The following is a 144,179-nucleotide window of genomic DNA, read 5'->3' as shown; positions in this document are numbered from 1 at the left end:
AGCTGAGCTAGGTGCACAGGGGACATGTGATCTGCAGTAGAAAAATACAAAAGCCACAGGGGTCAGGCCAGGAAGTCAGTCGTCGTCCCGACTTGTAACAAGTCACCTGTGGTAGCTAGGGCTGACGTAGGTGATGAGTGTGTCCAGAAACACAAGATCAGTATTGGAAGTGGATTAAGCAAGGGGTGCAGAGTCCTTACAGAGGCTAGCAAATCCTGATTGTCGAGGCTAAAGAGAGCAGATAGCGCAGACCCTATTGCAGAAATGGAAATTCGGTCGTGTGAGCGTAGACCCAATTGGAAGGACAGAAATTCGGTTATGTGAGCAGAAGGGAGCATGAGTTGTCTCTCTGGAAATTGGAGGCAAGGACAGAAGGTCTGTGGTAGAAGAAATTGACTGTGGCCCACAGTGTGAGACTTTCATCCTTGCAGGAAAGTGTAGTGTGGGCACCTGTTAGGGTCTGGGGTGGCGACTGCCATTGGAAAATAGAGCGGGTTGACGGAGGCCCATACTGATTCGACCCAGACACTATTGGCTGACAGTCCAGTGTATCTTTAACTATTATAGGTTAGTGTGCATTTATACCAATATTCATACAACGATGTATGTTGCATATACTTTATGTGAATATTGATGTTACAGTGGTAATTGTACTCAGTATATGTTCTTGGTGTGAAGCTCAGTAGGAGTATAACCGAGCCACGCAAGGTTTAGTGAGCTTAACAGACAGTGGTTACCTGTATCAGGGAAAATCAAGGATATATAGTCGACAACTAAGCTATTGGTGTCATACTTCTTAGTGCTGTAGCGCTGGGTTTGATATTTTATAGGGCATCGTTCAGATAACCAGGCCCAGAAACAGGGCCAGACGGTGACCACAAGCACGAGACAGAGAGAGAGCGCAGAGATCGCTCTACACTGTCTGTATTGTCATTGATATATAATTGAATCATTTTGTAAATAGTTAATAAACAACTTGTTTTATTGTACCACTGAGTCCGCGTTCTCTGTGTCACTGCAGCCAAACTTAAAAAGTCTAAAAAATGTAAAACAAATTCTGAGTTGGTCAAATTTTTTTCGACTTAACCCTGCTGTTCTGTTCGGGTCTACTATACACTTATAATGTTCTGGTCATTTTTGACCGGACATATTAAGGTTTTTATTTTTAGCTAATTTAAGTGTTTTATTTGAATAACTGTTGCATTATTATACTGTATGTGAACATGGTTGTCCATAAACAAATGAAAATTACATCAAAAACTTAATTTTTAGTTTTTTTTGTATCAAAAAATGTTACATGGCCTTATTGCAATATTCATGCATATTGCACATTTGCACATAAAAAAATAATCTTTATATAACTGTAAACTATCACTAATCACATCAAACTGTATGTAAATATATTTAAAATGCTATTTAAATGCAATACTTCAGTATTAAAGCAATCCAATCAAGATAAATGAAGCACAGATGCCAATAAAATCAATATTTATTTAACCACTTCGCCCCAGAGCCTGTTTTTGCCTTCGTGACCGGGCCAATTTTTTCAATTCTGACCACTGTCACTTTATGAAGTAATTACTCTGGAACGCTTCAACGGATTCCCCTGATTCTGAGACTCTTTTTTCGTGACATATTATACTTCATGATAGTGGTAAAATTTCTTCGATATCACTTGCGTTTATTTGTGAAAAAATCATGAATTTGGGTGAGCACAGCTCCGGCTCTGGAGGAGGAATCATCAACCTCCAAGAAGAACTGCTTGTTGCAATCCAGACGGTGCAGCACAGAGGCGGAGGAGAAAGCTTGTTTTAGGGAGACGAAGGCCTCCTCTGCTTCGGAAGTCCATTCCTTGGGATTTGCTCCCTTACGGGTGAGCGTGGAGATGGGAGCGGTCTGAAAGGAGAAATGAGGGATGAAGAAGCGGTAATAATTTGCGAAGCCCAGGAATCGCTGAATCACCTTCAACCCCTCCGGTCGGGGCCATTTTAAGACGGCAGAAATCTTCTCGGGGTCCATCCGAAGACCAGTCTCGGAAATAATATATCCCAGGAACGGAAGGGAAGTCTGCTCGAAGAGACATTTCTCAAGTTTTGAGTCGAGACGATTCTGCCGGAGCCTTAGCAGAACCTGATGTACATTCCTCCGGTGTGTGAGCAGATCCGGAGAGAAGACCAAGATATCGTCCAGGTACACTACTACGCAAGAATACAAGAGATCACGGAAGATGTCGTTAACCAGCTCCTGGAAGACGGCTGGGGCATTACAGAGACCAAAGGGCATCACGCGGTATTCATAGTGACCGTCCCGGGTGTTGAATGCCGTCTTCCACTCGTCTCCCTGGCGGATCCAGACCAAATTGTACACCCCACGAAGATTGAGCTTGGTGAAGACCCTTGCGCCTTTAAGGCGGTCAAACAGCTCTGAGATTAGAGGCAGGGGGTACTTATTCTTGATGGTAATCTGGTTAAGACCCCTGTAGTCAATACACGGCCGAAGCGAGCCGTCTTTCTTTTTAACGAAGAAGAATCCTGCTCCAGCCGGGGAAGTAGATTTCTGAGATTCTCCTCGATGTACTCAGACATGGCTAGGGTCTCAGCCAGCGACAAGGGGTAGATACGGGAAGGAGAAGCACCGGGTACCAGGTCGATAGGGCAATCATACGGCCTATGAGGTGGTAGTGTCTCAGCTTCCTTCTTGTCGAAGACGTCCGCATAGGACCAGTAGGGTGCCAGCAGACCAGGTAGATTAGCCGGAGTAGACGGAGGTGGAGCCGGACGAACCGGAACCAGGCAAGTCTCATGGCAATCCTGCCCCCAACGGAGCACCTCACCAGATCGCCAATTCAGGACGGGTTCATGTCTCTGTAGCCAGGGTAGACCTAGCAAAAGGGAGTGAGAAAGTCCAGATAGCACATGAAAGGAGATTGTCTCTGAATGCAGCATTCCCACCTGAAGGGTTACAGGCTCTGTGACGAGCAAGATGGTCTGCAGAAGGAGTCTCCCATCCACAGAAGCGACTGCCAATGGTTCGGCCAGATGTTTAGTGGGAATTTGATACTGCTCCACAAGGGCCTGAGAAATGAGATTCCCAGCGGCTCCGGAATCCAGGTGGGCGGTCTCAAAGAAGCGGATCTCACCACTGGAAATAGAAATGGATAGAGTCAAGGACGCAGAGGATTTACTCTTGCCTAGGATGACCTCTCCGAGCGGTCCTAGACACTGGAGCTTCCCGGCTTCACCAGACAGGAACGGATCAGAAGCTCCTTACTGCCACAGTAGAAGCAACACCCCTTGGCTCGGAACATCTCTTGGCGAGACTTGACCATCTTGGTCTGGTGAATCTGCATGGGTTCGGGCGAGCGTGCCCGGGGAATTGCTGGTTGGGAGGCAGGTTTCTGGAACGCAGGAGCGAGACGAGGAAATCTTCTCTCCCGGGTTGTCTCCTTAACTCGTTCCAAGAAACGGATGTCAATCCGGGTAGCTAGTGACACCAGGTGGTCGTCCAGGGTGGAAGGAATGTCCCGACGGGATAGCTCGTCCTTGATCCGTCCGGAAAGACCCTCCCAGAAGGTGGACAAAAGGGCCTCATTGTTCCAGGCAAGCTCAGATGCGAGAGTGCAGAAATGTATGGCATACTGGCCCACGGTGAGACTCCCTTGGTGGAGACGGAGAAGAGAGGAGGCAGTAGAAGTCTTTCGTCCGGGTTCATTGAAGACCTTCCGGAAGGCAGTGAGGAAAACCGGAAGATCGGACACAAGGGGATCTCCTCTCTCCCATAGTGGGTTTAGCCATGCCAATGCTTCCCCGGTGAGGTGAGACATGATGAACGCCACCTTGCCCCGGTCGGAGGGAAACTGATGTGCCAGGAGTTCAAAGTGCAGCGTGCATTGGTTTAGAAAATGCCGGCATAAGACGGGGTCACCACCAAAACGTGAGGCGCAGAGAGCCGGGGACCAGGGGCGGATGTCATGGCACAAATAGGCTGAGGCGCCGCCGGAGCGGGTGCCGTTCGGCTCGAGACGGACACAGGTGGGATGGACAACGTGTCCAGGTGGGTGTTGACAGGCCGCAGGTAAGTCAGGATAGTTTCCTGCTGGGATCTCTGATGAGAAACCTCCTGGTACAGGTCAGAAAGCGATGGAGTCTGGGGGCCACCGGGTTCCATGGCCCGTGCAAACTGTTACGGATCTGGGTGGTGGAACCTCTGTTCTGCGGTGCAAGGAGGGACCAGAGGGGCGTGACTAAGTATCTACTCGGCCAGACCAAGGTCGCACGGCGGTTCAGTCGACTCCGTGAACCAGGGAGGGACTGAGCACAGGGACCAGGTGCCACTGTGGCACCGACCTTGTATGAGAGCAGGTGACTCCCACGAGACAGAAGGCTGGAATTGACCGGTACAGCGGATGAGCACGGCAGGCGGGCTGACTGGTGGTTCGGGTTGACAGGCAGGCTGATTCGGCTGATAGCCAGACGGGTGCTCCGGGTGGGCAAGCTGGCGGGCACAACAGGTAACAGGCAGGTGCTTCCAGGCAAGCAGGCAAGCAGGCACGGCCGGTAACACGCTGGTGCTTCCAGGTAAGCAGGCTGGCGGGCACAGTAGGTAACAGGCAGGTGCTTCAGGTAAGTAGGCTGGCGGGCACGGCAGGTAACAAACAGGTGCTTCCAGGTAAGCAGGCGGGCAAAGCCCATAGACAGATTAGCAGGCTGGACTGTAGGCAGACTGTCGGGCTGAAAAGTAGTCAGACTGGCGGACTGTACTGAAGAACAGACTGGCGGACAGGACTGACTTGCAGAGGACCTGAGGGCTGAAGCAAAGCAAGTATAACAAAGCAACAACCTTGCACGGGCACCTCCATATTGGAGGAGGTGCCTTTCATAGAGAAAGTCCTCCGGCCATTGGCCGGGGACTTTTTAGGACGGCTCGCGCTGCCCCTTTAAGAGGGAGGGAGCGCGCGCGCACCCTAAGCACAGAACCAGGGAAGCTGCGTGTACCAGCAGCCGCTGCAGGGAGGCCGGAAGACACCGGAGCAGGACCGCGGCGGTAAGGGGGACGGCGTCTTTGCCTGGCAGGGGGCAGAGACGCTGATGCTACAGATACATGGTGGGAGGGGGTTAACAAGAGGCTTTAAAACAGGGCCCAGACACTTTGCATTACTGACAGCAGGTGAAATGGAGCAGTAAGAGGAGATACCGGCATTCTGCTGCTTAGGCTTGAAGGGGAATAAAGCCTGTAATAACACAGCAGGGCAGGAGGTGGGTAGTGTTTATTAGGAGCTTAGACCCGGCTTCTGCATTCAGTGACACTTTCCCTAAACCGTGTGGGGTCATCTAATATTTTTATCATTAATATTATTATTACTATTATAAAGAGGCCCGAGGGAGCATTATTATTTTTAATTTAATAAAAAAGAACAGGTAGTCACTATTATTATCATTATTATAAGGAGGCCCATAAGGGGCACTATTATTATAAGGAGGTCCGAGCCACACTATTAAAGGGAAACTGTCAGTAAGATCAACCCTCATAAGCCGTCTACATAAAGATGCAGGTCATAGAAAGTTGAATAGAGTGATGCCTTGATAGCCACGATTTGATGAATGTCTTAATCAGAGAAATCCACTTTTTTCTTAATATGTAAATGAGCTGTTAAGATCTATAGACCGGACATAGATCTCCCTGAGAATCTGCCTCCAGAGATTATTTTTAATGAAAGGAGTCATTTCCAGTGTGAGACATGTAATGACTGACCGTCTACACTCCTGATCTACATGTACCACACTGGTAACTACCTGTTCCATTGAAAGTAAGCTCTGGATGCAGATTCTCAGGGAGATCTATGTCCGGCCCATAGATCTTAACAGCTAATTTACATATAAAGCAAAATGTGGATTTCTATGGAATAAGACATCAGATGGCAGATATCAAGGTATCGGTTTCTTCAACTTTCTATGACCTAAATGCCCATATAGATGGCTTAGGAGGGTTGATGCTACTGTCAGATTCCCTTTAATATTATAAGGAGAACCAGAGGGGCACTATTATTATTATATGGTGGTTATTATTAATATTATAAAGAGACCTGATTGGCCACCCTTAAAAATTGGTATTATTGAGAGTAGTAAAGTTTGATTTTCTCCATTGGTAGACAGGGTCATATTTGTAATAAAGACCCCCATTTTTGGAAGCGGTTGCAACATGGGCCAGCGTGCTTCATATGCCAGGGTTGGATGCAGCCCCAGCCCCACATGCCCTGTTCCCACAGAAAGATATTTCTGTTAGCACTGGAATCTGAATTTCTTATTGATACAAAACGCTATAATTTTTATTGTGTATAACAGATATAACTAATTTATCTTACATAAAAAGACTCTAACTGTTTAGAAGAGTAAAGCACCCATAGCGCTTTCCTCCTTGTCTGCATCTGGTACTGATGCTGAGCCTATATTGTTGCCTACTTAAGAGTTGCAAGGCAACTTCCTTATAAGGTAAGATGCCCCTTTAAGATTAGAACACAAGATTCCATTATGACATCACAATTAACCATCACTACTTCTACAAGTGTTTACACTCCTGTTGTCACTTTGACATTCCGGTGTCATTGCTGTTGGTGTGATAAGCCATATAGCTAGTCATATACTGACCGCGCTTGGATTACTTGAAATGTCTGGAATTCCTCCAGACAGACTTCAGGTGTTAGCACTACTCCAGGGGATTCTTACCACCTATGACCTTCACTTTGTGCTACCACTACCCGATGGCGTCCTCAGCTTCACTTACCGGCTGGTTATGGAGCTTGTGAGAGATTGCCTGACCAAATACCACCAAGGTTGTATAAGCTCAGAATATCTTGAGCATTTACAGAAGAACATCTGGACATTAGTACAGCAGGTAAGTAGCAGACAATCTGCACAAATTATATATAATAATAATAATGGAAAATAATAATGGAATACAAGTTTAAGTTTAACCTGTGCCAAATACCCAGATAAGAATAGCCTGGAGTCAAAACAGGGCAATCAGGCTACATGACAAAGGGTGGGATCTAAAAGGTTAGTTGAATTAGGGGTGGGAAGGTCCTGGATGCGGAGGGAGGAGGGAATAGGATTGGTTAACCCTTTATGGACCACAAAATTTTTCATTTTTCCGCTCTCATTTTTTCCTCACTTTCTTTCAAGAGCCATAACTTTGTTATTTCTCCATTGGCATAGACATATGAGGGCTTGTTTTTTTGGGATGAGTTGCAGCTTTCAATGGCTCCATCCTATTTACCATACATTGTATTGAAACAAGGGGAAAAAAATTCCAATTGAGATGAAATGGTTCTTTGTGTCACTATATTCAGAGACCCATAACATTGTAATTTTTCTGTTGATAGGACTAAGTAAAGCCTTTTTTTGCGAAGTGAACTCAGTTTTTTATTGATACCAAACACCTATCTTAACAGATCAGACTTTAACAAACGTGGCAATACCATATATGTTCATGAATTTTATTGATTATTTGCATTTCTTGTTAATTTTCATCTTTATAGGCTGAAGAAAAATCCCAAAGTGGAGAATTGGCCTTTTTTAAACAACTGGCCCAAAATGTCCTGTATGTACTGGAGTATCCGGCCTACTCACTGGAGCGCCTGGTAAGGATCCATCATCTTCTACATCTCATGTCCTTGTTGTCTCATCTTCTCCAGATTACCAGTCATATAGCAGAAGGTCAGATTTATGACGGTAGAGGCCTTCCTCTCTCCGCTCCAGGCAAACACAGGATATTAATGTAAATTTGCTTGATAGAGCGGCCGTGAATTGTTCGTCCAATACTGAACTTGTCAAGTAAATCCAGGTTTAATCCTTCCCGCTTTATATATGTGGTAATCTAGTGTTTGAGAAATGTTATATTAATTGTATATCTTATATCCATCAGAAAACATCAAAAGGCGACTCCACAGAGGGGCAAAACCTAAATGTTGCTGACCCTGATAACAGTCAGCCAGGGCCAAAATCCGATCTGATAGAAGGTAAAACGATCATCTAATATTTTACATTCAAATATTACGTTATTGAGAACGGCAAAGAATATGTGGATTTATTCTTCATCCTCTGTATAAATAAATAAGCAAATAAATAGGAGAAACCTGCATGGTCTGGGAGGGTGGGGAGTGAGCCCCTGATGCGCGTTTCATCTAGGCTTCTTCCACACCCCCTGGAAGAAGCCTACGCAAAACTTCTCCAATACACCTTGGAAGAAGCCTATGCGAAACACATGTCGGGGTCTTGCTCCCCACCCTCCCAGACTGTGAAGGTTTCTCTTTTCTATTAGTCTTATTTATTTTGAGGACTACAGATTGTTCCTATATCTTCTACATTCTAAACAGACACAAACTTGTATGAATACGATTATGAATAGGTTTTGAAGTGATTTTGATCAGTTGTTCTTGGTTTGAAAGAGAGAGCGTTCTCTGTGTCTGATATTCTCTTATTATTTTTTTTATCATGAATTGTTCTGATTAATCAATAAAATTTGTTATGTTTTTTGATATTTGACTTTTTTGCTTCCTTTTCTTCTGGTTATTAAGTGCTGATATAGACATTTAATAAATGACGTTTCTTCATTATTTTAGGAATAACTGTGCCGGCAAATACTGATGGTGGAATATGTGAGACACCAGAGATCATCCAGGAATCTGCCAGTGTAAGTATCAGAGGGACGTCTGTATATCATCAGATGACGGGTGTGAATTATACATCCCATATTATATCCCATATGACAATGGAATATCACTGTTCGTCATGTAGATCAGACATATTATGTGTGATAATGGCGTTATTCTTCCTGCCCCCTCTGTGTGATGTCCCTTATCCTTCCCTGCAGTATTGATTTATGTGTATGGGGGATTTCCCTTTATAATATAATGGGGTCTGTGGAGGGTCCGGCTTGTATCACGTTCTCTACAGTGTAATCAGCGGGGACATAATATAGAAGAGAGACGTTCCTGCATCTTGAGCTTTTATTCTCCTGCATTTTCTGTCTTAATGTCATTTCTTATTCCTTTTTAGGCCTTGATCAGATCATTGAACCCAGTGAGAAATCCTTGTAAGAGCGACTATAAACCGATCAAACTGATCAGCAGTGGAGCCTTTGGGTGAGCTTTACTTTGGTATAATATTTATTTCCCAGGGCTCCTTATGATGATGCCTCGGTGTCCTGCCCATGTAATATTCCCATAGAGAAATTAGGAGTCCACATCACTGTCCACATCTATCTGTCAGGTCAGTTAGGATGTGACGTGGATGTGGACCCTCCATTGATAATCATTTATGGAGTATTATTTTATGCATTTCTAGACATGGATTTCTAGTGATGGCCTCACATCTAGTATTAACCATTAGTACAGGAGATCATTTGATGAGGTCTATAGATGGACTGTTAATAAGAATTTGTAATAAATCATGGATTTTCTTCCTCTCCAGGGCCGTCCACTTAGTGCGCCATAAAGACACAAACCAGATTTGTGCTATGAAGACAATGGACAAGGAGAACCTGAAAATGCCAAAGAGACTTGAATTGGCCTTTCTGGAGAGGGACATCTCAGCATTCGCCGATTGTCCCTTTGTGGCCTCCATGTTCTGCTCTTTTCCTACAAAGCTTCATCTGTGTATGGTCATGGAGTATGTACCAGGTAGGACACATCCATTGTATCTATATCCAGCCCACGTCTGTTTAATCCTAGCACCTATATATGACCATAATGTGCCCACATGGATGGCTACATGTAGTATACAGTATACGCTCTACATTACACAGTATATCTCTATATAGGCCATCTTGTCCCAATATTTCCACTTATTTCATATTCACCCTCATCATGTGTAATTTACATTGAAACAAACCCTCACCTCTCCTATTTGCTTTCTCCTATAGGAGGAGACTGTGCCAGTCTTATAAAGCGCTGGGGTCCTTTACCAGTCCCCCTGGCCCGTATGTACATTGCGGAAACGGTTCTTGCCGTGGAATACCTGCACAGTTATGGTGTGGTGCACAGAGACCTGAAGCCTGGCAAGTAAGTGACCCCAGTAGTATAATAAAGGGGAAAAAAATTATAATTTTTATACAGTCTATGGGTAATTACTTGGGTCTGACACCATTTCTTTCTTTCACAGCCTCCTGATATCATCAGCAGGACATATTAAGGTCACCGATTTTGGGGTTTCAAAACTCGGCCTCATGAGACCAAGCTCAGATATCTACAAGGCTTCAACTGAGGACATCACCAGCGAGTTCCTTGATGAAAAGGTAGGCTTTACTTACAAGATCTTGCACTTTACAGATTTCATCTCTTTCTCCTTCTCTGACAATTTCTCTATAAAACGTTTGCACTGATGTTATTTGACGCAATTATATTTATTGATCATCATCTCATTCTTCTGTTGGTTTCCAGACTTTTGGCACCGCTAGTTACATGGCCCCAGAAATTATCCAAAGGAAAGGCTATGGAAGGCCCGTTGATTGGTGGTCAGTAGGGATCACCCTACATAAATTTCTTTTCGGACGTACACCATTTAAAGGGACTTTAAAAAGAGATATTTTACGCAGTGTCCTTGAGGGTAAGTAAAATAATCTGAATGCTTGTGATACCACTGTTATTTGGTTTCATTGTTTTTTTGGTTTAATTTCTAGCCTTATTAAGGACATTTTTTATGAAAATAAATGAAAACGTTTCATTTCCTGTAATATTTGCTTTTTATATAACAGATAAATTAATTTGGACATATCATAAATACTCTAGTCCACCCGATGCTCAGGACATCATCACTCAGCTGCTCAGAAAAGATCTAGCAGATAGACTTGGGACAGGTAATATTATAATAGTATTATGACTTATTACACCTCTGTGACCAGACAAATGGTTGTGTCCATGAGGTTCAGTAATCTACCTACTTATTCATTCCCCATTTTTATGCTGTGACTTTCAGTACATTTCCTTCATGTCTGCTGTTACATCTTCAGTTCAGGTTAACATAAACTGTACCAATATGGAGCAGTTTCTCTAAAAATGACTGCATCACTTTCTTTCTTGTCTTCCTTTTCCAGGAGGAGCAAATGAGATCAAAATGCATCCATTTCTGCATCAGTTAGACTTTGACAACCTTCTAAGTCAGAAGCCCCTGTTCATTCCTGAGCTAAAGTCAGATGAGGACACCCGCTACTTTATCAGTAAGTAAAATGAGACGTCATCTGCAGAAAACTGCTTTGAGTCTTGTCTTTCATTTTATGTGAAAATAAGTTCTCATCATTATTAGTGATAACAGGGTGACTGTCTGACCGGGTCTTATACTAATTATCTCTGATAACACTTGTACTTTGTAGCTCGTTGTAGCAGACACAGGAATTCAGATGAGGCGGACACAAGAGAGGACAATGACTGGCCAGAAATAAAAAACTTTGTATCATCTTATCAAAGGTTTTCTAAAGTAAGTATGTGGCTACTAATATGTCTAAAACCTCTAATTACAAAAATTCTTAAAAATAAATCAATTTATTTTTCTCCGTGTGTTTTAGCTAAATATCACCAATACTGGGATGATGACCATTGTAGAGCCTATGTCACCTCCACAGTGTTCCCAAGAGAACAGTGAAAAACACTCAGACATGTGAGTAGATTATTATTATTATTATGAGATTTAGTTCTGATATATGTTGAGAACCAAATACAAGACACGAGTAACACAAATCTAAATCCAGCATCCACCACCCCTCTGTGCATCTGGCTTGTGATAACAATGCAATAACAGTTGATCATTATGACCAGCCATTCATTTCCAGCTCATTTCAGGCCAATATTACTAGTTGAGGGCCTGGGCAGGGTATCGCCTCTATGTTGTCCTAATTGGCCTCACAAACAGGTGTTCTTAATTTTTTCTATTGTTTTTACTTTTAATTTACTGGTCTTTCTTCTACCAAACAGGCAGAAAGAGTCTTCCTCTTCCAAAACTAATGGAGACAATCAGTGTTTTACTGCTAAAAACAACGAGTCATCCTCGTCCTCATTGTCAGGTATGTACGGGTTTATAGGCCATCCAATTATAGCCTATAATCCAAAATTATAATGTGAATCAGCACATGAAGGATCCAAAAATTACTTACTTTATTCCCTTTGCTCCCCTGAGTATTCAGTTTTTTGAGTTACGGGTCTTATTTAGTGCTAATTTTTATCGTCTTTTCCAAGAGGGCGGTGCTCACAGGATCCTCTGGGGTGTGTCTTTAGGTTGCTCTGCAATATAAAATTGTGAGCCATGCCCCCTTGGAAAAGACCATAAAAATTAGCACTAAATATAAATCCCCATATCTCTACAACCATAGGGTGGATTTTAGCAAAACAAATATCAGAATACTCGGGGAAGCAGCAGACATAAGATAATAGTGAATCTCAGACACTTTTGATCTAGTGACAGGTCCTCTTTAAAGTTGCATTGAATTATTATCTAACTGATTATATAATAACACAGTGGCTTGCTGCAAGTAATGTCATGATAATAAGGTGGCATAGTTCCTTGGAGACACCACATGGCGGCACACAGAAATGCTACAGGTGCATATTAATCAGTTGCATAACTCTATATAGATATAAAGAAAATATTTTAGAAGTTTATAATTAATATTTTTTTCTGACTTTTTGATTAGAATCTCCAGTTCAGAAGAAAAGAAAATATTTTCTAAAACTGAGAAGACAAGAAAAAACAGAGGAAGTAGAAGAGGGGGAAAGTAGGCGAGGTAAGTGTGACAATAATCTCCATGTTGTATGATGTCAGTGAGAAGAAGTCATATGGAGCAGATGTTATCTGTCAGTGGTGGGATTGTCACATGTATGATGACTGGCAAAGATCCCTGCCCTCTGTGTGATGAGATTCCTCTAACGTTCTCCCACAGTGACACCACAGTAGTACCCTCTAATATGGAGTCCCGTTACTTACATTAGTTTTACATCTTTTCTCATAGGTTCCATCTTCCGCCGGATGATATCATCCTGCCGGCGTGGATTATCCAGGGCTGCTCGCGCTGTCAGAGGAAGCTGCATTTTTGCTTGCTGTCACCAGGGCACCTTAGACATCTCGAGGACAGAAAACCCCCACATCTAGCGCCCTGAAGAAACTACAGCATGTCCACCATCAATGCTGTACCTGTATGGAAGGATTTGAACCATCTACCCGTGGCCTCCTGATCAGCAAGAAACACCTGCTAAAGTTGAAGGCTTCTCCAAGAACACGTCTTCATCCTTCCATGCAAGATTTAATTAAACTAAATAAATACAAATTTTAAATTGATTAATGTCTTTTAGAATTTAATTGATTATTACTGATATTTTTGGTATATCAATACTATACATCATATACCATATATCTGAAGGGTTGGATTCCAAAGTGGAGAACATCGGTTCTATGTCTCCGATTAATCCTCTAAACCTCAGCCAAAAGTGGAGGAGAGGATCAAAGATTCTGTTATTCCTAAGAGTACATACACACATAGCCTTGTAGATGCCAGTAAACCATTGTGAATTGCTGGCAGCTGAGCTTTAGGAAAGCTACCTGTCCGGAGATGTGCACCGCCGACAGTGGTGAAAAAAAACATTATAATGAGGACATTATGGCCAAAGGACCCCGGAGCCTTTGGCCCTGGGCGGTAGCCCAGATTGCCTCATTGTAATCTGCTAATGATTTCACAAGGAATGAAGCCCAGAGTGAAGAAGGAAGCCCATGAGAGTGATACCCACTTCAGAACAGAGAGAACTTTCCAATGGCTACAGCGGTTTCTGTATTGGCCACAAGTAAATCGAGTGGTGAAAGAAGATTACCGGAAATCCCATCAAGGTGAGATGACTAAACCCCCTAAACACAGAACATCTATATAGGTGAAGAGGATTTCTTTCCCATTGGAAGTGCTGATGGTGGACTATCTTATGATCAGCCGCTCCCATAATGGTTGTTTGTACTGTCTGGTGATGATGGATCATTTAAAAAGTTTGCAGTCATGACTCCCACCGGGAATCAAACAGCCGAGTCAGCGGCCTGTGCCATCTGTCATCAATTCATGTGGGTATATGGATGTCCAAAAAGAGTTCACTCTGAGCTAGGAGCCTGTTTTCATGGAAAAGTCATGGATGAATTGCATCAACTGTACAACATTGAGAATTCCAGAACTACACCCTAGCACCCACAGGGAAATGGGGACTGTGAACATTTCAACATAACTTTATCTACATTCTGAGAATTGTGGAGGACAACAGGAAGATGACAGGATGTCACACGCTGTCTAGCGCTATGTATCTGCGGTCTATTCTAGATGCCGCTGTAACGTAAACTGTGAAATTCCCTTTTGTACTGCATGGGTTAATGCCAATTCTATTGCCATGTCCTGGTGGATGTGAGTTTCTGTGTGAGTCTACTCCCCTTAGCCTTTAAGTAGCCTCTCCTTCCACTACGTGGTGCAGCTGATAGAGTTTCACTCTATACGTGGAAGCCGTGCTGTGCAGTCCTGTTTGTGCCGCTGAAGTCCTTTCCTTTGAGATTGCTGTACCTTTGTTCTGAGGAGGGAGATTAGGGGAATTAGTGCAGGGCTTGTGAAGGAGTTAGGGCTTAGGGTGGAGACCCGAACCTTCTCACCATCAGAGATACCTTCGGGGTCAGGGCTATTCAGGGTTCCCAGTCTAGGGACAGGTTAGTTTTCCCTGCTCACCCAGCCCGTATCTGCTATTTCCTCACCAGCATTCCCCTACACCGTGACACAGGAAGATGAAATGGCCTGAATTTGTACCAGAACTGGTCTAGTTGTACAATAACCAGGTTCATGCCATGACAGGGTACACGCCTTACACGTTGCTGTTTGGACGTAACAGCCGTAAGGTTACTGAGCTAGAGCTTGATCCAGAGGAAGATAGTACGAAGATAAACACCACAACTTTGGTTTGGAAACACCAACATCGGTTAGAGACACTGAGACTTAAGATTGTACAGAAGCCCCAGGGGAAAAGGCATCCTGTAGTAACTCCTGTGTAGGAGTCACCATTACAGCTGGGGAATCGAGTTTTGGTTCAAGTGAAGCACCCTTGGGGAAAATTGGACTACACGTGGGAGGCTGTTCCTCATCGAGTGACAAGGAGAGTGCACCCCGAAAGGAGAAGACGTCACACCAGAGAGAGTGCGGCACCCTTACATGCTACAGCCACGTGTGTGTCTGATGAAGAGAGAATGACCGGGGCTAGCTTAGAGGGTAGGCTAGAGGTCAAAATCACAGGAAGAGTGTTTCAGGGCCTGAATGTCCCAGAAGAGACATGTCAGGAGGGACTTCACAGATCTGAATGTACCAACGCTGGTGTTTCACCCAGGAGGTATGCGGAAGATGATTTCATATGGCAGTATGTAATACAGCAGACACAGGAGTGTGTTTGGATATTGGCGACTCTAGGACCACTGCCAAAGAGCGTCTAGAGCATAAGTAACCTTTCTCATCCAAGTAATGGTGAGTTTAAAGAGTGGAGGAATGTAAGGAGAGTGAGTGACTCATATAATAGAAATGAGCTGTAAGGTATTTGTGGGCAGATGCTGCCATGTAGTGATCAGAGACTATAGGTGTAGGAACCTGAAAGGGTATTGGAACCAAGGGACAAAAGGCAGGCTGATTGAGAGGAAAGCTGAGCTAGGTGCACAGGGGACATGTGATCTGCAGCAGAAAAATACAAAAGCCACAGGGGTCAGGCCAGGAAGTCAGTCGTCGTCCCGACTTGTAACAAGTCACCTGTGGTAGCTAGGGCTGACGTAGGTGATGAGTGTGTCCAGAAACACAAGATCAGTATTGGAAGTGGATTAAGCAAGGGGTGCAGAGTCCTTACAGAGGCTAGCAAATCCTGATTGTCGAGGCTAAAGAGAGCAGATAGCGCAGACCCTATTGCAGAAATGGAAATTCGGTCGTGTGAGCGTAGACCCAATTGGAAGGACAGAAATTCGGTTATGTGAGCAGAAGGGAGCATGAGTTGTCTCTCTGGAAATTGGAGGCAAGGACAGAAGGTCTGTGGTAGAAGAAATTGACTGTGGCCCACAGTGTGAGACTTTCATCCTTGCAGGAAAGTGTAGTGTGGGCACCTGTTAGGGTCTGGGGTGGCGACTGCCATTGGAAAATAGAGCGGGTTGACGGAGGCCCATACTGATTCGACCCAGACACTATTGGCTGACAGTCCAGTGTATCTTTAACTATTATAGGTTAGTGTGCATTTATACCAATATTCATACAACGATGTATGTTGCATATACTTTATGTGAATATTGATGTTACAGTGGTAATTGTACTCAGTATATGTTCTTGGTGTGAAGCTCAGTAGGAGTATAACCGAGCCACGCAAGGTTTAGTGAGCTTAACAGACAGTGGTTACCTGTATCAGGGAAAATCAAGGATATATAGTCGACAACTAAGCTATTGGTGTCATACTTCTTAGTGCTGTAGCGCTGGGTTTGATATTTTATAGGGCATCGTTCAGATAACCAGGCCCAGAAACAGGGCCAGACGGTGACCACAAGCACGAGACAGAGAGAGAGCGCAGAGATCGCTCTACACTGTCTGTATTGTCATTGATATATAATTGAATAATTTTGTAAATAGTTAATAAACAACTTGTTTTATTGTACCACTGAGTCCGCGTTCTCTGTGCCACTGCAGCCAAACTTAAAAAGTCTAAAAAATGTAAAACAAATTCTGAGTTGGTCAAATTTTTTTCGACTTAACTGTTCTGTTCGGGTCTACTATACACTTATAATGTTCCGGTCATTTTTGACCGGACATATTAAGGTTTTTATTTTTAGCTAATTTAAGTGTTTTATTTGAATACCTGTTGCATTATTATACTGTATGTGAGCATGGTTGTCCATAAACAAATGAAAATTACATCAAAAACTTAATTTTTAGTTTTTTTTGTATCAAAAAATGTTACATGGCCTTATTGCAATATTCATGCATATTGCACATTTGCACATAAAAAAATAATCTTTATATAACTGTAAACTATCACTAATCACATCAAACTGTATGTAAATATATTTAAAATGCTATTTAAATGCAATACTTCAGTATTAAAGCAATCCAATCAAGATAAATGAAGCACAGATGCCAATAAAATCAATATTTATTTAACCACTTCGCCCCAGAGCCTGTTTTTGCCTTCGTGACCGGGCCAATTTTTTCAATTCTGACCACTGTCACTTTATGAAGTAATTACTCTGCAACGCTTCAACGGATTCCCCTGATTCTGAGACTCTTTTTTCGTGACATATTGTACTTCATGATAGTGGTAAAATTTCTTCGATATCACTTGCGTTTATTTGTGAAAAAATCATGAATTTGGTGAAAATTTTGAAAATTTTGCAATTTTCAAATTTTGAATTTTCGTGCCCTTAAATGAGAGAGATATGTCACACAAAATAGTTAAAAAATAACATTTCCCACATGTCTACTTTACATCAGCACAATTTTGGAATCAAAATTTTTTTTTGTTAGGAAGCTATAAGGGTTAAAATTTGACAAGCGATTTCTCATTTTTCCAACAAAATTTACAAAACCATTTTTTTAGGGACCACATCTTATTTGAAGTCACTTTGAGGGGCCTTTATAACAGAAAATACCCAAAAGTGACACCATTCTAAAAACTGCACCCCTCAAGGTGCTCAAAACCACATTCAAGAAGTTTATTAACCCTTCAGGTGTTTCACGGGAATTTTTGGAATGTGGAAGAAAACAATGAACATTTAACTTTTTTTCACAAAAATGTTACTTTAGACCCAATTTTTTTATTTTCACAAGGGTAACAGGAAAAAATGGAATACACAATTTGTAGTGCAATTTCTCATTAGCGCGCTGATACCCCATATGTGAGGGAAAACCACTGTTTGGGCGCACTGCAGCCTTCGGAAGGGAAGGGGCGCCATTAGACTTTTTGAAAGAAAAATTTGTTTGAATAATTAGCAGACGCCATGTTGCTTTTGGAGAGCTCCTGATGTACCTAAACAGTGGAAACCCCCCACAAGTGACACCATTTTGGAAACTAGACCCCTTAGGAAACTAATCTAGATGTGTGGTGAGCACCTTGCACCTCCAGGTGCTTCACAGAAGTTTATAATGTTGAGCCGTAAAAATAAAATTTTCACATTTTTCCCACAAAAAATGTTTTTCATCCCCTAATTTTGCATTATCATAAGGGTAATAGGAGAAATTGCACCATGAAATTTGTTGTGCAATTTCTCCTGAGTACGCCGATACCGCATATGTGGGGGAAAACCACTGCTTTGGTGTACGGCAGAGTTCGGAAGAGAAACGAGCGCTATGTTGGCTGGGATAGGTTGCAGACACCATGTCACATTTGAAGATTCGCTGACATGCCAAAACAGCAGAATCCCCCACAAGTGACCCCATTTTGTAAACTATACCTCTCAAGGAATTCATCTAGGGAAGTAGTGAGTATTTTTTAATTTTTACATTTATACCATTATCATAGAATCATAGAATGGTAGAGTTGGAAGGGACCTCCTGGGTCATCTGGTCCAACCCCCTGCTCAAAGCAGGATTCACTAAATCATCTCAGACAGATGTCTGTCCAGCCTCTGTTTGAAGACGTCCATTGAAGGGGAACTCACCACCTCTCGTGGCAGCCTGTTCCACTCATTAATCACCCTAACTGTCAAAAAGTTTTTTCTAATATCTAATCTGTGTCTCCTCCCATTTAGTTTCATCCCATTGCTTCTAGTCTTTCCTTGTGCAAATGAGAATAAAGATGATCCTTCTACAATGTGACAGCCCTTGACATATTTGTAGACAGCTATTAAGTCTCCTCTCAGTCTTCTTTTTTGCAAGCTAAACATTCCCAAATCCTGCAACCGTTTCTCATAGGACATGGTTTGCAGACCAGTCACCATTCTGGTCGCTCTTCTCTGAACTTGCTCCAGTTTGTCTATGTCTTTTTTAAAATGTGGTGCCCAAAACTGTACACAGTATTCCAGATGAGGTCTGACCAAAGAGGAGTAAAGACCGAAAATGACTTCACGTGATCTAGACTGTATGCTTCTGTTAATACATCCCAGAATTGTATTTGCCTTTTTTGCTGCTGCATCACACTGTTGACTCATGTTCAGTCTATGATCTATTAGTATACCTAAGTCTTTTTCACATGTACTGTTGCTTAGCTCTATTCCTCCCATTCTGTAAATGCTTTTTTCATTTTTATTGCCCAGATGTAGTACTTTGCATTTTTCCCTGTTAAAAACCATTCTGTTGGTTGCTGCCCACTGCTCCAGTTTATTTAGGTCTTTTTGAATCCTCTCTCTCTCTTCTCTAGTATTAGCTATCCCTCCTAGCTTTGTGTCATCAGCAAATTTAATCAGTTTACCCTCAATTCCTTCATCTAAATCATTGATAAAGATGTTGAACAATACAGGTCCCAGGACGGAGCCCTGTGGTACCCCACTTGAGACAATCATCCAGCTGGATGTGAAGCCATTTACAACCACCCTTTGAGTCCGATCACTAAGCCAGTTATGAATCCACCTAACAGTTGCCTGGTCCATTGCATACTTGGTCATTTTTTCAATAAGGATGGTGTGAGATACTTTGTCAAATGCTTTGCTGAAGTCAAGATATACTATATCTACAGCATTTCCCTGATCCACCCAGTCAGTGGATTAGGCAGTGAAGAAAACATAATTGTATTTTTACCACAAAAAAATGTTTTATCCTCAGATTTTACATTTTCACACAGGGCAATGGGTAAAAATGGTGCCGAAATGTGTCACACAATTTCTACTAAAAGTGGCAATACCCCATATGTGGCTGTATCGTACCGCTCAGCCATACGGTGAGATCTGGGAGGGACGTAGCGCTATTTGACAATTGGAGAACAAATTATTGTAGAATAGGCATTTAGATTTGGGAGCACAAAATTTTCTGAATTTCTTTTGGGGGGCAAGGGCCATTTCGCTTTTCCAGAGCCTTTCTGCTACCAGTAACTTGGAAGACCCTTATATTTTTAACAGATAACGGACCTGAGTTGGGACTAGCTTTTTTGAGGACTGAGTTGAAGCTTTTATTGGGAACATTTTACGTAACATTTATCCGGCGCTCTATGCTGAGCACTTACATCGGGGTTTCCATCTAAATTTCCAAGTGATGTAATTCAGATGAAACCCCTGCGGGATCCATTCACTGTAATGAGGCAGCAGAGTTATTCTGGACTCCGTCTGGCCTCTGCTTAGCGGTGTCCTTTTTTTCAGAAGTGCACAAAACTGTGGCCAACCGCACTTTTATGCACGCCTAAAAAAAATGACACCATGGGATCACAGGCCAGACGGCATCCACAGAGCCTATATCTGCCTCATTACAGGGAATCTTCCGTCATGGGTTCTGTCTGAATCACATATTTCAGAGATTTACATGGAAACTCTGGTGTAAGTGCTCAGCGCAGAGAGCAGGATAAATGTGAGCAGAGCATTACTGCGATCTTTAGGAGACATAATAAACAAATCAGTAGCAGGTGAAGAATTGGTTTTATTAATTTTTTACGCCGTTCCTCGTGCGGTATAAGTGATGAGATTACTTTATTCTTCGGGTCGGTGCGATTACAGAGATACCAGATTTATATCAGGTTTTTATGACTGACAGCTGTCACACACTAAGAGACGCTTTTTTGCAAAATCTAGTTTTTGCATCGCCATATTTTGAGAGCTATAATTTTTCCATATTTCGGCTGACAGAGCCATGTGATGGCTTGTTTTTTGCGGGACGAGTTGACATTTTTATTGGTTCCATTCTTGGGTACGTGACATTTTTTGATCGCTTTCTATTCCGTTTTTTGGGAGGTAAAATTAACAAAAACCAACAATTCAGGAATTGTTTTTTGAGTTTTTTTTTATGCCGTTCTGCGTGTGGTAAAAGTGATAAGGCAGCATTATTCTTCGGGTCAGTACGTTTACAGAGATACTACACTTACTGTATTTTTTTATGTTTTGGTGCTTTTACACAATAAAATAATTTTATAGAAAAAATATTTTTTCTGCATCGCTTTATTCTGAGAGCTATAACTTTTTTATTTTTTGGCTTATGAAGCTGTATGGTGGCTTTTTTTTTGCGGAACAAGATGACGTTTTCAGCGGTACCATTTTTATTTCCATTTTGCTTTTTGATCGCATTTTTTTCCACTTTTTGTTTGGCGATATGATGAAAAAGCATAGTTTTTTGCTCCGTTTTTTATTTATTTTTATTACAGTGTGCACAGAAGGAGTTAATTTGTGTGACAGTTTTATAGATTGGGTTGTTTCGGACGCGGCAATACCAAATATGTGTACTCTTTTTGTTTTTGCAGAAATATACGGATTTATTGGTTTAATATTTTATTTATTTATTTTTATTTATTTTGTGATTTTTTTTAACAGTTTGAAAACATTTTTTAGACTTTTTTTTACATTATTACTTAGTCCTGTATAGGACATTAATTTTTATTTTTCTAATCACTATGTATTACATTACATGAGAAGTTTGCTGACACACTGTCTGAGTCCTGCTAGGCTTCAGCTGCAGACTGAGTCTAGCAGGACACCATATATGGCAGATCTGGAGGCAGTCATGTGACCTCCAGCTGCCATAACAATGGCAGGTCCTGGAAGGCATCAGGGGGCCGTCAGAGAGGTAAGTGGACGACCCCCTCTCCTCTCACTATCTTCTATATGCTGCGATCACTATAGATCGCGGCATATAGAAGATAGGAAAGGGTTAACATCATTGGGACTTGATCCAATCAGGTCCCGATGATGTCCCCTGTCAGAGCTGTCGCGCTGAGCTGCAACCGTAGCACTTGCAGGACCCTAAGGGTCCTGAGGGCTGCGGGACCGCCGACCGTTCATAAACGTCGGCGCTGCACAGAGCCGAGGCAGCGCCGACGTTTATGTACAGTGGGCGGTCGGAAAGCGGTTAAATTCATTAGAACAGTCAGTAAAAAACACAGTACTAAAAAAGGAGAAGTAAATAGAAGGATCCCACAGTCAGTAGGTTGGGAGTATGACCGAGAGTATGAGCGAGGTAATAGGTATCAGCACATACAAGGATAATATAGAGGCATAGAAGGCCTATCCAATCAATCATAAAAAATCTGTAAAGTGTCACATGCAATAGAAAAAATAATAATAATAATACAGCAATTAGTGATAGTGAGGACCCAAGGTATAGAGTCACACCAATAAACTCAGCGGTATGAAAACCTGTCAAGTGAATAAACTATCAGTAGAGGCTATAAAGTATTGCATGCAATATACAGTACAGACCAAAAGTTTGGACACACCTTCTCATTTTAAGATTTTTCTATATTTTCATGACTATGAAAATTGTACATTCACACTGAAGACATAAAAACTATGATTTAACACATGTGGAATTATATACTTAACAAAAAAGTGTGAAACAACTGAAAATATGTCTTATATTCTAGGTTCTTCAAAGTAGCCACCTTTTGCTTTGATGACTGCTTTGCACACTCTTGGTATTCTCTTGAGTTCTGCATGGGTTCGGGCGAGCGTGCCCGGGGAATTGCTGGTTGGGAGGCAGGTTTCTGGAACACAGGAGCGAGACGAGGAAATCTTCTCTCCCGGGTTGTCTCCTTAACTCGTTCCAAGAAACGGATGTCAATCCGGGTAGCTAGTGACACCAGGTCGTCCAGGGTGGAAGGAATGTCCCGATGGGATAGCTCGTCCTTGATCCGTCCGGAAAGACCCTCCCAGAAGGCAGACAAAAGGGCCTCGTGGTTCCAGGCAAGCTCAGATGCGAGAGTGCAGAAATATATGGCATACTGGCCCACGGTGAGACTCCCTTGGTGGAGACGGAGAAGAGAGGAGGCAGTAGAAGTCTTTCGTCCGGGCTCATCGAAGACCTTCCGGAAGGCAGTGAGGAAAGCTGGAAGGTCGGACACAAGGGGATCTCCTCTCTCCCATAGTGGGTTTAGCCATGCCAATGCTTCCCCGGTGAGGTGAGACATGATGAACGCCACCTTGCCCCGGTCGGAGGGAAACTGATGTGCCAGGAGTTCAAAGTGCAGCGTGCATTGGTTTAGAAAACCCCGACATAAGACGGGGTCACCACCAAAATGTGAGGCGCAGAGAGCCGGGGACCAGGGGCGGAAGTCATGGCACAAATAGGCTGAGGCGCCGCCGGAGCGGGTGCCGTTCGGCTCGAGACGGACACAGGTGGGATGGACAACGTGTCCAGGCGGGAGTTGACAGACCGCAGGTAAGTCAGGATAGTTTCCTGCTGGGATCTCTGATGAGAAACCTCCTGGTACAGGTCAGAAAGCGAAGGAGTCTGGGGGCCACCGGGTTCCATGGCCCATGCAAACTGTTACGGATCCGGGTGGTGGAACCTCTGTTCTGCGGTGCAAGGAGGGACCAGAGGGGCGTGACTAAGTATCTACTCGGCCAGACCAAGGTCGCACGGCGGCTCAGTCGACTCCGTGAACCAGGGAGGGACTGAGCACAGGGACCAGGTGCCACTGTGGGACCGACCTTGTATGAGAGCAGGTGACTCCCACGAGACAGAAGGCTGGAACTGACCGGTACAGTGGATGAGCACGGCAGGCAGGCTGACGGGTGGTTAGGGCCGACAGGCAGGCTGATTCGGCTGATAGCCAGACGGGTGCTCCGGGTGGGCAAGCTGGCGGGCACAACAGGTAACAGGCAGGTGCTTCCAGGTAAGCAGGCAAGCGGGCACAGCCTGTAACAGGCTGGTGCTTCCAGGTAAGCAGGCTGGCGGGCACAGTAGGTAACAGGCAGGTGCTTCAGGTAAGTAGGCTGGCGGGCACGGCAGGTAACAAGCAGGTGCTTCCAGGTAAGCAGGCGGGTAAAGCCCATAGACAGATTAGCGGACTGGACTGTAGGCAGACTGTCAGGCTGAAAAGTAGTCAGACTGGCGGACTGTACTGAAGAACAGACTGGCGGACAGGACTGACTTGCAGAGGACCTGAGGGCTGAAGCAAAGCAAGTATAACAAAGCAACAACCTTGCACAGGCACCTCCATATTGGAGGAGGTGCCTTTTATAGAGAAAGTCCTCCGGCCATTGGCCGGGGACTTTTTAGGACGGCTCGCGCTCCCCCTTTAAGAGGGAGGAAGCGCGCGCACCCTAAGTACAGAGCCAGGGAAGCTGCGTGTACCAGCAGCCGCTGCAGGGAGGCCGGAAGACACCGGAGCAGGACCGCGGCGGTAAGGGGGACGGCGTCTTTGCCTGGCAGGGGGCAGAGACGCTGATGCTACAGATACATGGTGGGAGGGGGTTAACAAGAGGCTTTAAAACAGGGCCCAGACACTTTGCATTACTGACAGCAGGTGAAATGGAGCAGTAAGAGGAGACACCGGCATTCTGATGCTTAGGCTTGAAGGGGAATAAAGCCTGTAATAACACAGCAGGGCAGGAGGTGGGTAGTGTTTATTAGGAGCTTAGACCCGGCTTCTGCATTCAGTGACACTTTCCCTAAACCGTGTGGGGTCATCTAATATTTTTATCATTAATATTATTATTACTATTATAAAGAGGCCCGAGAGAGCATTATTATTTTTAATTTAATAAAAAAGAACAGGTAGTCACTATTATTAGCATTATTATAAGGAGGCCCATAAGGGGCACTATTATTATAAGGAGGTCCGAACCACACTATTAAAGGGAAACTGTCAGTAAGATCAACCCTTATAAGCCGTCTACATAAAGATGCAGGTCATAGAAAGTTGAATAGAGTGATGCCTTGATAGCCACGATTTGATGAATGTCTTAATCAGAGAAATCCACTTTTTTCTTAATATGTAAATGAGCTGTTAAGATCTATAGGCCGGACATAGATCTCCCTGAGAATCTGCCTCCAGAGATTATTTTTAATGAAAGGAGGCATTTCCAGTGTGAGACATGTAATGACTGACCGTCTACACTCCTGATCTACATGTACCACACTGGTAACTACCTGTTCCATTGAAAGTAAGCTCTGGATGCAGATTCTCAGGGAGATCTATGTCCGGCCCATAGATCTTAACAGCTCATTTACATATAAAGCAAAATGTGGATTTCTATGGAATAAGACATCAGATGGCAGATATCAAGGTATCGGTTTCTTCAACTTTCTATGACCTAAATGCCCATATAGATGGCTTAGGAGGGTTGATGCTACTGTCAGATTCCCTTTAATATTATAAGGAGAACCAGAGGGGCACTACTATTATTATATGGTGGTTATTATTAATATTATAAAGAGACCTGATTGGCCACCCTTAAAAATTGGTATTATTGAGAGTAGTAAATTTTGATTTTCTCCATTGGTAGACAGGGTCATATTTGAAATAAAGACCCCCATTTTTGGAAGTGGTTGTGGCAGAGCAACATGGGCCAGCGTGCTTCATATGCCAGGGTTGGATGCAGCCCCAGCCCCACATGCCCTGTTCCCACAGAAAGATATTTCTGTTAGCACTGAAATCTGAATTTCTTATTGATACAAAACACTATAATTTTTATTGTGTATAACAGATATAACTAATTTATCTTACATAAAAAGACTCTAACTGTTTAGAAGAGTAAAGCACCCATAGCGCTTTCCTCCTTGTCTGCATCTGGTTCTGATGCTGAGCCTATATTGTTGCCTACTTAAGAGTTGCAAGGCAACTTCCTTATAATGTAAGATGCCCCTTTAAGATTAGAACACACGATTCCATTATGACATCACAATTAACCATCACTACTTCTACAAGTGTTTACACTCCTGTTGTCACTTTGACATTCCGGTGTCATTGCTGTTGGTGTGATAAGCCATATAGCTAGTCATATACTGACCGCGCTTGGATTACTTGAAATGTCTGGAATTCCTCCAGACAGACTTCAGGTGTTAGCACTACTCCAGGGGATTCTTACCACCTATGACCTTCACTTTGTGCTACCACTACCCGATGGCGTCCTCAGCTTCACTTACCGGCTGGTTATGGAGCTTGTGAGAGATTGCCTGACCAAATACCACCAAGGTTGTATAAGCTCAGAATATCTTGAGCATTTACAGAAGAACATCTGGACATTAGTACAGCAGGTAAGTAGCAGACAATCTGCACAAATTATATATAATAATAATGGAAAATAATAATGGAATACAAGTTTAAGTTTAACCTGTGCCAAATACCCAGATAATAATAGCCTGGAGTCAAAACAGGGCAATCAGGCTACATGACAAAGGGTGGGATCTAAAGGGTTAGTTGAATTAGGGGTGGGAAGGTCCTGGATGCGGGGGGAGGAGGGAATAGGATTGGTTAACCCTTTATGGACCACAAAATTTTTCATTTTTCCGCTCTCATTTTTTCCTCACTTTCTTTCAAGAGCCATAACTTTATTTCTCCATTGGCATAGACATGTGAGGGCTTGTTTTTTTGGGATGAGTTGCAGCTTTCAATGGCTCCATCCTATTTACCATACATTGTATTGAAACAAGGGGAAAAAAATTCCAATTGAGATGAAATGGTTCTTTGTGTCACTATATTCAGAGACCCATAACATTGTAATTTTTCTGTTGATAGGACTAAGTAAAGCCTTTTTTTGCGAAGTGAACTCAGTTTTTTATTGATACCAAACACCTATCAGATCAGACTTTAACCAACGTGGCAATATCATATATGTTCATGAATTTTATTGATTATTTTCATTTCTTATTAATTTTCATCTTTATAGGCTGAAGAAAAATCCCAAAGTGGAGAATTGGCCTTTTTTAAACAACTGGCCCAAAATGTCCTGTATGTACTGGAGTATCCGGCCTACTCACTGGAGCGCCTGGTAAGGATCCATCATCTTCTACATCTCATGTCCTTGTTGTCTGATCTTCTCCAGATTACCAGTCATATAGCAGAAGGTCAGATTTATGATGGTAGAGACCTTCCCCTCTCCGCTCCAGGCAGACACAGGATATTCTATGGCGGCCTGTCTCTGCGGCTCCATCCTCTGTGGTGACAGTCTGTACTCAGCGGTGCGGAGCTTGTATTTCTACTTCTGTCTCACTCCATCATCACAATCTTCCTCCTTGTAAATGCTGCAGTTCTGATAGAAATTCCCTTAAATATTAATGTAAATTTGCTTGATAGAGCGGCCGTGAATTGTCCGTCCAATACTGAACTTGTCAAGTAAATCCAGGTTTAATCCTTCCCGCTTTATATATGTGGTAATCTAGTGTTTGAGAAATGTTATATTAATTGTATATCTTATATCCATCAGGAAACATCAAAAGGCGACTCTGCAGAGGGGCAAAACCTAAATGTTGCTGACCCTGATAACAGTCAGCCAGGGCCAAAATCCGATCTGATAGAAGGTAAAACGATCATCTAATATTTTACATTCAAATATTACGTTATTGAGAACGGTAAAGAATATGTGGATTTATTCTTCATCCTCTGTATAAATAAATAAGCAAATAAATAGGAGAAACCTGCATGGTCTGGGAGGGTGGGGAGTGAGCCCCTGATGCGCGTTTCATCTAGGCTTCTTCCACACCCCCTGGAAGAAGCCTACGCAAAACTTCTTCAATACCCCTTGGAAGAAGCCTATGCGAAACACATGTCGGGGTCTTGCTCCCCACCCTCCCAGACTGTGAAGGTTTCTCTTTTCTATTAGTCTTATTTATTTTGAGGACTACAGATTGTTCCTATATCTTCTACATTCTAAACAGACACAAACTTGTATGAATACGATTATGAATAGGTTTTGAAGTGATTCTCTGTGTCTGACATTCTCTTATTATTTTTTTTATCATGAATTGTTCTGATTAATCAATAACATTTGTTATGTTTTTTGATATTTGACTTTTTTGCTTCCATTTCTTCTGGTTATTAAGTGCTGATATAGACATTTAATAAATGACGTTTCTTCATTATTTTAGGAATAACTGTGCCGGCAAATACTGATGGTGGAATATGTGAGACACCAGAGATCATCCAGGAATCTGCCAGTGTAAGTATCAGGGGGACGTCTGTATATCATCAGATGACGGGTGTGAATTATACATGCCATATTATATCCCATATGATAATGGGATATCACTGTTCGTCATGTAGATCAGACATATTATGTGTGATAATGGCGTTATTCTTCCTGCCCCCTCTGTGTGATGTCCCTTATCCTTCCCTGCAGTATTGATTTATGTGTATGGGGGATTTCCCTTTATAATATAATGGGGTCTGTGGAGGGTCCGGCTTGTATCACGTTCTCTACAGTGTAATCAGCGGGGACATAATATAGAAGAGAGACGTTCCTGTATCTTGAGCTTTTATTCTCCTGCATTTTCTGTCTTAATGTCATTTCTTATTACTTTTTAGGCCTTGATCGGATCATTGAACCCAGTGAGAAATCCTTGTAAGAGCGACTATAAACCGATCAAACTGATCAGCAGTGGAGCCTTTGGGTGAGCTTTACTTTGGTATAATATTTATTTCCCAGGGCTCCTTATGATGATGCCTTGGTGTCCTGCCCATGTAATATTCCCATAGAGAAATTAGGAGTCCACATCACTGTCCACATCTATCTGTCAGGTCAGTTAGGATGTGACGTGGATGTGGACCCTCCATTGATAATCATTTATGGAGTATTATTTTATGCATTTCTAGACATGGATTTATAGTGATGGCCTCACATCTAGTTTTTACCATTAGTACAGGAGATCGTTTGATGAGGTCTATAGATGGACTGTTAATAAGAATTTGTAATAAATCATGGATTTTCTTCCTCTCCAGGGCCGTCCACTTAGTGCGCCATAAAGACACAAACCAGATTTGTGCTATGAAGACAATGGACAAGGAGAACCTGAAAAAGCCAAAGAGACTTGAATTGGCCTTTCTGGAGAGGGACATCTCAGCATTCGCCGATTGTCCCTTCGTGGCCTCCATGTTCTGCTCTTTTCCTACTAAACTTCATCTGTGTATGGTCATGGAGTATGTACCAGGTAGGACACATCCATTGTATCTATATCCAGCCCACGTCTGCTTAATCCTAGCTCCTATATATGACCATAATGTGCCCACATGGATGGCTACATGTAGTATACAGTATACGCTCTACATTACACAGTATATCTCTATATAGGCCATCTTGTCCCAATATTTCCACTTATTTCATATTCACCCTCATCATGTGTAATTTACATTGAAACAAACCCTCACCTCTCATATTTGCTTTCTCCTATAGGAGGAGACTGTGCCAGTCTTATAAAGCGCTGTGGTCCTTTACCTGTCCTCCTGGCCCGTATGTACATTGCGGAAACGGTTCTTGCTGTGGAATACCTGCACAGTTATGGTGTGGTGCACAGAGACCTGAAGCCTGGCAAGTAAGTGACCCCAGTAGTATAATAAAGGGTAAAAAAAATTATAGTTTTTACACAGTCTATGGGTAATTATTTGGGTCTGACACCATTTCTTTCTTTCACAGCCTCCTGATATCATCAACAGGACATATTAAGGTCACCGATTTTGGGGTTTCAAAACTCGGCCTCATGAGACCAAGCTCAGATATCTACAAGGCTTCAACTGAGGACATCACCAGCGAGTTCCTTGATGAAGAGGTAGGCTTTACTTACAAAATCTTGTACTTTACAGATTTCATCTCTTTCTCCTTCTCTGACAATTTCTCTATAAAACGTTTGCACTGATGTTATTTGACGCAATTATATTTATTGATCATCATCTCATTCTTCTGTTGGTTTCCAGACTTTTGGCACCCTTAGTTACATGGCCCCAGAAATTATCCAAAGGAAAGGCTATGGAAGGCCCGTTGATTGGTGGTCAGTAGGGATCACCCTACATAAATTTCTTTTTGGACGTACACCATTTAGAGGGACTTTAAAAAGAGATATTTTACGCAGTGTCCTTGAGGGTAAGTAAAATAATCTGAATGCTTGTGATGTCACTGTTATTTGGTTTCATTGGTTTTCTGGTTTAATTTCTAGCCTTATTAAGGAAATTTTTTATGAAAATAAATGAAAACGTTTCATTTCCTGTAATATTTTCTTTTTATATAACAGATAAATTAATTTGGACATATCATAAATACTCTAGTCCACCCGATGCTCAGGACATCATCACTCAGCTGCTCAGAAAAGATCCAGCAGATAGACTTGGGACAGGTAATATTATAATAGTATTATGACTTATTACACCTCTGTGACCAGACACATGGTTGTGTCCATGAGGTTCAGTAATCTACCTACTTATCCATTCCCCATTTTTCATGCTGTGACTTTCAGTACATTTCTTGCATGTCTGCTGTTACATCTTCAGTTCAGGTTAACATAAACTGTACCGATATGGAGCAGTTTCTCTAAAAGTGACTGTATCACTTTCTTTCTTGTCTTCCTTTTCCAGGAGGAGCAAATGAGATCAAAATGCATCCATTTCTGCATCACTTAGACTTTGACAACCTTCTAAGTCAGAAGCCCCTGTTCGTTCCTGAGCTAAAGTCAGATGAGGACACCCGCTACTTTATCAGTAAGTAAAATGAGACGTCATCTGCAGAAAACTGTTTTGTGTCTTGTCTTTCATTTTATGTGAAAATAAGTTCTCATCATTATTAGTGATAACACGGTGACTGTCTGACGGGGTCTTATACTAATTATCTCTGATAACACTTGTACTTTGCAGCTCGTTGTAGCAGACACATTAATTCAGATGAGGCGGACACAAGAGAGGACAATGACTGGCCTGAAATAAAAAACTTTCTATCATCTTATCAAAGGTTTTCTAAAGTAAGTTGGTGGCTAATAATATATCTAAAACCTATAATTACAAAAATGCTTAAAAATAAATCAATTTATTTTTCTCCGTGTGTTTTAGCTAAATATTACCAATACCGGGATGATGACCAATGTAGAGCCTATGTCACCTCCACAGTGTTCCCAAGAGAACAGTGAAAAACACTCAGACATGTGAGTAAATTATTATTATTATGAGATTTAGTTCTGATATATGTTCAGAACCAAATACAAGACACGAGTAACACAAATCTAAATCAAGCATCCACCACCCCTCTGTGCATCTGGCTTGTGATAACAATGCAATAACAGTTGATCATTATGACCAGCCATTCATTTCCAGCTCATTTCAGGCCAATATTACTAGTTGAGGGCCTGGGCAGGGTATGCCCTCTATGTTGTCCTAATTGGCCTCACAAACAGGTGTTCTTCATTTTTTTCTATTGTTTTTACTTTTAATTTACTGGTCTTTCTTCTACCAAACAGGCAGAAAGAGTCTTCCTCTTCCAAAACTAATGGAGAAAATCTGTGTTTCACTGCTAAAAACGATTCATCCTCGTCCTCATTGTCAGGTATGTACGGGTTTATAGGCCATCCAATTATAGCCTATAATCCAAAATTATAATGTTAATCAGCATATGAAGGCTCCAAAAATTACTTACTTTATTCCCGTTGCTCCCCTGAGTATTCCGTTTTTTGAGTTACGGGTCTTATTTAGTGCTAATTTTTATCGTCTTTTCCAAGAGCGCGGTGCTCACAGGATCCTCTGGGGTGTGTCTTTAGGTTGCTCTGCAATATAAAATTGTGAGCCATGCCCCCTTGGAAAAGACCATAAAAATTAGCACTAAATATAAATGCCCATATCTCTACAACCATAGGGTGGATTTTAGCAAAACAAATATCAGAATACTCGGGGAAGTGGCTTGCTGCAAGTAATGTCATGATAATAAGGGGACATAGTTCCTTGGAGACACCACATGGCGGCACACAGAAATGCTACAGGTGCATATTAATCAGTTGCATAACTCTATATAGATACAAAGAAAATATTTTAGAAGTTTATAATTAATATTTTTTTCTGACTTTTTGATTAGAATCTCCAGTTCAGAAGAAAAGAAAATATTTTCTAAAACTGAGAAGACAAGAAAAAACAGAGAAAGTAGAAGAGGGGGAAAGTAGGCGAGGTAAGTTTGAAATAATCTCCATGTTGTATGATGTCAGTGAGAAGAAGTCATGTGGAGCAGATGTTATCTGTCAGTGGTGGGATTGTCACATGTATGATGACTGGCAAAGATCCCTGCCCTCTGTGTGATGAGATTCCTCTAACGTTCTCCCACAGTGACACCACAGTAGTACCCTCTAATATGGAGTCCCATTACTTACATTAGTTTTACATCTTTTCTCATAGGTTCCATCTTCCGCCGGATGATATCATCCTGCCGGCGTGGATTATCCAGAGCTGCTCGCGCTGTCAGAGGAAGCTGCATTATTGCCTGCTGTCACCAGGGCACCTTAGACATCTCGAGGACAGAAAACCCCCACATCTAGCGCCCTGAAGAAACTACAGCATGTCCACCATCAATGCTGTACCTGTATGGAAGGATTTGAACCATCTACCCGTGGCCTCCTGATCAGCAAGAAACACCTGCTAAAGTTGAAGGCTTCTCCAAGAACACGTCTTCATCCTTCCATGCAAGATTTAATTAAACTAAATAAATACAAATTTTAAATTGATTAATGTCTTTTAGAATTTAATTGATTATTACTGATATTTTTGGTATATCAATACTATACATCCTATACCATATATCTGAAGGGTTGGATTCCAAAGTGGAGAACAGCGGTTCTATGTCTCCGATTAATCCTCTAAACCTCAGCCAAAAGTGGAGGAGAGGACCAAAAATTCTGTTATTCCTAAGAGTACATACACACATAGCCTTGTAGATGCCAGTAAACCATTGTGAATTGCTGGCAGCTGAGCTTTAGGAAAGCTACCTGTCCGGAGATGTGCACTGCCGACAGTGGTGAAAAAAAGCATTATAATGAGGACAATATGGCCAAAGGACCCCGGAGCCTTTGGCCCTGGGCGGTAGCCCAGATTGCCTCATTGTAATCTGCTAATGATTTCACAAGGAATGAAGCCCAGAGTGAAGAAGGAAGCCCATGAGAGTGATACCCACTTCAGAACAGAGAGAACTTTCCAATGGCTACAACGGTTTCTGTATTGGCCACAAGTAAATCGAGTGGTGAAAGAAGATTACCAGAAATCCCATCAGGGTGAGATGACTAAACCCCCTAAACACAGAACATCTATATAGGTGAAGAGGATTTCTTTCCCTTTGGAATTACTGATGGTGGACTATCTTATGATCAGCCGCTCCGATAATGGTTGTTTGTACTGTCTGGTGATGATGGATCATTTTAAAAAGTTTGCAGTCATGACTCCCACCGGGAATCAAACAGCCGAGTCAGCGGCCTGTGCCATCTGTCCTGACTTCATGTGGGTATACGGGTGTCCAAAAAGAATTCACTCTGAGCTAGGAGCCTGTTTTCATGGAAAAGTCATGGATGAATTGCACCAACAGTACAACATTGAGAATTCCAGAACTACACCCTAGCACCCACAGGGAAATGGGGACTGTGAATGTTTCAACATAACTTTATCTACATTCTGAGAATTGTGGAGGACAACAAGAAGATGACAGGATGTCACACGCTGTCTAGCGCTGTGTATCTGCGGTTTATTCTAGATGCCGCTGTAACTTAAACTGTGAAATTCCCTCTTGTACTGCATTGGTTAATGCCAATTCTATTGCCATGTCCTGGTGGATGTGAGTTTCTGTGTGAGTCTACTCCCCTTAGCCTTTAAGTAGCCTCTCCTTCCACTACGTGGTGCAGCTGATAGAGTTTCACTCTATACGTGGAAGCCGTGCTGTGCAGTCCTGTTTGTTTGTGCCGCTGAAGTCTTTCCTTTGAGATTGCTGTACCTTTGTTCTGAGGAGGGAGATTAGGGGAATTAGTGCAGGGCTTGTGAAGGAGCTAGGGCTTAGGGTGGAGACCCGAACCTTCTCACCATCAGAGATACCTTCGGGGTCAGGGCTATTCAGGGTTCCCAGTCTAGGGACAGATTAGTTTTCCCTGCTCACCCAGCCCGTATCTGCTATTTCCTCACCAGCATTCCCCTACACCGTGACACAGGAAGATGAAATGGCCTGAATTTGTACCAGAACTGGTCTAGTTGTACAATAACCAGGTTCATGCCACGACAGGGTACACACCTTACACGTTGCTGTTTGGACGTAACAGCCGTAAGGTTACTGAGCTAGAGCTTGATGCAGAGGAAGATAGTACGAAGATAAACACCACAACTTTGGTTTGGAAACACCAACATCGGTTAGAGACACTGAATCATAGAATCATAGAATCATAGAATGGTAGAGTTGGAAGGGACCTCCTGGGTCATCTGGTCCAACCCCCTGCTCAAAGCAGGATTCACTAGATCATCTCAGACAGATGTCTGTCCAGCCTCTGTTTGAAGACGTCCATTGAAGGGGAACTCACCACCTCTCGTGGCAGCCTGTTCCACTCATTAATCACCCTAACTGTCAAAAAGTTTTTTCTAATATCTAATCTGTGTCTCCTCCCATTTAGTTTCATCCCATTGCTTCTAGTCTTTCCTTGTGCAAATGAGAATAAAGATGATCCTTCTACAATGTGACAGCCCTTGACATATTTGTAGACAGCTATTAAGTCTCCTCTCAGTCTTCTTTTTTGCAAGCTAAACATTCCCAAATCCTGCAACCGTTCCTCATAGGACATGGTTTGCAGACCAGTCACCATTCTGGTCACTCTTCTCTGAACTTGCTCCAGTTTGTCTATGTCTTTTTTAAAATGTGGTGCCCAAAACTGTACACAGTATTCCAGATGAGGTCTGACCAAAGAGGAGTAAAGACCGATAATGACTTCACGTGATCTAGACTGTATGCTTCTGTTAATACATCCCAGAATTGTATTTGCCTTTTTTGCTGCTGCATCACACTGTTGACTCATGTTCAGTCTATGATCTATTAGTATACCTAAGTCTTTTTCACATGTACTGTTGGTTAGCTCTATTCCTCCCATTCTGTATATGCTTTTTTCATTTTTATTGCCCAGATGTAGTACTTTGCATTTTTCCCTGTTAAAAACCATTCTGTTGGTTGCTGCCCACTGCTCCAGTTTATTTAGGTCTTTTTGAATCCTCTTTCTCTCTTCTCTAGTATTAGCTATCCCTCCTAGCTTTGTGTCATCAGCAAATTTAATCAGTTTACCGTCAATTCCTTCATCTAAATCATTGATAAAGATGTTGAACAATACAGGTCCCAGGACGGAGCCCTGTGGTACCCCACTTGAGACATTCATCCAGCTGGATGTGAAGCCATTTACAACCACCCTTTGAGTCCGATCACTAAGCCAGTTATGAATCCACCTAACAGTTGCCTGGTCCATTGCATACTTGGTCATTTTTTCAATAAGGATGGTGTGAGATACTTTGTCAAATGCTTTGCTGAAGTCAAGATATACTATATCTACAGCAATTCCCTGATCCACCCAGTCAGTGATTCTGTCATAGAAGGAAATTAAGTTAGTCTGACATGACTTGTTAGTTACAAACCCATGCTGACTCTGGTTAATCACTTCATTCTTATCCATGTACTTACATACATGTTGTTTAATAATTTGTTCAAAGATTTTTCCTGGTATAGAAGTCAGACTCACCGGCCTATAGTTCCCTGGGTCCACCTTCTTCCCCTTTTTGAAGATAGGAACAACATTTGCTCTTCTCCAGTCTTCTGGGACTTCTCCTGTTCTCCAAGAATTTTCAAAGATTATGGAGAGTGGTTCTAAAATTTCTTCTATGATCTCCTTCAGTACTCTGGGGTGTAATTCATCTGGACCTGGAGACTTGAACTCATTTATGTTAGCTAAATATTCCCTCACAATCTTTCTGTTTACAGATAACTTGGATTCCTCTATTCCTTTAAAAGGACAGTGAAGATCAGTTGATGTTACATTTTCTTTCTGAGAGAAAACAGATGCAAAATAGGAATTAAAAAGTTCGGCCTTCTCAACATCCTCTCTTACCATTTCTCCATTTTCATCCTGTAAAAATCCTATAGCATCTTTGACTTTTCTTTTACTTTTGACATACCCCCAAAATCCTTTTTTATTGCTTTTGACATCTCTTGCAAGCCTTAATTCATTGTCAGCTTTAGCTAACCTGATACGTGCCCTACAGGATCTGCAGACTGCATTATAATCTTCTTTAGATATGCCTCCCTCTTTCCATTTAATAAACATTTCTTTCTTTCTTTTTAGCATGTGTTTAAGTTCTGTGTTCATCCATCCTGGTTTCCTTAAATGCTTCCCATTCTTCCTACTTTTCAGGATTGTTAACGATTGTGCTTTGAGAATCTCATTTTTAAAAATTTCCCATCCTTCCTGGACATTTTTGTCCTTAAGGACATCTAGCCATTGGATCCCTCCTATTCTCTTTCTGAGTCTCTTAAAATCTGCCTTTCTAAAATCTAACCTTGAAGTTTGAGTCTTCACATGTCTTCCTCCTCTAGTTATCCAAAATTCTATAATAGCATGATCGCTGCCTCCTAGGGTCCCAGCCACCTTTACCTCCTCAACCATTTCCTCCCTGTTTATAAGGATTAGATCCAAAGTAGCAGATCCCCTTGTTTTCTCCCCTACCTTTTGGAAGATAAAGTTGTCAGCAAGAGAGGATAAGAATTTGCTTGACCTGTTAGTTTTACTTGAGAGAGATTCCCAACAAATGTCTGGATAGTTGAAATCTCCCATGACCACTACGTCATATTTTTTGGAGAACTTGGTCATTTGATACATAAAGAGTTCATCCATATCTTCAGCTTGCCCAGGTGGCCTGTAGTAAATGCCTACAATGGTGTCCTTTCCGTTGTTCTCTCCTTGTATTCTTACCCAAACAGTTTCCACAGAACTCCCAGTCTCTGAAGCTTCAATCTCTGTGCAGATATACGCTTTTCTAACATACAATGCAACACCTCCTCCTCGTTTATCAAGTCTGTTTCTTGCAAATAAGTTGTATCCTTTTAGCCTTTTATTCCAATCATGTGTATCGTCCCACCAAGTTTCAGTGATTCCGATGACATCATATTCCTTTTCCTGCATTAGTAGATCCAATTCTCCTTGTTTGTTGCCCATGCTTTGTGCATTTGTATAAAAACATTTTAGTTTGTGATTGGTTTCTCTTCCTCCCATATTTTTATTATTTAGATTTTTTTGTCTTTGTTCTTCCTTTCCACTTCCAGTAGCAGAGATCTCAATAGTATTTGTCAGCTGTATGGCTTTTTCTGGCCTTTTGCTTCCCTTCCCACATTGTTCTAGTTTAAAGCTCTTCTGATGAGTGTAGCAAGGCGACTTCCAAATACATGTTTTCCAGTCTTCGTAAGGTGCACCCCATCTCTAGCAAGTAGTCCATCGCATAGGTAATTCATTCCGTGATCCAGAAATCCAAATCCTTGTTGACGGCACCATCGACGTAGCCAGTTGTTCACCTGTAGAATCTTATTCCACCTCATTGTTCCATGGCCATCCACTGGGAGGATGGATGAGAAGACCACCTGCGCTCCCAATTCTTTCACTTTCTTGCCTAAGTCTTCAAAGTCACTGCAGATGGTTTCCAGGTCCTTTCCTGCGGTGTCATTTGTCCCCACATGTATTAGCAGGAATGGGTAGTGATCTGTAGGTCTGAAGAGTCTTGATATCCTGTCAGACACATCTTTAATTTTTGCTCCTGGAAGACAGCACATTTCTCTTGAGGTTATGTCTGGTCTGCAGATAGCGGCCTCTGTTCCTCTTAACAGGGAATCCCCCATGACCACCACTCTCCGTTTTTTCTTCACAACATTCTTCTTTCTCCATCCAGGAGGATTCTGAGGGCTTACAAGGTTATTCATTGCTGGCAAAGTCTTATTTTGCTGTATTTCTTCATGGTTCTCCTGCGTGAGAGCCTGGTACTGGTTCCTGAGCAGTATGGGTGCTGACTGCCTCTCGATCCTCCTGCTTCTCTGGGTCACATGCTTCCATTCCTCTGTTTCGTCAGGTGCAGTTCGAATTTCTTCTCTTTCTGAATCATGAAGAGATAATTCTGCTCTGTCTAAGAACTCTTCACCTTCCTTAATGATTTTCAAGGTAGTTAACCTCTCTTCTAGATTTCGCAACTTTTCCTCCAACAGGGACACAAGCTTGCATTTCTGGCATGTGAAGTTTGGCTTTTCCACTGGCAAGTCTGTGAACATGTAGCAGGATATGCAGCTCACCAAATGGCTCCTGGACTCTTCCATGTTCTTATTGTTAATGTTCTGAAAACAGTGAAAAAAGCTTAAAAAAAAAGCTTCAAAATGCACGTGCCGGTAGGCACGCTGTTTACCGATGTCCTCTTTTCAGCTCCAACAGCCAAAATCCAGTGTTCTTTGAGCTCGCGGAGACTCTTCACTTACCCCAAAATGCAGTGGGAATATGCAAATTATCTCCTCAGGACTCCTCCCCTGGTTTACCGATGTCCTCTTTTCAGCTCCAACAGCCAAAATCCAGTGTTCTTTGAGCTCGCGGAGACTCTTCACTTACCCCAAAATGCAGTGGGAATATGCAAATTATCTCCTCAGGACTCCTCCCCTGGACTCCTCCCCTGAGACTTAAGATTGTACAGAAGCCCCAGGGGAAAAGGCATCCTGTAGTAACCCCTGTGCAGGAGTCACCATTACAGCTGGGGAATCGAGTTTTGGTTCAATTGAAGCACCCTAGGGGAAAATTGGACTACACATGGGAGGCTGTTCCTCATCGAGTGACAAGGAGAGTACACCCCGAAAGGAGAAGACGTCACACCAGAGAGAGTGCGGCACCCTTACATGCTACCGCCACATGTGTCTGATGAAGAGAGAATGACCGGGGCTGGCTTAGAGGGTAGGCTAGAGGTCAAAATCACAGGAAGAGTGTCTCAGGGCCTGAGTGTCCCAGAAGAGACAGGTCAGGAGGGACCTCACAGATCTGAATGTACCAACGCTGGTGTTTCACCCAGGAGGTATGCGGAAGATGACTTCACATGGCAGTATGTAATACAGCACACACAGGAGTGTGTTTGAATATTGGCGACTCTGAGACCACCGCCAAGGAGTATCTAGAGCATAAGTAACATTTCTCATCCAATGGTGAGTTTAAAGAGTGGAGGAATGTAAGGAGAGTGAGTGACTCATATAATAGAAATGAGCTGTAAGGTATTTGTGGGCAAATGCTGCCATCTAGTGATCAGAGACTATAGGTGTAGGAACCTGAAAGGGTATTGGAACCATGGGACAGAAGGCAGGCTGAATGAGAGGAAAGCAGAGCTAGGTGCACAGGGGACATGTGATCTGCAGCAGAAAAATACAAAAGCCACAGGGGTCAGGCCAGGAAGTCAGTCGTCACCCGACTTGTAACAAGATAGGCCTGACGTAGGTGATGAGTATGTCCAGAAACACAAGATCAGTATTGCAAGTGGATTAAGCAAGGGGTGCAGAGTCCTTACAGAGGCTAGGAGATCCTGATTGTCGAGGCTAAAGATAGCAGATAGCGCAGACCCTATTGCAGAAATGGAAATTCGGACCCAATTGGAAGGACAGAAATTCGGTTATGTGAGCAGAAGGGAGCATGAGTTGTCTCTCTGGAAATTGGAGGCAAGGACAGAAGGTCTGTGGTAGAAGAAATTGACTGTGGCCCACAGTGTGAGACTTTCATCCTTGCAGGAAAGTGTAGTGTGGGCACCTGTTAGGGTCTGGGGTGGCGACTGCCATTGGAAAATAGAGCGGGTTGACGGAGGCCCATACTGATTCGACCCAGACACTATTGGTTGACAGTCCAGTGTATCTTTAACTATTATAGGTTAGTGTGCATTTATACCAATATTCATACAACGATGTATGTTGCATATACTTTATGTGAATATTGATGTTACAGTGGTAATTGTACTCAGTATATGTTCTTGGTCTGAAGCTCAGTAGGAGTATAACCGAGCCCCGCAAGGTTTAGTGAGCTTAACAGAGAGTGGTTACCTGTATCAGGGAAAATCAAGGATATATAGTCGACAACTAAGCTATTGGTGTCATACTTCTTAGTGCTGTAGCGCTGGGTTTGATATTTTATAGGGCATCGTTCAGGTAACCAGGCCCAGAAACAGGGCTAGACGGTGACCACAAGCACGAGACAGAGAGAGAGCGCAGAGATCGCTCTACACGGTCTGTATTGTCATTGATATATAATTGAATAATTTTGTAAATAGTTAATAAACAACTTGTTTTATTGTACCACTGAGTCCGCGTTCTCTGTGCCACTGCATCCAAACTTAAAAAGTCTAAAAAATGTAAAACAAATTCCGAGTTGCTCAAATTTTTTTTGACTTAACCCTGCTGTTCTGTTCGGGTCTACTATACACTTATAATGTTCCGGTCATTTTTGACCGGACATATTAAAGTCTTGATTTTTAGATAATTTAAGTGTTTTATTTGAATAACTGTTGCATTATTATACTGTATGTGAGCATGGTTGTCCATAAGCAAATGAAAAATTAAATCAAAAACTTAATTTTTGTTTTTTTTTTGTATCAAAAAATGTTACATGGCCTTATTGCAATATTCATGCATATTGCACATTTGCACATAAAAAAAATAATCTTTATATAACTGTAAACTATCACTAATCACATCAAACTGTATGTAAATATATTTAAAAAAAAAAAAAGTTCATTTTTTTCTATATAAAATGGTAAATAAGGTTCACGGTGCTAAATTTACTGTTTGCATTCGTCACAAGTATAATTTACATGTCTTTTGCATGAGTACTTTGCACAACTGCAACATATCACATTTTAATCCAAAGGCGTAAAGGGGTCTATTAAATACAATACTTCAGTATTAAAGCAATCCAATCAAGATAAATGAAGCACAGATGCCAATAAAATCAATATTTATTTAACCACTTCGCGCCAGAGCCTGTTTTTGCCTTCATGACCGGGCCAATTTTTTCAATTCAGTCCACTGTCACTTTATGAAGTAATTACTCTGAAACGCTTCAACGGATTCCCCTGATTCTGAGAATGTTTTTTCGAGACATATTGTACTTCATGATAGTGGTAAAATTTCTTCAATATCACTTGCGTTTATTTGTGAAAAAATTGGAAATTTGGTGGAAATTTTGAAAATTTCGCAATTTTCAAACTTTGAATTTTCATGCCCTTAAATCAGAGAGATATGTCACACAAAATAGTTAATAAATAACATTTCCCACATGTCTACTTTACAACAGCACAATTTTGGAAACACATTTTTTTTTTGTTAGGAAGCTATAAGGGTTAAAAGTTGACCAGCGATTTCTCATTTTTCCAACAAAATTTACAAAAACATTTGTTTAGGGACCACATCTTATTTGAAGTGACTTTGAGGGGCCTTTATGACAGAAAATACCCCAAAGTGACACCATTCTAAAAACTGCACCCCTCAAGGTGCTCAAAACCACATTCAAGAAGTTTATTAACCCTTCAGGTGTTTCACGGGAATTTTTGGAATGTGGAAGAAAACAATAAACATTTAACTTTTTTTCACAAAAATGTTACTTTAGACCCAATTTTTTTATTTTCTCAAGGGTAACAGGAAGAAATGGAATACACAATTTGTAGTGCAATTTCTCATTAGCGCGCTGATACCCCATATGTGAGGGAAAACCACTGTTTGGGCGCCCGGCAGGGTTCGGAAGGGAAGGAGCGCCATTAGACTTTTTGAAAGTAAAATTTGAAATTTGTTTGAATAATTAGCGGATGCCATGTTGCATTTGTAGAGCCACTGATGTGCCTAAACAGTGGAACCCCCCCACAAGTGACACCATTTTGGAAACTAGACCCCTTAGGGAACTTATCTACATGTGTGGTGAGCACCTTGCACCCCCAGGTGCTTCACAGAAGTTTATAATATTGAGCCGTAAAAATAAAATTTTCACATTTTTCCCACAAAAAATGTTTTTCATCCCCTAATTTTGCATTATCATAAGGATAACAGGAGAAATTGCACCATGACATTTGTGCAATTTCTCCTGAACACGCTGATACCCCATATGTGGGGGAAAACCACTGCTTTGGTGTACGGCAGAGTTCGGAAGAGAAACGAGCGCTATGTTGGCTGGGATAGGTTGCAGACACCATGTCACATTTGAAGAGTCGCTGACATGCCGAAACAGCAGAAACCCCCACAAGTGACCCCATTTTGTAAACTACACCTCTCAAGGAATTCATCTAGGGAAGTAGTGAGTGTTTTTAAATTTTTAAATTTATACCATTGGGCAGTGAAGAAAACATAATTGTATTTTTACCACAAAAAAATGTTTTACCCTCAGATTTTACATTTTCACACAGGGCAATGGGTAAAAATGGTGCCGAAATGTGTCACACAATTTCTTCTAAAAGTGGCAATACCCCATATGTGGCTGTATCGTACCGCTCAGCCATACGGCGAGATCTGGGAGGGACGGAGCGCTACTTGACAATTGGAGAACAAATTATTGTAGAATAGGCATTTGGATTTGGGAGCACAAAATTTTCTGAATTTCTTTTAAGGGGCAAGGGCCATTTTGCTTTTCCAGAGCCTTTCTGCTACCAGTAACTTGGAAGTCCCTTATATGTTTAACAGATGACGGACCTGAGTGGGGACTAGCTTTTTTTGAGGACCGAGTTGAAGCTTTTATTGGGAACATTTTACGTAACATTTATCCGGTGCTCTAGGCTGAGCACTTACATCGGGGTTTCCATCTAAATTTCCAAGTGATGTAATTCAGATGAAACCCCTGCGGGATCCATTCACTATAATGAGGCAGCAGAGTTACTGTGGACTCCGTCTGGCCTCTGTTTAGCGGTGTCCTTTTTTTCAGAAGTGCACAAAACTGTGGCCAACCGCACTTTTATGCACGCCTAAAAAAAATGACACCATGGGATTACAGGCCAGACGGCATCCACAGTGGCCTATATCTGCCTCATTACAGGGAATCTTCCGTCATGGGTTCCGTCTGAATCACGTATTTCAGAGATTTACACGGAAACTCTGCCGTAAGTGCTCAGCGCAGAGCGCAGGATAAATGTGAGCAGAGCCTTACTGCGATCTTTGGGACACATAATAAACAAATCAGTAGCAGGTGAAGAATTGGTTTTATTTATTTTTTACGCCGTTCCTCGTGCGGTATAAGTGATGAGATTACTTTATTCTTCGAGTCGGTGTGATTACAGAGATACCAGATTTATATCGGATTTTTATGACTGACAGCTGTCACACACTAAGAGACGCTTTTTTTTGCAAAATCTAGTTTTTCCATCGCCATATTTTGAGAGCTATAATTTTTCCATATTTCGGCCGACAGAGTCAAGTCATGGCTTGTTCTTTTGCGGGACGAGTTGACATTTTTATTGGTACCATTTTTGGGTAGGTGACATTTTTTGATCGCTTTCCATTCCGTTTTTTTCGGAGGTAAAATTAAAGAAAACCAACAATTCAGGAATTGTTTTTTGAGGTTTTTTTTATGCCGTTCTGCGTGTGGTAAAAGTGATCAGGCAGCATTATTCCTCGGGTCAGTACGTTTACAGCGATACTACACTTACCGTATTTTTTTTATGTTTTCGCGCTTTTACACAATAAAACTATTTTATAGAAAAATATTTTTTCTGCATCGCTTTATTCTGAGAGCTATAACTTTTTTATTTTTTGGCTGATGAAGCTGTATGGCGGCTTTTATTTGCGGAACAAGATTATGTTTTCAGCGGTACAATTTTTATTTCCATATTGCTTTTTGATCGCATTTTTTTCCACTTTTTGTTTGGCGATATGATGAAAAAGTATAGTTTTTTGCTCCATTTTTTATTTATTTTTATTACAGTGTGCACATAAGGAGTTAATTAGTGTGACAGTTTTATAGATCGGGTTGTTTCAGACGCGGCGATACCAAATATGTGTACTTATTTTGTTTTTGCATAAATATGCGGATTTATTGGTTTAATATTTTATTTATTTATTTTTATTTATTTTGTGATTTTTTTTAACAGTTTGAAAACATTTTTTTTACATTTTTAATTAGTCCTGTATGGGACATTAATTGTTATTTTTCTAATCACTGTTCTCATGCAACGTAATAGACATGTATTACATTGCATGAGAAGTTTGCTGACAGTTTCACACTGTCTGTCTCCTGCTAGGCTTCAGCTGCAAACTGAGCCTAGCATGACAACATATATGGATGATCTGGAGGCGGTCATGTGACCTCCAGCTGCCATAACAACGGCAGGTCCTGGAAGGCATCAGGGGGCCGTCGGAGAGGTAAGTGGACAACCCCCTCTCCTCTCACTATCTTCTATATGCTGCGATCACTATAGATCGCGGCGTATTGAAGATAGGAAAGGGTTAACATCATTGGGACCTGAACCAATCAGGTCCTGATGAGGTCCCCTGTCAGAGCTGTCGCTCTGAACCACAACCGCAGCAATTGCAGGACCCTGGGGGTCCTGAGGGCTGCGGGACCGCCGACCGTTCATAAACGTCAGCGCTGCACAGAGCCCAGGCAACGCCGACGTTTATGTACAGTGGGCGGTCGGGAAGCGGTTAAATTCATTAAAACAGTCAGTAAAAAACACAGTACTAAAAAAGGAGAAGTAAATAGAAGGATCCCACAGTCAGTAGGTTGGGAGTATGACCGAGAGTATGAGCGAGGTAATAGGTATCAGCACATACAAGGATAATATAGAGGCATAGAAGGCCTATCCAATCAATCAGAAAATATCTGTAAAGTGTCACATGCAATAGAAAAAATAATAATAATACAGCAATTAGTGATAGTGAGGACCCAAGGTATAGAGTCACACAAATAAACTCAACGGTATGAAAACCTGTCAAGTGAATAAACTATCAGTAGGGGCTATAAAGTGTTGCATGCAATATATATGAGGAAACAAAGTCCATAGATAGTGCTGTATATAACCTTGAAGCAAAAAAGATTAAAACTCAATATGGTAACACTACCACAAAAACCCTAGGAAGACCAGGAGTTATGGCGAGAAGACATATAGCTGAGTGCTGGTTAAAATGCAATATAGACTAATGTCAAGAGAGATCCATTCAACATAAAGCAGACATAAGACATCATAACACGACAGGTATATAGGGAGTGGAGGGAAGAGGCAATACAACCTGGTGACTGTGAGAAAAAGGACAACCCCAACGCGCGTTTCCCGTTCCGCTTCTTTGGGGGAAGGATATACAGGGGGTAGGGAAGCTCCCTTATATTTGGCCTTGCTCAGTGTACTCATGTGTGGCTGCATCGGCGCTTCTGGAAGCCGCAACAGAACGGAAGAAGCGGCAGCAGCGTACCACGTCACCGGGCCCCGCCATCGGCTGACGCGTCAGCCCGGGATGAGGGGAGAAGTGACGTTGGAGGACACGTCACCACGGCAACCTAATTCGGCCCGCAACCGAAAGCGCACACCACGGGAAAGCTAACCGCAGTATGGAAAGAGATGCACCAAATCCAAGTAAGGATAAGCACATCATAAGATCTCCCGAGCATAGAGTCATTAATCAATACTTCAGTCATAAAGGAAGCAAGGAAGTGTCACGATGGTCATCCCTTGATATTGTGGCACCCTGCTACCACAGGTACCACACCACCCAAAAGGATGCATGGACGGACTTCTCCACAAGAGGCCCTTACTACACACAGACACCTCCACCCTTCCACCTCATACCACCAGAGGGAGCCCTGTTAGGGATATATATACTGGAGGGTGGAGTTAGGTAGAGAGAGTGTGCTGACACTTTAGAGCAGTGAAGAAGCAGCACGTCTGCTGCTGTGTTGAGGGCCCCGAGTGTGGCCGAGGCAAGGAGAGAGGAGTTAAGGGGGCAGGGGAGCATCTGAAGCTCACCCCAGGACACAAGCCGGACACAGTGTCCACGCTTACAGGGTCCTCTATACCCAGTAGGGACAACCGGCATACCAGGAGGATTCCAGACCCCTGGTTCACCTGAAGCTATCATCATTTTACAGAAATAGGAACCACGAAGGCCCCAGTGTCCAGGGATAGTGGTAGCCAAAGAAAAGTTCTACTACAAGCAGACAGGTGAGAGAGTGAAACAGCATAAAAGCTAGGCCTAGTTCCAGGCTGGCCAGAAGCTTTAGAGAAAGGAAGAAACAGATCAGGAGGCCTTATACCCACTCACTGGGGAGAATCCAGAAGTGCACCCTTCCTATCAAGTACCCTGGACTGTACCTGCCGTCAACACCAGTAAAGGTACTGAAGCGAACCCCCTGTGTGTGTGTCCGTCATTCCCCCTGACAGGTGGCATCACGAGACAAAACTGTTAACAAAACCCGTTTTAAAGAGAGACCCCAGGGTACGGGCCCGGGAGTCGACTGCTGTGACATCCCACAGAAGGTTAAGGCCCGGGTACCGAGTCTCCCCTATATCCACCCTGGGCGAGTCAATATAATCATAGAAAGGTGTATGAGAATGAAAACAGTGCAAATCATTAGATAATTAATAACCAAATGGGGATAAAAGATAGAAGTGATATTATATAAACAGAACCCCAGTGATAAAGTGGACATATGCCATCAATGAGGGGAAAAAGGAGGATGTACACTCAGAAGAATACACAAATAAAAATATTATATCACCATATTGATATATAAGTGCTAGACGTCCCATATTGAAAGTGAAAAAATAATAAATAAAAAATAAATAATAATAAAAAATAAGTGCACAGGAGTGAGACTGAATTATAGGAAAACCTATTTATTAATGATAGAAAAGTAAAGAAAGTGCAGGAATAATAAAATTAGTGATGATACATCAAATGGATATACAGTATACATAGTAGATCCATATAATGTCAAATACTGTAGTACATAATAAGTATATGGAACATGCGTACATGTAAATAGACTAAAGTGCAAGAGCATGGGGGAAAAGATATATGTAATTATATCTATGACATGTTACAAGCTATAGGAAACTGCAAGACAGACTGAAAATAGTTATTAGTAATAATAAATTAAAATCTTTGAAATGAACAAATGAAAGTCAGACATTGCTTTTCTGCTTCCACAGAATTTAAAAAAAAATTAACCTCATGAAATCGGCCCGGACAGAAATGATGGTTCTTCTTCTTAACTTAATATTTTGTAGAACAACCTTTTGAGGCAATCACTGCAATCAAACGATTCCTGTAACTGTCAATGAGACTTCTGCAACTCTCGACAGGTATTTTGGCCCACTCCTCATGAGCAAATTGCTCCAGTTGTCTCGTGGTTGAAGGATGCCTTTTCCAGACGGCATGTTTCAGCTCTTTCCAAAGATGCTCAATAGGATTTAGGTCAGGGCTCATAGAAGCCACTTCAGAATAGTCCAGTGTTTTCCTCTTAGCCATTCTTGGGTGTTTTTAGCTGTTTGTTTTGGGTCATTATCCTGTTGCAAGACCCATGACCTGCGACTGAGACCAAGCTTTCTGACACTGGGCAGCACATTTCTCTCTAGAATCCCTTGATAGTCTTGAGATCTCATTGTACCCTGCACAGATTCAAGACACCCTGTGCCAAATGCAGCAAACCATCCCCAGAACATAACAGAGCCTACTCCATGTTTCACAGTAGGGACAGTGTTCTTTTCTTGATATGCTTCATTTTTCCGTCTCTGAACATAGAGCTGATGTGCCTTGCCAAAAATCTCCATTTTTGTCTCATCTGTCCATAGGACATTCTCCCAGAAGCATTGTGGCTTGTCAACATGTAGCTTGGCAAATTACAGTCTGGCTTTTTTATGATTTTTTTTTTTCAACAATGGTGTTCTCCTTGGTCGTCTCCCATGAAGTCCACTTTGGATCAAACAACGACGGATGGTGCGATTTGACACTGATGTTCCTTGAGCTTGAAGTTCAACTTTAATCTCTTTAGAAGTTATCCTGGGCTCTTTTGTTACCATTCGTATTATCCGTCTCTTTGATTTGTCATCAATTTTCCTCCTGCGGCTACGTCCAGGGAGGTTGGCTACAGTCCCATGGATCTTACATTTATGAATAATATGTGCAACTGTAGTCACAAGAACATCAAGCTGCTTGGAGATTGTTTTATAACCTTTAACCTTAACATGCTTGTCTCTAATTTTGTTTCTAATCTCCTGAGACAACTCTTTCCTTTGCTTCCTCTGGTCCATGTTGAGTGTGGTACACACCATGTCACCAAACAGCACAGTGAGTATCTGTAGCCCTATATACAGGCCCACTAACTGATTACAAGATTGTAGACACCGGTGATGCTAATTAGTGGACATAACTTGATTTAGCATGTCCCTTTTGTCACATTATTTTCAGGGGTACCATCATTTCTCTCCAGGTCTATTTCATGAGTTTCATTTTTTTTTAAATTCTGTGGAAGCAGAAAAGCAATGTCTGACTTTCATTTTGTTCATTTTCATAGATTTATAATTTATTATTATTTTTGTCAGATTCAAGTTATTTCTGTGACCATTGTGGGTTTTTCTATCATTAAACGAGGAGTATCAACAATTTTGACCACGTGTGTATGTACTGAATTCTAATGTACGTTATCTGCAAAGTAAAATATTAACATTGTGCAAACATCATCAGGTAGACTACAACTTTGGGGCATTAAATCCATATTTAGGAACAGCCGTACACAACTCAGTGCACATCCAATTCATTTTAACCAACAAAAGTTTACTGGACAGTTCAAGGACATCAGATTGGCACACGCAGTATCAGGCACAGCACCCGCCGTTTCTAGCTTCAGTAATACAGTACATTTCCCGCTTTATTTTCCTTTCCGCCTGGACTATCCCTACACTTACTGGCAAAGAACAGAGACCACTGGGCCTGACGCATATTGAGTCTCTGGGCGTTTTGTAAATAGGCCAGGTTTTTGTGATCTGTGTAGATGATCACCGGGTGCAGAGCCCCTTCCAGCAGGTAGCGCCACTCCTCCAGCGCAAATTTGATGGCAAGCAGCTCATGATCTCCTATGGAGTCAGGGTCGGTCTGGCCTGGCGGGAAATCGGGAAATTTCCTGGTGGGCCCAGATATGAGAGTGAGAAAATTGGTGGCGGGGGCCCTTTAAAAGTGTGGGCCCTTTAAAAGCGTGGCTGAATCAAATGTAGCATCGCGCGTGTGGCGCCCCTGAGGGTTCGGTCACCACAGAGGTGTTGCATCTCAGCCAGAGATGTGGCATCTCACTCTCAGGTAAGGAAGGAGTACAGCTCAGGACCCTAACACCTGCATCCAACACACACATCTCCAGGCCAGCAGGAGGGGCAAGATGCCTCTGCTTCTTGCTGAGCCCCTTTCCTGGCTGGAGTGGGGGGAACCCAGAGAGGGGGAACCACATAGTGGGTGTGGGTGGAGGAAGTAGTTAAGGGGAGCACATAGAAGGAAAATATAAGTAGAGAAGCCATCTTAGAAAGAGAGACTAGTCAGAGGAGGAAAGTGACAGGAGCAGAGTCTCTGTTGGAGCTCTGCTCCAGAGGCGGGCCTAGACAGTGAGGCCCAAGTTGGAGAGAAGAGAGGAGAGGGAGCAGGAAGGCTCCAGGAACCAGAGGAAAGGACCCTAGGGGTACGGGCCATGCTGAATGCCACCCGTGCTCCCGCATCTACTGGGAGTCGGAAGGGTCAGGCTGCACACAGGGGACCGGACTGTACGTCTTAACTAGAAACCGGAGGCTGCTGTATTTCATGTCCTGTAGCCAACAGTCCATACCAGTCTCACCAGGAAGGTAGCTATAGAGGACCCAGGGGATGGAACAGACGTCGCCCGCCAAGGCCCGCAGGTACTGGACTGGGACACTTGGTATGAGGTTCAGGGAGACAGCCAGAGAGAAGACACAGAAGGGGGTCCTGCTATGTACTCCAGAGTTAACTGGAGGTGGACTGAGCCCCTCACTGAGTAAACGCAGCACGGCACGGGAAGTTACTTTGACGTCTGTAACTTGGACTGCAATAACCGTGAGTAAAGACCCTGAGGACTGCACTTCCTTGCCTCTGTGTTTCTTGCTGCGCCATCAAACCCTGCACTACAACACCCAGCACAACCAACATCAACTACACTGCCCTGGAGCTAGCTCTTCCTGTGGAGAGCCACACCATCCCTGCTGCAGTAACATCAGCTTCAGAGGACTGCTCCGCAGCGGCGGCTCCCTTAGCCACATTCCACAAGTGGCATCACGAACTCTATAAAACCCCTATACATAAACCCTTTTTATTGACCGCCCTGGGTCAAGGACCGGGTCACCGACACTGTGACAATTCCCCCAGCATCCACCGGCCTGGCATTGGGTACCTCACGGCCCAGGGGTTCGCGTCACGCGCACGGCACATTCATTGGTGACAGCGGGCCTGCAGTGACGTGCATGCAGTATGCTTACCACGTGAGTCCCTGACACTAAGAGGATGGATTCTTTCTGGGCGGTGACACGCACTGTGCTCTGCTTTCCCGCTGGCTGGCAGACTGTGGTGTGGTGTCAGGTGACATTGACGCCACTCTCTTCTGGCCTCTGATATGCCGCTGCCGCGCTCTGCAGTGCTTTCTCTCTGCTCCGGGGCCGTCCTATGATACTCTGGCACCACCGAACCCGACGTCTCGCTCTGCTCTCCCTGCTCCCGGGCCTCTGATATGGTCCCATCCCAGCTCCATATCTGCCCTGGCCTGCTCCCCTGTAGTAATACCGGCTCCCGACCGGGTGGTGGCACCGGCACCGGCGCACCCCCCCTTCTTTCCTGCTCTGACTCTGGGCTTTTTTATACCGGCTCCGGGGCTGGATATGTGGACGGTGACCGTCCTCTACAGTTCAATACTGCAACCTGGCCTGGAATTGGAAACAAGGCTGCAGTCATATGCCTGCATGTGTGTGTGTATATGCCTGTGTGTGTGTGTATATGCCTGTGTGTGTGTGTATATGCCTGCGTGTGTGTGTATATGCCTGCATGTGTGTGTATATGCCTGCGTGTGTGTGTATATGCCTGCGTGAGTGTGTATATGCCTGCGGGTGTGTGTATATGCCTGCAAGTGCGTGTATATGCCTGCGTGTGTGTGTATATGCCTGCAAATGTGTATATGCCTGCGTGTGTGTGTATATGCCTGCGAATGTGTATATGCCTGCGTGTGTGTGTGTGCTGTAATGCAGCAGCTGGCGGCATTACTGTAATGGTCCAGGGTGTGTTTTGGCTGGCCATGTACCTCCCCCTCAGGTGACTGATCACATGACTGTGACATCAGCACAGGTCCTGTGCACACAGAATGTCTGATCACATGACTGTGACATCAGCACAGGTCCTGTGTGTGCACTGGAGGATATATAAATCTTTGTGCTTTTGAAACAGGGTGTAAAAGGAGTGAGGCCATTTCCCCATGTGCGGGACGCCATGAGAGTGTGAAGCCTGGTGAAGCCTGAAAGGCAGAGGCTGGATCCTTGTGTGTAAGAGATGCCAGTAGCCTTGGAGGGCAAGAGTGCTGGAAGGCAGAGGCTGGATGTTATGTGTGAAAAAATACCAGTAGCCTTTGAAGGTACGAGGGCTGGAGACCCCCATCTGGGAAGCCGTAAAGCCACAGCTAAAACCCGGCAAAGGTAAAAACACTGCTTGATGTGGACATTTATATTGTTACCTTGCTGAAGGCTGTATCTGGAGCCAAGTGGACATATCTGTCACTGGAAAGGCTCTTGGACATTATATGTGTAATATGTCGGCGAGCCACTGAGATGGACTCGGTTATGAGCGGTTTATGATAAATAATAAACTGCTGGATTGTGAAATACCAGAAAGGCGTTGCATGTGTGTAACATACCTGGTGGCGTTCTTGCATAGTGCTCCATCCCCCACTATGCAAGATCGCAAACTTGATCACCAGTCCAGTCTGCTAGCCTGGCTTCTTTCCATGCTGTCTGCTTGCCTCTGTTCTGGCTGCTTAAGGGCGGGGCCCGATCTCTTCCTGCTTCTTGTAGCTGCTGTGGGCACACTGTCACGGGTGTGTCGCCACGAAGATCGTCACGATTACACAGCCTGACTTCTCGCAGCTGAGATTTTGGTGTTTTGTGTTTTTCGGCAGTGAGGGAGTTAACTCTCTCTCTCTGTGCTAGATGAGGTTCAGCCTCGCCCAGCTGCAATCAATGCTGCAGTAGTAGGACTCCTTCATATGCCTGCCAGTCTGTTAGGGAAGTGTCGGTGAAAGCATTTCATACAAACTAACAGAGCGGATCGTGGTATTTTGGAGTTCTAAGCTAAGTGTATTTGGTGTGGCTTTTCCCTTCCTCGCTTTATCATTTATCTCCTTTCCCGTTGGTGTTCCCTCTGTAGTTGTGGTGTAGTTTTTGTATGCAAGGAGGTTTTTGGTTTGACCCTTGTACTGTCTCGTTCATCTAAGTACTGAGTGTTGGCATATTATTTCCTGTCCCCTATTGTTGTGATCGGGGTCCTTCTCAGGACTAGATTACTGAGGTGCAGGGATCCTCAGGAGGTAGGGGTTACGCTGGCGGCCTGGACCTCTGTACCTTTAACAGTACCTCCAGGTAGAGGGATTAGTCAGGGCCCCAGCTTAGGGTCAGCTTAGGCCCCCTACCTCCAGTATACAGAGACAGCGTGACATTTTCACCGACCCACTAAGATTCTCTCCAGCTACCATGGATCCAGTAGCCAGTCTAGCTCGGCAGTTGCGGAGTTTGTCCATGGAGCTGTCGGACGTTAGGTCCAAGGTTTTGTATCCCCAGGAGCAAGTCGGACCAGAACCTAAAGTAGCTCTCCCTGACAGGTTCACTGGGGGGCGGGACAAGTTTTTTGTTTTCCGGGAGGCATGCAAGTTGTACTTTCGGCTGCGGCCTCGGTCGTCGGGGAGTGAAGAACAAAGGGTGGGAATTGTCATCTCGCTCCTACAAGGGGACCCACAATCTTGGGCGTTCTCTCTTCCCCCAGGCTCCCCAGCTCTCCAGTCAGTGGATAGGTTTTTTGCAGCTCTGGGTCTCGTATATGATGACTCGGATCGGATCTCCCTTGCTGAATCTAAGTTACGTAGGATCCAGCAGGGAGATCGTCCGGCGGAGGAATTCTGTTCGGAGTTCCGTAGGTGGGCCACGGACACCCAGTGGAATGACCCAGTTCTTAGGAGCCAGTTTTGTCAAGGGTTATCTGACAAATTAAAGGATGTGTTGGCTCAGTATGACCCTCCCGCGTCACTGGAAGCCGCTATGGCCCTTGCTATTCGCATTGACAGACGGCTTCGGGAGAGGTGCGGGGCAACTCCGCCCCCTGTGATGACTCCACCTTCTACAAGGGTTCCTTATATGGAGGGTCCCCTGGTCCGTGCAGAGGAGCCTATGCAATTAGGAGGGACATCATTTCGGGGGAGGGGACCGGTGGTGCGCCATAAGACAGGAAGGTGTTTCTTCTGCGGGAGAGAGGGACATTTTATTGGGGGCTGTCCATCCCGTCCCTTGCAGAGTGAAGAGTCGTCGGAAAACTGTTGATCCCAGGTTGTGTGGTGGACGGCAATCTGGGAGTAGGTATTTCGTCCCTAGGTTTATCTCAGTTTCTTGTACCGGCGGAGGTGGTGGTGGGTACGAGAACTGAGAGGATATCTGTTCTTCTGGATAGTGGGGCCGGGGCTAATCTGGTGGACGCTCGGTTTGCCCGGGTTCAAGGTATGCGATTGAGTGAGTTGGCTAAACCCATCCCCATATTCTCGATCGATGCCAGGCCCCTCGGTCAGGGAAGTTTTTTGCAAGCTGTGCATAACGTAAAACTTCAAGTGGGGGCGATACATAAAGAACTGTTGTCTTGCTACGTGTTGGAGGGTCTTCCCACTCCTATAGTGTTGGGCCTTCCTTGGTTAACTAAGCATAACCCGGTTATTAATTGGCAATCTAGAGAGATAAGCCAATGGAGTAAATTCTGTAATAAAAACTGCATGAATACGGTCATTGGTGCGGTTACTCCTAGGTTCTTACCTCCGTTTCTGGCGGACTTTGAGGATGTATTCTCGGAGAAAGGGTGTCAGGAACTACCTCCTCATCGCGAGTATGACTGTTCTGTAAAACTGCTCCCTGAGGCCAAGTTACCTAAAGCTAGGTTGTATAACCTTTCTGGTCCTGAGAGGCAGGCCATGAAGGATTATATTTCTGAAAGTCTGGCTAAGGGGCATATTAGACCTTCATCTTCACCGGTGGCCGCGGGGTTCTTCTTTGTGAAGAAGAAAGATGGAGGCCTACGCCCTTGCCTGGATTTCCGTGAACTTAATCGGATAACGGTCCGAGATCCGTATCCGCTCCCACTTATTCCCTATCTCTTTAATCAGATCGTGGGCGCCAAATGGTTCTCTAAGTTGGATCTCAGGGGGGCGTACAATCTGATTAGGATGAAGGAGGGGGATGAGTGGAAGACGGCGTTTAACACTCCGGAGGGGCATTATGAGAACCTTGTCATGCCATTCGGTCTGACTAATGCCCCGGCGGTGTTCCAACACTTTGTTAATGACATTTTTCGCCGCCTGGTGGGACAGTTTGTTGTCATATATCTGGATGATATCTTAATTTACTCGCCTGATCTGGTGTCTCATCAGGAGCACGTTAGGCAGGTGCTACAGATCTTGCGGGATAATAAACTGTATGCCAAATGGGAAAAGTGTGTGTTCGCTGTACAGGAACTCCAGTTTTTAGGCTTCCTGGTTTCAGCGTCCGGTTTTCGTATGGACCCTGGGAAAGTGCGGGCAGTTCTTGAGTGGGATCTGCCAGAGAATCTTAAGGCACTACAACGTTTCCTGGGGTTTGCTAATTATTACCGGAAGTTCATTCGTAATTTCTCGTCCATGGTTAAACCTCTCACAGACATGACAAAAAAGGGGACAGATTTTTCTAGGTGGTCTGACAAGGCTTGTCAAGCTTTCTCCTCCTTGAAAAAATGTTTTGCCTCGGCACCCATACTCATTCAACCTGATGCGTCACAGCCATTCATTGTAGAGGTAGACGCTTCCGAGGTAGGGGTGGGAGCAGTATTGTCACAAGGTTCGTCCCCTGGTAAGTGGCATCCGTGCGCCTTTTTCTCTAAAAAATTGTCGTCCGCTGAGAGGAATTACGATGTCGGCAATAGGGAACTCTTGGCCATTAAGTTAGCTTTTGAGGAGTGGCGCCATTTTTTAGAGGGGGCAGTCCATCCGGTCACCGTCATCACCAATCACAAGAACCTGCTTTATCTGGAGTCCGCAAAACGTCTGAATCCCAGACAAGCCAGGTGGTCTTTGTTTTTTACCAGGTTTAATTTTGTTGTTACATATCGTCCTGGGTCAAAAAATGTGAAGGCGGATGCCTTATCTCGTAGTTTCCCTGGGGCCGGAAATACGGATGATCCGGTTCCTATCCTTCAAGAGGGGGTGGTGGTGTCAGCAGTATGCTCTGAGCTTGAGGAGGAGGTATTGGAGGCTCAGGGGGATGCCCCTGTTGGACCTCCAGGGAGACTGTTTGTTCCAGATCAGCTACGACAAAAGGTGATCGAGGCACACCATAACTCAGCTTTGGCAGGACACCCAGGGAGTAAAGCAACTGTGGATCTCCTCTCGCGTCGGTTTTGGTGGCCTAACTTACATAAGGAGGTGGTAACTTTTGTTGCGTCCTGTGGGGTTTGTGCGCGCTCTAAGACCCCACATACCCGTCCGTCTGGGGCCCTCTTACCTTTGAAGATCCCGGAGCGTCCTTGGACTCATCTGTCTATGGACTTTATTACGGACCTCCCGCCGTCTTCGGGTAAAACGGTCATACTCGTTGTAGTGGACAGGTTCAGCAAGATGGCACATTTTTTCGCTCTTCCTGCTCTTCCTAATTCTAAAACTCTTGTGCAGGTGTTCATTTGGGGAGATTGTGAGGCTTCACGGGGTACCCTCCGATGTGGTGTCAGATCGGGGGTCTCAGTTTGTGTCCAAATTCTGGAAGGCATTTTGTACACGGCGAGGGATGCATTTATCGTTCTCATCGGCTTTTCATCCTCAGACCAATGGTCAGACGGAACGTATGAACCAGAGCTTGGAGACATATCTCCGGTGTTTTGTGTCAGAGAACCAGGAGGACTGGGCTTCTTTCTTACCTCTGGCAGAGTTTGCTCTTAATAATAGGCGGAGCGAGTCCACTGGTAAGTCCCGGTTTTTTGGGGCATATGGTTTTCACCCCCAGTTTTGTACTTTCAGTAGGGGGGGCTCTTCGGGGGTTCCTGAGGAGGAACGATTTTCCTCATCACTCGCTTCAGTATGGAGAGGGGTGCTGAAGAATCTGAATACTATGGGGAACCGATACAAACGTATGGCTGATAGGAGGAGAGTGTCTGGTCCGGACCTAAGTGTGAACGATCGGGTATGGTTGTCTACCAGGAATATAAAACTTAAGGTTCCCTCCTGTAAACTGGGTCCCAGGTTCATCGGGCCGTACAGGATCAGTTCTATAATTAATCCGGTGGTATTCCATCTTGACCTCCCCCCTACGTTTAAAATTCACAACGTGTTCCACAGATCGTTGCTTAAGAGGTATGTGGCGCCGGTGATACCGTCACCTTTACCTCCCCCTCCTGTGGTGGTCAATGGTAACTTGGAGTTCCAGGTATCGAAGGTCATCGATTCACGCATTCATCGCCGGTCCCTTCAGTACCTGGTTCATTGGAAGGGGTATGGTCCTGAGGAGAGGATGTGGGTTCCTGCGTCGGATATTAACGCAGACCGATTAGTTCGGGCCTTCCACACGACTCACCCGGATAAACCTGGCCCTGAGGGTCCGGAGGCCCCTCGTAGAAGGGGGGGTACTGTCACGGGTGTGTCGCCACGAAGATCGTCACGATTACACAGCCTGACTTCTCGCAGCTGAGATTTTGGTGTTTTGTGTTTTTCGGCAGTGAGGGAGTTAACTCTCTCTCTCTGTGCTAGATGAGGTTCAGCCTCGCCCAGCTGCAATCAATGCTGCAGTAGTAGGACTCCTTCATATGCCTGCCAGTCTGTTAGGGAAGTGTCGGTGAAAGCATTTCATACAGACTAACAGAGCGGATCGTGGTATTTTGGAGTTCTAAGCTAAGTGTATTTGGTGTGGCTTTTCCCTTCCTCGCTTTATCATTTATCTCCTTTCCCGTTGGTGTTCCCTCTGTAGTTGTGGTGTAGTTTTTGTATGCAAGGAGGCTTTTGGTTTGACCCTTGTACTGTCTCGTTCGTCTAAGTACTGAGTGTTGGCATATTATTTCCTGTCCCCTATTGTTGTGATCGGGGTCCTTCTCAGGACTAGATTACTGAGGTGCAGGGATCCTCAGGAGGTAGGGGTTACGCTGGCGGCCTGGACCTCTGTACCTTTAACAGTACCTCCAGGTAGAGGGATTAGTCAGGGCCCCAGCTTAGGGTCAGCTTAGGCCCCCTACCTCCAGTATACAGAGACAGCGTGACACACACCCCTAATGCGTCCTCAGCCTATTGCTGTCCGTCACTGGATATTTAAATCAGCTTCACCTGGAAGCTGGTGCCTGAGCAACGCTATCATTCAGTGTGCTGTCTTACTCTGAATGTGCCAGGTCCTATTCTGTGTTTTCTTGCCTGCCTGTCTGCCTTCCTGTAGGCTGTATTTCCAGACCTGTCTGAACACGCTCCTAGCCTGTTCGTCCCGCCCTCTGGGGGCCGCATACCCAGACTCGCTCCTGTATCCCACTGCAGTAACAGTTCCTGTCTGAACTGTCTCCTAACCTGCTTCCTGTTTCTCCATATGTCTGTACCTTCCCTTTCTCCTGCATTGTCTGAACCAGCACTTGGCTTTACCTTGGCTCGTTCCTGTATTTGTTGCAGTAACAATTCCTGTCTGAACTGTCTCCTAACCTGCTTCCTCTTTCTCTATGTCCGTACCTTCCCTTTTTCTGCAGAGTTTGAACCTGCACCTAACTCCTACTCGTTGTCGCTGTATTTCCATTTGTGAGTTTAGATTTCACTCGCTACTTCATTGCAAGTATCTTGTGTGTATCTGGTTCTGCCTTTCCCTTCCTGTCTGTTCCGTGTGAACAGAGCCCTGTCCCCTCTGCTCTGCCTTTGCTCACCGCTCTGGCGGTTCTTGCCTGCCCTGCCTTGCTCACCGCTCTGGCGGTTCTTGCCTGCTCTGCCTTGCTCACCGCTCTGGCGGTTCTTGACTGCTCTGCTTGCTCACCGCTCTGGCGGTTCTTGACTGCTCTGCCTTGCTCACCGCTCTGGCGGTTCTTGACTGCTCTGCCTTGCTCACCGCTCTGGCGGTTCTTGACTTCTCTGCCTTGCTCACCGCTCCAGGCGGTCTCACTCTGCTCTGCCTTTCCTCGCCGCTCCAGGCAGTCTCGCTCTGCTCTGCCTTTGCTCACCGATGCAGGCGGTCTCACTCTGCTCTGACTTTGCTCACCGCTCCAGGCGGTCTCGCTCTGCTCTGACTTTGCTCACCGCTCCAGGCGGTCTCGCTCTGCTCTGCCTTTGCTCACCGCTCCAGGCGGTCTCGCTCTGCTCTGCCTTTGCTCACCGCTCCAGGCGGTCTCGCTCTGCTCTGCCTTTGCTCACCGCTCCAGGCGGTCTCGCTCTGCTCTGCCTTTGCTCACCACTCCAGGCGGTATCGCTCTGCTCTGCCTTTGTTCACCGCTCCAGGGGGTCTCGCTCTGCTCTGCCTTTGTTCACCGCTCCAGGCTGTCTCGCTCTGCTCTGCCTTTGCTCACCGCTCCAGGGGGTCTCGCTCTGCTCTGCCTTTGTTCACCGCTCCAGGCGGTCTCTCTCTGCTCTGCCTTTGCTCACTGCTCCAGGGGGTTTCGCTCTGCTCTGCCTTTGCTCACCGCTCCAGGCGGTCTCGCTCTGCTCTGCCTTTGCTCACCGCTCCAGGCGGTCTCGCTCTGCTCTGCCTTTGCTCATCGCTCCAGGCAGTCTCGCTCTGCTCTGCCTTTGCTCACCGCTCCAGGCGGTGTCGCTCTGCTCTGCCTTTGCTCACCGCTCCAGGCGGTCTCCCTCTGCTCTGCCTTTGCTCACCGCTCCAGGCGGTCTCGCCCTGCTCTGCTTGTCTATCGCATCTGCGGTTCTGTTCCTGAGTCCCAGTCTGTACTGGACCTTATCCAGTCTGTGCTCCAACCTGCTAGTGCCTCCCTGTCGGCACTCCAGCCATGCTTGCCAGTACCCCCTGCCTGCATACCAGTCATGCTTACCAGTGCCCGCCTGTCTGCATACCAGACGTGCCTGCCTATACCCACCAGTCAGTGTGCCAGCCTAACCTGCCTGTTCCTGTATTCTCCGGTGTGGGTCAACAGTCGTGTCCGGCGTCTGACTTGGAGTAGCACTTGGTCCCTCTGCTCGGTTCCTCCCTGGTGCACTGGCGTCGTTAGCCATTGTGCGACCTTGGTCGGATCGGGTAGATACTTAGTTACGCCACTCCAGGCACTCTCTGGTTCATGGTCCAGTGGGATCACTAAACACGCACACGCCAGTCAGTCCGGGCGTGTGCATAACAGTTTGCTCAGGCCATGGTTCCCGTTGAGCCCCACGGCCCTTCGCTCTCAAACATTTTGAATCCGTGTCCAGCGAATACGTGCATTAAAAATAAATAAAAAATTTTTTTTCTCTAGCTATGGCCCAGGCGTATTACGCACCAGTCCAAATGGAGCTATCGGCACTCTATCCTGCGGATCCACCACGGTACTATGGGAACCCAAAACGTAGTTGTGCATTTGTGGAGCAATGCATGCTGCAGTTCCAGTTCTATGCTCACTATTTTCCCACCGATCGGGTTAAAGTGGGATTTATGATGTCCTGCCTAGCGGGTGATGCCTTTAAATGGATCACCCCCCTATGGGAAGCAAGGGATCCTATCGTCTTTGAACTGCAGGCCTTTCTGGTGGCATTTCTAATGGTCTTCGACGACCCAATCCTGGGGACTCTGCTGAAGCTGCCCTTCCCAGTGTCCCGGAGAAGCCCCGATGGGTGATGTGTGTGGGTAGCTCACCAGTTCTCCTGCCCGAAGAGACTGCCCACCCAGAAACCAGACTGAAGATGGTCCCCAGGCAGGAACTCTCCATCTTTAATGAATCTGGCGATACGTCCATTGAGGCGGAGGATACTTCCAAGTCTCTGCACCTCTCTGACGAGGCGGAGAACCTCCTGTTGCCTCCTGAATCCTCCGGGATACCACCTGATGGCAAATGGAGAGAGACTTTCCTAAACCCGGTGCCCGATACTTCGCCCGCTCCGTCCAGTGAGCTTGTCAACAGGTACCTCAAATCAGTGGTTACCAGCGAGTCTCCGCACCCCTCCAACCAGGCGGAGGACCTCCAGTTGTCTCCTGAACCCTCCGGGATGCTAGCTGATAGAAAATGAACAAAGACTTTCTTACACTCTATACCTGGTGCTTTGCCCACTTCATCCAATGAGCAGGACCAAGTGCTATACCAAGCTATGGTTACCCCTGAGTCTCTGCACCCCTCCAACCAGCCGGATGACCTCCAGTTGTCTCCTGAATTCACCGGGGTGCTATCTTATAGTAAATGGAGAGAGACTTTTCTGTGTGCTGTTCCCGGTATTTCACCCATTTCTTCTGTTGCTAAGGATGGCTTGATGGGAGGAAGCATCCTAGCTACCAAGATAACGAGACCAGGTTCGTTTCCTCTGGTGGACAGAAGAGGTAGTCCTCTTGAAGAGAAGGATTGGCCTCCAAATTCTCTGCAGAACACCCTTGCAGGCTTGAAGAAGAGGGGGCGTAAAGGGGGGGTACTGTAACATACCTGGTGGCGTTCTTGCATAGTGCTCCATCCCCCACTATGCAAGATCGCAAACTTGATCACCAGTCCAGTCTGCTAGCCTGGCTTCTTTCCATGCTGTCTGCTAGCCTCTGTTCTGGCTGCTTAAGGGCGGCGCCCGATCTCTTCCTGCTTCTTGTAGCTGCTGTGGGCACACCCCTAATGCGTCCTCAGCCTATTGCTGTCCGTCACTGGATATTTAAACCAGCTTCACCTGGAAGCTGGTGCCTGAGCAACGCTATCGTTCAGTGTACTGTCTTACTCTGAATGTGCCAGGTCCTATTCTGTGCTTTCTTGCCTGCCTGTCTGCCTTCCTGTAGGCTGTATTTCCAGGCCTGTCTGAACATGCTCCTAGCCTGTTCGTCCCTCCCTCTTGGGGCCGCATACCCAGACTCGCTCCTGTATACCACTGCAGTAACAATTCCTGTCTGAACTGTCTCCTAACCTGCTTCCTGTTTCTACCTATGTCCGTACCTTCCCTTTCTCCTGCATTGTCTGTGTGCTGTAATGCAGCAGCTGGTGGCATTACTTTAATGGTCCAGGGTGTGTTTTGGCTGACCATGTACCTCCCCCTCAGGTGACTGATCACATGACTGTGACATCAGCACAGGTCCTGTGCACACAGAAGGTCTGATCACATGACTGTGACATCAGCACAGGTCCTGTGTGTGCACTGGAGGATATATAAATCTTTGTGCTTTTGAAACAGGGTGTAAAAGGCGTGAGGCCAGTTCCCCATGTGCGGGACGCCATGAGAGTGTGAAGCCTGGTGAAGCCTGAAAGGCAGAGGCTGGATCCTTGTGTGTAAGAGATGCCAGTAGCTTTGGAGGGCTAGAGGCTTGGAAGGCAAGAGTGCTGGAATGCAGAGGCTGGATGTTATGTGTGAAAAAATACCACTAGCCTTTGAAGGTACGAGGGCTGGAGACCCCTATCTGGGAAGCCGTAAAGCCACAGCTAAAACCCGGCAAAGGTAAAAACACTGCTTGATGTGGACATTTATATTGTTACCTTGCTGAAGGCTGTATCTGGAGCCAAGTGGACATATCTGTCACTGGAAAGGCTCTTGGACATTATATGTGTAATATGTCGGCGAGCCACTGAGATGGACTCGGTTATGAGCGGTTTATGATAAATAATAAACTGCTGGATTGTGAAATACCAGAAAGGCGTTGCATGTGTGTAACATACCTGGTGGCGTTCTTGCATAGTGCTCCATCCCCCACTATGCAAGATCGCAAACTTGATCACCAGTCCAGTCTGCTAGCCTGGCTTCTTTCCATGCTGTCTGCTTGCCTCTGTTCTGGCTGCTTAAGGGCGGGGCCCGATCTCTTCCTGCTTCTTGTAGCTGCTGTGGGCACACCCCTAATGCGTCCTCAGCCTATTGCTGTCCGTCACTGGATATTTAAACCAGCTTCACCTGGAAGCTGGTGCCTGAGCAACGCTATCGTTCAGTGTACTGTCTTACTCTGAATGTGCCAGGTCCTATTCTGTGTTTTCTTGCCTGCCTGTCTGCCTTCCTGGAGGCTGTATTTCCAGGCCTGTCTGAACATGCTCCTAGCCTGTTCGTCCCGCCCTCTGGGGGCCGCATACCCAGACTTGCTCCTGTATACTGCTGCAGTAACAGTTCCTGTCTGAACTGTCTCCTAACCTGCTTCCTGTTTCTCCCTATGTCCGTACCTTCCCTTTCTCCTGCATTGTCTGAACCAGCACTTGGCTTTACCTTGGCTCGTTCCTGTATTTGTTGCAGTAACAGTTGATGTCTGAACTGTCTCCTAACCTGCTTCCTGTTTCTCTATGTCCGTACCTTCCCTTTTTCTGCAGAGTCTGAACCTCCACCTAACTCCTACTCGTTGTCGCTGTACTTCCGTTCGGGAGTTTAGCATCCACTCGCTACTTCATTGCAAGTATCTTGTGTGTATCTGGTTCTGCCTTTCCCTTCCTGTCTGTTCCGTGTGAACAGAGCCCTGTCCCCTCTGCTCTGCCTTTGCTCACCACTCTGGCGGTTCTTGCCTGCTCTGCCTTGCTCACCACTCTGGCGGTTCTTGCCTGCTCTGCCTTGCTCACCGCTCCGGAGATTTTTGCCTGCTCTGCCTTGCTCACTGCTCCGGCGGTTCTTGCCTGCTCTGCCTTGCTCACCGCTCCGGCGGTTCTCGCTCTGCTCTGCCTTACTCACCGCTCCAGGCAGTTCTCATTCTGCTCTGCCTTTGCTCACCGCTCCAGGCAGTTGTGGCTCTGCTCTGCCTTTGCTCACCGCTCCAGGCGGTTCTCGCTCTGCTTTGCCTTTGCTCACCGCTCCAGGCGATTCTCGCTCTGCTCTGCCTTTGCTCACCGCTCCAGGCGGTTCTCGCTCTGCTTTGCTTGTCTACCGCATCTGCGGTTCTGTTCCTGAGTCCCAGTCTGTACTGGACCTTATCCAGTCTGTGCTCCAACCTGCTAGTGCCTCCCTGTCGGCACTCCAGCCATGCTTGCCAGTACCCCCTGCCTGCATACCAGTCATGCTTACCAATGCCCGCCTGTCTGCATACCAGCCGTGCCTGCCTATACCCACCAGTCAGTGTTCCAGCCTAACCTGCCTGTTCCTGTATTCTCCTGTGTGGGTCAACAGCTGTGTGCGGGACCTGACTTGGAGTAGCACCTGGTCCCTCTGCTCGGTTCCTCCCTGGTTCACTGGCGTCGCTAGCCGTCGTGCGACCTTGGTCGGATTGGGTAGATACTTAGTTACTCCCCTCCAGGCACTCTCCGGTTCATGGTCCAGTGGGATCACTAAACACGCACATGCCAGTCAGTCCGGGCGTGTGCATAACAATGTTTGCTTTAGTTGACTCGGTGAAGCGAGTGTCCCCCAGCATGATGACTAGCGCTGCCTTACAATGTATATGCCTGCGGGTGCGTGTATATGCCTGCGGGTGCGTGTATATGCCTGCGGGTGCGGGTGTGTATATGCCTGCGGGTGCGTCTATATGTTCTGCACCTCACCCAGAGGTGTGGTGTCCTTCTCTCATTTAAGGAGGGAGTGCTTCCCGGAACACCCAACACCCGCATTCAACTCTACACTACTCCAGGCCGGCTGGAAGGGCAAGATGCACTGTGTTTCTGCTGAGCCCTGTCCCTGGCTGGAGTGGGTGGAACCAAAGAGAGGGGGAACCAGTATTGGGTAAGGGTGGAGGATGTAGAGGTGGGGAGCACCATGATAGGAGGTATATAAAGTGAAGCCATTTTAGGGTGGCAGGAGTGAGAGTGAGTGTGATTCAGTGAAAGTAGAGGAGGGGAGCAGAGTCTCTTCAGGAGCTCTGCTCCAGAAAGGGGCCTAGTAATAGAGGCCCAGGAGGGGAGCAGAGGAGAAAGGCTCCGTTAACATAAGGGATCCCAGGGGGTACGGTGAGTGCAGGATGGCACCCGTATGCCCGAGTCTGCCAAGTGTCAGAGGGATCAGGCCCCAAGAAGGGAACCGGGCCTTGGACCAGCCGTGTTACTCCAGGTCTCGGCTGGAAAACTGGAGGCTTCTGCACTTCCATGGTGCAGTTGCCACAGCCTCACCCTAGTCACCGTGAAGGGCATCAAGTAGGTCCGGGAACTCCAGGTTGCCCAGAGGGACTTCAGAGAACCCGATTGGGACTGTGTGTGGGGAAGCGCAGGGCAGGAGGGAGAAGACCCAGCCCGGGAAGTTGGTCTAGTAAGGAACATAAGGAAAGCGGGGTTCCGTTAAGCGCTCCTGATATACTTGAGAAAAAGTGCTGGACCCCTCATCTGGTAGACGCAGCGCAACGCGGGAGGCTGACACCCATACAGTGTACCTGAGGAACTTGAACATAACTGTGAGTAAACTCGGATGACTGCACTCCGCTGCCTCCGTCAGTTATTTCCGCTGCGCCATCTCTCCTGCACCACAAGCACCCGCATCACCATCATCTATTCTACACTGCCCTGGGGACTGCTCCACCTGTGGGGAGCCGTGCCAACCTGCCTGCATGTGTGTACAGTGTGTGTGTAAATGCCTGCATGTGTGTACAGTGTGTGTGTATATGGCTGCATGTGTGTACAGTGTGTGTGTATATGCCTGCATGCGTGTGTGTACAGTGTATGCCTGCATGTGTTTGTGTGTATGTATTTGAGTGCCTGCATGTCTACGTGTGTATTTGTGTCTTCACACGTGTGTGCGTGCTTCCCTGTGAGTCTGCATTTTTGTGTGTGATTGTCTGAGTATGTCTGAGCATGACTGCGTGTGCATTTCTGTGAGTGCTTGCCTGCGTGTGCACGTGTCCCCATTTCTGTGAGCATGTGTATCTGTGTGTGTATATTAGGGCTCTTTCACATATCCTGATATTTACGGTACTGGAGATATCCGTGTCCACTATTGTGTCATCCGTGTGACACGTACCAGCGCTTGGGAATCAGTGTACAGTTAGCGCTGTTCCCAAGAGCCTGGTGCTGAGCGCTGCCTTCATCATAGATCCCTGCCGGCGCTGCGATCAGCAGGGTCAATGATAAGAGTAGTAGTCTACTCCTGCCGTGTCCAACTATAAAAATAGGAATAAAATAAAAAAATCTTTTTACTCACCTCTCCTAGGTGTCACCCACTGTAATCCGTGCGAGCGGTCACGCCGAGGAGAATGACTCCTGCAGCAAGCGGGCCCCGGAGCTGCGCTCAGTGATTAATAGGGCACCCCTTGTTGTGTAGCTCCAGGGCCCACTCGCTGCAGGAGTCGTTCTCCTCGGCGTGAGCGCTCGCACAGATTACAGCGGGTGACACTTAGGAGAGGTGAGTATAAGTTTTTTTTTAATTTTATTCCTATTTTTACAGTTGGACACGGCGGGAGTAGACTACTACTCTCATCATTGACCCTGCTGCCGCTGAGCGCTGTCATCAGTGTGCGGGACATTTTGCGGGAGGTGTTGCAGGTAAAAACATTCATTTGAATGGGTCTATGTGTACCAATGTCTCTGGTATGTGTGGAAACTGTCATCGCATGTACTCAAGTGTGAAAGAGCCCTTAGTATGTGTCTGTGTGCTCTTGTTTTCGTGTGTATAAGTGCGCTTCAGCATGTCTGTGTGCTCTTCCGAAGATTTATTATATTTGGGGAAGAGATGGGAGAGAAATTTTAGGAGACAGAATGGGGAGATGTGTGAAGAAACAGTATGGTGAACCAGAGGAGGGGTGGGAATGAGTGCAGGAACAGAATGGGGAAGGGGGATGTGTGAGGAAACAGTATGGAGAGTGGGGGAATAGTGTGAGGAAACAGTATGGAGAGTGGGGGAATAGTGTGAGGAGACAGTATGGAGGGAGAAAAGTGTGAGGTAACACAGCACAGAGACTAGGTAGTGTGGGGGAAGGAATGGAGATTCGGCAGTATAGGGGAAACAGTGTGAGGGCACAGAAAGGGGGGAACAGTATGCTGAGGAAGGGGGAGTGTGATGAAGGGGCACAGTATAGAGACTGGGCAGTATAGCAGGGACACAGTGTGAGAGGACAATGTGAACAGGGGGCCCAGTATGGTAAGGAGAGGAGAGTGTGGAGAGCAGGTACCACAAGAGGGGTAGAGTGTATGTCATGTTTTGTGCAGGGAGCATTGTAAGAGTTAGGTTTATTCAGGGGCTCAGTGTAGATATTTTTATTCAGGAGCATTATAATCTTTAAGGGCATCGTGTGGGGATGTGCTGCAGAAGACCGGAGAAGATGGAAGTCTGCAGAGACGAGCTGTGGATGAGAAAACTCATCATGGAGACTGGACAAGAGGAAGAAAAGAAAGAGAACGACTCTAATCAGAGAAGACGTCTCAGGTAAGATCCCTGGATGTAAATGTTCATTTGTGATCCTGCCTGTGTCTCATCAGTACTGTGGTTCCTGTATGGTCCGCAGTCTGATGATGACTGATAACTCCCAGTATCTCTATTGTTAATTACATACTGGGAGTTGTAGGTTTATGCGATACAAAGATATATGGGGCTGACCTGACATTACAAATGGTGGTGGTTCAGATGATGTATTCATGTACTGATGTGTTTGTGCACGTCTGCGTATCTGGAATAGTATGTATTTTGTAAGATGCGTGTATGTAACTGTGCATTGTGGTGTGTAATAACATTCATATGCTTGAGGCACCTTTACTAAATCTATTAGGTCTCTTTCACATGTGTTAGGGAATTCCATTTGTCTTTCCACATTTAGGAACAGACAAGTGAAATTTGCTAACCTTGTCATAACTGTCACCATTGGGATGTGCTTGTATGGAGCGGGTTCAGGAGCTGAGCCTGCTCCATACCGGGCAGATGTCGGCTGTGTTACATAGCCGGCGTCTGCCTGTAACAGCAGTGATCAGAGCTCGCCTTGATTGCTGCTGTTTTGAGTATTTAAGTGCCCTTTTCAATCACTGACAGCGGCATTTAGATAGCACAATGCCCGGTGCATGCAGTCACCTGTTCCCTTCAGCCCCTGTGACGCAGTTGCAGGTTGCTGTTCGGTTTCCAGTAGTGCTGAGTGAGCGTGGTCGGATAAGAGACATTACAGTCACCGAGAACTACAAAGTGAGCGTGCTGCAATAACGTCCGGCACCTTCATTGTGACACTTCCATGGAGCCCAACCTCAGGCTAAGCTTCATTGAATGACTAACATGGCAGCAGCACCTGGCAACTAGTGCTGAGTGAGTGTGGTCGGATAAGGTGTGATCCCAGCATGCTCGGGTGTTATCCGAGTATCTTGTAGTGCTCTGCTAATATGCTCGAGTCCCTGCGGTAACATGTTTTGCGGCGGTAGACAGAAGCAACACATGCAGGGATTACCTAACAAACTGCAATTCTTGCATGTGTTGCGCCTGTCTACTACCGCAAAACATGCTACCCCGGGGACTCGAGCATAGTAACAGAGCACTACAAGATACTCAGATAACACCCAAGCATGCTGGGATCACACCTTATCTGACCATGCTCGCTCAGCACTAGTTGCCAGGTGCTGCTGCCATGTTAGTCATTCAATGAAGCTCAGCCTGAGGTTGGCCTCCATGGAAGATGTCACAATCAAGGTGCCGGACGTTATTGCAGCACCCTCACTTTGTAGTTCACGGTGACTGTAATGTCTCCCTCCTTGCACCGACCCTCTGACAGGAAGCGAGTGGCGGCAGGGAGAATAAAATGTAATTTTCTCCGTGTAGCCAATGCTTTTCCAATAAGCCGTCTAACCAGGCTTTAAACCCTATTTACCTGCAGATTACCCCTATATCTGCAGATAAATAGCGTTTTTCAAGGTGACAAGTTACCATTATAGAGACTCTGGCAATATGGAATGACTGTTCGAACAAAGTCCTGCCGCTTGGTGCTCCACAGCGCGGCCAATCAATTAATTATAGTACATTATAGAAAAGCATAACAAGTAATAAAACCGTTTATGGTGGGCTGTAATGTGGGCCCCCAGAGTCAGTTCCCCTGGTGGGCCCTAGGCACCCCAGTCCGACCCTGTATGGAGTAGTTGCGCCCGGATGAGGAGAAGAGCTTGGAGAAGAAGCCACAGGTTACCATTCTCCAGGATGGAGTATTTCTGGGTGAGCACCGCTCCGGCTCCGGAGGAGGAAGCATCAACCTACAGGAAGAACTGCTTGTTGCAATCCAGACGGTGCAGCACAGAGGCGGAGGAGAAAGCTTGTTTTAGGGAGACGAAGGCCTCCTCCGCTTCGGAAGTCCATTCCTTGGGATTTGCTCCCTTATGGGTGAGCGCGGAGATGGGAGCGGTCTGAAAGGAGAAATGAGGAATGAAGAGGCGGTAATAATTTGCGAAGCCCAGGAATGGCTGAATCGCCTTCAACCCCTCCGGTCGGGGCCATTTTAAGACGGCAGAAACCTTCTCGGGGTCCATCCGAAGACCAGTCTCGGAAATAATATATCCCAGGAATGGAAGGGAAGTCTGCTCGAAGAGACATTTCTCAAGTTTTGAGTAGAGACGATTCTGCCGGAGCCTTAGCAGAACCTGATGTACATTCCTTCGGTGTGTGGGCAGATCCGGAGAGAAGACCAAGATATCGTCCAGGTACACCACTACGCAAGAATACAAGAGATCACGGAAGATGTCGTTAACCAGCTCCTGGAAGACGGCTGGGGCATTACAGAGACCAAAGGGCATCATGCAGTATTCATAGTGACCATCCTGGGTGTTGAATGCCATCTTCCACTCGTCTCCCTGGCGGATCCAGACCAAATTGTACACCCCACGAAGATTGAGCTTGGTGAAGCCCCTTGCGCCTTTAAGGCGGTCAAACAGCTCCGAGATTAGAGGCAGGGGGTACTTATTCTTGATGGTAATCTGGTTAAGACCCCTGTAGTCAATACACGTCCGAAGCGAGCCGTCTTTCTTTTTAACGAAGAAGAATCCTGCTCCAGCCGGGGAAGTAGATTTCTGGATGAATCCCCTTGCAAGATTCTCCTCGATGTACTCAGACATGGCTAGGGTCTCAGCCAGCGACAAGGGGTAGATACGCCCGCGGGAAGGAGAAGCACCGGGTACCAGGTCGATAGGGAAATCGTACGGCCTATGAGGTGGTAGTGTCTCAGCTTCCTTCTTGTCGAAGACGTCCGCATAGGACCAGTAGGGTGCCAGCAGACCAGGTAGATTAGCCGGAGTAGACGGAGGTTGAGCCGGACGAACCGGAACCAGGCAAGTCTCATGGCAATCCTGCCCCCAACGGAGCACCTCAGCAGATCGCTAATTCAGGACAGGTTCATGTCTCTGTAGCCAGGGTAGACCTAGCAAAAGGGAGTGAGAAAGTCCATATAGCACATGAAAGGAGATCGTCTCCGAGTGCAGCATTCCCACCTGAAGGGTTACAGGCTCTGTGACGAGCAAGATGGTCTGCAGAAGGAGTCTCCCATCCACGGAAGCGACTGCCAATGGTTCGGCCAGACGTTTAGTGGGAATTTCATACTGCTCCACAAGGGCCTGAGATATGAGATTCCCAGCGGCTCCGGAATCCAGGTGGGCGGTCTCAAAGAAGCGGATCTCACCACTGGAAATAGAAATGGATAGAGTCAACGACGCAGAGGATTTACTCTTGCCTAGGATGACCTCTCCGAGCGATCCTAGACACTGGAGTTTCCCTTCTTCACCGGACAGGAACGGATCAGAAGCTCCTTACTGCCACAGTAGAAGCAGCTCCCCTTGGCTCGGAACATCTCTTGGCGAGACTTGACCATCTTGGTCTGGTGAATCTGCATGGGTTCGGGCGAGCGTGCCCGGGGAATTGCTGGTTGGGAGGCAGGTTTCTGGAACACAGGAGGGAGACGAGGAAATCTTCTCTCCCGGGTTGTCACCTTAACTCGTTCCAAGAAACGGATGTCAATCCGGGTAGCTAGTGACACCAGGTCGTCCAGGATGGAAGGAATGTCCCAACGGGATAGATCGTCCTTGATCCGTCCGGAAAGACCCTTCCAGAAGGTGGACAAAAGGGCCTCGTTGTTCCAGGCAAGCTCAGATGCGAGAGTGCAGAAATGTATGGCATACTGGCCCACAGTGAGACTCCCTTGGTGGAGACGGAGAAGAGAGGAGGCAGTAGAAGTCTTTCGTCCGGGCTCATCGAAGACCTTCCGGAAGGCAGTGAGGAAAGCCGGAAGATCGGACACAAGGGGATCTCCTCTCTCCCATACTGGGTTTGGCTATGCCAATGCTTCCCCGGTGAGGTGAGACATGATGAACGCCACCTTGCCCCGGTCGGAGGGAAACTGATGTGCCAGGAGTTCAAAGTGCAGCGTGCATTGGTTTAGAAAACCCCGGCATAAGACGGGGTCACCACCAAAATGTGAGACGCAGAGAGCCGGGGACCAGGGGCGGATGTCATGGCACAAATAGGCTGAGGCGCCGCCGGAGCGGGTGACGTTCGGCTCGAGACGGACACAGGTGGGATGGACAACGTGTCCAGGCGGGAGTTGACAGGCCGCAGGTAAGTCAGGATAGTTTCCTGCTGGGATCTCTGATGAGAAACCTCCTGGTACAGGTCAGAAAGCGAAGGAGTCTGGGGGCCACCGGGTTCCATGGCCCGTGCAAACTGTTACGGATCTGGGTGGTGGAACCTCTGTTCTGCGGTGCAAGGAGGGACCAGAGGGGCGTGACTAAGTATCTACTCGGCCAGACCAAGGTCGCATGGCGGTTCAGTCGACTCCGTGAACCAGGGATGGACTGAGCACAGGGACCAGGTGCCACTGTGGCACCGACTTTGTATGAGAGCAGGTGACTCCCACGAGACAGAAGGCTGGAACTGACCGGTACAGCGGATGAGCACGGCAGGCAGGCTGACGGGTGGTTCGGGTCGACAGGCAGGCTGATTCGGCTGATAGCCAGACGGGTGCTCTGGGTGGGCAAGCTGGCGGGCACAACAGGTAACAGGCAGGTGCTTCCAGGTAAGCAGGCAAGCGGGCACGGCAGGTAACACGCTGGTGCTTCCAGGTAAGCAGGCTGGCGGGCACAGTAGGTAACAGGCAGGTGCTTCAGGTAAGTAGGCTGGCGGGCACGGCAGGTATCAAACAGGTGCTTCCAGGTAAGCAGGCGGGCAAAGCCCATAGACAGATTAGCGGGCTGGACTGTAGGCAGACTGTCGGGCTGAAAAGTAGTCAGACTGGCGGACTGTACTGAAGAACAGACTGGCGGACAGGACTGACTTGCAGAGGACCTGAGGGCTGAAGCAAAGCAAGTATAACAAAGCAACAACCTTGCACGGGTACCTCCATATTGGAGGAGGTGCCTTTTATAGAGAAAGTCCTCCGGCCATTGGCCGGGGACTTTTTAGGACGGCTCGCGCTGCCCCTTTAAGAGGGAGGGAGCACGCGCGCACCCTAAGCACAGAGCCGGGGAAGCTGCGTGTACCAGCAGCCGCTGCAGGGAGGCCGGAAGACAGCGGAGCAGGACCGCGGCGGTAAGGGGGACGGCGTCTTTGCCTGGCAGGGGGCAGAGACGCTGATGCTACAGATACATGGTGGGAGGGGGTTAACAAGAGGCTTTAAAACAGGGCCCAGACACTTTGCATTACTGACAGCAGGTGAAATGGAGCAGTAAGAGGAGATACCGGCATTCTGCTGCTTAGGCTTGAAGGGGAATAAAGCCTGTAATAACACAGCAGGGCAGGAGGTGGGTAGTGTTTATTAGGAGCTTAGACCCGGCTTCTGCATTCAGTGACACTTTCCCTAAACCGTGTGGGGTCATCTAATATTTTTATCATTAATATTATTATTACTATTATAAAGAGGCCCGAGGGAGCATTATTATTTTTAATTTAATAAAAAAGAACAGGTAGTCACTATTATTATCATTATTATAAGGAGGCCCATAAGGGACACTATTATTATAAGGAGGTCCGAGCCACACTATTAAAGGGAAACTGTCAGTAAGATCAACCCTCATAAGCCGTCTACATAAAGATGCAGGTCATAGAAAGTTGAATAGAGTGATGCCTTGATAGCCACGATTTGATGAATGTCTTAATCAGAGAAATCCACTTTTTTCTTAATATGTAAATGAGCTGTTAAGATCTATAGGCCGGACATAGATCTCCATGAGAATCTGCCTCCAGAGATTATTTTTAATGAAAGGAGTCATTTCCAGTGTGAGACATGTAATGACTGACCGTCTACACTCCTGATCTACATGTACCACACTGGTAACTACCTGTTCCATAGAAAGTAAGCTCTGGATGCAGATTCTCAGGGAGATCTATGTCTGGCCCATAGATCTTAACAGCTCATTTACATATAAAGCAAAATGTGGATTTCTATGGAATAAGACATCAGATGGCAGATATCAAGGTATCGGTTTCTTCATCTTTCTATGACCTAAATGCCCATATAGATGGCTTAGGAGGGTTGATGCTACTGTCAGATTCCCTTTAATATTATAAGGAGAACCAGAGGGGCACTATTATTATTATATGGTGGTTATTATTAATATTATAAAGAGACCTGATTGGCCACCCTTAAAAATTGGTATTATTGAGAGTAGTAAATTTTGATTTTCTCCATTGGTAGGCAGGGTCATATTTGTAATAAAGACCCCCATTTTTGGAAGTGGTTGTGGCAGAGCAACATGGGCCAGCGTGCTTCATATGCCAGGGTTGGATGCAGCCCCAGCCCCACATGCCCTGTTCCCACAGAAAGATATTTCTGTTAGCACTGGAATCTGAATTTCTTATTGATACAAAACGCTATAATTTTTATTGTGTATAACAGATATAACTAATTTATCTTACATAAAAAGACTAACTGTTTAGAAGAGTAAAGCACCCATAGCGCTTTCCTCCTTGTCTGCATCTGGTACTGATGCTGAGCCTATATTGTTGCCTACTTAAGAGTTGCAAGGCAACTTCCTTATAAGGTAAGATGCCCCTTTAAGATTAGAACACAAGATTCCATTATGACATCACAATTAACCATCACTACTTCTACAAGTGTTTACACTCCTGTTGTCACTTTGACATTCCGGTGTCATTGCTGTTGGTGTGATAAGCCATATAGCTAGTCATATACTGACCGCGCTTGGATTACTTGAAATGTCTGGAATTCCTCCAGACAGACTTCAGGAGTTAGCACTACTCCAGGGGATTCTTACCACCTATGACCCTGACTTTGTGCTACCACTACCCGATGGCGTCCTCAGCTTCACTTACCGGCTGGTTATGGAGCTTGTGAGAGATTGCCTGACCAAATACCACCAAGGTTGTATAAGCTCAGAATATCTTGAGCATTTACAGAAGAACATCTGGACATTAGTACAGCAGGTAAGTAGCAGACAATCTGCACAAATTTTATATAATAATAATGGAAAATAATAATGGAATACAAGTTTAAGTTTAACCTGTGCCAAATACCCAGATAAGAATAGCCTGGAGTCAAAACAGGGCAATCAGGCTACATGACAAAGGAGAGGGTGGGATCTAAAGGGTTAGTTGAATTAGGGGTGGGAAGGTCCTGGATGCGGAGGGAGGAGGGAATAGGATTGGTTAACCCTTTATGGACCACAAAATTTTTCATTTTTTCCGCTCTCATTTTTTCCTCACTTTCTTTCAAGAGCCATAACTTTGTTATTTCTACATTGGCATAGACATATGAGGGCTTGTTTTTTTGGGATGAATTGCAGCTTTCAATGGCTCCATCCTATTTACCATACATTGTATTGAAACAAGGGGAAAAAAATTCCAATTGAGATGAAATGGTTCTTTGTGTCACTATATTCAGAGACCCATAACATTGTAATTTTTCTGTTGATAGGACTAAGTAAAGCCTTTTTTTGCGAAGTGAACTCAGTTGTTTATTGATACCAAACACCTATCTTAACAGATCAGACTTTAACAAACGTGGCAATACCATATATGTTCATGAATTTTATTTATTATTTTCATTTCTTGTTAATTTTCATCTTTATAGGCTGAAGAAAAATCCCAAAGTGGAGAATTGGCCTTTTTTAAACAACTGGCCCAAAATGTCCTGTATGTACTGGAGTATCCGGCCTACTCACTGGAGCGCCTGGTAAGGATCCATCATCTTCTACATCTCATGTCCTTGTTGTCTGATCTTCTCCAGATTACCAGTCATATAGCAGAAGGTCAGATTTATGATGGTAGAGGCCTTCCCCTCTCCGCTCCAGGCAGACACAGGATATTCTATGGCGGCCTGTCTCTGCGGCTCCATCCTCTGTGGTGATAGTCTGTACTCAGCGGTGCGGAGCTTGTATTTCTACTTCTGTCTCACTCCATCATCACAATCTTCCTCCTTGTAAATGCTGCAGTTCTGATAGAAGTTATTAGAGAACAGTTGTAGATACAAGTCCCTAAAATATTAATGTAAATTTGCTTGATAGAGCGGCCGTGAATTGTCCGTCCAATACTGAACTTGTCAAGTAAATCCAGGTTTAATCCTTCTCGCTTTATATATATGGTAATCTAGTGTTTGAGAAATGTTATATTAATTGTATATCTTATATCCATCAGGAAACATCAAAAGGCGACTCCGCAGAGGGGCAAAACTTAAATGTTGCTGACCCTGATAACAGTCAGCCAGGGCCAAAATCCGATCTGATAGAAGGTAAAACGATCATCTAATATTTTACATTCCAATATTACGTTATTGAAAACGGCAAAGAATATGTGGATTTATTCTTCATCCTCTGGATAAATAAATAAGCAAATAAATAGGAGAAACCTGCATGGTCTGGGAGGGTGGGGAGTGAGCCCCTGATGCGCGTTTCATCTAGGCTTCTTCCACACCCCCTGGAAGAAGGCTACGCAAAACTTCTTCAATACCCCTTGGAAGAAGCCTATGCGAAACACATGTCGGGGTCTTGCTCCCCACCCTCCCAGACTGTGAAGGTTTCTCTTTTCTATTAGTCTTATTTATTTTGAGGACTACAGATTGTTCCTATATCTTCTACATTCTAAACAGACACAAACTTGTATGAATACGATTATGAATAGGTTTTGAAGTGATTTTGATCAGTTGTTCTTGGTTTGAAAGAGAGAGCGTTCTCTGTGTCTGACATTCTATTATTATTTTTTTTATCATGAATTGTTCTGATTAATCAATAAAATTTGTTATGTTTTTTGATATTTGACTTTTTTGCTTCCTTTTCTTCTGGTTATTAAGTGCTGATATAGACATTTAATAAATGACGTTTCTTCATTATTTTAGGAATAACTGTGCCGGCAAATACTGATGGTGGAATATGTGAGACACCAGAGATCATCCAGGAATCTGCCAGTGTAAGTATCAGGGGGACGTCTGTATATCATCAGATGACGGGTGTGAATTATACATCCCATATTATATCCCATATGATAATGGGATATCACTGTTCGTCATGTAGATCAGACATATTATGTGTGATAATGGCGTTATTCTTCCTGCCCCCTCTGTGTGATGTCCCTTATCCTTCCCTGCAGTATTGATTTATGTGTATGGGGGATTTCCCTTTATAATATAATGGGGTCTGTGGAGGGTCCGGCTTGTATCACGTTCTCTACAGTGTAATCAGCGGGGACATAATATAGAAGAGAGACGTTCCTGCATCTTGAGCTTTTATTCTCCTGCATTTTCTGTCTTAATGTCATTTCTTATTCCTTTTTAGGCCTTGATCGGATCATTGAACCCAGTGAGAAATCCTTGTAAGAGCGACTATAAACCGATCAAACTGATCAGCAGTGGAGCCTTTGGGTGAGCTTTACTTTGGTATAATATTTATTTCCCAGGGCTCCTTATGATGATGCCTCGGTGTCCTGCCCATGTAATATTCCCATAGAAAAATTAGGAGTCCACATCACTGTCCACATTTATCTGTCAGGTCAGTTAGGATGTGACGTGGATGTGGACCCTCCATTGATAATCATTTATGGAGTATTATTTTATGCATTTCTAGACATGGATTTATAGTGATGGCCTCACATCTAGTATTAACCATTAGTACAGGAGATCATTTGATGAGGTCTATAGATGGACTGTTAATAAGAATTTGTAATAAATCATGGATTTTCTTCCTCTCCAGGGCCGTCCACTTAGTGCGCCATAAAGACACAAACCAGATTTGTGCTATGAAGACAATGGACAAGGAGAACCTGAAAATGCCAAAGAGACTTGAATTGGCCTTTCTGGAGAGGGACATCTCAGCATTCGCCGATTGTCCCTTTGTGGCCTCCATGTTCTGCTCTTTTCCTACAAAACTTCATCTGTGTATGGTCATGGAGTATGTACCAGGTAGGACACATCCATTGTATCTATATCCAGCCCACGTCTGTTTAATCCAGCACCTATATATGACCATAATGTGCCCACATGGATGGCTACATGTAGTATACAGTATACGCTCTACATTACACAGTATATCTCTATATAGGCCATCTTGTCCCAATATTTCCACTTATTTCATATTCACCCTCATCATGTGTAATTTACATTGAAACAAACCCTCACCTCTCCTATTTGCTTTCTCCTATAGGAGGAGACTGTGCCAGTCTTATAAAGCGCTGGGGTCCTTTACCAGTCCCCCTGGCCCGTATGTACATTGCGGAAACGGTTCTTGCCGTGGAATACCTGCACAGTTATGGTGTGGTGCACAGAGACCTGAAGCCTGGCAAGTAAGTGACCCCAGTAGTATAATAAAGGGGAAAAAAAATTATAGTTTTTATACAGTCTATGGGTAATTACTTGGGTCTGACACCATTTCTTTCTTTCACAGCCTCCTGATATCATCAACAGGACATATTAAGGTCACCGATTTTGGGGTTTCAAAACTCGGCCTCATGAGACCAAGCTCAGATATCTACAAGGCTTCAACTGAGGACATCACCAGCGAGTTCCTTGATGAAGAGGTAGGCTTTACTTACAAGATCTTGCACTTTACAGATTTCATCTTTCTCCTCTGACAATTTCTCTATAAAACGTTTGCACTGATGTTATTTGACGCAATTATATTTATTGATCATCATCTCATTCTTCTGTTGGTTTCCAGATTTTTGGCATCCTTAGTTACATGGCCCCAGAAATTATCCAAAGGAAAGGCTATGGAAGGCCCGTTGATTGGTGGTCAGTAGGGATCACCCTACATAAATTTCTTTTTGGACGTACACCATTTAGAGGGACTTTAAAAAGAGATATTTTACGCAGTGTCCTTGAGGGTAAGTAAAATAATCTGAATGCTTGTGATGTCACTGTTATTTGGTTTCATTGTTTTTTTGGTTCAATTTCTAGCCTTATTAAGGACATCTTTTACGAAAATAAATGAAAACGTTTCATTTCCTATAATATTTGCTTTTTATATAACAGATGAATTAATTTGGACATATCATAAATACTCTAGTCCACCCGATGCTCAGGACATCATCACTCAGCTGCTCAGAAAAGATCCAGCAGATAGACTTGGGACAGGTAATATTATAATAGTATTATGACTTATTACACCTCTGTGACCAGACAAATGGTTGTGTCCATGAGGTTCAGTAATCTACCTACTTATTCATTCCCCATTTTTATGCTGTGACTTTCAGTACATTTCCTTCATGTCTGCTGTTACATCTTCAGTTCAGGTTAACATAAACTGTACCGATATGGAGCAGTTTCTCTAAAAATGACTGTATCACTTTCTTTCTTGTCTTCCTTTTCTAGGAGGAGCAAATGAGATCAAAATGCATCCATTTCTGCATCACTTAGACTTTGACAACCTTCTAAGTCAGAAGCCCATGTTCGTTCCTGAGCTAAAGTCAGATGAGGACACCCGCTACTTTATCAGTAAGTAAAATGAGACGTCATCTGCAGAAAACTGCTTTGTGTCTTGTCTTTCATTTTATGTGAAAATAAGTTCTCATCATTATTAGTGATAACAGGGTGACTGTCTGACCGGGTCTTATACTAATTATCTCTGATAACACTTGTACTTTGTAGCTCGTTGTAGCAGACACATGAATTCAGATGAGGTGGACAAAAAAGAGGACAATGACTGGCCAGAAATAAAAAACTTTCTATCATCTTATCAAAGGTTTTCTAAAGTAAGTATGTGGCTACTAATATGTCTAAAACCTATAATTACAAAAATGCTTAAAAACAAGTCAATTTATTTTTCTCCGTGTGTTTTAGCTAAATATCACCAATACCGGGATGATGACCAATGTAGAGCCTATGTCACCTCCACAGTGTTCCCAAGAGAACAGTGAAAAACACTCAGACATGTGAGTAGATTATTATTATTATGAGATTTAGTTCTGATATATGTTCAGAACCAAATACAAGACACGAGTAACACAAATCTAAATCCAGCATCCACCACCCCTCTGTGCGTCTGGCTTGTGATAACACTGCAATAACAGTTGATCATTGTGACCAGCCATTCATTTCCAGCTCATTTCAGGCCAATATTACTGGTTGAGTGCCTGGGCAGGGTATCCCCTCTTTGTTGTCCTAATTGGCCTCACAAACAGGTGTTCTTTATTTTTTCTATTGTTTTTACTTTTAATTTACTGGTCTTTCTTCTACCAAACAGGCAGAAAGAGTCTTCCTTTTCCAAAACGAATGGAGACAATCAGTGTTTCATTGCTAAAAACAATGAGTCATCCTCGTTCTCATTGTCAGGTATGTACAGGTTTATAGGCCATCCAATTATAGCCTATAATCCAAAATTATAATGTGAATCAGCACATGAAGGCTCCAAAAATTACTTACTTTATTCCCGTTGCTCCCCTGAGTATTCCGTTTATTGAGTTACGGGTCTTATTTAGTGCTAATTTTTATCGTCTTTTCCAAGAGGGCGGTGCTCACAGGATCCTCTGGGGCGTGTCTTTAGGTTGCTCTGCAATATAAAATTGTGAGCCATGCCCCCTTGGAAAAGACCATAAAAATTAGCACTAAATATAAATGCCCATATCTCTACAACCATAGGGTGGATTTTAGCACAACAAATATCAGAATACTCGGGGAAGCAGCAGACATAAGATAATAGTGAATCTCAGACACTTTTGATCTAGTGATGGGTCCTCTTTAAAGTTGCATTGAATTATTATCTAACTGATTATATAATAACACAGTGGCTTGCTGCAAGTAATGTCATGATAATAAGGGGATATAGTTCCTTGGAGACACCACATGGCGGCACAAAGAAATGCTACAGGTGCATATTAATCAGTTGCATAACTCTTTATAGATACAAAGAAAATATTTTAGAAGTTTATAATTAATATTTTTTTCTTACTTTTTGATTAGAATCTCCAGTTCAGAATAAAAGAAAATATTTTCTAAAACTGAGAAGACAAGAAAAAACAGAGAAAGTAGAAGAGGGGGAAAGTAGGCGAGGTAAGTGTGACAATAATCTCCATGTTGTATGTCAGTGAGAAGAAGTCATGTGGAGCAGATGTTATCTGTCAGTGGTGGGATTGTCACATGTATGATGACTGGCAAAGATCCCTGCCCTCTGTGATATGAGATTCCTCTAAAGTTCTCCCACAGTGACACCACAGTAGTACCCTCTAATATGGAGTCCCATTACTTACATTAGTTTTACATCTTTTGTCATAGGTTCCATCTTCCGCCGGATGATATCATCTTGCCGGCGTGGATTATCCAGGGCTGCTCGCGCTGTCAGAGGAATCTGCATTATTGCCTGCTGTCACCAGGGCACCTTAGACATCTCGAGGACAGAAAACCCCCACATCTAGCGCCCTGAAGAAACTACAGCATGTCCACCATCAATGCTGTACCTGTATGGAAGGATTTGAACCATCTACCCATGGCCTCCTGACCAGCAAGAAACACCTGCTAAAGTTGAAGGCTTCTCCAAGAACACGTCTTCATCCTTCCATGCAAGATTTAATTAAACTAAATAAATACAAATTTTAAATTGATTAATGTCTTTTAGAATTTAATTGATTATTACTGATATTTTTGGTATATCAATACTATACATCATATACCATATATCTGAAGGGTTGGATTCCAAAGTGGAAAACAGCGGTTCTATGTCTCCGATTAATCCTCTAAACCTCAGCCAAAAGTGGAGGAAAGGACCAAAGATTCTGTTATTCCTAAGAGTACATACACACATAGCCTTGTAGATGCCAGTAAACCATTGTGAATTGCTGGCAGCTGAGCTTTAGGAAAGCTACCTGTCCGGAGATGTGCACCGTCGACAGTGGTGAAAAAAAACAGTATAATGAGGACAATATGGCCAAAGGACCCCGGAGCCTTTGGCCCTGGGCGGTAGCCCAGATTGCCTCATTGTAATCTGCTAATGATTTCACAAGGAATGAAGCCCAGAGTGAAGAAGGAAGCCCATGAGAGTGATACCCACTTCAGAACAGAGAGAACTTTCCAATGGCTACAGCGGTTTCTGTATTGGCCACAAGTAAATCGAATGGTGAAAGAAGATTACCGGAAATCCCATCAGGGTGAGATGACTAAACCCCCTAAACACAGAACATCTATATAGGTGAAGAGGATTTCTTTCCCATTGGAAGTGCTGATGGTGGACTATCTTATGATCAGCCGCTCCCATAATGGTTGTTTGTACTGTCTGGTGATGATGGATCATTTAAAAAGTTTGCAGTCATGACTCCCACCGGGAATCAAACAACCGAGTCAGCGGCCTGTGCCATCTGTCATGACTTCATGTGGGTATATGGGTGTCCAAAAAGAGTTCACTCTGAGCTAGGAGCCTGTTTTCATGGAAAAGTCATGGATGAATTGCATCAACTGTACAACATTGAGAATTCCAGAACTACACCCTAGCACCCACAGGGAAATGGGGACTATGAACGTTTCAACATAACTTTATCTACATTCTGAGAATTGTGGAGGACAACAAGAAGATGACAGGATGTCACACGCTGTCTAGCGCTGTGTATCTGCGGTCTATTCTAGATGCCGCTGTAACTTAAACTGTGAAATTCCCTCTTGTACTGCATTGGTTAATGCCAATTCTATTGCCATGTCCTGGTGGATGTGAGTTTCTGTGTGAGTCTACTCCCCTTAGCCTTTAAGTAGCCTCTCCTTCCACTACGTGGTGCAGCTGATAGAGTTTCACTCTATACGTGGAAGCCGTGCTGTGCAGTCCTGTTTGTTTGTGCCGCTGAAGTCCTTTCCTTTGAGATTGCTGTACCTTTGTTCTGAGGAGGGAGATTAGGGGAATTAGTGCAGGGCTTGTGAAGGAGTTAGGGCTTAGGCTGGAGACCCGAACCTTCTCACCATCAGAGATACCTTCGGGGTCAGGGCTATTCAGGTTTCCCAGTCTAGGGACAGATTAGTTTTCCCTGCTCACCCAGCCCGTATCTGCTATTTCCTCACCATCATTCCCCTACACCGTGACACAGGAAGATGAAATGGCCTGAATTTCTACCAGAACTGGTCTAGTTGTACAATAACCAGGTTCATGCCACGACAGGGTACACGCCTTACACGTTGCTGTTTGGACGTAACAGCCGTAAGGTTACTGAGCTAGAGCTTGATCCAGAGGAAGATAGTACGAAGATAAACACCACAACTTTGGTTTGGAAACACCAACATCGGTTAGAGACACTGAAACTTAAGATTGTACAGAAGCCCCAGGGGAAAAGGCATCCTGTAGTAACTCCTGTGCAGGAGGCACCATTACAGCTGGAGAATCGAGTTTTGGTTCAAGTGAAGCAACCTTGGGGAAAATTGGACTACACGTGGGAGGCTGTTCCTCATCGAGTGACAAGGAGAGTGCACCCCGAAAGGAGAAGACGTCACACCAGAGAGAGTGCGGCACCCTTACATGCTACAGCCACGTGTGTCTGATGAAGAGAGAATGACCAGGGCTAGCTTAGAGGGTAGGCTAGAGGTCAAAATCACAGGAAGAGTGTCTCAGGGCCTGAGTGTCCCAGAAGAGACAGGTCAGGAGGGACTTCACAGATCTGAATGTACCAACGCTGGTGTTTCACCCAGGAGGTATGTGGAAGATGATTTCATATGGCAGTATGTAATACAGCAGACACAGGAGTGTGTTTGGTTGTTGGCGACTCTAAGACCACTGCCAAAGAGCATCTAGAGCATAAATAACCTTTCTCATCCAAGTAATGGTGAGTTTAAAGAGTGGAGTAATGTAAGGAGAGTGAGTGACTCATATAATAGAAATGAGCTGTAAGGTATTTGTGGGCAGATGCTGCCATGTAGTGATCAGTGACTATAGGTGTAGGAACCAGAAAGTGTATTGGAACCAAGGGACAGAAGGCAGGCTGATTGAGAGGAAAGCTGAGCTAGGTGCACAGGGGACATGTGATCTGCAGCAGAAAAATACAAAAGCCACAGGGGTCAGGCCAGGAAGTCAGTCGTCGTCCTGACTTGTAACAAGTCACCTGTGGTAGCTAGGGCTGACGTAGGTGATGAGTGTGTCCAGAAACATAAGATCAGTATTGGAAGTGGATTAAGCAAGGGGTGCAGAGTAGAGATGAGCGTTGTTCGACTCGAACTGTTCGCCAATCTCAAATTCGAGCTGTTTTGGGCGGTGTTCGAGCCGTTTGGCGAACACGAACGATTTGAGAAAAATTCGGCTGTTCGAGGTTATGTTCGATAACTGTTCGTGCACCAAAATCATAACTGGATTTTTTCTCAGTAATGATGAAAATTAATGTTAATACGCAATTTGCAGCGGGGTGGGGGAAGGGGCAGGGGATGGATCTCTGCAGGAATAATGAAGATCTCTATTTTTTTTTCTCTTTCCCGCATTTACAGTGGGGAGGTGCAATCTGTCAGCCTATCAGCAGCGCACACACGGAGCGAAGTGCTTTTTTTCACACAAGCAAGGGCATGTGTCATTGGCAGTGTATGTGACATGTCCTTGCCCTATAAGACCAAGCCATTTTCCCCGTCGCCACCATTTTCTCACTGCTGCAGCTGCGTGTTAGACGGCACCGCTGTTGCTGTGTGCGCTATACCTTGTTAATTTCAAGCCAATTTTCGCACAAATCTACAGATAGCTTGGGAGTAGGGAATAGTTGTGATTGCAGTCCTTTTAAGGACTAGGTTACAGCATTTCCTACGACTTTTATCAGGCAGGTCTGTGCTCTTAAATACATAGATTGTGGGAGTAAAGACTGATTGTAATTGCAGTCCTTTTCAGGACTAGGTTACATCAGTTCCTATCAGTTTTTGCCAGGCAGGTCTGTGCCAGTGCTGTGCAAGTTTTTTTCACAGCATTTGGCTGAATCTAGCAAAGCTAATCCTTTTTGGCCTATTGCAGAGTGTGTTAGTCAGTGGAGTAGCCTATCTGTGTTGCAAGCTACACCACCTGTGTATAGAATACCATTTTTTTTACTGCACCTAGTGAAGTAAAATCTTTTGGGCATAGCATCATTCTATTAGTCCATCTATACTGACCTCCATCAGGTTGCAAATTGAATATAATTTTTTTCTGCATCTAGCTCTGAAAAAATATTTGGGCTTCTAGCAGTGTGTGGGACTTGTTCTATTAGTCCATCTATACTGACCTCCATAAGGTTGCAAACTGAATATAATTTTTTGTCTGCATCTAGCTCTGAAAAAATATTTGGCCTTCTAGCAGTGTGTGGGACTTTCTCTATTAGTCCATCTATACTGACCTCCATCAGGTTGCAAATTAAAAATAATTTTTATCTGCATCTAGCTCTGAAAAAATATTTGGCCTTCTAGTAGTGTGTGGGACTTTCTCTATTAGTCCATCTATACTGACCTCCATCAGTTTGAAAATTAAAAATAATTTTTATCTGCATCTAGCTCTGAAAAAATATTTGGCCTTCTAGCAGTGTGTGGGACTTTCTCTATTAGTCCATCTATACTGACCTCCATCAGGTTGCAAATTAAAAATAATTTTTATCTGCATCTAGCTCTGAAAAAATATTTGGCCTTCTAGCTGTGTGTGGGACTTGTTCTATTAGTCCATCTATACTGACCTCCATCAGGTTGCAAATTGAATATAATTTTTTTCTGCATCTAGCTCTGAAAAAATATTTGGCCTTCTAGCAGTGTGTGGGACTTTCTCTATTAGTCCATCTATACTGACCTCCATCAGGTTGCAAATTAAAAATAATTTTTATCTGCATCTAGCTCTGAAAAAATATTTGGCCTTCTAGCAGTGTGTGGGACTTTCTCTATTAGTCCATCTATACTGACCTCCATCAGGTTGCAAATTAAAAATAATTTTTATCTGCATCTAGCTCTGAAAAAATATTTGGCCTTCTAGCAGTGTGTGGGACTTTCTCTATTAGTCCATCTATACTGACCTCCATCAGGTTGCAAACTGAATATATATTTTTTCTGCATCTACCTCTGAAAAAATATTTGGGCTTCTAGCTGTGTGTGGGACTTGTTCTATTAGTCCATCTATACTGACCTCCATCAGGTTGCAAATTGAATATAATTTTTTTCTGCATCTAACCCAGCCAATAGTTTTGGCCTAATACCACAGTTTGGCCACTCAGCTCTGCTCGGTTCCCATCCATTGTTTTTTTGTGCAAACAACTCCAGAGTTGTGAATTAGTTAAGCCCCAAAATGAGTGGAAAAAGGCCTGCTGCTGGTGGAAAGGGGAATAGGCATGTTGAGAAGGGGAAAAAAGGTTGTGTCCGTGGGGTAGGTGTTAAAGCAACAGTAACATCTGCAGAAGAAAGACCATCTTCCAGCCAAACTAAAATGTCTACTTCTTTTAGCGGACAATGTGATAAGATCCCTTTCTTACGGCCACGCCAATCGCTACAAATTTCAGATGAGGCACAAAAACAGCAGGTGCTTCAACGGATATCAAGTGCTCCTTTAAGTGGGCTCTCCTCCACATCAACTTCAACATCACAAATACTCCAGTCCTCAAAGGTGTCACCCCAATCGCACTTGCTTCCTCACAGCTCCCAAATCTCCAGCTGCCCGTCTGAGTATGAGGTAGAACAGATGGTTGAGTCTGCAGAGCTGTTTACTCATACTATAGCCTGGGAATCAGAGGTCGACTCCAGCGCTTCTGTGAATCCAGACGAGGAAATGATCTGCACCTATGCCCAGAATCTTTATGAGTCGGATCCAGGACCAGACGCAGAAGGTTCTGACCATAATGTAGACCCTCATTCCCAAACTGTAACTCCTGTTGGTGGAGACAATGAGGAAGACGATGATGAGACTCAAATACCTGATTGGAGCGACAACTTTAGTTTTTTGTCAGGGCAGGAACAGGTTGGCTCTGAGGACGACGGGTGTGATAACGCACAGGGTGATGATGATGAGGTTGGAGATCCCACTTACTGTCAACCCACAGTCAGCCAGTCGATGAGGTCAGCAGAGGAGGTGGAGGAGGATGCTAGTGACGACGAGGTCAGGTTGCGCCTTCCTGGACAGAGACGTAGTACTGGAAGCACGTCAACAACTGCATCCTCAAACACAACTCTGCCTCTCACCACAAGTCGTGGTGGCTCTTCAGGTCGCATGGGTGCTAAGCCTTGCATAGCCTGGGCATTTTTTCAGATCGATAAAGATGACCCAACTCGTGTTATCTGTAACATTTGTCAGCAAAAGCTAAGTAGAGGCCAAAAAATACATAGTTTGAGTACTTCATGCATGAACCGGCACATGGACATGAAGCATAAGTTGCAGTGGGAAGCTCACTGTGCTACAATGCGGCCTAGCCGGCCGGGCCAACCACCGTCTGCCATATCTTGTGCATCCGCGGCCTCTTCATCCTCTGTGACTGGGGGGACAGCAGTCACACCTGTTTTGGGGCGCAGACCTGCCACCTCTTTACCCGCAACAGCCAGCGTGATTGGCAGGTCATCATTTTCTTTGGAAGTGGTAACACCAGCTGGTGTTGAGCGCTGTCCGACATCGATAGCACCACCTTTGGATCAAGGCAACCTAACATGTCCGCCTGCATCTTCCTCACAGACCGGCAGTTTGCCGGGGACACCCTTATCAACCCCGTCTAAGCACAATAGCCAGCCCTCGGTCCCTCAGATGTGGACAAGTAAAAGACCATTTCCTCCTAGCCATGAGAAAGCTAAGAGGTTGAATTTCACCATCTGCAAGCTCTTGGCTACAGAAATGCTGCCTTTCCGCCTGGTGGACACAGAGGATTTTCGAGACCTTATGTCCGTCGCAGTGCCCCAGTACCAGATGCCCAGTCGGCACTACTTCTCAAAGAAAGGTGTGCCTGCGCTCCACCAGCATGTCGCACACAACATCACCGCTTCTTTGAGAAACTCTGTGTGTGACAGGGTGCATTTCACCACAGACACTTGGACCAGTAGGCATGGACAGGGGCGTTACATGTCGCTGACTGGGCACTGGGTAACTATGGTGACAGCAGGACAAGGGGCTGCTGTCCAAGTCTTGCCGTCCCCACGAGTTGTGCGTCAATCCTCTTTATGTCAAAGTTCCTCCACTGCTTCTGCCTCCTCAACCCCCTCTCGGTCCTCCACCTGCACCCAAAGCCTGTCTGGTCATGCCACAAGCTTTCTAACTGCGCAGAAGGGATCCTGCACACCTCCTTTCTATGCTGGCAGTAGGGCTCAACGTCATCAGGTGGTTTTTACTTTGAAATGTCTGGGAAATGTGAGTCACACAGCTGAGGAGTTGTGGTCAGCTCTGGAGAACCAATTTCATGAATGGTTGTCTCCACTGGACCTGAAACCAGGGAAGGCCGTGTGCGACAATGCTGCAAACCTGGGTGCGGCCCTTCGCCGGGGCAATGTCACACACGTGCCTTGTATGACTCACGTGTTGAACCTGGTTGTCCAGCAATTTTTAGCCCACTATCCCGGACTAGATGGCCTTCTGCAGAGGGCACGGTCGCTGTGTGCTCACTTCCGCCGTTCGCATCCCGCAGCTCAGCGACTTACATCTCTACAGAAGTCGTTGGGCCTGCCACTTCACCGGCTAAAATGCGATGTGCCTACCCGGTGGAATTCAACTCTGCACATGTTGCAGCGACTGTGGCAGCACCGACAAGCCCTGGTGCAATACGTTCTGACGTATAGCCTGGGCCAACGAGATCCAGAGGTGGGGCAAATCACGCTGGAGGAGTGGTCTCAGATCAGGGACCTATGCACCCTTCTGCACAGTTTTGAAATGGCGACGAAGATGTTTAGTGCTGACGATGCCATTATCAGCATGACTATTCCGGTGATTTACATGCTGGAGCACATGTTAAACAGAATTCGGAGTCAGGTGGTGGCACAAGAGGAGGTGGAGGAAGTAGAGGAGGAGGAGTTGTATGCGGAAGGGCTAACATCTGCAAGGTCCAGACGGTCGGCAGCACCAAGGCGGCAGGCATGTGAGGGTGGGGGAGATGGTTTTACTAGGGCGCATGGTAGCAGCCAAACTAGTGAGGAAGGTGCAGGAGTCCAGGAAGAAGTGGAGGACGAACTGATGGAAGACTCATCAGATGAGGGAGACCTTGATCACATTTCTGTTGTGCGAGGTTGGGGGAAGAGGACAGAGGAAGGAAGCATGATTGTTACCTCGCCACCAACACAACAGGGACTTGGTGCTCCTTGATGCGCAACACACATGAGTGCCTTCTTGCTGCACTACCTGCAACATGACCCTCGAATTGTGAGAATTAGAAATAATCCTGACTACTGGGTTGCCACACTGTTAGATACCCGGTACAAAAGTAAATTTGCAGAAATTATTCCTGCCATAGAAAGGGATGCACGCATGCAGGAGTATCAGCAGAGACTGTTGCAGAATGTTACATGTGCTTTTCCACAAAACACCAGTGGTGCACGTAGTGAATCTCATAGTTCCAACTTGCCAACCGTGGGACCGTCGAGTGTTCAGCACTCAAACCGTAACAGAACCACAGTATCTGCTGGTAACATCAATTTTGCGGAATCATTTCACCACTTTTTTAGCCCATCCTTTGCAAGGCCACAGGAGACAAGAAGTCTGACACATAGTCAACGCCTAGAGACGATGGTACAGGAGTATCTCCAAGTAAACATTGAAGCCATGACTGTGTCACTGGACCCTTGCTCTTTTTGGGCTTCCAATCTGGATAAATGGCCGGAGCTAGCCACTTACGCCTTGGAGATCTTGTCATGCCCCGCAGCCAGCGTTCTGTCTGAACGTGTGTTCAGCGCTGCTGGTGGTGTGCTGACAGATAAGCGCACGCGGCTCTCCACTGATAATGTAGACAGACTCACGTTCATAAAGATGAACAAATCATGGATCCGAAACGACTTTTCTACCCCTGTGTCATCCTGGGGAGAGTAAAAGCTTGATGATTGGTTAAAATCACCTCACCAACCGTTTTAAGCTTTCAAATTACTAATCATGTTTATCTGTATCTTGGCTGGAAAATAATTTGGGCTTTGTAGCAGTGTGCAGCACTGATTCTATTAGGCCATGTATAATAAGCTCCACCATATTTAAAATTAATAATCATGTTTATCTGTATCTTGGCTGGAAAATAATTTGGGCTTTGTAGCAGTGTGCAGCACTGATCCTATTAGGCCATCTATACTAAGCTCCACCAGATTTAAAATTAATAATAATTTTTAGCTGCATCTAGCCCGGAAAATAATTTTGGGGCTCCGAGATGCGCAAGACACATAAGTGCCTTCTTGCTGCACTACCTGCAACATGACCCTCATATTGTCAGAATTCGAAGTAATCATGACTACTGGGTTGCCACACTCTTAGATCCCCCAAACTTTTCGTTCAACCTTTTCATTTTAATAAAGACCAAAAAATGGTCATTTTTGAAATTATAAGCATTAGCAGGTTATTAGAAACTGAATTCAAACAGTTTTCAACTCAAAACTTTATTCTAGGTGATGTTACATTTTCACATAGGACCCCTTGTTCGAAAGGAGCTTCTGAACTCTCTCGCCCATTGAATTTGTCAGGTTTTGGATGGTTTCTGCTTCAATTGTTTTGCATGAGGACAGAATACCCTCCCAGAGCTGTTGCTTAGATGTGAACTGCCTCCCGCCATCATAGACACTCCTTTTGATGATGCTCCAGAGGTTCTGAATGGGGTAGAGGTCAGGGGAGCACGGGGGTCACACCATAAGTTTGTCCCCTTTTATGCCCATATCAGCCAGAGATGCAGATGTTTTATGTGCAGCATGAGATGGTGCATTATCATGCATAAAAATGATCTTGCTGTGGAATACACGGTTCTTCTTCTTCAACCATGGCAGGAAGTGCTGTTTGAGAAAATCCACATACATTATGGAGTTCATCTTTACCCCTTCAGGGATCCTAAAGGGGCCGACAATCTCTCTCCCCATGATTCCAGCCCAAAACATTACTCCACCTCCTCCTTGTTGGCGCTGTAGCCGTGTTTGCATGGGGTGTCCATCAACCAGCCATCCTCCACTCCACCCATCTGGACCATCGAGCGCTGCACGGCACTCATCCGTGAACAAAACAGTTTTGAAATCAGTCTTCATGTAATGTTTGGCCCACTGGAGCCGTTTCTGCTTGTGTGAAGTGGATAGAGGAGGTCGACAGGATGGCGTATGCACAGCTGCAAACCTCTGAAGGACCCTGCATCTTATTGTTCGGGGGACGTTGGAGGCACCAGCAGCTTCAAAAACTTGTCTGCTGCTATGACAAGGCTTTTTTGCCGCTGCTCTTTTAACCTGACGTAATTGCCTGTAGGAAAGAGTCCTCAATTTGCCCTTATCAGCACGCACACGTGTGTACTGTGAATCAGCTACATACTTCTTGATTGCCAAGACACTTCATCCTGATCATCGCACAATGTTGATTGTAGTCATGCCTTGACCTAAACACTCCACAATTTGTTGCTTCTCAGCAGCCGACACATCCTTTTTCTTTCCCATTTTGGCAGAGAGGTCTCTATGAATAGGAATTCCTAAGTATTTGATACCCTGTGAGGGCCAGGCAAAGGGAAAGTTGGACTGGATGGAATCCTGTATGGATTTGGGGAGGGAGACATCGAGGGCCTCAGACTTCGCTGCATTGATTTTAAAATTTGACCATGTAACAAAGTGATCTATTTCAGCCATAACAGCATGGATGGATATATGTGATTGAGTGATATATACTAGGACATCATCAGCAAATAGAGAGCACTTGTACTCGGTGCCTCCCACCTCAATCCACCTAATATTGGGGTTATGGCGAATTGATGAGAGCAGGTGCTCCGTCACTAGGATGTATAAGAGAGGGGACAGAGGACATCCCTGCCTTGTCCCATTGGTGATTGTGAAAGGTGATGAAAATGTTCTGATGCACCCCCTGGGCCTTGGGACACCCGGAGCCGGACCCTTTTTGGTGGATGCTGGTGGTTGTAGTCTCCGTGGCGGCGACCCGGTTCCGTGGCTCAGGGCGGTCAAACCAGTGGCGGAACTATTTATGTGGTTTTGATGTTTAAATGTCCGACTACGCCACCCGTGGATTGCGGTCAGAGTGAACCGCCGCTGCAGGGCAGACCGCTGAGGCTGGTGTTGTGGGTGCAGCAGAGCGTAGCATAACTCCCCACGGGAGGAGTATAGCCTCAGGGCAGTGTATGCGGAGGATGGGGGTGATGGTGCAGGGCAGCAGCAGTAACGACACGGAGTCAGTGATGCAGTCCAGGGCCTTTACTCACAGTTCTTATTATCCAGACCACGTCTGCAGGTAACGGCTGCCCACGTCGTACTGTGCTCACCAGGTGAGGGGCTCAGACAACTCCCAGATAACTTTGGAGCGCTTCACAGGACCCCCTTTGTGTATCCTTTGTCTGGCCTTTCTTACCAACCCTTCTGTCCGGCTGCCTTGGGCCTCCTCTTGGTAAACTTGGCGCCAGTTTCCCTGACCCTATGTGGTGCCTTCCTAGCGGGTGTAGCGAGGGGCTGCGCCACATAAAATGTCACAGCCTCCGGTTTCTAGCTGAGGGTCGTTTCCTGCCTCCACTAGTTTCGGGGACCGGTCTCCCCCTTTGGCCTGACCCCTCCACGCAGGTGGATTCGGGCGTGCGATGGCGACTCGCCCGTCCGCACCCCTGGGATCCCTTCGTTCCTCGTTCCTGGAGCCTTCTCCGCTCCTCTTCCTTCCTTCTCCCTCTTCCAGGCCTGGGCCTCTGTTACTAGGCCCGCCTCCGGAGCAGAGCTCATGCAGAGCCCCTGCTCCCTGCCACTTCAGCTCAGACTTCTCTGCACTGAACTAAGATGGTGCCCACCTTTTATACTCCCTTCTCAATGCACCCAGGAACTGCTTCCTCCCTGCTCCTGCACTACAGGGTTCCCCTTCCTCAGTGTTCCCTCCCCCCACTCCAGCCAGGGACAGGGACTGTCGTGCCTATCTCAGGGGCATATTGGTCGCCCTGCCCCACGGCAATGTGGTGTAATGCATGCAGGTGTCGGGTCCTGATCCACACTCCATCCTTACCTGAGAGTGAGATATCACACCTCTGGGTGAGGTGCAATACCTCTGTAGCAACCGAGCCCTCAGGGTACTACAGTTCCATTTATCTTCAGCCTAGGTGACGTATTGTGATACATGGCCGTGATTTTGGCTATAAAAGGGTCCCCTAGACCCCTACCCCAAGCTTTTTAAGAGAATCATATATGGCGTGCCAGGAGACTCTATGGAATGCTTTCTCAGCATACAACGAGAGTATCTAATTACAAATTTGCCTAGTAGCAGTGTCTGCTAGTCAGCGGATTATCCCGGCTGTTAAGCAAGCTACACCACCTGTAGTTTGGACACTTAATTTTTTCAAAGGAAATGCTTCGGGACCACGGGATACTCAGTGAAGAGCATCAGGAGGCACCCCAAGGCATAGGGGCTGGGACTGGCAGTAGGATGCCTTGCGGTGGACAGCCGAGCTCGATCCTTATAAAAGCTTTTTAAAGTGTATTCATTCAAATTAGAGAGACAATTTAAATTAAAAAGCTTAGAGCTGCCTCCACCACAGGGGGGCTCGCTCGACCCATCAGCGGACAGGCACCAGTATTGGGAGAGGGGGGCTGGCCGTCAGGGTCCACCGCGGCTCTGGCACAAACCCAGCGACACGGAGGTGGCACGGGCAGGAGCGGACTGAACGTGTCGGCTTCTCACTTTTTGGATTTTAGAAGGGCATGACATGCCTATATCTGTGTCTCCCCCTCCTTTTACTCCTCCACCTCTTTTCTTTTCGCATGACTATATGTACTTGTCACTTTTCCATGTGTTAGTTGTGTCTTCTGAGCAGTTTGTCAGCTTTTGGACACCTTTGAAGGTGTTTTCTATGTGTTTCTATGTGTTTTTGTTTGCCTGCCATTGGTTTTAACGGTGTTCGAAGGTGTTCGACGAACAGTTCGACGAACAGTTCGGCGAACACACGGGTGTTCGACGAACCGAACCGAACTAGAACACTACGGGGGTGGCTCAACACTAGTGCAGAGTCCTTACAGAAGCTAGCAAATCCTGATTGTCGAGGCTAAAGATAGCAGATAGCGCAGACCCTATTGCAGAAATGGAAATCGTCGTGTGAGCGTAGACCCAATTGGAAGGACAGAAATTCGGTTATGTGAGCAGAAGGGAGCATGAGTTGTCTCTCTGGAAATTGGAGGTAAGGACAGAAGGTCTGTGGTAGAAGAAATTGACTGTGGCCCACAGTGTGAGACTTTCATCCTTGCAGGAAAGTGTAGTGTGGGCACCTGTTAGGGTCTGGGGTGGCGACTGCCATTGGAAAATAGAGCGGGTTGACGGAGGCCCATACTGATTCGACCCAGACACTATTGGCTGACAGTCCATTGTATCTTTAACTATTATAGGTTAGTGTGCATTTATACCAATATTCATATAACGATGTATGTTGCATATACTTTATGTGAATATTGATGTTACAGTGGTAATTGTACTCAGTATATGTTCTTGGTCTGAAGCTCAGTAGGAGTATAACCGAGCCACGCAAGGTTTAGTGAGCTTAACAGACAGTGGTTACCTGTATCAGGGAAAATCAAGGATATATAGTCGACAACTAAGCTATTGGTGTCATACTTCTTAGTGCTGTAGCGCTGGGTTTGATATTTTATAGGGCATCGTTCAGATAACCAGGCCCAGAAACAGGGCCAGACGGTGACCACAAGCACGAGACAGAGAGAGAGCGCAGAGGTCGCTCTACACTGTCTGTATTGTCACTGATATATAATTGAATAATTTTGTAAATAGTTAATAAACAACTTGTTTTATTGTACCACTGAGTCCGCGTTCTCTGTGCCACTGCAGCCAAACTTAAAAAGTCTAAAAAATGTAAAACAAATTCCGAGTTGCTCAAATTTTTTTTGACTTAACCCTGTTGTTCTGTTCGGGTCTACTATACACTTATAATGTTCTGGTCATTTTTGACCGGACATATTAAAGTCTTGATTTTTAGCTAATTTAAGTGTTTTATTTGAATACCTGTTGCATTATTATACTGTATGTGAGCATGGTTGTCCATAAACAAATGAAAAATTAAATCAAAAACTTAATTTTTATTTTTTTTTGTATCAAAAAATGTTACATGGCCTTATTGCAGTATTCATGCATATTGCACATTTGCACATAAAAAAAATAATCTTTATATAACTGTAAACTATCTCTAATCACATCAAACTGTATGTAAATATATTTAAGAAAAAAAAAAAGTTCAGTTTTTCTATATAAAATGGTAAATAAGGTTCACGGTGCTAAATTTACTGTTTGCATTCGTCACAAGTATAATTTACATGTCTTTTGCATAAGTACTTTGCACAACTCACATTTTAATCCAAAGGCGTAAAGGGGTCTATTAAATACAATACTTCAGTCTTAAAGCAATCCAATCAAGATAAATGAAGCACAGATGCCAATAAAATCAATATTTATTTAACCACTTCGCGCCAGAGCCTGTTTTTGCCTTCGTGACCGGGCCAATTTTTTCAATTCTGACCACTGTCACTTTATGAAGTAATTACTCTGCAACGCTTCAACGGATTCCCCTGATTCTGAGACTGTTTTTTCGTGACATCTTGTACTTCATGATAGTGGTAAAATTTCATCAATATCACTTGCGTTTATTTGTGAAAAAATTGGAAATTTGGTGAAAATTTTGAAAATTTTGCAATTTTCAAACTTTGAATTTTCATGCCCTTAAATGAGAGAGATATGTCACACAAAATAGTTAATAAATAACATTTCCCACATGTCTACTTTACATCAGCATAATTTTGGAACCAAAATTTTTTTTCTTAGGAAGCTATAAGGGTTAAAAGTTGACCAGCGATTTCTCATTTTTCCAACAAAATTTATAAAAACATTTTTTTAGGGACCACATCTTATTTGAAGTGACTTTGAGGGGCCTTTATGACAGAAAACACCCAAAAGTGACACCATTCTAAAAACTGCAAGTTTATTAACCCTTCAGGTGTTTCACGGGAATTTTCGGAATGTGGAAGAAAACAATGAACATTTAACTTTTTTTCACAAAAATGTTACTTTAGACCCAATTTTTTTTATTTTCACAAGGGTAACAGGAAAAAATGGACTACACAATTTGTAGTGCAATTTCTCATTAGCGTGCTGATACCCCATATGTGAGGGAAAACCACTGTTTGGGCGCCCGGCAGGGTTCGGAAGGGAAGGAGCGCCATTAGACTTTTTGAAGGTAAAATTTGTTTGAATAATTAGCAGACGCCATGTTGCGTTTGGAGAGCTTCTGATGTGCCTAAACAGTGGAAACCCCCCACAAGTGACCCCATTTTGGAAACTAGAGCCCTTAGGGAACTTATCTAGATGTGTGGTGAGCACCTTGCACTCCCAGGTGCTTCACAGAAGTTTATAATATTGAGCTGTCAAAATAAAATTTTCACATTTTTCCCTCAAAAACGTTTTTCATCCCTTAATTTTGCATTATCATAAGGGTAACAGGATAAATTGCACCATGAAATTTGTTGTGCAATTTGTCCTGAACACGTCGATACCCCATATGTGGAGGAAAACCACTGTTGGGGCGCACGGCAGGGTTTGGAAGGTAAGGAGCGCCATTTGACTTTTTGAATGTAAAATTTGCTTGAATAATTAGCGGACGCCATGTTGCATTTGGGGAGCCCCTGATGTGCCTAAACAGTGGAAACCCCCCACAAATAACACCATTTTGCAATCTAGACCCCTTAGCGAACTTATCTAGATGTGTGGTGAGCACCTTGCAGCCCCAGGTGCTTCACAGAAGTTTATAATATTGAGCCGTAAAAATAAAATTTTCACATTTTTCCCACAAAAAATGTTTTTCATCCCCTAATTTTGCATTATCATAAGGATAACAGGAGAAATTGCACCATTAAATTTGTTGTGCAATTTCTCCTGAGTACTCCGATACCCCATATGTGGGGGAAAACCACTGCTTTGGTGTACGGCAGGGTTCGGAAGAGAAAGGAGCGCTATTTTGGCTGGGATAGGTTGCAGACACCATGTCACATTTGAAGAGTCGCTGACATGCCGAAACAGCAGAAACCCCCACAAGTGACCCCATTTTGTAAACTACACCTCTCAAGGAATTCATCTAGGGAAGTAGTGAGTATTTTTTAATTTTTACATTATACCATTGGGCAGTGAAGAAAACATAATTGTATTTTTACCACAAAAAAATGTTTTTTGGGAGGTAAAATTAACAAACACCAACAATTCAGGAATTGTTTTTTGAGTTTTTTTTATGCCGTTCCGCGTGTGGTAAAAGTGATAAGGCAGCATTATTCTTCGGGTCAGTACGTTTACAGCGATACTACACTTAATGTATTTTTTTATATTTTGGCGCTTTTACACAATAAAACTATTTTATAGAAAAAATATTTTTTCTGCATCACTTTATTCTGAGAGCTATAACTTTTTTATTTTTTGGCTGATGAAGCTGTATGGCAGATTTTTTTTTGCGGAACAAGATGATGTTTTCAGTGGTACCATTTTTATTTCCATTTTACCTTTGATCTAATTTTTTTCCACTTTTTCTTTGGCGATATGATGAAAAAGCATAGTTTTTTGCTCCGTTTTTTATTTATTTTTATTACAGTGTGCACAGAAGGAGTTATTTAGTGTGACAGTTTTATAGATCGGGTTGTTTCAGACGCGACGATACCAAATATGTGTACTCTTTTGTTTTTGCATAAATATACGGATTTATTGTTTTAATATTTTATTTATTTATTTTTATTTATTTTGTGTTTTTTTTTAACAGTTTGAAAACATTTTTTTTTACATTTTTAATTAGTCCTGTATGGGACATTAATTTTTATTTTTCTAATCATTGTTCTCATGCAACGTAATAGACATGTATTTCATTGCATGAGAAGTTTGCTGACAGTTTCACACTGTATGTCTCCTGCTAGGCTTCAGCTGCAAACTGAGCCTAGCATGACAACATATATGGATGATCTGGAGGCGGTCATGTGACCTCCAGCTGCCATAACAATGGCAGGTCCTGGAAGGCATCAGGGGGCCGTCGGAGAGGTAAGTGGACAACCCCCTCTCCTCTCACTATCTTCTATATGCTGCGATCACTATAGATCGCGGCGTATTGAAGATAGGAAAGGGTTAACATCATTGGGACCTGAACCAATCAGGTCCTGATGAGGTCCCCTGTCAGAGCTGTCGCTCTGAACCACAACCGCAGCAATTGCAGGACCCTGGGGGTCCTGAGGGCTGCGGGACCGCCGACCGTTCATAAACGTCAGCGCTGCACAGAGCCCAGGCAACGCCGACGTTTATGTACAGTTGGCGGTCGGGAAGCGGTTAAATTCATTAAAACAGTCAGTAAAAAACACAGTACTAAAAAAGGAGAAGTAAATAGAAGGATCCCACAGTCAGTAGGTTGGGAGTATGACCGAGAGTATGAGCGCGGTAATAGGTATCAGCACATACAAGGATAATATAGAGGCATAGAAGGCCTATCCAATCAATCAGAAAATATCTGTAAAGTGTCACATGCAATAGAAAAAATAATAATAATACAGCAATTAGTGATAGTGAGGACCCAAGGTATAGAGTCACACAAATAAACTCAACGGTATGAAAACCTGTCAAGTGAATAAACTATCAGTAGGGGCTATAAAGTGTTGCATGCAATATATATGAGGAAACAAAGTCCATAGATAGTGCTGTATATAACCTTGAAGCAAAAAAGATTAAAACTCAATATGGTAACACTACCACAAAAACCCTAGGAAGACCAGGAGTTATGGCGAGAAGACATATAGCTGAGTGCTGGTTAAAATGCAATATAGACTAATGTCAAGAGAGATCCATTCAACATAAAGCAGACATAAGACATCATAACACGACAGGTATATAGGGAGTGGAGGGAAGAGGCAATACAACCTGGTGACTGTGAGAAAAAGGACAACCCCAACGTGCGTTTCCCATTCCGCTTCTTTGGGGGAAGGATATACAGGGGGTAGGGAAGCTCCCTTATATTGGGCCTTGCTCAGTGTACTCATGTGTGGCTGCATCGGCGCTTCTGGAAGCCGCAACAGAACGGAAGAAGCGGCAGCAGCGTACCACGTCACCGGGCCCCGCCATCGGCCGACGCGTCAGCCCTTGATGAGGGGAGAAGTGACGTTGGAGGACACGTCACCATGGCAACCTAATTCGGCCCGCAACCGAAAGCGCACACCACAGGAAAGCTAACCGCAGTATGGAAAGAGATGCACCAAATCCAAGTAAGGATAAGCACATCATAAGATCTCCCCAGCATAGAGTCATTAATCAATACTTCAGTCATAAAGGAAGCAAGGAAGTGTCACGATGGTCGTCCCTTGATATTGTGGCACCCTGCTACCACAGGTACCACACCACCCAAAAGGATGCATGGACGGACTTCTCCACAAGAGGCCCTTACTACACACAGACACCTCCACCCTTCTACCTCATACCACCAGAGGGAGCCCTGTTAGGGATATATATACTGGAGGGTGGAGTTAGGTAGAGAGAGTGTGCTGACACTTTAGAGCAGTGAAGAAGCAGCACGTCTGCTGCTGTGTTGAGGGCCCCGAGTGTGGCCGAGGCAAGGAGAGAGGAGTTAAGGGGGCAGGGGAGCATCTGAAGCTCACCCCAGGACACAAGCCGGACACAGTGTCCACGCTTACAGGGTCCTCTATACCCAGTAGGGACAACCGGCATACCAGGAGGATTCCAGACCCCTGGTTCACCTGAAGCTATCATCATTTTACAGAACTAGGAACCACGAAGGCCCCAGTGTCCAGGGATAGTGGTAGCCAAAGAAAAGTTCTACTACAAGCAGACAGGTGAGAGAGTGAAACAGCATAAAAGCTAGGCCTAGTTCCAGGCTGGCCAGAAGCTTTAGAGGAAGGAAGAAACAGATCAGGAGGCCTTATACCCACTCACTGGGGAGAATCCAGAAGTGCACCCTTCCTATCAAGTACCCTGGACTGTACCTGCCGTCAACACCAGTAAAGGTACTGAAGCGAACCCCCTGTGTGCGTGTCCATCATTCCCCCTGACAGGTGGCATCACGAGACAAAACTGTTAACAAAACCCGTTTTAAAGAGAGACCCCAGGGTACGGGCCCGGGAGTCGACTGCTGTGACATCCCACAGAAGGTTAAGGCCCGGGTACCGAGTCTCCCCTATATCCCCCCTGGGCGAGTCAATATAATCATAGAAAGGTGTATGAGAATGAAAACAGTGCAAATCATTAGATAATTAATAACCAAATGGGGATAAAAGATAGAAGTGATATTATATAAACAGAACCCCAGTGATAAAGTGGACATATGCCATCAATGAGGGGAAAAAGGAGGATGTACACTCAGAAGAATACACAAATAAAAATATTATATCACCATATTGATATATAAGTGCTAGACGTCCCATATTGAAAGTGAAAAAATAATAAATAAAAAATAAAGAATAATAAAAAATAAGTGCACAGGAGTGAGACTGAATTATAGGAAAACCTATTTATTAATGATAGAAAAGTAAAGAAAGTGCAGGAATAATAAAATTAGTGATGATACATAAAATGGATATACAGTATACATAGTATATCCATATAATGTCAAATACTGTAGTACATAATAAGTATATGGAACATGCGTACATGTAAATAGACTAAAGTGCAAGTGCATGGGGAAAAGATATATGTAATTATATCTATGACATGTTACAAGCTATAGGAAACTGCAAGACAGACTGAAAATAGTTATTAGTAATAATAAATTAAAATCTTTGAAATGAACAAATGAAAGTCAGACATTGCTTTTCTGCTTCCACAGAATTTAAAAAAAAATTCAACTCATGAAATCGGCCTGGACAGAAATGATGGTTCTTCTTCTTCTTAACTTAATATTTTGTTGAACAACCTTTTGAGGCAATCACTGCAATCACACGATTCCTGTAACTGTCAATGAGACTTCAGCACCTCTCGACAGGTATTTTGGCCGCTCCTCATGAGCAAATTGCTCCAGTTGTCTCGTGGTTGAAGGATGCCTTTTCCAGACGGCATGTTTCAGCTCTTTCCAAAGATGCTCAATAGGATTTAAGTCAGGGCTCATAGAAGGTCACTTCAGAATAGTCCAATGTTTTCCTCTTAGCCATTCTTGGGTGTTTTTAGCTGTGTGTTTTGGGTCATTATCCTGTTGCAAGACCCATGACCTGCGACTGAGACCAAGCTTTCTGACACTGGGCAGCACATTTCTCTCTAGAATCCCTTGATAGTCTTGAGATACCCTGCACAGATTCAAGACACCCTGTACCAGATGCAGCAAACCATCCCCAGAACATAACAGAGCCTCCTCCATGTTTCACAGTAGGGACAGTGTTCTTTTCTTGATATGCTTCATTTTTCCGTCTCTGAACATAGAGCTGATGTGCCTTGCCAAAAATCTCCATTTTTGTCTCATCTGTCCATAGGACATTCTCCCAGAAGCTTCGTGGCTTGTCAACATGTAGCTTGGCAAATTCCAGTCTGGCTTTTTTATGATTTTTTTTTTCAACAATGGTGTTCTCCTTGGTCGTCTGCCATGAAGTCCACTTTGGATCAAACAACGACGGATGGTGCGATTTGACACTGATGTTCCTTGAGCTTGAAGTTCAACTTTAATCTCTTTAGAAGTTATCCTGGGCTCTTTTGTTACCATTCGTATTATCCGTCTTTGATTTGTCATCAATTTTCCTCCTGCGGCCACGTCCAGGGAGGTTGGCTACAGTCCCATGGATCTTACATTTATGAATAATATGTGCAACTGTAGTCACAAGAACATCAAGCTGCTTTGAGATTGTCTTATAACCTTTACCCTTAACATGCTTGTCTCTAATTTTGTTTCTAATCTCCTGAGACAACTCTTTCCTTTGCTTCCTCTGGTCCATGTTGAGTGTGGTACACACCATGTCACCAAACAGCACAGTGAGTATCTGTAGCCCTATATACAGGCCCACTAACTGATTACAAGATTGTAGACACCGGTGATGCTAATTAGTGGACATAACTTGATTTAGCATGTCCCTTTTGTCACATTATTTTCAGGGGTACCATCATTTCTGTCCAGGTCTATTTCATGAGTTTCATTTTTTTTTAAATTCTGTGGAAGCAGAAAAGCAATGTCTGACTGTCATTTTGTTCATTTTCATAGATTTATAATTTATTATTATTTTTGTCAGATTCAAGTTATTTCTGTGACCAATGTGGGTTTTTCTATCATTAAACGAGGAGTATCAACAATTTTGACCACGTGTGTATGTACTGAATTCTAATGTACGTTATCTGCAAAGTAAAATATTAACATTGTGCAAACATAATCAGGTAGACTACAACTTTGGGGCATTAAATCCATATTTAGGAACAGCCGTACACAACTCAGTGCACATCCAATTCATTTTAACCAACAAAAGTTTACTGGACAGTTCAAGGACATCAGATTGGCACACGCAGTATCAGGCACAGCACCCGCCGTTTCTAGCTTCAGTAATACAGTACATTTCCCGCTTTATTTTCCTTTCCGCCTGGACTATCCCTACACTTACTGGCAAAGAACAGAGACCACTGGGCCTGACCCGTATTGAGTCTCTGGGCGTTTTGTAAATAGGCCAGGTTTTTGTGATCTGTGTAGATGATCACCGGGTGCAGAGCCCCTTCCAGCAGGTAGCGCCACTCCTCCAGCGCAAATTTGATGGCAAGCAGCTCATGATCTCCTATGGAGTCAGGGTCGGTCTGGCCTGGCGGGAAATCGGGAAATTTCCTGGTGGGCCCAGATATGAGAGTGAGAAAATTGGTGGCGGGGGCCCTTTAAAAGTGTGGGCCCTTTAAAAGCGTGGCTGAATCAAATGTAGCATCGCGCGTGTGGCGCCCCTGAGGGTTCGGTCACCACAGAGGTGTTGCATCTCAGCCAGAGATGTGGCATCTCACTCTCAGGTAAGGAAGGAGTACAGCTCAGGACCCTAACACCTGCATCCAACACACACATCTCCAGGCCAGCAGGAGGGGCAAGATGCCTCTGCTTCTTGCTGAGCCCCTTTCCTGGCTGGAGTGGGGGGAACCCAGAGAGGGGGAACCACATAGTGGGTGTGGGTGGAGGAAGTAGTTAAGGGGAGCACATAGAAGGAAAATATAAGTAGAGAAGCCATCTTAGAAAGAGAGACTAGTCAGAGGAGGAAAGTGACAGGAGCAGAGTCTCTGTTGGAGCTCTGCTCCAGAGGCGGGCCTAGACAGTGAGGCCCAAGTTGGAGAGAAGAGAGGAGAGGGAGCAGGAAGGCTCCAGGAACCAGAGGAAAGGACCCTAGGGGTACGGGCCATGCTGAATGCCACCCGTGCTCCCGCATCTACTGGGAGTCGGAAGGGTCAGGCTGCACACAGGGGACCGGTCCCTCAGCTAGCGGAAGACTGTACGTCTTAACTAGAAACCGGAGGCTGCTGTATTTCATGTCCTGTAGCCAACAGTCCATACCAGTCTCACCAGGAAGGTAGCTATAGAGGACCCAGGGGATGGAACAGACGTCGCCCGCCAAGGCCCGCAGGTACTGGACTGGGACACTTGGTATGAGGTTCAGGGAGACAGCCAGAGAGAAGACACAGAAGGGGGTCCTGCTATGTACTCCAGAGTTAACTGGAGGTGGACTGAGCCCCTCACTGAGTAAACGCAGCACGGCACGGGAAGTTACTTTGACGTCTGTAACTTGGACTGCAATAACCGTGAGTAAAGACCCTGAGGACTGCACTTCCTTGCCTCTGTGTTTCTTGCTGCGCCATCAAACCCTGCACTACAACACCCAGCACAACCAACATCAACTACACTGCCCTGGAGCTAGCTCTTCCTGTGGAGAGCCACACCATCCCTGCTGCAGTAACATCAGCTTCAGAGGACTGCTCCGCAGCGGCGGCTCCCTTAGCCACATTCCACAAGTGGCATCACGAACTCTATAAAACCCCTATACATAAACCCTTTTTATTGACCGCCCTGGGTCAAGGACCGGGTCACCGCCACTGTGACAATTCCCCCAGCATCCACCGGCCTGGCATTGGGTACTTCACGGCCCAGGGGTTCGCGTCACGCGCACGGCACATTCATTGGTGACAGCGGGCCTGCAGTGACGTGCATGCAGTATGCTTACCACGTGAGTCCCTGACACTAAGAGGATGGATTCTTTCTGGGCGGTGACACGCACTGTGCTCTGCTTTCCCGCTGGCTGGCAGACTGTGGTGTGGTGTCAGGTGACATTGACGCCACTCTCTTCTGGCCTCTGATATGCCGCGGCCGCGCTCTGCAGTGCTTTCTCTCTGCTCCGGGGCCGTCCTATGATACTCTGGCACCACCGAACCCAACGTCTCGCTCTGCTCTCCCTGCTCCCGGGCCTCTGATATGGTCCCATCCCAGCTCCATATCTGCCCTGGCCTGCTCCCCTGTAGTAATACCGGCTCCCGACCGGGTGGTGGCACCGGCACCGGCGCACCCCCCCTTCTTTCCTGCTCTGACTCTGGGCTTTTTTATACCGGCTCCGGGGCTGGATATGTGGACGGTGACCGTCCTCTACAGTTCAACACTCCAACCTGGCCTGGAATTGGAAACAAGGCTGCAGTCATATGCCTGCATGTGTGTGTGTATATGCCTGTGTGTGTGTGTATATGCCTGTGTGTGTGTGTATATGCCTGCGTGTGTGTGTATATGCCTGCATGTGTGTGTATATGCCTGCGTGTGTGTGTATATGCCTGCGTGAGTGTGTATATGCCTGCGGGTGTGTGTATATGCCTGCAAGTGCGTGTATATGCCTGCGTGTGTGTGTATATGCCTGCGAATGTGTATATGCCTGCGTATGTGTATATGCCTGCGTGTGTGTGTGTGTGCTGTAATGCAGCAGCTGGCGGCATTACTGTAATGGTCCAGGGTGTGTTTTGGCTGGCCATGTACCTCCCCCTCAGGTGACTGATCACATGACTGTGACATCAGCACAGGTCCTGTGCACACAGAATGTCTGATCACATGACTGTGACATCAGCACAGGTCCTGTGTGTGCACTGGAGGATATATAAATCTTTGTGCTTTTGAAACAGGGTGTAAAAGGCGTGAGGCCAGTTCCCCATGTGCGGGACGCCATGAGAGTGTGAAGCCTGGTGAAGCCTGAAAGGCAGAGGCTGGATCCTTGTGTGTAAGAGATGCCAGTAGCCTTGGAGGGCAAGAGTGCTGGAAGGCAGAGGCTGGATGTTATGTGTGAAAAAATACCAGTAGCCTTTGAAGGTACGAGGGCTGGAGACCCCCATCTGGGAAGCCGTAAAGCCACAGCTAAAACCCGGCAAAGGTAAAAACACTGCTTGATGTGGACATTTATATTGTTACCTTGCTGAAGGCTGTATCTGGAGCCAAGTGGACATATCTGTCACTGGAAAGGCTCTTGCACATTATATGTGTAATATGTCGGCGAGCCACTGAGATGGACTCGGTTATGAGCGGTTTATGATAAATAATAAACTGCTGGATTGTGAAATACCAGAAAGGCGTTGCATGTGTGTAACATACCTGGTGGCGTTCTTGCATAGTGCTCCATCCCCCACTATGCAAGATCGCAAACTTGATCACCAGTCCAGTCTGCTAGCCTGGCTTCTTTCCATGCTGTCTGCTTGCCTCTGTTCTGGCTGCTTAAGGGCGGGGCCCGATCTCTTCCTGCTTCTTGTAGCTGCTGTGGGCACACTGTCACGGGTGTGTCGCCACGAAGATCGTCACGATTACACAGCCTGACTTCTCGCAGCTGAGATTTTGGTGTTTTGTGTTTTTCGGCAGTGAGGGAGTTAACTCTCTCTCTCTGTGCTAGATGAGGTTCAGCCTCGCCCAGCTGCAATCAATGCTGCAGTAGTAGGACTCCTTCATATGCCTGCCAGTCTGTTAGGTGAAAGCATTTCATACAGACTAACAGAGCGGATCGTGGTATTTTGGAGTTCTAAGCTAAGTGTATTTGGTGTGGCTTTTCCCTTCCTCGCTTTATCATTTATCTCCTTTCCCGTTGGTGTTCCCTCTGTAGTTGTGGTGTAGTTTTTGTATGCAAGGAGGTTTTTGGTTTGACCCTTGTACTGTCTCGTTCATCTAAGTACTGAGTGTTGGCATATTATTTCCTGTCCCCTATTGTTGTGATCGGGGTCCTTCTCAGGACTAAATTACTGAGGTGCAGGGATCCTCAGGAGGTAGGGGTTACGCTGGCGGCCTGGACCTCTGTACCTTTAACAGTACCTCCAGGTAGAGGGATTAGTCAGGGCCCCAGCTTAGGGTCAGCTTAGGCCCCCTACCTCCAGTATACAGAGACAGCGTGACATTTTCACCGACCCACTAAGATTCTCTCCAGCTACCATGGATCCAGTAGCCAGTCTAGCTCGGCAGTTGCGGAGTTTGTCCATGGAGCTGGCGGACGTTAGGTCCAAGGTTTTGTATCCCCAGGGGCAAGTCGGACCAGAACCTAAAATAGCTCTCCCTGACAGGTTCACTGGGGGGCGGGACAAGTTTTTTGTTTTCCGGGAGGCATGCAAGTTGTACTTTCGGCTGCGGCCTCGGTCGTCGGGGAGTGAAGAACAAAGGGTGGGAATTGTCATCTCGCTCCTACAAGGGGACCCACAATCTTGGGCGTTCTATCTTCCCCCAGGCTCCCCAGCTCTCCAGTCAGTGGATAGGTTTTTTGCAGCTCTGGGTCTCGTATATGATGACTCGGATCGGATCTCCCTTGCTGAATCTAAGTTACGTAGGATCCAGCAGGGAGATCGTCCGGCGGAGGAATTCTGTTCGGAGTTCCGTAGGTGGGCCACGGACACCCAGTGGAATGACCCAGTTCTTAGGAGCCAGTTTTGTCAAGGGTTATCTGACAAATTAAAGGATGTGTTGGCTCAGTATGACCCTCCCGCGTCACTGGAAGCCGCTATGGCCCTTGCTATTCGCATTGACAGACGGCTTCGGGAGAGGTGCGGGGCAACTCCGCCCCCTGTGATGACTCCACCTTCTACAAGGGTTCCTTATATGGAGGGTCCCCTGGTCCGTGCAGAGGAGCCTATGCAATTAGGAGGGACATCATTTCGGGGGAGGGGACCGGTGGTGCGCCATAAGACAGGAAGGTGTTTCTTCTGCGGGAGAGAGGGACATTTTATTGGGGGCTGTCCATCCCGTCCCTTGCAGAGTGAAGAGTCGTCGGAAAACTGTTGATCCCAGGTTGTGTGGTGGACGGCAATCTGGGAGTAGGTATTTCGTCCCTAGGTTTATCTCAGTTTCTTGTACCGGCGGAGGTGGTGGTGGGTACGAGAACTGAGAGGATATCTGTTCTTCTGGATAGTGGGGCCGGGGCTAATCTGGTGGACGCTCGGTTTGCCCGGGTTCAAGGTATGCGATTGAGTGAGTTGGCTAAACCCATCCCCATATTCTCGATCGATGCCAGGCCCCTCGGTCAGGGAAGTTTTTTGCAAGCTGTGCATAACGTAAAACTTCAAGTGGGGGCGATACATAAAGAACTGTTGTCTTGCTACGTGTTGGAGGGTCTTCCCACTCCTATAGTGTTGGGCCTTCCTTGGTTAACTAAGCATAACCCGGTTATTAATTGGCAATCTAGAGAGATAAGCCAATGGAATAAATTCTGTAATAAAAACTGCATGAATACGGTCATTGGTGCGGTTACTCCTAGGTTCTTACCTCCGTTTCTGGCGGACTTTGAGGATGTATTCTCGGAGAAAGGGTGTCAGGAACTACCTCCTCATCGCGAGTATGACTGTTCTGTAAAACTGCTCCCTGAGGCCAAGTTACCTAAAGCTAGGTTGTATAACCTTTCTGGTCCTGAGAGGCAGGCCATGAAGGATTATATTTCTGAAAGTCTGGCTAAGGGGCATATTAGACCTTCATCTTCACCGGTGGCCGCGGGGTTCTTCTTTGTGAAGAAGAAAGATGGAGGCCTACGCCCTTGCCTGGATTTCCGTGAACTTAATCGGATAACGGTCCGAGATCCGTATCCGCTCCCACTTATTCCCAATCTCTTTAATCAGATCGTGGGCGCCAAATGGTTCTCTAAGTTGGATCTCAGGGGGGCGTACAATCTGATTAGGATGAAGGAGGGGGATGAGTGGAAGACGGCGTTTAACACTCCGGAGGGGCATTATGAGAACCTTGTCATGCCATTTGGTCTGACTAATGCCCCGGCGGTGTTCCAACACTTTGTTAATGACATTTTTCGCCGCCTGGTGGGACAGTTTGTTGTCATATATCTGGATGATATCTTAATTTACTCGCCTGATCTGGTGTCTCATCAGGAGCACGTTAGGCAGGTGTTACAGATCTTGCGGGATAATAAACTGTATGCCAAATGGGAAAAGTGTGTGTTCGCTGTACAGGAACTCCAGTTTTTAGGCTTCCTGGTTTCAGCGTCCGGTTTTCGTATGGACCCTGGGAAAGTGCGGGCAGTTCTTGAGTGGGATCTGCCAGAGAATCTTAAGGCACTACAACGTTTCCTGGGGTTTGCTAATTAGTACCGGAAGTTCATTCGTAATTTCTCGTCCATGGTTAAACCTCTCACAGACATGACAAAAAAGGGGACAGATTTTTCTAGGTGGTCTGACAAGGCTTGTCAAGCTTTCTCCTCCTTGAAAAAATGTTTTGCCTCGGCACCCATACTCATTCAACCTGATGCGTCACAGCCATTCATTGTAGAGGTAGACGCTTCCGAGGTAGGGGTGGGAGCAGTATTGTCACAAGGTTCGTCCCCTGGTAAGTGGCATCCGTGCGCCTTTTTCTCTAAAAAATTGTCGTCCGCTGAGAGGAATTACGATGTCGGCAATAGGGAACTCTTGGCCATTAAGTTATCTTTTGAGGAGTGGCGCCATTTTTTAGAGGGGGCAGTCCATCCGGTCACCGTCATCACCAATCACAAGAACCTGCTTTATCTGGAGTCCGCAAAACGTCTGAATCCCAGACAAGCCAGGTGGTCTTTGTTTTTTACCAGGTTTAATTTTGTTGTTACATATCGTCCTGGGTCAAAAAATGTGAAGGCGGGTGCCTTATCTCGTAGTTTCCCTGGGGCCGGAAATACGGATGATCCGGTTCCTATCCTTCAAGAGGGGGTGGTGGTGTCGGCAGTATGCTCTGAGCTTGAGGAGGAGGTATTGGAGGCTCAGGGGGATGCCCCTGTTGGACCTCCAGGGAGACTGTTTGTTCCAGATCAGCTACGACAAAAGGTGATCGAGGCACACCATAACTCAGCTTTGGCAGGACACCCAGGGAGTAAAGCAACTGTGGATCTCCTCTCGCGTCGGTTTTGGTGGCCTAACTTACATAAGGAGGTGGTAACTTTTGTTGCGTCCTGTGGGGTTTGTGCGCGCTCTAAGACCCCACATACCCGTCCGTCTGGGGCCCTCTTACCTTTGAAGATCCCGGAGCGTCCTTGGACTCAACGGTCATACTCGTTGTAGTGGACAGGTTCAGCAAGATGGCACATTTTATCGCTCTTCCTGCTCTTCCTAATTCTAAAACTCTTGCGCAGGTGTTCATTGGGGAGATTGTGAGGCTTCACGGGGTACCCTCCGATGTGGTGTCAGATCGGGGGTCTCAGTTTGTGTCCAAATTCTGGAAGGCATTTTGTACACGGCGAGGGATGCATTTATCGTTCTCATCGGCTTTTCATCCTCAGACCAATGGTCAGACGGAACGTATGAACCAGAGCTTGGAGACATATCTCCGGTGTTTTGTGTCAGAGAACCAGGAGGACTGGGCTTCTTTCTTACCTCTGGCAGAGTTTGCTCTTAATAATAGGCGGAGCGAGTCCACTGGTAAGTCCCGGTTTTTTAGGGCATATGGTTTTCACCCCCAGTTTTGTACTTTCAGTAGGGGGGGCTCTTCGGGGGTTCCTGAGGAGGAACGATTTTCCTCATCACTCGCTTCAGTATGGAGAGGGGTGCTGAAGAATCTGAATACTATGGGGAACCGATACAAACGTATGGCTGATAGGAGGAGAGTGTCTGGTCCGGACCTAAGTGTGAACGATCGGGTATGGTTGTCTACCAGGAATATAAAACTTAAGGTTCCCTCCTGGAAACTGGGTCCCAGGTTCATCGGGCCGTACAGGATCAGTTCTATAATTAATCCGGTGGCATTCCGTCTTGACCTCCCCCCTACGTTTAAAATTCACAACGTGTTCCACAGATCGTTGCTTAAGAGGTATGTGGCGCCGGTGATACCGTCACCTTTACCTCCCCCTCCTGTGGTGGTCAATGGTAACTTGGAGTTCCAGGTATCGAAGGTCATCGATTCACGCTTTAATCGCCGGTCCCTTCAGTACCTGGTTCATTGGAAGGGGTATGGTCCTGAGGAGAGGATGTGGGTTCCTGCGTCGGATATTAACGCAGACCGATTAGTTCGGGCCTTCCACACGACTCACCCGGATAAACCTGGCCCTGAGGGTCCGGAGGCCCCTCGTAGAAGGGGGGGTACTGTCACGGGTGTGTCGCCACGAAGATCGTCACGATTACACAGCCTGACTTCTCGCAGCTGAGATTTTGGTGTTTTGTGTTTTTCGGCAGTGAGGGAGTTAACTCTCTCTCTCTGTGCTAGATGAGGTTCAGCCTCGCCCAGCTGCAATCAATGCTGCAGTAGTAGGACTCCTTCATATGCCTGCCAGTCTGTTAGGGAAGTGTCGGTGAAAGCATTTCATACAGACTAACAGAGCGGATCGTGGTATTTTGGAGTTCTAAGCTAAGTGTATTTGGTGTGGCTTTTCCCTTCCTCGCTTTATCATTTATCTCCTTTCCCGTTGGTGTTCCCTCTGTAGTTGTGGTGTAGTTTTTGTATGCAAGGAGGCTTTTGGTTTGACCCTTGTACTGTCTCGTTCGTCTAAGTACTGAGTGTTGGCATATTATTTCCTGTCCCCTATTGTTGTGATCGGGGTCCTTCTCAGGACTAGATTACTGAGGTGCAGGGATCCTCAGGAGGTAGGGGTTACGCTGGCGGCCTGGACCTCTGAACCTTTAACAGTACCTCCAGGTAGAGGGATTAGTCAGGGCCCCAGCTTAGGGTCAGCTTAGGCCCCCTACCTCCAGTATACAGAGACAGCGTGACACACACCCCTAATGCGTCCTCAGCCTATTGCTGTCCGTCACTGAATATTTAAATCAGCTTCACCTGGAAGCTGGTGCCTGAGCAACGCTATCGTTCAGTGTGCTGTCTTACTCTGAATGTGCCAGGTCCTATTCTGTGTTTTCTTGCCTGCCTGTCTGCCTTCCTGTAGGCTGTATTTCCAGACCTGTCTGAACACGCTCCTAGCCTGTTCGTCCCGCCCTCTGGGGGCCGCATACCCAGACTCGCTCCTGTATCCCACTGCAGTAACAGTTCCTGTCTGAACTGTCTCCTAACCTGCTTCCTGTTTCTCCCTATGTCTGTACCTTCCCTTTCTCCTGCATTGTCTGAACCAGCACTTGGCTTTACCTTGGCTCGTTCCTGTATTTGTTGCAGTAACAGTTCCTGTCTGAACTGTCTCCTAACCTGCTTCCTGTTTCTCTATGTCCGTACCTTCCCTTTTTCTGCAGAGTTTGAACCTGCACCTAACTCCTACTCGTTGTCGCTGTATTTCCATTTGTGAGTTTAGATTTCACTCGCTACTTCATTTCAAGTATCTTGTGTGTATCTGGTTCTGCCTTTCCCTTCCTGTCTGTTCCGTGTGAACAGAGCCCTGTCCCCTCTGCTCTGCCTTTGCTCACCGCTCTGGCGGTTCTTGCCTGCCCTACCTTGCTCACCGCTCTGGCGGTTCTTGCCTGCTCTGCCTTGCTCACCGCTCTGGCGGTTCTTGACTGCTCTGCTTGCTCACCGCTCTGGCGGTTCTTGACTGCTCTGCCTTGCTCACCGCTCTGGCGGTTCTTGACTGCTCTGCCTTGCTCACCGCTCTGGCGGTTCTTGACTGCTCTGCCTTGCTCACCGCTCTGGCGGTTCTTGACTGCACTGCCTTGCTCACCGCTCCAGGCGGTCTCACTCTGCTCTGCCTTTCCTCGCCGCTCCAGGCAGTCTCGCTCTGCTCTGCCTTTGCTCACCGATGCAGGCGGTCTCACTCTGCTCTGACTTTGCTCACCGCTCCAGGCGGTCTCGCTCTGCTCTGACTTTGCTCACCGCTCCAGGCAGTCTCGCTCTGCTCTGCCTTTGCTCACCGCTCCAGGCGGTCTCGCTCTGCTCTGCCTTTGCTCACCGCTCCAGGCGGTCTCGCTCTGCTCTGCCTTTGCTCACCGCTCCAGGCGGTCTCGCTCTGCTCTGCCTTTGCTCACCGCTCCAGGCGGTCTCGCTCTGCTCTGCCTTTGCTCACCACTCCAGGCGGTCTCGCTCTGCTCTGCCTTTGCTCACCACTCCAGGCGGTCTCGCTCTGCTCTGCCTTTGCTCACCGCTCCAGGGGGTCTCGCTCTGCTCTGCCTTTGTTCACCGCTCCAGGCGGTCTCGCTCTGCTCTGCCTTTGCTCACCGCTCCAGGCGGCCTCCCTCTGCTCTGCCTTTGCTCACTGCTCCAGGAGGTCTCGCTCTGCTCTGCCTTTGCTCACTGCTCCAGGAGGTCTCGCTCTGCTCTGCCTTTGCTCACCGCTCCAGGCGGTCTCGCTCTGCTCTGCCTTTGCTCACCACTCCAGGAGGTCTCGCTCTGCTCTGCCTTTGCTCACTGCTCCAGGAGGTCTCGCTCTGCTCTGCCTTTGCTCACCGCTCCAGGCGGTCTCGCTCTGCTCTGCCTTTGCTCACCACTCCAGGCGGTCTCGCTCTGCTCTGCCTTTGCTCACCGCTCCAGGGGGTCTCGCTCTGCTCTGCCTTTGTTCACCGCTCCAGGCTGTCTCGCTCTGCTCTGCCTTTGCTCACCGCTCCAGGGGGTCTCGCTCTGCTCTGCCTTTGTTCACCGCTCCAGGCGGTCTCTCTCTGCTCTGCCTTTGCTCACTGCTCCAGGGGGTCTCGCTCTGCTCTGCCTTTGCTCACCGCTCCAGGCGGTCTCGCTCTGCTCTGCCTTTTCTCACCGCTCCAGGCGGTCTCGCTCTGCTCTGCCTTTGCTCATCGCTCCAGGCAGTCTCGCTCTGCTCTGCCTTTGCTCACCGCTCCAGGCGGTGTCGCTCTGCTCTGCCTTTGCTCACCGCTCCAGGCGGTCTCGCCCTGCTCTGCTTGTCTATCGCATCTGCGGTTCTGTTCCTGAGTCCCAGTCTGTACTGGACCTTATCCAGTCTGTGCTCCAACCTGCTAGTGCCTCCCTGTCGGCACTCCAGCCATGCTTGCCAGTACCCCCTGCCTGCATACCAGTCATGCTTACCAGTGCCCGCCTGTCTGCATACCAGACGTGCCTGCCTATTCCCACCAGTCAGTGTGCCAGCCTAACCTGCCTGTTCCTGTATTCTCCGGTGTGGGTCAACAGTCGTGTCCGGCGTCTGACTTGGAGTAGCACTTGGTCCCTCTGCTCGGTTCCTCCCTGGTGCACTGGCGTCGTTAGCCATTGTGCGACCTTGGTCGGATCGGGTAGATACTTAGTTACGCCACTCCAGGCACTCTCTGGTTCATGGTCCAGTGGGATCACTAAACACGCACACGCCAGTCAGTCCGGGCGTGTGCATAACAGTTTGCTCAGGCCATGGTTCCCGTTGAGCCCCACGGCCCTTCGCTCTCAGACATTTTGAATCCGTGTCCAGCGAATACGTGCATTAAAAATAAATAAAAATTTTTTTTTCTCTAGCTATGGCCCAGGCGTATTACGCACCAGTACAAATGGAGCTATCGGCACTCTATCCTGCGGATCCACCACGGTACTATGGGAACCCAAAACGTAGTTGTGCATTTGTGGAGCAATGCATGCTGCAGTTCCAGTTCTATGCTCACTATTTTCTCACCGATCGGGTTAAAGTGGGATTTATGATGTCCTACCTAGCGGGTGATGCCTTTAAATGGATCACCCCCCTATGGGAAGCAAGGGATCCTATCATCTTTGACCTGCAGGCCTTTCTGGTGGCCTTTCTAATGGTCTTCGACGACCCAATCCTGGGGACTCTGCTGAAGCTGCCCTTCCCAGTGTCCCGGAGCAGCCCCGATGGGTGATGTGTGTGGGTAGCTCACCAGTTCTCCTGCCCGAAGAGACTGCCCACCCAGAAACCAGACTGAAGATGGTCCCCAGGCAGGAACTCTCCATCTTTAATGAATCTGGCGATACGTCCATCGAGGCGGAGGACACTTCCAAGTCTCTGCACCTCTCTGACCAGGCGGAGAACCTCCAGTTGCCTCCTGAATCCTCCGGGATACCACCTGATGGCAAATGGAGAGAGACTTTCCTAAACCCGTTGCCCGATACTTCGCCCGCTCCGTCCAGTGAGCTTGTCAACAGGTACCTCAAATCAGTGGTTACCAGCGAGTCTCCGCACCCCTCCAACCAGGCGGAGGACCTCCAGTTGTCTCCTGAACCCTCCGGGATGCTAGCTGATAGAAAATGAACAAAGACTTTCTTACACTCTATACCTGGTGCTTTGCCCACTTCATCCAATGAGCAGGACCAAGTGCTATACCAAGCTATGGTTACCCCTGAGTCTCTGCACCCCTCCAACCAGCCGGAGGACCTCCAGTTGTCTCCTGAATTCACCGGGGTGCTATCTGATAGTAAATGGAGAGAGACTTTTCTGTGTGCTGTTCCCGGTATTTCACCCATTTCTTCTGTTGCTAAGGATGGCTTGATGGGAGGAAGCATCCTAGCTACCAAGATAACGAGACCAGGTTCGTTTCCTCTGGTGGACAGAAGAGGTAGTCCTCTTGAAGAGAAGGATTGGCCTCCAAATTCTCTGCAGAACACCCTTGCAGACTTGAAGAAGAGGGGGCTTAAAGGGGGGGTACTGTAACATACCTGGTGGCGTTCTTGCATAGTGCTCCATCCCCCACTATGCAAGATCGCAAACTTGATCACCAGTCCAGTCTGCTAGCCTGGCTTCTTTCCATGCTGTCTGCTAGCCTCTGTTCTGGCTGCTTAAGGGCGGGGCCCGATCTCTTCCTGCTTCTTGTAGCTGCTGTGGGCACACCCCTAATGCGTCCTCAGCCTATTGCTGTCCGTCACTGGATATTTAAACCAGCTTCACCTGGAAGCTGGTGCCTGAGCAACGCTATCGTTCAGTGTGCTGTCTTACTCTGAATGTGCCAGGTCCTATTCTGTGTTTTCTTGCCTGCCTGTCTGCCTTCCTGGAGGCTGTATTTCCAGGCCTGTCTGAACATGCTCCTAGCCTGTTCGTCCCTCCCTCTTGGGGCCGCATACCCAGACTCGCTCCTGTATACCACTGCAGTAACAATTCCTGTCTGAACTGTCTCCTAACCTGCTTCCTGTTTCTACCTATGTCCGTACCTTCCCTTTCTCCTGCATTGTCTGTGTGCTGTAATACAGCAGCTGGTGGCATTACTGTAATGGTCCAGGGTGTGTTTTGGCTGACCATGTACCTCCCCCTCAGGTGACTGATCACATGACTGTGACATCAGCACAGGTCCTGTGCACACAGAAGGTCTGATCACATGACTGTGACATCAGCACAGGTCCTGTGTGTGCACTGGAGGATATATAAATCTTTGTGCTTTTGAAACAGGGTGTAAAAGGCGTGAGGCCAGTTCCCCATGTGCGGGACGCCATGAGAGTGTGAAGCCTGGTGAAGCCTGAAAGGCAGAGGCTGGATCCTTGTGTGTAAGAGATGCCAGTAGCTTTGGAGGGCTAGAGGCTTGGAAGGCAAGAGTGCTGGAATGCAGAGGCTGGATGTTATGTGTAAAAAATACCAGTAGCCTTTGAAGGTACGAGGGCTGGAGACCCCTATCTGGGAAGCCGTAAAGCCACAGCTAAAACCCGGCAAAGGTAAAAACACTGCTTGATGTGGACATTTATATTGTTACCTTGCTGAAGGCTGTATCTGGAGCCAAGTGGACATATCTGTCACTGGAAAGGCTCTTGGACATTATATGTGTAATATGTCGGCGAGCCACTGAGATGGACTCGGTTATGAGCGGTTTATGATAAATAATAAACTGCTGGATTGTGAAATACCAGAAAGGCGTTGCATGTGTGTAACATACCTGGTGGCGTTCTTGCATAGTGCTCCATCCCCCACTATGCAAGATCGCAAACTTGATCACCAGTCCAGTCTGCTAGCCTGGCTTCTTTCCATGCTGTCTGCTTGCCTCTGTTCTGGCTGCTTAAGGGCGGGGCCCGATCTCTTCCTGCTTCTTGTAGCTGCTGTGGGCACACCCCTAATGCGTCCTCAGCCTATTGCTGTCCGTCACTGGATATTTAAACCAGCTTCACCTGGAAGCTGGTGCCTGAGCAACGCTATCGTTCAGTGTACTGTCTTACTCTGAATGTGCCAGGTCCTATTCTGTGTTTTCTTGCCTGCCTGTCTGCCTTCCTGGAGGCTGTATTTCCAGGCCTGTCTGAACATGCTCCTAGCCTGTTCGTCCCGCCCTCTGGGGGCCGCATACCCAGACTCGCTCCTGTATACCGCTGCAGTAACAGTTCCTGTCTGAACTGTCTCCTAACCTGCTTCCTGTTTCTCCCTATGTCCGTACCTTCCCTTTCTCCTGCATTGTCTGAACCAGCACTTGGCTTTACCTTGGCTCGTTCCTGTATTTGTTGCAGTAACAGTTGATGTCTGAACTGTCTCCTAACCTGCTTCCTGTTTCTCTATGTCCGTACCTTCCCTTTTTCTGCAGAGTCTGAACCTCCACCTAACTCCTACTCGTTGTCGCTGTACTTCCGTTCGGGAGTTTAGCATCCACTCGCTACTTCATTGCAAGTATCTTGTGTGTATCTGGTTCTGCCTTTCCCTTCCTGTCTGTTCCATGTGAACAGAGCCCTGTCCCCTCTGCTCTGCCTTTGCTCACCACTCTGGCGGTTCTTGCCTGCTCTGCCTTGCTCACCACTCTGGCGGTTCTTGCCTGCTCTGCCTTGCTCACCGCTCCGGAGGTTTTTGCCTGCTCTGCCTTGCTCACTGCTCCGGCGGTTCTTGCCTGCTCTGCCTTGCTCACCGCTCCGGCGGTTCTCGCTCTGCTCTGCCTTGCTCACCGCTCCAGGCAGTTCTCATTCTGCTCTGCCTTTGCTCACCGCTCCAGGCAGTTGTCGCTCTGCTCTGCCTTTGCTCACCGCTCCAGGCGGTTCTCGCTCTGCTTTGCCTTTGCTCACCGCTCCAGGCGATTCTCGCTCTGCTCTGCCTTTGCTCACCGCTCCAGGCGGTTCTCGCTCTGCTTTGCTTGTCTACCGCATCTGCGGTACTGTTCCTGAGTCCCAGTCTGTACTGGACCTTATCCAGTCTGTGCTCCAACCTGCTAGTGCCTCCCTGTCGGCACTCCAGCCATGCTTGCCAGTACCCCCTGCCTGCCTACCAGTCATGCTTACCAATGCCCGCCTGTCTGCATACCAGCCGTGCCTGCCTATACCCACCAGTCAGTGTTCCAGCCTAACCTGCCTGTTCCTGTATTCTCCTGTGTGGGTCAACAGCTGTGTGCGGGGTCTGACTTGGAGTAGCACCTGGTCCCTCTGCTCAGTTCCTCCCTGGTGCACTGGCGTCGCTAGCCGTCGTGCGACCTTGGTCGGATTGGGTAGATACTTAGTTACTCCCCTCCAGGCACTCTCCGGTTCATGGTCCAGTGGGATCACTAAACACGCACATGCCAGTCAGTCCGGGCGTGTGCATAACAATGTGTGCTTTAGTTGACTCGGTGAAGCGAGTGTCCCCCAGCATGATGACTAGCGCTGCCTTACAATGTATATGCCTGCGGGTGCGTGTATATGCCTGCGGGTGCGTGTATATGCCTGCGGGTGCGGGTGTGTATATGCCTGCTTGTGCGTCTATATGTTCTGCACCTCACCCAGAGGTGTGGTGTGTCCTTCTCTCATTTAAGGAGGGAGTGCTTCCCGGAACACCCAACACCCGCATTCAACTCTACACTACTCCAGGCCGGCTGGAAGGGCAAGATGCACTGTGTTTCTGCTGAGCCCTGTCCCTGGCTGGAGTGGGTGGAACCAAAGAGAGGGGGAACCAGTATTGGGTAAGGGTGGAGGATGTAGAGGTGGGGAGCACCATGATAGGAGGTATATAAAGTGAAGCCATTTTAGGGTGGCAGGAGTGAGAGTGAGTGTGATTCAGTGAAAGTAGAGGAGGGGAGCAGAGTCTCTTCAGGAGCTCTGCTCCAGAAAGGGGCCTAGTAATAGAGGCCCAGGAGGGGAGCAGAGGAGAAAGGCTCCGTTAACATAAGGGATCCCAGGGGGTACGGTGAGTGCAGGATGGCACCCGTATGCCAGAGTCTGCCAAGTGTCAGAGGGATCAGGCCCCAAGAAGGGAACCGGGCCTTGGACCAGCCGTGTTACTCCAGGTCTCGGCTGGAAAACTGGAGGCTTCTGCACTTCCATGGTGCAGTTGCCACAGCCTCACCCTAGTCACCGTGAAGGGCATCAAGTAGGTCCGGGAACTCCAGGTTGCCCAGAGGGACTTCAGAGAACCCGATTGGGACTGTGTGTGGGGAAGCGCAGGGCAGGAGGGAGAAGACGCAGCCCGGGAAGTTGGTCTAGTAAGGAACATAAGGAAAGCGGGGTTCCGTTAAGCGCTCCTGATATACTTGAGAAAAAGTGCTGGACCCCTCATCTGGTAGACGCAGCGCAACGCGGGAGGCTGACACCCATACAGTGTACCTGAGGAACTTGAACATAACTGTGAGTAAACTCGGATGACTGCACTCCGCTGCCTCCGTCAGTTATTTCCGCTGCGCCATCTCTCCTGCACCACAAGCACCCGCATCACCATCATCTATTCTACACTGCCCTGGGGACTGCTCCACCTGTGGGGAGCCGTTCCAACCTGCCTGCATGTGTGTACAGTGTGTGTGTAAATGCCTGCATGTGTGTACAGTGTGTGTGTAAATGCCTGCATGTGTGTACAGTGTGTGTGTATATGGCTGCATGTGTGTACAGTGTGTGTGTATATGCCTGCATGCGTGTGTGTACAGTGTATGCCTGCATGTGTTTGTGTGTATGTATTTGAGTGCCTGCATGTCTACGTGTGTATTTGTGTCTTCACACGTGTGTGCGTGCTTCCCTGTGAGTCTGCATTTTTGTGTGTGATTGTCTGAGTATGTCTGAGCATGACTGCGTGTGCATTTCTGTGAGTGCTTGCCTGCGTGTGCACGTGTCCCCATTTCTGTGAGCATGTGTATCTGTGTGTGTATATTAGGGCTCTTTCACATATCCTGATATTTACGGTACTGGAGATATCCGTGTCCACTATTGTGTCATCCGTGTGACACGTACCAGCGCTTGGGAATCAGTGTACAGTTAGCGCTGTTCCCAAGAGCCGGGTGCTGAGCGCTGCCCTCATCATAGATCCCTGCCGGCGCTGCGATCAGCAGGGTCAATGATAAGAGTAGTAGTCTATTCCTGCCGTGTCCAACTATAAAAATAGGAATAAAATAAAAAAATCTTTTTACTCACCTCTCCTAGGTGTCACCCACTGTAATCCGTGCGAGCGGTCACGCCGAGGAGAATGACTCCTGCAGCAAGCGGGCCCCGGAGCTGCGCTCAGTGATTAATAGGGCATCCCTTGTTGTGTAGCTCCAGGGCCCACTCGCTGCAGGAGTCGTTCTCCTCGGCGTGAGCGCTCGCACAGATTACAGCGGGTGACACTTAGGAGAGGTGAGTATAAGTTTTTTTTAATTTTATTCCTATTTTTACAGTTGGACACGGCGGGAGTAGACTACTACTCTCATCATTGACCCTGCTGCCGCTGAGCGCTGTCATCAGTGTGCGGGACATTTTGCGGGAGGTGTTGCAGGTAAAAACATTCATTTGAATGGGTCTATGTGTACCAATGTCTCTGGTATGTGTGGAAACTGTCATCGCATGTACTCAAGTGTGAAAGAGCCCTTAGTATGTGTCTGTGTGCTCTTGTTTTCGTGTGTATAAGTGCGCTTCTGCATGTCTGTGTGCTCTTCCGAAGATTTATTATATTTGGGGAAGAGATGGGAGAGAAATTTTAGGAGACAGAATGGGGAGATGTGTGAAGAAACAGTATGGTGAACCAGAGGAGGGGTGGGAATGAGTGCAGGAACAGAATGGGGAAGGGGGATGTGTGAGGAAACAGTATGGAGAGTGGGGGAATAGTGTGAGGAAACAGTATGGAGAGTGGGGGAATAGTGTGAGGAGACAGTATGGAGGGAGAAAAGTGTGAGGTAACACAGCACAGAGACTAGGTAGTGTGGGGGAAGGAATGGAGATTCGGCAGTATGGGGGAAACAGTGTGAGGGCACAGAAAGGGGGGAACAGTATGCTGAGGAAGGGGGAGTGTGATGAAGGGGCACAGTATAGAGACTGGGCAGTATAGCGGGGACACAGTGTGAGAGGACAATGTGAATAGGGGGCCCAGTATGGTAAGGAGAGGACAGTGTGGAGAGCAGGTACCACAAGAGGGGTAGAGTGTATGTCATGTTTTGTGCAGGGAGCATTGTAAGAGTTAGGTTTATTCAGGGGCTCAGTGTAGATATTTTTATTCAGGAGCATTATAATCTTTAAGGGCATCGTGTGGGGATGTGCTGCAGAAGACCGGAGAAGATGGAAGTCTGCAGAGACGAGATGTGGATGAGAAAACTCATCATGGAGACTGGACAAGAGGAAGAAAAGAAAGAGAACAACTCTAATCAGAGAAGACGTCTCAGGTAAGATCCCTGGATGTAAATGTAGCACCCTGAGGATTCGGCTGCTACAGGGGTATTGCACCTCAGCCAGAGGTGTGGTATTCCACTCCCGGGTAAGGATGGAGTGTGGAACTGAGCTCAGTAGGCTGCATGCACTACACACATCCCATTTCCGGGGGACAGACCAATGGTACTCCCACTAGAGAAATGTGCAGGTACGACAGTGTCTGTCCCTGGCTGGAGTGGGAGGGGGGTGGAACATCCCAGTAGTGTAGGGGCAGATAGGGGGAGCAGTCTGGGTAGTGCTAGGAGCTCATTGGGTGCTGGTCACCTGAGCTCACACATAGAGGGAGTATATAAGGTGGGCACCATCTTAGGACAGGGTCTTTTGTAGAGGTTTGGTCAGTCTGTCAGAGTGTAACCTGAGGAGCAGAGCAGAGAAGCTCAGCCAGCTCCAAGGCCCAGAGAGAGAGAGGAGAAAGAAGGACCCAGAGGGGGAGAAGAGAGAACTCCAAGATCCCAAAATTAGACCAGAGGGTGAAGAGTTGGCACAAGGGTACCGGATCCCAAGCTGGTGGAGGGCACTAATCCTCAGCCAGAGACCGGAGGTCGTGGGCAGGATCTGCCACGACCACCCACTAAATCCACCCGGAAGGCAGACCAAGAATAGGGTCAGGGAACCCAGAGACAAGGGTTTACCAACAAGAGGCCCGAGGGAGCCGGACTTAGGTGGATCCCTGGTGGGGAAGGCCAGAGAGAAGGACAAGTCAGAAAGGGAGCTCAGGACCACGCTCCAGAATCACCTGGGGGTTGGCCGAGTCCAGGACCTGGTGGACGCAGCACGGCTCGGGTGGTCACTCAAGGCCGGAGTGACCAACACAAAAGCAGTAAGTAAAACCCTGAACTGCACAGCCCGACTCGGAGTCTTATTACCACTCTCACTGCACCACCACAACCACCACCCTCTACAACTGACCCCCTGAGGCTATACCCCTCCCGTTGGGGGTTATACTACCTGAGCTGCACACACACCACCAGCCTCAGCGGACCCTGCTGCAGCGGCGGCCGTAGTGACCGCAAATCAACGGGTGGCGTAGTCGACACTAAAGAACATCCAGCAACATCTGTAGGACTGCCACACACTGAGCTTGACACCCTGGGCACGGACCGGGTCACCGCCACTCGGAGACTACAACCCCCATCTGATCCGGCTCCGGGTATCCCCCAAACAACACTGGCCCAGGGGGCGCGTCAACTTTGGCGTAGTCGGCAGGATAACGTGCCCGCAACAACCGGGTACTGCGTGCCTGAAGAAAAGTACACCGTTACCTTAAAAAGAAGTCTCCCGCCGGTTCCGGAGGGTCCCCGCCAACGGACCCCATCACAGGTCGTTTCCCGCCGGTTGTCCGCCATTTGCAGCTTTTTCCCGCCATCCATGGAGTTTCCCGCCACAGGGAGACGATTCCCGCCATTTCCAAAGATTTCCCGCCTTGGAAGAGCGGACGCCATTATGGGCGTGCCAGAGGGTGGCAAGAGGTCACCTCCCATCGTGGGCCAGGTCGAAGAATGGCGCCAAAAGCGGAAACCGCGCCCACCAACAGAGACTGTGATGCTGGAAGTGTCCATCAGCGTAAGAGAACTGCCCCTGGAACTGACAATCACAAAGTTGCCCCGGGACCACCCTCAATGTGGGCGGTGACAGAACAAGAGAACGAAGATGGGTGTCGCCTGGAGCAGTCTGGAGAGAGCGCACCCGGAGACAAGAAGTCTGGAGAGGAGTCCAGAGAAAGCCTACCCGGAGATGGAGGGAGAGTCAGGCAGCACCGACCCAGTGGTCAGGAGCCTGCTACAAGCCACAACCCCACTAGGCCTAGTGGAGGTCCTGGCACAGCTCCCCTGAGACCGGGAGTGTGCACAGACTGCGCTGGAGGGCCTCGCACGGAGGATGGCCCGGGTACAGCGAGAGACGTTGGCGGAGTGGAGCCGAGAGATGGCCCAGCAGACCGAAACCCGACAGCGGAGCACGCCACCCGAGACGAGGAGACAGACCGCCTCTGAGGATGGTGCAGGAGGACTCAAGGCCGGAGACGGCGCCGAGAAGGGAGCTGAACGGATGGAGGCAGGTAAAGGGGACGTCTCTACCCCGAGCCGGGAAACCGCGTGCCTGCCCCAGCTCCCCGTCGCAGAGCCCGAAGTTCCCCCTGCCGTGCCCGTCGCTGCATCGTCACCGCCGCCGACTAGGCCTCAACCGGAAACCACGGCCGCGACCCCTGTGACGTCACACGCCTCGACCTCGAGCGTGGCCAAGCAGGAAATACCACCGGCCTGGTCGCGAGGCCTAGTACACCCGGGCGCCGCAATTCCAACAGCGCCCCCTACCTCCGCGGAGCCACCGGCCTGGTCGCAGGGCCGAATAACCCAGGGCGCCGCCGTTCTTACGGTGCCCTTTGCCTTTAAGGTGCCCCAGGCCTGGTCGCAAGGCCTGGTTAACCCGGGCGCCGCTACCATCAACGCGCCCTCAACATCTAGAGTGCCGCACCTGGGTGAAGATCTATTCGCCCAGCATACGTGCCCGGATGGGCAGCCCTTCATATGGCCCCAGGAGTATATTCAGCTGGAACTCCAAAAGGCAAGGACCATGTGCGAGCCCCTGATTCCGGCTCCGAAGCCCGTAAAGAGGACCTCGCCCCCGCTGGAGGAGGCACAGTTTGAGTGGGACCCCACTGGAGAAGACCTCATGGGGTTCACTCAGGAGACTCGGGCGGCCGCAGCGGAGCGTGCAGAGTGCTGCCGCCAGCAGCTCGAGGTCTTCGAGAGGGAGCGGAGAGAGAGGCGGGTCCGGGAACAGCAGATGCAGATAAGAAGCGCGGAGCAGAAGAGCCGGACCAGGAGGAATCCCCGTGCAGCTCATGGTCCCCCTTCCACCGGGACTGTGATAAAATTCAACATGCAGCATGGGTGGGGCTTCATTAGAGACCATCATACCCCCGGCGACGTCCTTGTAACCCGCAGAGACGTAGAAAGCCATCTGCCGGAGGGACACAGAGGTCGTGACCTGTATGTAGGGGACGAGGTCACCTTCACCCGGCACAAGTGTGCCAAAGGACCCTACGCCCTCCATGTGCATCGCCTGACGGAGGAGGAGCTGCGGTGTGAGGAGGAGCAGGAGGACCCGGACGGGTCTAAATCCAAAGAAAAAGCAGGAGGACGCCGTCGTTGAAGTACGGTAGAGAGAGACTGTATAAAGTTGCCCGTCGGGGTACCAAGAACTGTTACTTATTTAAAATATGTTCCCCGTTGGGACAAAGTGTGAACTGATACCCGTGTGTCCCTAGTTCCTAATACCTGGCCGAGGACTGAGAGCGGCCATATCCCCTTTGTATATAGTTGCGCTTCCTAAAGCGCCCCCTACTGGTTTTATGGGAAAACCATTTTTCTTCAAGAGACTGTCGCACTTTACCCGGTCACAAGTTGCACCGTGACCGGAGGAACCAGAGACAGGAATGTTTACAAGAATGTTATTTATGAAAACGTTTTATTGCTGATGATATATATGATGTTTTATATGTTTATATGTTGATGTTTATGAAAAATAATTGTATGTTTTGGATGTTTTTATCTTTAACAGCCCGAGGACGTGCTGTGATTTACCAGGGGGGAATGTAGCACCCTGAGGATTCGGCTGCTACAGGGGTATTGCACCTCAGCCAGAGGTGTGGTATTCCACTCCCGGGTAAGGATGGAGTGTGGAACTGAGCTCAGTAGGCTGCATGCACTACACACATCCCATTTCCGGGGGACAGACCAATGGTACTCCCACTAGAGAAATGTGCAGGTACGACAGTGTCTGTCCCTGGCTGGAGTGGGAGGGGGGTGGAACATCCCAGTAGTGTAGGGGCAGATAGGGGGAGCAGTCTGGGTAGTGCTAGGAGCTCATTGGGTGCTGGTCACCTGAGCTCACACATAGAGGGAGTATATAAGGTGGGCACCATCTTAGGACAGGGTCTTTTGTAGAGGTTTGGTCAGTCTGTCAGAGTGTAACCTGAGGAGCAGAGCAGAGAAGCTCAGCCAGCTCCAAGGCCCAGAGAGAGAGACGAGAAAGAAGGACCCAGAGGGGGAGAAGAGAGAACTCCAAGATCCCAAAATTAGACCAGAGGGTGAAGAGTTGGCACAAGGGTACCGGATCCCAAGCTGGTGGAGGGCACTAATCCTCAGCCAGAGACCGGAGGTCGTGGGCAGGATCTGCCACGACCACCTACTAAATCCACCCGGAAGGCAGACCAAGAATAGGGTCAGGGAACCCAGAGACAAGGGTTTACCAACAAGAGGCCCGAGGGAGCCGGACTTAGGTGGATCCCTGGTGGGGAAGGCCAGAGAGAAGGACAAGTCAGAAAGGGAGCTCAGGACCACGCTCCAGAATCACCTGGGGGTTGGCCGAGTCCAGGACCTGGTGGACGCAGCACGGCTCGGGTGGTCACTCAAGGCCGGAGTGACCAACACAAAAGCAGTAAGTAAAACCCTGAACTGCACAGCCCGACTCGGAGTCTTATTACCACTCTCACTGCACCACCACAACCACCACCCTCTACAACTGACCCCCTGAGGCTATACCCCTCCCGTTGGGGGTTATACTACCTGAGCTGCACACACACCACCAGCCTCAGCGGACCCTGCTGCAGCGGCGGCCGTAGTGACCGCAAATCAACGGGTGGCGTAGTCGACACTAAAGAATATCCAGCAACATCTGTAGGACTGCCACACACTGAGCTTGACACCCTGGGCACGGACCGGGTCACCGCCACTCGGAGACTACAACCCCCATCTGATCCGGCTCCGGGTATCCCCCAAACAACACTGGCCCAGGGGGCGCGTCATAAATGTTCATTTGTGATCCTGCCTGTGTCTCATCAGTACTGTGGTTCCTGTATGGTCCGCAGTCTGATGATGACTGATAACTCCCAGTATCTCTATTGTTAATTACATACTGGGAGTTGTAGGTTTATGCGATACAAAGATATATGGGGCTGACCTGACATTACAAATGGTGGTGGTTCAGATGATGTATTCATGTACTGATGTGTTTGTGCGCGTCTGCGTATCTGGAATAGTATGTATTTTGTAAGATGCGTGTATGTAACTGTGCATTGTGGTGTGTAATAACATTCATATGCTTGAGGCACCTTTACTAAATCTATTAGGTCTCTTTCACATGTGTTAGGGAATTCCATTTGTCTTTCCACATTTAGGAACAGACAAGTGAAATTTGCTAACCTTGTCATAACTGTCACCATTGGGATGTGCTTGTATGGAGCGGGTTCAGGAGCTGAGCCTGCTCCATACCGGGCAGATGTCGGCTGTGTTACATAGCCGGCGTCTGCCTGTAACAGCAGTGATCAGAGCTCGCCTTGATTGCTGCTGTTTTGAGTATTTAAGTGCCCTTTTCAATCACTGACAGCGGCATTTAGATAGCACAATGCCCGGTGCATGCAGTCACCTGTTCCCTTCAGCCCCTGTGACGCAGTTGCAGGTTGCTGTTCGGTTTCCAGTAGTGCTGAGTGAGCGTGGTCGGATAAGAGACATTACAGTCACCGAGAACTACAAAGTGAGCGTGCTGCAATAACGTCCGGCACCTTCATTGTGACACTTCCATGGAGCCCAACCTCAGGCTAAGCTTCATTGAATGACTAACATGGCAGCAGCACCTGGCAACTAGTGCTGAGTGAGTGTGGTCGGATAAGGTGTGATCCCAGCATGCTCGGGTGTTATCCGAGTATCTTGTAGTGCTCTGCTAATATGCTCGAGTCCCTGCGGTAACATGTTTTGCGGCGGTAGACAGAAGCAACACATGCAGGGATTACCTAACAAACCTGCAATTCTTGCATGTGTTGCGCCTGTCTACTACCGCAAAACATGCTACCCCGGGGACTCGAGCATAGTAACAGAGCACTACAAGATACTCAGATAACACCCAAGCATGCTGGGATCACACCTTATCTGACCATGCTCGCTCAGCACTAGTTGCCAGGTGCTGCTGCCATGTTAGTCATTCAATGAAGCTCAGCCTGAGGTTGGCCTCCATGGAAGATGTCACAATCAAGGTGCTGGACGTTATTGCAGCACCCTCACTTTGTAGTTCACGGTGACTGTATTGTCTCCCTCCTTGCACCGACCCTCTGACAGGAAGCGAGTGGCGGCAGGGAGAATAAAATGTAATTTTCTCCGTGTAGCCAATGCTTTTCCAATAAGCCGTCTAACCAGGCTTTAAACCCTATTTACCTGCAGATTACCCCTATATCTGCAGATAAATAGCGTTTTTCAAGGTGACAAGTTACCATTATAGAGACTCTGGCAGTATGGAATGACTGTTCGAACAAAGTCCTGCCGCTTGGTGCTCCACAGCGCGGCCAATCAATTAATTATAGTACATTATAGAAAAGCATAACAAGTAATAAAACCGTTTATGGTGGGCTGTAATGTGGGCCCCCAGAGTCAGTTCCCCTGGTGGGCCCTAGGCACCCCAGTCCGACCCTGTATGGAGTAGTTGCGCCCGGATGAGGAGAAGAGCTTGGAGAAGAAGCCACAGGTTACCATTCTCCAGGATGGAGTATTTCTGGGTGAGCACCGCTCCGGCTCCGGAGGAGGAAGCATCAACCTACAGGAAGAACTGCTTGTTGCAATCCAGATGGTGCAGCACAGAGGCGGAGGAGAAAGCTTGTTTTAGGGAGACGAAGGCCTCCTCCGCTTCGGAAGTCCATTCCTTGGGATTTGCTCCCTTAAGGGTGAGCGCGGAGATGGGAGCGGTCTGAAAGGAGAAATGAGGGATGAAGAGGCGGTAATAATTTGCGAAGCCCAGGAATGGCTGAATCGCCTTCAACCCCTCCGGTCGGGGCCATTTTAAGACGGCAGAAACCTTCTCGGGGTCCATCCGAAGACCAGTCTCGGAAATAATATATCCCAGGAATGGAAGGGAAGTCTGCTCGAAGAGACATTTCTCAAGTTTTGAGTAGAGACGATTCTGCCGGAGCCTTAGCAGAACCTGATGTACATTCCTTCGGTGTGTGGGCAGATCCGGAGAGAAGACCAAGATATCGTCCAGGTACACCACTACGCAAGAATACAAGAGATCACGGAAGATGTCGTTAACCAGCTCCTGGAAGACGGCTGGGGCATTACAGAGACCAAAGGGCATCATGCAGTATTCATAGTGACCATCCCGGGTGTTGAATGCCATCTTCCACTCGTCTCCCTGGCGGATCCAGACCAAATTGTACACCCCACGAAGATTGAGCTTGGTGAAGCTCCTTGCGCCTTTAAGGCGGTCAAACAGCTCCGAGATTAGAGGCAGGGGGTACTTATTCTTGATGGTAATCTGGTTAAGACCCCTGTAGTCAATACACGTCCGAAGCGAGCCGTCTTTCTTTTTAACGAAGAAGAATCCTGCTCCAGCCGGGGAAGTAGATTTCTGGATGAATCCCCTTGCAAGATTCTCCTCGATGTACTCAGACATGGCTAGGGTCTCAGCCAGCAACAAGGGGTAGATACGCCCGCGGGAAGGAGAAGCACCGGGTACCAGGTCGATAGGGAAATCGTACGGCCTATGAGGTGGTAGTGTCTCAGCTTCCTTCTTGTCGAAGACGTCCGCATAGGACCAGTAGGGTGCCAGCAGACCAGGTAGATTAGCCGGAGTAGACGGAGGTTGAGCCGGACGAACCGGAACCAGGCAAGTCTCATGGCAATCCTGCCCCCAACGGAGCACCTCAGCAGATCGCCAATTCAGGACAGGTTCATGTCTCTGTAGCCAGGGTAGACCTAGCAAAAGGGAGTGAGAAAGTCCATATAGCACATGAAAGGAGATCGTCTCCGAGTGCAGCATTCCCACCTGAAGGGTTACAGGCTCTGTGACGAGCAAGATGGTCTGCAGAAGGAGTCTCCCATCCACGGAAGCGACTGCCAATGGTTCGGCCAGACGTTTAGTGGGAATTTGATACTGCTCCACAAGGGCCTGAGATATGAGATTCCCAGCGGCTCCGGAATCCAGGTGGGCGGTCTCAAAGAAGCGGATCTCACCACTGGAAATAGAAATGGATAGAGTCAAGGACGCAGAGGATTTACTCTTGCCTAGGATGACCTCTCCGAGCGATCCTAGACACTGGAGTTTCCCTTCTTCACCGGACAGGAACGGATCAGAAGCTCCTTACTGCCACAGTAGAAGCAGCTCCCCTTGGCTCGGAACATCTCTTGGCGAGACTTGACCATCTTGGTCTGGTGAATCTGCATGGGTTCGGGCGAGCGTGCCCGGGGAATTGCTGGTTGGGAGGCAGGTTTCTGGAACACAGGAGGGAGACGAGGAAATCTTCTCTCCCGGGTTGTCACCTTAACTCGTTCCAAGAAACGGATGTCAATCCGGGTAGCTAGTGACACCAGGTCGTCCAGGATGGAAGGAATGTCCCAACGGGATAGATCGTCCTTGATCCGTCCGGAAATACCCTTCCAGAAGGTGGACAAAAGGGCCTCGTTGTTCCAGGCAAGCTCAGATGCGAGAGTGCAGAAATGTATGGCATACTGGCCCACAGTGAGACTCCCTTGGTGGAGACGGAGAAGAGAGGAGGCAGTAGAAGTCTTTCGTCCGGGCTCATCGAAGACCTTCCGGAAGGCAGTGAGGAAAGCCGGAAGATCGGACACAAGGGGATCTCCTCTCTCCCATACTGGGTTTGGCTATGCCAATGCTTCCCCGGTGAGGTGAGACATGATGAACGCCACCTTGCCCCGGTCGGAGGGAAACTGATGTGCCAGGAGTTCAAAGTGCAGCGTGCATTGGTTTAGAAAACCCCGGCATAAGACGGGGTCACCACCAAAATGTGAGACGCAGAGAGCCGGGGACCAGGGGCGGATGTCATGGCACAAATAGGCTGAGGCGCCGCCGGAGCGGGTGCCGTTCAGCTCGAGACGGACACAGGTGGGATGGACAACGTGTCCAGGCAGGAGTTGACAGGCCGCAGGTAAGTCAGGATAGTTTCCTGCTGGAATCTCTGATGAGAAACCTCCTGGTACAGGTCAGAAAGCGAAGGAGTCTGGGGGCCACCGGGTTCCATGGCCCGTGCAAACTGTTACGGATCTGGGTGGTGGAACCTCTGTTCTGTGGTGCAAGGAGGGACCAGAGGGGCGTGACTAAGTATCTACTCGGCCAGACCAAGGTCGCACGGCGGTTCAGTCGACTCCGTGAACCAGGGATGGACTGAGCACAGGGACCAGGTGCCACTGTGGCACCGACCTTGTATGAGAGCAGGTGACTCCCACGAGACAGAAGGCTGGAACTGACCGGTACAGCGGATGAGCACGGCAGGCAGGCTGACGGGTGGTTCGGGTCGACAGGCAGGCTGATTCGGCTGATAGCCAGACGGGTGCTCTGGGTGGGCAAGCTGGCGGGCACAACAGGTAACAGGCAGGTGCTTCCAGGTAAGCAGGCAAGCGGGCACGGCCGGTAACACGCTGGTGCTTCCAGGTAAGCAGGCTGGCGGGCACAGTAGGTAACAGGCAGGTGCTTCAGGTAAGTAGGCTGGCGGGCACGGCAGGTATCAAACAGGTGCTTCCAGGTAAGCAGGCGGGCAAAGCCCATAGACAGATTAGCGGGCTGGACTGTAGGCAGACTGTCGGGCTGAAAAGTAGTCAGACTGGCGGACTGTACTGAAGAACAGACTGGCGGACAGGACTGACTTGCAGAGACCTGAGGGCTGAAGCAAAGCAAGTATAACAAAGCAACAACCTTGCACGAGCACCTCCATATTGGAGGAGGTGCCTTTTATAGAGAAAATCCTCCGGCCATTGGCCGGGGACTTTTTAGGACGGCTCGCGCTGCCCCTTTAAGAGGGAGGGAGCGCGCGCGCACCCTAAACACAGAGCCAGGGAAGCTGCGTATACCAGCAGCCGCTGCAGGGAGGCCGGAAGACACCGGAGCAGGACCGCGGCGGTAAGGGGGACGGCGTCTTTGCCTGGCAGGGGGCAGAGACGCTGATGCTACAGATACATGGTGGGAGGGGGTTAACAAGAGGCTTTAAAACAGGGCCCAGACACTTTGCATTACTGACAGCAGGTGTAATGGAGCAGTAAGAGGAGATACCGGCATTCTGCTGCTTAGGCTTGAAGGGGAATAAAGCCTGTAATAACACAGCAGGGCAGGAGGTGGGTAGTGTTTATTAGGAGCTTAGACCCGGCTTCTGCATTCAGTGACACTTTCCCTAAACCGTGTGGGGTCATCTAATATTTTTATCATTAATATTATTATTACTATTATAAAGAGGCCCGAGGGAGCATTATTATTTTTAATTTAATAAAAAAGAACAGGTAGTCACTATTATTATCATTATTATAAGGAGGCCCATAAGGGACACTATTATTATAAGGAGGTCCGAGCCACACTATTAAAGGGAAACTGTCAGTAAGATCAACCCTCATAAGCCGTCTACATAAAGATGCAGGTCATAGAAAGTTGAATAGAGTGATGCCTTGATAGCCACGATTTGATGAATGTCTTAATCAGAGAAATCCACTTTTTTCTTAATATGTAAATGAGCTGTTAAGATCTATAGGCCGGACATAGATCTCCATGAGAATCTGCCTCCAGAGATTATTTTTAATGAAAGGAGTCATTTCCAGTGTGAGACATGTAATGACTGACCGTCTACACTCCTGATCTACATGTACCACACTGGTAACTACCTGTTCCATAGAAAGTAAGCTCTGGATGCAGATTCTCAGGGAGATCTATGTCTGGCCCATAGATCTTAACAGCTCATTTACATATAAAGCAAAATGTGGATTTCTATGGAATAAGACATCAGATGGCAGATATCAAGGTATTGGTTTCTTCATCTTTCTATGACCTAAATGCCCATATAGATGGCTTAGGAGGGTTGATGCTACTGTCAGATTCCCTTTAATATTATAAGGAGAACCAGAGGGGCACTATTATTATTATATGGTGTTTATTATTAATATTATAAAGAGACCTGATTGGCCACCCTTAAAAATTGGTATTATTGAGAGTAGTAAATTTTGATTTTCTCCATTGGTAGGCAGGGTCATATTTGTAATAAAGACCCCCATTTTTGGAAGTGGTTGTGGCAGAGCAACATGGGCCAGCGTGCTTCATATGCCAGGGTTGGATGCAGCCCTAGCCCCACATGCCCTGTTCCCACAGAAAGATATTTCTGTTAGCACTGGAATCTGAATTTCTTATTGATACAAAACGCTATAATTTTTATTGTGTATAACAGATACAACTAATTTATCTTACATAAAAAGACTAACTGTTTAGAAGAGTAAAGCACCCATAGCGCTTTCCTCCTTGTCTGCATCTGGTACTGATGCTGAGCCTATATTGTTGCCTACTTAAGAGTTGCAAGGCAACTTCCTTATAAGGTAAGATGCCCCTTTAAGATTAGAACACAAGATTCCATTATGACATCACAATTAACCATCACTACTTCTACAAGTGTTTACACTCCTGTTGTCACTTTGACATTCCGGTGTCATTGCTGTTGGTGTGATAAGCCATATAGCTAGTCATATACTGACCGCGCTTGGATTACTTGAAATGTCTGGAATTCCTCCAGACAGACTTCAGGTGTTAGCACTACTCCAGGGGATTCTTACCACCTATGACCCTGACTTTGTGCTACCACTACCCGATGGCGTCCTCAGCTTCACTTACCGGCTGGTTATGGAGCTTGTGAGAGATTGCCTGACCAAATACCACCAAGGTTGTATAAGCTCAGAATATCTTGAGCATTTACAGAAGAACATCTGGACATTAGTACAGCAGGTAAGTAGCAGACAATCTGCACAAATTTTATATAATAATAATGGAAAATAATAATGGAATACAAGTTTAAGTTTAACCTGTGCCAAATACCCAGATAAGAATAGCCTGGAGTCAAAACAGGGCAATCAGGCTACATGACAAAGGAGAGGGTGGATCTAAAGGGTTAGTTGAATTAGGGGTGGGAAGGTCCTGGATGCGGAGGGAGGAGGGAATAGGATTGGTTATCCCTTTATGGACCACAAAATTTTTCATTTTTTCCGCTCTCATTTTTTCCTCACTTTCTTTCAAGAGCCATAACTTTGTTATTTCTACATTGGCATAGACATATGAGGGCTTGTTTTTTTGGGATGAATTGCAGCTTTCAATGGCTCCATCCTATTTACCATACATTGTATTGAAACAAGGGGAAAAAAATTCCAATTGAGATGAAATGGTTCTTTGTGTCACTATATTCAGAGACCCATAACATTGTAATTTTTCTGTTGATAGGACTAAGTAAAGCCTTTTTTTGCGAAGTGAACTCAGTTTTTTATTGATACCAAACACCTATCTTAACAGATCAGACTTTAACAAACGTGGCAATACCATATATGTTCATGAATTTTATTCATTATTTTCATTTCTTGTTAATTTTCATCTTTATAGGCTGAAGAAAAATCCCAAAGTGGAGAATTGGCCTTTTTTAAACAACTGGCCCAAAATGTCCTGTATGTACTGGAGTATCCGGCCTACTCACTGGAGCGCCTGGTAAGGATCCATCATCTTCTACATCTCATGTCCTTGTTGTCTGATCTTCTCCAGATTACCAGTCATATAGCAGAAGGTCAGATTTATGATAGTAGAGGCCTTCCCCTCTCCGCTCCAGGCAGACACAGGATATTCTATGGCGGCCTGTCTCTGCGGCTCCATCCTCTCTGGTGATAGTCTGCACTCAGCGGTGCGGAGCTTGTATTTCTACCTCTGTCTCACTCCATCATCACAATCTTCCTCCTTGTAAATGCTGCAGTTCTGATAGAAGTTATTAGAGAACAGTTGTAGATACAAGTCCCTTAAATATTAATGTAAATATGCTTGATAGAGCGGCCGTGAATTGTCCGTCCAATACTGAACTTGTCAAGTAAATCCAGGTTTAATCCTTCTCGCTTTATATATATGGTAATCTAGTGTTTGAGAAATGTTATATTAATTGTATATCTTATATCCATCAGGAAACATCAAAAGGCGACTCCGCAGAGGGGCAAAACTTAAATGTTGCTGACCCTGATAACAGTCAGCCAGGGCCAAAATCCGATCTGATAGAAGGTAAAACGATCATCTAATATTTTACATTCCAATATTACGTTATTGAGAACAGCAAAGAATATGTTGATTTATTCTTCATCCTCTGGATAAATAAATAAGCAAATAAATAGGAGAAACCTGCATGGTCTGGGAGGGTGGGGAGTGAGCCCCTGATGCGCGTTTCATCTAGCCTTCTTCCACACCCCCTGGAAGAAGCCTACGCAAAACTTCTTCAATACCCCTTGGAAGAAGCCTATGCGAAACACATGTCGGGGTCTTGCTCCCCACCCTCCCAGACTGTGAAGGTTTCTCTTTTCTATTAGTCTTATTTATTTTGAGGACTACAGATTGTTCCTATATCTTCTACATTCTAAACAGACACAAACTTGTATGAATACGATTATGAATAGGTTTTGAAGTGATTTTGATCAGTTGTTCTTGGTTTGAAAGAGAGAGCGTTCTCTGTGTCTGACATTCTATTATTATTTTTTTTATCATGAATTGTTCTGATTAATCAATAAAATTTGTTATGTTTTTTGATATTTGACTTTTTTGCTTCCTTTTCTTCTGGTTATTAAGTGCTGATATAGACATTTAATAAATGACGTTTCTTCATTATTTTAGGAATAACTGTGCCGGCAAATACTGATGGTGGAATATGTGAGACACCAGAGATCATCCAGGAATCTGCCAGTGTAAGTATCAGGGGGACGTCTGTATATCATCAGATGACGGGTGTGAATTATACATCCCATATTATATCCCATATGATAATGGGATATCACTGTTCGTCATGTAGATCAGACATATTATGTGTGATAATGGCGTTATTCTTCCTGCCCCCTCTGTGTGATGTCCCTTATCCTTCCCTGCAGTATTGATTTATGTGTATGGGGGATTTCCCTTTATAATATAATGGGGTCTGTGGAGGGTCCGGCTTGTATCACGTTCTCTACAGTGTAATCAGCGGGGACATAATATAGAAGAGAGACGTTCCTGCATCTTGAGCTTTTATTCTCCTGCATTTTCTGTCTTAATGTCATTTCTTATTCCTTTTTAGGCCTTGATCGGATCATTGAACCCAGTGAGAAATCCTTGTAAGAGCGACTATAAACCGATCAAACTGATCAGCAGTGGAGCCTTTGGGTGAGCTTTACTTTGGTATAATATTTATTTCCCAGGGCTCCTTATGATGATGCCTCGGTGTCCTGCCCATGTAATATTCCCATAGAGAAATTAGGAGTCCACATCACTGTCCACATTTATCTGTCAGGTCAGTTAGGATGTGACGTGGATGTGGACCCTCCATTGATAATCATTTATGGAGTATTATTTTATGCATTTCTAGACATGGATTTATAGTGATGGCCTCACATCTAGTATTAACCATTAGTACAGGAGATCATTTGATGAGGTCTATAGATGGACTGTTAATAAGAATTTGTAATAAATCATGGATTTTCTTCCTCTCCAGGGCCGTCCACTTAGTGCGCCATAAAGACACAAACCAGATTTGTGCTATGAAGACAATGGACAAGGAGAACCTGAAAATGCCAAAGAGACTTGAATTGGCCTTTCTGGAGAGGGACATCTCAGCATTCGCCGATTGTCCCTTTGTGGCCTCCATGTTCTGCTCTTTTCCTACAAAACTTCATCTGTGTATGGTCATGGAGTATGTACCAGGTAGGACACATCCATTGTATCTATATCCAGCCCACGTCTGTTTAATCCTAGCACCTATATATGACCATAATGTGCCCACATGGATGGCTACATGTAGTATACAGTATACTCTCTACATTACACAGTATATCTCTATATAGGCCATCTTGTCCCAATATTTCCACTTATTTCATATTCACCCTCATCATGTGTAATTTACATTGAAACAAACCCTCACCTCTCATATTTGCTTTCTTCTATAGGAGGAGACTGTGCCAGTCTTATAAAGCGCTGTGGTCCTTTACCAGTCCCCCTGGCCCGTATGTACATTGCGGAAACGGTTCTTGCCGTGGAATACCTGCACAGTTATGGTGTGGTGCACAGAGACCTGAAGCCTGGCAAGTAAGTGACCCCAGTAGTATAATAAAGGGGAAAAAAATTATAATTTTTATACAGTCTATGGGTAATTACTTGGGTCTGACACCATTTCTTTCTTTCACAGCCTCCTGATATCATCAGCAGGACATATTAAGGTCACCGATTTTGGGGTTTCAAAACTCGGCCTCATGAGACCAAGCTCAGATATCTACAAGGCTTCAACTGAGGACATCACCAGCGAGTTCCTTGATGAAGAGGTAGGCTTTACTTACAAGATCTTGCACTTTACAGATTTCAACTCTTTCTCCTTTTCTGACAATTTCTCTATAAAACGTTTGCACTGATGTTATTTGACGCAATTATATTTATTGATCATCATCTCATTCTTCTGTTGGTTTCCAGACTTTTGGCACCCTTAGTTACATGGCCCCAGAAATTATCCAAAGGAAAGGCTATGGAAGGCCCGTTGATTGGTGGTCAGTAGGGATCACCCTACATAAATTTCTTTTTGGACGTACACCATTTAGAGGGACTTTAAAAAGAGATATTTTACGCAGTGTCCTTGAGGGTAAGTAAAATAATCTGAATGCTTGTGATACCACTGTTATTTGGTTTCATTGTTTTTTTGGTTTAATTTCTAGCCTTATTAAGGACATTTTTAATGAAAATAAATGAAAACGTTTCATTTCCTGTAATATTTGCTTTTTATATAACAGATAAATTAATTTGGACATATCATAAATACTCTACTCCACCCGATGCTCAGGACATCATCACTCAGCTGCTCAGAAAAGATCCAGCAGATACACTTGGGACAGGTAATATTATAATAGTATTATGACTTATTACACCTCTGTGACCAGACAAATGGTTGTGTCCATGAGGTTCAGTAATCTACCTACTTATTCATTCCCAATTTTTCATGCTGTGACTTTCAGTACATTTCCTTCATGTCTGCTGTTACATCTTCAGTTCAGGTTAACATAAACTGTACCAATATGGAGCAGTTTCTCTAAAAATGACTGCATCACTTTCTTTCTTGTCTTCCTTTTCCAGGAGGAGCAAATGAGATCAAAATGCATCCATTTCTGCATCAGTTAGACTTTGACAACCTTCTAAGTCAGAAGCCCCTGTTCATTCCTGAGCTAAAGTCAGATGAGGACACCCGCTACTTTATCAGTAAGTAAAATGAGACGTCATCTGCAGAAAACTGCTTTGAGTCTTGTCTTTCATTTTATGTGAAAATAAGTTCTCATCATTATTAGTGATAACAGGGTGACTGTCTGACCGGGTCTTATACTAATTATCTCTGATAACACTTGTACTTTGTAGCTCGTTGTAGCAGACACATGAATTCAGATGAGGCGGACACAAGAGAGGACAATGACTGGCCAGAAATAAAAAACTTTGTATCATCTTATCAAAGGTTTTCTAAAGTAAGTATGTGGCTACTAATATGTCTAAAACCTCTAATTACAAAAATTCTTAAAAATAAATCAATTTATTTTTCTCCGTGTGTTTTAGCTAAATATCACCAATACTGGGATGATGACCAATGTAGAGCCTATGCCACCTCCACAGTGTTCCCAAGAGAACAGTGAAAAACACTCAGACATGTGAGTAGATTATTATTATTATGAGATTTAGTTCTGATATATGTTGAGAACCAAATACAAGACACGAGTAACACAAATCTAAATCCAGCATCCACCACCCCTCTGTGCATCTGGCTTGTGATAACACTGCAATAACAGTTGATCATTGTGACCAGCCATTCATTTCCAGCTCATTTCAGGCCAATATTACTAGTTGAGGGCCTGGGCAGGGTATCCCCTCTATGTTGTCCTAATTGGCCTCATAAACAGGTGTTCTTAATTTTTTCTATTGTTTTTACTTTTAATTTACTGGTCTTTCTTCTACCAAACAGGCAGAAAGAGTCTTCCTCTTCCAAAACTAATGGAGACAATCAGTGTTTTACTGCTAAAAACAACGAGTCATCCTCGTCCTCATTGTCAGGTATGTACGGGTTTATAGGCCATCCAATTATAGCCTATAATCCAAAATTATAATGTGAATCAGCACATGTAGGATCCAAAAATTACTTACTTTATTCCCTTTGCTCCCCTGAGTATTCCGTTTTTTGAGTTACGGGTCTTATTTAGTGCTAATTTTTATCGTCTTTTCCATGAGGGCGGTGCTCACAGGATCCTCTGGGGTGTGTCTTTAGGTTTCTCTGCAATATAAAATTGTGAGCCATGCCCCCTTGGAAAAGACCATAAAAATTAGCACTAAATATAAATCCCCATATCTCTACAACCATAGGATGGATTTTAGCAAAACAAATATCAGAATACTCGGGGAAGCAGCAGACATAAGATAATATTGAATCTCAGACACTTTTGATCTAGTGACAGGTCCTCTTTAAAGTTGCATTGAATTATTATCTAACTGATTATATAATAACACAGTGGCTTGCTGCAAGTAAGGTCATGATAATAAGGTGGCATAGTTCCTTGGAGACACCACATGGCGGCACACAGAAATGCTACAGGTGCATATTAATCAGTTGCATAACTCTATATAGATATAAAGAAAATATTTTAGAAGTTTATAATTAATATTTTTTTCTGACTTTTTGATTAGAATCTCCAGTTCAGAAGAAAAGAAAATATTTTCTAAAACTGAGAAGACAAGAAAAAACAGAGAAAGTAGAAGAGGGGGAAAGTAGGCGAGGTAAGTGTGACAATAATCTCCATGTTGTATGATGTCAGTGAGAAGAAGTCATGTGGAGCAGATGTTATCTGTCAGTGGTGGGATTGTCACATGTATGATGACTGGCAAAGATCCCTGCCCTCTGTGTGATGAGATTCCTCTAACGTTCTCCCACAGTGACACCACAGTAGTACCCTCTAATATGGAGTCCCATTACTTACATTAGTTTTACATCTTTTGTCATAGGTTCCATCTTCCGCCGGATGATATCATCCTGCCGGCGTGGATTATCCAGGGCTGCTCGCGCTGTCAGAGGAAGCTGCATTTTTGCTTGCTGTCACCAGGGCACCTTAGACATCTCGAGGACAGAAAACCCCCACATCTAGCGCCCTGAAGAAACTACAGCATGTCCACCATCAATGCTGTACCTGTATGGAAGGATTTGAACCATCTACCCGTGGCCTCCTGACCAGCAAGAAACACCTGCTAAAGTTGAAGGCTTCTCCAAGAACACATCTTCATCCTTCCATGCAAGATTTAATTAAACTAAATAAATACAAATTTTAAATTGATTAATGTCTTTTAGAATTTAATTGATTATTACTGATATTTTTGGTATATCAATACTATACATCATATACCATATATCTGAAGGGTTGGATTCCAAAGTGGAGAACAGCGGTTCTATGTCTCCGATTAATCCTCTAAACCTCAGCCAAAAGTGGAGGAGAGGATCAAAGATTCTGTTATTCCTAAGAGTACATACACACATAGCTTTGTAGATGCCAGTAAACCATTGTGAATTGCTGGCAGCTGAGCTTTAGGAAAGCTACCTGTCCGGAGATGTGCACAGCCGACAGTGGTGAAAAAAAACATTATAATGAGGACAATATGGCCAAAGGACCCCGGAGCCTTTGGCCCTGGGCGGTAGCCCAGATTGCCTCATTGTAATCTGCTAATGATTTCACAAGGAATGAAGCCCAGAGTGAAGAAGGAAGCCCATGAGAGTGATACCCACTTCAGAACAGAGAGAACTTTCCAATGGCTACAGCGGTTTCTGTATTGGCCACAAGTAAATCGAGTGGTGAAAGAAGATTACCGGAAATCCCATCAAGGTGAGATGACTAAACCCCCTAAACACAGAACATCTATATAGGTGAAGAGGATTTCTTTCCCATTGGAAGTGCTGATGGTGGACTATCTTATGATCAGCCGCTCCCATAATGGTTGTTTGTACTGTCTGGTGATGATGGATCATTTAAAAAGTTTGCAGTCATGACTCCCACCGGGAATCAAACAGCCGAGTCAGCGGCCTGTGCCATCTGTCATGACTTCATGTGGGTATATGGGTGTCCAAAAAGAGTTCACTCTGAGCTAGGAGCCTGTTTTCATGGAAAAGTCATGGATGAATTGCATCAACTGTACAACATTGAGAATTCCAGAACTACACCCTAGCACCCACAGGGAAATGGGGACTGTGAACGTTTCAACATAACTTTATCTACATTCTGAGAATTGTGGAGGACAACAGGAAGATGACAGGATGTCACACGCTGTCTAGCGCTGTGTATCTGCGGTCAATTCTATTGCCATGTCCTGGTGGATGTGAGTTTCTGTGTGAGTCTACTCCCCTTAGCCTTTAAGTAGCCTCTCCTTCCACTACGTGGTGCAGCTGATAGAGTTTCACTCTATACGTGGAAGCCGTGCTGTGGAGTCCTGTTTGTGCCGCTGAAGTCCTTTCCTTTGAGATTGCTGTACCTTTGTTCTGAGGAGGGAGATTAGGGGAATTAGTGCAAGGCTTGTGAAGGAGTTAGGGCTTAGGGTGGAGACCCGAACCTTCTCACCATCAGAGATACCTTCGGGGTCAGGGATATTCAGGGTTCCCAGTCTAGGGACAGGTTAGTTTCCCTGCTCACCCAGCCCGTATCTGCTATTTCCTCACCAGCATTCCCCTACACCGTGACACAGGAAGATGAAATGGCCTGAATTTGTACCAGAACTGGTCTAGTTGTACAATAACCAGGTTCATGCCACGACAAGGTACACGCCTTACACGTTGCTGTTTGGACGTAACAGCCGTAAGGTTACTGAGCTAGAGCTTGATCCAGAGGAAGATAATACGAAGATAAACACCACAACTTTGGTTTGGAAACACCAACATCGGTTAGAGACACTGAGACTTAAGATTGTAGAGAAGCCCCAGGGGAAAAGGCATCCTGTAGTAACTCCTGTGCAGGAGGCACCATTACAGCTGGGGAATCGAGTTTTGGTTCAAGTGAAGCACCCTTGGGGAAAATTGGACTACACGTGGGAGGCTGTTCCTCATCGAGTGACAAGGAGAGTGCACCTCGAAAGGAGAAGACGTCACACCAGAGAGAGTGCGGCACCCTTACATGCTACAGCCACGTGTGTGTCTGATGAAGAGAGAATGACCGGGGCTAGCTTAGAGGGTAGGCTAGAGGTCAAAATCACAGGAAGAGTGTCTCAGGGCCTGAATGTCCCAGAAGAGACATGTCAGGAGGGACTTCACAGATCTGAATGTACCAACGCTGGTGTTTCACCCAGGAGGTATGCGGAAGATGATTTCATATGGCAGTATGTAATACAGCAGACACAGGAGTGTGTTTGGATATTGGCGACTCTAGGACCACTGCCAAAGAGCGTCTAGAGCATAAGTAACCTTTCTCATCCAAGTAATGGTGAGTTTAAAGAGTGGAGGAATGTAAGGAGAGTGAGTGACTCATATAATAGAAATGAGCTGTAAGGTATTTGTGGGCAGATGCTGCCATGTAGTGATCAGAGACTATAGGTGTAGGAACCTGAAAGGGTATTGGAACCAAGGGACAAAAGGCAGGCTGATTGAGAGGAAAGCTGAGCTAGGTGCACAGGGGACATGTGATCTGCAGCAGAAAAATACAAAAGCCACAGGGGTCAGGCCAGGAAGTCAGTCGTCGTCCCGACTTGTAACAAGTCACCTGTGGTAGCTAGGGCTGACGTAGGTGATGAGTGTGTCCAGAAACACAAGAGCAGTATTGGAAGTGGATTAAGCAAGGGGTGCAGAGTCCTTACAGAGGCTAGCAAATCCTGATTGTCGAGGCTAAAGAGAGCAGATAGCGCAGACCCTATTGCAGAAATGGAAATTCGGTCGTGTGAGCGTAGACCCAATTGGAAGGACAGAAATTCGGTTATGTGAGCAGAAGGGAGCATGAGTTGTCTCTCTGGAAATTGGAGGCAAGGACAGAAGGTCTGTGGTAGAAGAAATTGACTGTGGCCCACAGTGTGAGACTTTCGTCCTTGCAGGAAAGTGTAGTGTGGGCACCTGTTAGGGTCTGGGGTGGCGACTGCCATTGGAAAATAGAGCGGGTTGACGGAGGCCCATACTGATTCGACCCAGACACTATTGGCTGACAGTCCAGTGTATCTTTAACTATTATAGGTTAGTGTGCATTTATACCAATATTCATACAACGATGTATGTTGCATATACTTTATGTGAATATTGATGTTACAGTGGTAATTGTACTCAGTATATGTTCTTGGTGTGAAGCTCAGTAGGAGTATAACCGAGCCACGCAAGGTTTAGTGAGCTTAACAGACAGTGGTTACCTGTATCAGGATAAATCAAGGATATATAGTCGACAACTAAGCTATTGGTGTCATACTTCTTAGTGCTGTAGCGCTGGGTTTGATATTTTATAGGGCATCATTCAGATAACCAGGCCCAGAAACAGGGCCAGACGGTGACCACAAGCACGAGACAGAGAGAGAGCGCAGAGATCGCTCTACACTGTCTGTATTGTCATTGATATATAATTGAATCATTTTGTAAATAGTTAATAAACAACTTGTTTTATTGTACCACTGAGTCCGCGTTCTCTGTGCCACTGCATCCAAACTTAAAAAGTCTAAAAAATGTAAAACAAATTCCGAGTTGCTCAAATTTTTTTCGACTTAACCCTGCTGTTCTGTTCGGGTCTACTATACACTTATAATGTTCCGGTCATTTTTGACCGGACATATTAAGGTTTTTATTTTTAGCTAATTTAAGTGTTTTATTTGAATACCTGTTGCATTATTATACTGTATGTGAACATGGTTGTCCATAAACAAATGAAAATTACATCAAAAACTTAATTTTTAGGTTTTTTTGTATCAAAAAATGTTACATGGCCTTATTGCAATATTCATGCATATTGCACATTTGCACATAAAAAAATAATCTTTATATAACTGTAAACTATCACTAATCACATCAAACTGTATGTAAATATATTTAAAATGCTATTTAAATGCAATACTTCAGTATTAAAGCAATCCAATCAAGATAAATGAAGCACAGATGCCAATAAAATCAATACTTATTTAACCACTTCGCCCCAGAGCCTGTTTTTGCCTTCGTGACCGGGCCAATTTTTTCAATTCTGACCACTGTCACTTTATGGAGTAATTACTCTGGAACGCTTCAACGGATTCCCCTGATTCTGAGATTATTTTTTCGTGACATATTGTACTTCATGATAGTGGTAAAATTTCTTCGATATCACTTGCGTTTATTTGTGAAAAAATCATGAATTTCGTGAAAATTTTGAAAATTTTGCAATTTTCAAATTTTGAATTTTCGTGCCCTTAAATGAGAGATATGTCACACAAAATAGTTAATAAATAACATTTCCCACATGTTTACTTTACATCAGCACAATTTTGGAATCAAAATTTTTTTTTGTTAGGAAGCTATAAGGGTTAAAAGTTGACCAGCGATTTCTCATTTTTCCAACAAAATTTACAAAAACATTTTTTTAGGGACCACATCTTATTTGAAGTGACTTTGAGGGGCCTTTATAACAGAAAATACCCAAAAGTGACACCATTCTAAAAACTGCACCCATCAAGGTGCTCAAAACCACATTCAAGAAGTTTATTAACCCTACAGGTGTTTCACGGGAATTTTTGGAATGTGGAAGAAAACAATGAACATTTAACTTTTTTTCACAAAAATGTTACTTTAGACCCAATTTTTTTATTTTCACAAGGGTAACAGGAAAATATGGAATACACAATTTGTAGTGCAATTTCTCATTAGCGCGCTGATACCCCATATGTGAGGGAAAACCACTGTTTGGGCGCACTGCAGCCTTCGGAAGGGAAGGGGCGCCATTAGACTTTTTGAAAGAAAAATTTGTTTGAATAATTAGCAGACGCCATGTTGCGTTTGGAGAGCTCCTGATGTACCTAAACAGTGGAAACCCCCCACAAGTGACACCATTTTGGAAACTAGACCCCTTAGGAAACTTATCTAGATGTGTGGTGAGCACCTTGCACCTCCAGGTGCTTCACAGAAGTTTATAATGTTGAGCCGTAAAAATAAAATTTTCACATTTTTCCCACAAAAAATGTTTTTCATCCCCTAATTTTGCATTATCATAAGGGTAATAGGAGAAATTGCACCATGAAATTTGTTGTGCAATTTCTCCTGAGTACACCGATACCCCATATGTGGGGGAAAACCACTGCTTTGGTGTACGGCAGAGTTCGGAAGAGAAACGAGCGCTATGTTGGCTGGGATAGGTTGCAGACACCATGTCACATTTGAAGAGTCGCTGACATGCCAAAACAGCAGAAACCCCCACAAGTGACCCCATTTTGTAAACTATACCTCTCAAGGAATTAATCTAGGGAAGTAGTGAGTATTTTTTAATTTTTACATTTATACCATTAGGCAGTGAAGAAAACATAATTGTATTTTTACCACAAAAAAATGTTTTATCCTTAGATTTTACATTTTCACACAGGGCAATGGGTAAAAATGGTGCCGAAATGTGTCACACAATTTCTTCTAAAAGTGGCAATACCCCATATGTGGCTGTATCGTACCGCTTAGCCATATGGTGAGATCTGGGGGGGACGGAGCGCTATTTGACAATTGGAGAACAAATTATTGTAGAATAGGCATTTGGATTTGGGAGCACAAAATTTTCTGAATTTCTTTTGGGGGGCAAAGGCCATTTCGCTTTTCCAGAGCCTTTCTGCTACCAGTAACTTGGAAGTCCCTTATATTTTTAACAGATAACGGACCTGAGTTGGGACTAGCTTTTTTGAGGACCGAGTTGAAGCTTTTATTGGGAACATTTTACGTAACATTTATCCGGCGCTCTATGCTGAGCACTTACATCGGGGTTTCCATCTAAATTTCCAAGTGATGTAATTCAGATGAAACCCCTGCGGGATCCATTCACTGTAATGAGGCAGCAGAGTTATTCTGGACTCCATCTGGCCTCTGCTTAGCGGTGTCCTTTTTTTCAGAAGTGCACAAAATTGTGGCCAACCGCACTTTTATGCACGCCTAAAAAAAATGACACCATGGGATCACAGGCCAGACGGCATCCACAGAGCCTATATCTGCCTCATTACAGGGAATCTTCCGTCATGGGTTCTGTCTGAATCACGTATTTCAGAGATTTACACGGAAACTCTGGTGTAAGTGCTCAGCGTAGAGAGCAGGATAAATGTGAGCAGAGCATTACTGCGATCTTTGGGAGACATAATAAACAAATCAGTAGCAGGTGAAGAATTGGTTTTATTAATTTTTTACGCCGTTCCTCGTGCGGTATAAGTGATGAGATTACTTTATTCTTCGGGTCGGTGCGATTACAGAGATACCAGATTTATATCAGGTTTTTATGACTGACAGCTGTCACACACTAAGAGATGCTTTTTTGCAAAATCTAGTTTTTGCATCGCCATATTTTGAGAGCTATAATTTTTCCATATTTCGGCTGACAGAGCCATGTGATTGCTTGTTTTTTGCGGGACGAGTTGACATTTTTATTGGTACCATTCTTGGGTACGTGACATTTTTTGATCGCTTTCTATTCCATTTTTTGGGAGGTAAAATTAACAAAAACCAACAATTCAGGAATTGTTTTTTGAGGTTTTTTTTATGCCGTTCTGCGTGTGGTAAAAGTGATAAGGCAGCATTATTCTTCGGGTCAGTACGTTTACAGAGATACTACACTTACTGTATTTTTTTTATGTTTTGGTGCTTTTACACAATAAAACAATTTTATAGAAAAAATATTTTTTCTGCATCGCTTTATTCTGAGAGCTATGTATTACATTGCATGAGAAGTTTGCAGACAGTTTCA

The sequence above is a fragment of the Phyllobates terribilis genome, unplaced genomic scaffold (assembly GCF_046119375.1).
Source record: "Phyllobates terribilis strain yellow unplaced genomic scaffold, ASM4611937v1 Scaffold_3__8_contigs__length_932513732, whole genome shotgun sequence".
Taxonomy (NCBI): Eukaryota; Metazoa; Chordata; class Amphibia; order Anura; family Dendrobatidae; genus Phyllobates; species Phyllobates terribilis.
Note: the sequence above shows the minus strand (reverse complement) of the source record.